This window comes from Gnatocerus cornutus, unplaced genomic scaffold (genome assembly GCF_029298725.1).
Source record: "Gnatocerus cornutus isolate USDA-ARS CGAHR unplaced genomic scaffold, icGnaCorn1.1 ctg00000023.1, whole genome shotgun sequence".
Classification (NCBI taxonomy): Eukaryota; Metazoa; Arthropoda; class Insecta; order Coleoptera; family Tenebrionidae; genus Gnatocerus; species Gnatocerus cornutus.
Genome location: NW_028275375.1, coordinates 1,917,218 through 2,052,048, shown reverse-complemented (window position 1 = coordinate 2,052,048; position 134,831 = coordinate 1,917,218). Strand labels below are relative to the sequence as shown.

The window sequence follows — 134,831 nt, the reverse complement described above, 5'->3', positions numbered from 1 at the left end:
GGTTTTCACCATCGTTTTTCTCGGCTCATTTTACTTTAGAATCCGCCGTCAAAAGTCAAAAATTCGATTTTTTGGGCAAAAAAATTTTGCGACCCAATCGATGAAAATTTTTAATTTTTTTTTGTTTTTTAATCGCCCCTCGTAAACTACTTGCCCGATCGATCTGAGATTTGATCAGTTTATGGATTTCGAGTTCCTTTAGCGACCTATATAAAATTCAATAATACTAACTGCAGTTTTTGCCCCAAAACAGCGTTTTGAAAATGACCCTAAAAACACCCTCTAAAAATTTATTTCGGTCGATATCTCGGTTATTTGGCAGGAAAGTTTAAGCTACATGGGCTCATTTTACGCAGAATTGTGCGCTGAATCTAAAGCTACCATTGTTTTTCTCGTCCGTCAACAAATAACTGAATTAGAGGCGTTTGAAATTTCGGGTTGTCGCCAGAGGGTCAAAATTTTGGAGGTTCGAAAACGATTTTGCTCAATATCTCTGGAATTATGGCGAATATAAAAAAAACCCTTTTCGAAATTGTTTTTCTCGCGATTTTTTAGCTTAGAAATCGATCTTCGATGGTTTGAATTCAAAATTTTATTTTTTAGTATAGAAGTTAGCTGATTTTAGGTCTCTAATTCAGACACGGTCGAAAACTCACTTATTTATGCGGCAATTTTAAAGTATTGGTGCTCATTTTACGCAGAATTTCACGTAGAATCCAAAAAGGTAAAACTCATTTAGATCGGTCTACAAATAACTGAGTTATAAGCGATCAAAGTTTCGGATATTGAATTTTGAGTTGCAAAATTTTCAGAGCTCAATATCTCCGAAACTACGAAAGATTTTAAGAAACGGGTTTTACCATCGTTTTTCTCGGGTCATTTTACTTTAGAATCCGCCGTCAAAAGTCAAAAATTCGATGGTAAATTTTTTAGCCAAAAAATTTTTGCGACTCAATCGTTAAAAAAATTTCAATTTTTTGTTTTTTGATCGCCCCTCGTAAACTACTTGTCCGATTGATCTGAGATTGGGCCAGTTTATAGATTTTGAGCCCCTCTTTCGATCGATATATAATTCAGTAGTACTTAACGCAGTTTTCGCCTCGAAACAGCGTCTTGAAAATGACCCTAAATCCACCCTCTGGAAATCTATTTCGGTCGATATCTCGGTTATTTGTCAAGGAAATTTAAACTATGTGGGCTCATTTTACGCAGAATTTCGCGCTGAATCTAAAACTACCATCATTTTTCTCCTCCGTCTACAAGTAACTAAATTCAAGCCGTTTGAAATTTCGGGTTGTCGCCAGAGGGCCAAAATTTTAGAGGTTCGAAAACGAGTTTGCCCAATATCTCTGGAATTATGGCGAATATAAAAAAACCCTTTTCGAAATCGTTTCTCTCGCAATTTTTTAGCTTAGAAATCGATCTTCGATGGTTTGAATTCAAAATTTTATTTTTTAGTATAGAAGTTAGCTGATTTTAGGTCTCTAATTCAGACACGGTCGAAAACTCACTTATTTATGCGGCAATTTTAGAGTATTGGTGCTCATTTTACGCAGAATTTCACGTAGAATCCAAAAAGGTAAAACTCATTACGATCGGTCTACAATTAACTGAGTTATGGGCGATCAAAATTTCGGATATTGAATTTTAGGTTTCAAAATTTTTAAAGTTCAGTATCTCCAAAACTACGAAAGATTTTCACCAACGGTTTTCACCATCGTTTTTCTCAGCTCATTTTACTTTAGAATCAACCGTCAAAAGTCAAAAATTCGACTTTTTGAGCAAAAAAATTTTGCGACCCAATCGATGAAAATTTTTCAATTTTTTTGTTTTGTAATCGCCCCTCGTAAACTATTTGCCCGATCGGTCTGAGATTTGATCAGTTTATAGATTTCGAGTTCCTTTATCGACCTATATAAAATTCAATAATACTAACAGCAGTTTTTGCCCTAAAACAGCGTCTTGAAAATGACCCTAAAAACACCCTCTAAAAATCTATTTCAGTCGATATCTCGGTTATTTGGCAGGAAAGTTTAAGCTATATGGGCTCATTTTACGCAGAATTTCGCGCTGAATCTAAAGCTACCATCGTTTTTCTCGTCCGTCAACAAATAACTGAATTAGAGGCGTTTCAAATTTCGGGTTGTCGCCAGAGGGCCAAAATTTTGGAGGTTTGAAAACGATTTTGCCCAATATCTCTGGAATTATGGCGAATATAAAAAAATCCGTTTCGAAATCGTTTTTCTCGCGATTTACTAGCTTAGAAATCAGTCTTTGATAGTTTGAGTTCAAAATTTGCATTTTTGCAGTTTAGAAGTTAGCTGTCTTTTAGCCTCGAATTCAGATTCGGTCGATATCTCGCTTATTTATGAAGCAATCTTAAAGTATTGGAGCTCATTTTACGCAGAATTTCACGTAGAATCCAAAAAGGTAAGAGTCGTTAAGATCGGTGGACAGATGACTGAGTTATAAGCGATCAAAGTTTCGGATATTGACAACATTTTGAGTTGCAAAATTATCAAAGCTCAATATCTACAAAACTACAAAAGATTTTAAGAAACGGTTTTTACCATAGTATTCCTTGCGCTTTTTTTGTTTGGAATCAAAAAATTTGGAAAAAATCTATGAGATTGAAAGACGAATTAGAGTTCTACAGATGATTAAAGAACAGTTTTTTAAAAGGATGCAATAAGCACATAAAGATAAAAAAACGAATTAATAATAATCTCAAAAAGCTAGAGAAATTGTACATAGAAGAAATAAAAAAATCTTAAAAGGACATAAAGAAAAAGAGCACAAAAAAGTGACGAATTTGACATGTCTTAGTAGATTTTCAAATCATCATTTCAATTCACTCCACAGTTAAAATAGAGACTATTGTTCTTCTTCGCGACGGAAATTACATCAATAGAGCTTTGTCCATTGTTGCCTTATGGAATTATAACAAAGCGGGTGCTCTCACGAGATTTGGGAATGTTATTTGAGATCAAATTTACGCCAAGAAACAATTCATTAAATTATCTTCTTCTTAACTGAAATTCGTCTCCTTTTTACAACTTTATCTTAGCATGAAAACATTTTTCAAATTTTGCAAGAGATTGCTTTCGTATACAAGTAAAGAAATTGAGAGTGTAAAGTAATTTTCTCTTCAAAAGCGCTGTTGGAATCCGGGTGTAGGCAACCCAAAATACACGAGCAAACGTTTGATCGCCCCCATCTCCAACCCTCACGTGTAAAGTTGCGCGCGCCCCCTTCAAATCAATAGTGTTAAACAATACCACACGCTACGCAAATATCTGCATTAAATCAATCATAAATAATTTCCAGCGAGTGGTAAACAGTCGTCAGAACGCTCTGCAAAGTGTACCCAAGTCCGGGGACAGCCCGGAGTGTTTGGGCTCTGCCCCAGACTTCTTGCAACATGGTAGCGGACACGGAACACCCCGCAGCTTCTGTCAACGACAAAGACAACACCGAAGCTGACATTACAGAGCCGTCGCATAAATCCATCTTTGATGTGGTCAAATCCGGGTGAGTTAACACTCGTCTTCTTCTTATTACCCTCAAGGTTGGTTCTAGGGAGTTGTCGGAGATTGAAGATCTTGTGGATAATGTAGGGACGCAGCTCCTCCGGGAGCGCGACGAATGGGGGTACACTCCCGCCCACTGGGCGGCTTTGGATGGGAGTGTTGAAATCATGAGATACCTAGTGGATCGGGGGGCCCCAATCGACCTCCCTTGCCTTGGAACGCAAGGCCCTCGCCCCATCCACTGGGCTTGCAGGAAAGGCCACGCCGCCGTCGTCCAAGTCTTGTTACAAGCAGGAGTTGGTGTCAACGCCGCCGATTTCAAAGGCTTGACCCCTCTGATGACGGCCTGCATGTTCGGCCGGACCGCCACCGCCGCGTTCCTCCTCGGAATGGGGGCGCTCAACCACCTCGTCGACATCAACGGAGACACCGCCATGCACTGGGCCGCCTACAAAGGCCACGCCGACTTAATCCGACTCCTGGTGTACTCCGGAGCGAATCTCCAAAGACCGGATAATTTCGGCTCCACGCCTCTCCACTTGGCTTGTCTCTCCGGCAGCGTGACTTGCGTGAAGTTGCTCTGCGAGAAAAGCAACATCGACTTGGAGCCTCTGGATAAAAACGACAAAACTCCTTTGATGTTGGCGCAAAGCCACCGCCACACCGACATCGTGCAGGTGTTAGAATCCGAAAAGAAACGCCGCTCGAGCTGGTTTCCTCCAGTCAACGAGTTCTGGGGGCTCCTCTTCGGAAAAGCCGGCAACTCCAAAGCACCACTTGTGTTCTTCATGTGTTCTGTGTTACTCTGGGGGTACCCTATGTACGTCATCAGGTGCATCCCCATCACCTGGAACATCCTCAGAGGCTCGCACTACTGCTTCATCTACTGGAACATCGTCATGTGGATCTGCTGGATCACAGCGAACAGGAAGAATCCTGGATACATCCCTATCAACACTGATTCATATCACCGGGCGATCAAACAGATCCCTTATTACGACAAGTGGAAGAAGAGGTACGCCGTGTTGAACCGCCTCTGCCACACCTGCAGATGTCTGCGCCCTTTGAGGGCCAAACACTGCAGGGTTTGTAACCGATGCATATCTTATTTCGACCACCATTGTCCCTTCATCTACAACTGCGTAGGGCTGAGAAACCGGACGTGGTTCTTCTTATTCGTCATGAGCGTCGCTATAAACTGTTCTTTCACCATTTACTTCGCCACGTACTGCATAGCGATTGAAGGCTTCGGAATTCTGTACATCCTAGGACTATTCGAAGCGTTCGTCTTCTCCGGACTGGGATGGATTCTAACGTGCACTTCAGTAAGTGAAAAAAATGTACATCATTTTCGTCGAAACCTCACAGCGCAACTCGCTTTTTTCAGATTTTACACGCCTGCATGAATCTTACCACGAACGAAATGTTCAATTATAAGAGGTACCCTTATTTAAGGGATAAAAGGGGGAGGTATTTCAACCCTTTTTCGAGAGGACCGATTCTCAACCTTATCGAATTCTTCTTCTGCACACCGGAAGAGTACGAGGATGATTACGGTTATGACTACATATGATACACGAATAATTGTAAAAATATCACCACCAAGTAGATTTAGACTATTTCTCGCTGTTTACACTTGTTCAAGTGGCTTGGTTTTTGCAATGCAAAATTTCGTATTTATTGTATGAAATAAAATTTCTTGATACGTTGAAGCTGTTTTTTTGGACTTTAGCACATACAATTGCAGGCAAAAAAAGTTCCATTTTTTTACTAAAACTGGAAGCAAAAATTCCTATTTTTTTATTAAAATTCGTAATTCTGATCATTTTAGTGCAATAGCAATCAGATTTGTGGATTTTACTATTTTTAAATTGTGTATTCACTCCTGCAAATGTCAAACTTATAAAGTTAAAAACTTAAGTTTTAGAAAAATTTTATCAAAGGAAAACAAAAATTTTCAATATTTTTTAATAAAATTCGTAATTCTAACAATTTTAGTGCTATAGCAATCAGATTTGGAGAGTTTACTGTCTTTAAGTAGTTTATTTACTTCAACAAATGTCAGATTTATACAGCAAAAAACTAAAATTTTACAAATTTTCCTTTTCAAAGGGAAACAAACATCTCCAATATTTTTTATAAAATTCGTAATTTAGACAATTTTAGTGCTATAGCAATCAGGTTTAGAGAGTTTAATGTCTTTAAGTTGTTTATTAACTCAACAAATGTCAAATTTATCTAGCAAAAAACTCAGATTTTGGAAATTTTCTTTTTAAAGACAAACTAAATTCTCCAATATTTTTTATAAAATTCGTAATTCAGACAATTTTAGTGTCACAGCAATCAGATTTAGAGAGTTTAATGTCTTTAAGTTGTTTATTTACTCCAACAAATGTCAGATTTATACAACAAAAAACTAAAATTTTAGAAATTTTCCTTTTCAAAGGAAAACGAACATCTCCAATATTTTTTATAAAATTCGTAATTCAGACAATTTTATAGCTATAGCAATCAGATTTAGAGAGTTTACTGTCTTTAAATTGTTTATTAACTCAACAAATGTCAAATTTATCGAGCAAAAAACCCAGATTTTGGAAATTTTCTTTTTAAAGACAAACTAAATTCTCCAATATTTTTTATAAAATTCGTAATTCTGACAATTTTAGTGCTATAGCAATCAGATTTGGAGAGTTTACTGTCTTAAAGTTGTTTATTTACTCCAACAAATGTCAGATTTATACAACAAAAAACTAAAATTTTAGAAATTTTCCTTTTCAAAGGAAAACGAACATCTCCAATATTTTTTATAAAATTCGTAATTCAGACAATTTTAGTGCTATAGCAATCAGATTTAGAGAGTTTACTGTCTTTAAATTGTTTATTAACTCAACAAATGTCAAATTTATCGAGCAAAAAACTCAGATTTTGGAAATTTTCTTTTTAAAGACAAACTAAATTCTCCAATATTTTTTATAAAATTCGTAATTCTGACAATTTTAGTGCTATAGCAATCAGATTTGGAGAGTTTACTGTCTTTAAGTTGTTTATTTACTCCAACAAATGTCAGATTTATACAGCAAAAAACTAAAATTTTAGAAATTTTCCTTTTCAAAGGAAAACGAACATCTCCAATATTTTTTATAAAATTCGTAATTCAGACAATTTTATAGCTATAGCAATCAGATTTAGAGAGTTTACTGTCTTTAAATTGTTTATTAACTCAACAAATGTCAAATTTATCGAGCAAAAAACCCAGATTTTGGAAATTTTCTTTTTAAAGACAAACTAAATTCTCCAATATTTTTTATAAAAATTCGTAATTCTGACAATTTTAGTGCTATAGCAATCAGATTTGGAGAGTTTACTGTCTTTAAGTTGTTTATTTACTCCAACAAATGTCAGATTTATACAACAAAAAACTAAAATTTTAGAAATTTTCCTTTTCAAAGGAAAACGAACATCTCCAATATTTTTTATAAAATTCGTAATTCAGACAATTTTATAGCTATAGCAATCAGATTTAGAGAGTTTACTGTCTTTAAATTGTTTATTAACTCAACAAATGTCAAATTTATCGAGCAAAAAACCCAGATTTTGGAAATTTTCTTTTTAAAGACAAACTAAATTCTCCAATATTTTTTATAAAATTCGTAATTCAGACAATTTTAGTGTCACAGCAATCAGATTTAGAGAGTTTAATGTCTTTAAGTTGTTTATTTACTCCAACAAATGTCAGATTTATACAACAAAAAACTAAAATTTTAGAAATTTTCCTTTTCAAAGGAAAACGAACATCTCCAATATTTTTTATAAAATTCGTAATTCAGACAATTTTATAGCTATAGCAATCAGATTTAGAGAGTTTACTGTCTTTAAATTGTTTATTAACTCAACAAATGTCAAATTTATCGAGCAAAAAACCCAGATTTTGGAAATTTTCTTTTTAAAGACAAACTAAATTCTCCAATATTTTTTATAAAATTCGTAATTCTGACAATTTTAGTGCTATAGCAATCAGATTTGGAGAGTTTACTGTCTTAAAGTTGTTTATTTACTCCAACAAATGTCAGATTTATACAACAAAAAACTAAAATTTTAGAAATTTTCCTTTTCAAAGGAAAACGAACATCTCCAATATTTTTTATAAAATTCGTAATTCAGACAATTTTAGTGCTATAGCAATCAGATTTAGAGAGTTTACTGTCTTTAAATTGTTTATTAACTCAACAAATGTCAAATTTATCGAGCAAAAAACTCAGATTTTGGAAATTTTCTTTTTAAAGACAAACTAAATTCTCCAATATTTTTTATAAAATTCGTAATTCTGACAATTTTAGTGCTATAGCAATCAGATTTGGAGAGTTTACTGTCTTTAAGTTGTTTATTTACTCCAACAAATGTCAGATTTATACAGCAAAAAACTAAAATTTTAGAAATTTTCCTTTTCAAAGGAAAACGAACATCTCCAATATTTTTTATAAAATTCGTAATTCAGACAATTTTATAGCTATAGCAATCAGATTTAGAGAGTTTACTGTCTTTAAATTGTTTATTAACTCAACAAATGTCAAATTTATCGAGCAAAAAACCCAGATTTTGGAAATTTTCTTTTTAAAGACAAACTAAATTCTCCAATATTTTTTATAAAAATTCGTAATTCTGACAATTTTAGTGCTATAGCAATCAGATTTGGAGAGTTTACTGTCTTTAAGTTGTTTATTTACTCCAACAAATGTCAGATTTATACAACAAAAAACTAAAATTTTAGAAATTTTCCTTTTCAAAGGAAAACGAACATCTCCAATATTTTTTATAAAATTCGTAATTCAGACAATTTTATAGCTATAGCAATCAGATTTAGAGAGTTTACTGTCTTTAAATTGTTTATTAACTCAACAAATGTCAAATTTATCGAGCAAAAAACCCAGATTTTGGAAATTTTCTTTTTAAAGACAAACTAAATTCTCCAATATTTTTTATAAAATTCGTAATTCTGACAATTTTAGTGCTATAGCAATCAGATTTGGAGAGTTTACTGTCTTTAAGTTGTTTATTTACTCCAACAAATGTCAGATTTATACAACAAAAAACTAAAATTTTAGAGATTTTCCTTTTCAAAGGAAAACGAACATCTCCAATATTTTTTATAAAATTCGTAATTCAGACAATTTTAGTGCTATAGCAATCAGATTTAGAGAGTTTACTGTCTTTAAATTGTTTATTAACTCAACAAATGTCAAATTTATCCAGCAAAAAACTTAGATTTTGGAAATTTTCCTTTTAAAGACAAACTAAATTCTCCAATATTTTTAATAAAATTCGTAATTCTGACAATTTTAGTGCTATAGCAATCAGATTTGGAGAGTTTACTGTCTTTAAGTTGTTTATTTACTCCAACAAATGTCAGATTTATACAACAAAAAACTAAAATTTTAGAGATTTTCCTTTTCAAAGGAAAACGAACATCTCCAATATTTTTTATAAAATTCGTAATTCAGACAATTTTAGTGCTATAGCAATCAGATTTAGAGAGTTTACTGTCTTTAAATTGTTTATTAACTCAACAAATGTCAAATTTATCGAGCAAAAAACTCAGATTTTGGAAATTTTCTTTTTAAAGACAAACTAAATTCTCCAATATTTTTTATAAAATTCGTAATTCTGACAATTTTAGTGCTATAGCAATCAGATTTGGAGAGTTTACTGTCTTTAAGTTGTTTATTTACTCCAACAAATGTCAGATTTATACAGCAAAAAACTAAAATTTTAGAAATTTTTCTTTTCAAAGGAAAACGAACATCTCCAATATTTTTTATAAAATTCGTAATTCAGACAATTTTATAGCTATAGCAATCAGATTTAGAGAGTTTACTGTCTTTAAGTTGTTTATTAACTCAACAAATGTCAAATTTATCTAGCAAAAAACTCAGATTTTGGAAATTTTCCTTTTAAAGACAAACTAAATTCTCCAATATTTTTTAATGAAATTCGTAATTCTCACAATTTCAGTGCTATAGCAATCAGATTTGGAGAGTTTACTGTCTTTAAGTTGTTTATTTACTCCAACAAATTTCAGATTTATACAGCAAAAAACTAAAATTTTAGAAATTTTCCTTTTGAAAGGAAAACGAACATCTCTAATATTTTTTATAAAATTCGTAATTCAGACAATTTTATAGGTGCAATCAGATTTATAGAGTTTACTGTCTTTAAATTGTTTATTAACTAAACAAATGTCAAATTTATCGATCAAAAAACTCAGATTTTGGAAATTTTCTTTTTAAAGACAAACTAAATTCTCCAATATTTTTTAATAAAATTCGTAATTCTGACAATTTCAGTGCTATAGCAATCAGATTTGGAGAGTTTACTGTCTTTAAGTTGTTTATTTACTCCAACAAATGTCAGATTTATACAGCAAAAAACTAAAATTTTAGAAATTTTCCTTTTCAAAGGAAAACGAACATCTCCAATATTTTTTATAAAATTCGTAATTCAGACAATTTTAGTGTCACAGCAATCAGATTTAGAGAGTTTAATGTCTTTAAGTTGTTTATTGACTCCAACAAATGTCAAATTTGTAGAGCTAAAACCACAAATTTCAGATTTTTTTTTATTTAGAAGGAAAAAAAATTCCACTGTTTTCTATTAAAATTCGCAGTTCTGACAGTTTGATTGCTATAGCAATCGAATTTCGCCAAATTACTACTTTAGCGTTGTTTACTAACTGTACAAAATCGCAAAACTTAAGAACAGAAGACACAAATATTTCGCAAAATTTTAATTTCAAACTCCAAACATTTTTTATATAAAGTCTCTTTTAATCCGTTTATTAAGTGTCTTAAATTTCAAAATTCTAGAGCAACAGACACACATTTTAGAATTTTTTTTTGTTCGGATAAACCAGGAAATTGCAGCAAATTAAAAAATCCAAAAACTCCTAAAAGAATCTGCGAAAAATTTAAAGGAAATTTATAGAGATTATCAAGAGTATTTAGAATACACAAAATCTACACATACCTATACATACATTTTCTCATGCATCCAGGGCCTCAATCGACTATAATCCGCCTCTGTAAAAAATATCGAGAAAATCTGCGTCAAAGTAAAAAACTTTAAAGAATCTAAAAAATCTTCTAAAAATAAAAAATTCAAGCAATTTAAAGGATCAGAATCTTTGGCAGCTTTTGGAAGTATCTGGAAAGAAGGAGCCGGTAAATCTGCAAAATCAAAGGAACCGTCCAAAACAGATATCCAAAGAAGAGATTTATAGAAAATAAAAATATATTTTATCATATAAATACATGTAAATACTGTCCCATCACCGTTTCCATCACGAAAATATATTCCTAAATCTAATTTGTACTCAGCTCAGCACTCCTTTGTACTTTTCACTTTACGGTTTCGACGCCAAAACCACAAACAACTTATAAGGAACATGAATTTTCTCCTCGTTGTTATTATCACAACTTTCAATAGTAATATTCTCCAATTTCCGCACTTCCTTCAAATAATCGTCGATGTACTCTTCGACCTGATTTTCCGGAATTTTCTTGATAAACGGATTCACCGCTGAAACCGACTCTGAAACTTGGCATAAAAAATCAGACAAAAACACTGTTATTCCGTACTGGCCAAAACCCCAAAGCTCGGAAAAGTGTAAGTCCGCTCCTCGATCCGACAGAAATGCGTCACAAAACCCTCTTTCTTCAGGATGCTTTCCAGCTCGCTTTCGGGGTTTTCCGAGTGGTGGTAAGGCGAAATGTACTTTTTGAGGTTTTCCATGTAAGCGCCCCATTTGTTCGACTTGGCCATTCGCTCGTAAATATCGTAAACTGGGTTGGTTTGGAGGAAAGCGAGGAGAATCTCGCCCCCAGGCTTCAGCATGTCGAAGAGGTTTTGCACGGCTTGTCTGGAGACGACGATGAAAATTTGAAAATGCGGTAAAAACTCACCTTTGCTCCACCACCCAATGCAGGCAATAAAACGAGAAAATGTGATCGAAAAACTCATGAAACTCCGCGTCCACGCCGGGCGAAGACACGTCGAAACGGACGAAATCGACTTTGCGGTTTTTGTGTTTGTTTTTGGCGAAAGCCACCATTTCTTCGGAAACGTCGCCGCCGATGATCCTGTTGAAGTTTTCCGGGATTTTCGGGAGTAAGAGTTCGAAGATGACGTCTCCGTCGCCGGAGCCCACGTCGAGGATGTTTTCGCGAGTTTTCCACTTGAGCAATCGCAGGTAGTTGTCGATGACGAAACTGGCGTCCGTTTTTTGCAAGCCGTTGTATTTGGAGTAAAGTGAAGCTTGGTTCATCTCGGAAAATGTTGTTTCAACTAACAACTTTGGGTGTTCGGAGGCTTTTATAAGTTCGAGAGGGGCGAACCAGAATTTCATTTTCATTTCAGCGCATCTCAAACGCGCCTCGGAAGATTTCCACGAGGTAAAAATGAGTTTTCCGCGCGATTTGTTTGGAAATCACTGACAACACGGGGGAAAAGTTTTTGTTATTTAAAAAAGGCACCTTTCACCTCTTGTTGTTTTTAACAATAGCCCGGTTATATTTAGTTGGAACATCTCGGCACCGAAATCTCGCGTAAATAAGTGAATGAACTGACCACTACAACATATAAGAGTTTAGGACCCACGAATTGAATCGAACCGGTCATCCAACTCGCCACCAAAAAGACACAAAAAACGCGATATTTTCAACAAAAAAAACGTAATTGTGTCTGGTCAGGGCTGATTTTTTTTTCGCTCATTACTAAAAAACCCCCAAAGCTCGTTATTTTTAAACACAACCAGTTCCAAGGGTTGTTTTTTTTTTGGGGGTGACCAGACTAGGATAGGTTAGTTACTGGTCTAACAACCCCGAGGTCACCTTCAAACGTGTTTATTTGAAGCCGTGAATAAGAAGAGGTCCGCGAATTACTCTCTGCGGTGCCACGATTCGATTATTTGTCTTTGGATTCCAACGAAGAATGTTAACGACCTTTGTCAAAATTTCTCTTGGTCACACTGAAAATGGAAGCGTTTGGATTTGTGTTTGAGGTGGACCAGGATGGACCGTGACCTTATTACAAATAGAAAGCACAAGTTTCAAATTTAACCTAATTCAGGTCCGGTCTTAGGCAAGACTAGGCTACTTCGAAAATTTATGAGCCCACTCTATCGGGAAAAATGCTTTAATTAAAAAACAAAAAAATCAGACATTTAGGTAAGTTCATCTTAATTATCCATTTCACAATATTTGATATCTAGGTAGGCCATGGCTGCGACAATTCCCGTTTAAAATGCAAAATAGCAAGGAAAAAGCCTTCAGCGGTTTTTTTTACAAATCTGTGATTTTGAGCCTATTAATTAAGGTAATTTCAAAATTAATGCATACAGGTTTTGTCCTCTGCATAATTTAAACGAAATAACATCAGTTTGGCATTTCAGTTCATGTAAAATCACCGAACGTTACAATGTTCCTGAAATAAATTAAAGTTTCCAACGCACACTGGGATGTTAAATATTTTGCAATGGATGCATTTCGTGAAGGTTGGTAGTCCTGTTTTTAATTGCGAAGCCGGAAAAGTGGGGTCAACGTCAGTGCTGCCAACTTATTTCCTATTAGAAAGTACAAATTTTAGATCACAAAAATGTTTTATTTTGATTTTTTTTTAAATAAAAATTTTCAAAAATTGGATTTTTTTATCTAAAATTTCGTAACTCACTCAGTACAACTAATAAATAAGGTAAAAGTAGGAAAATCCCCAAATTTCATAATTATAACAGCAACAGAACCAAAGATACAAAAATAAATCTAAAATTTGGAAAATCTAAAACTTAAAGTTTCTAAAATTTGTGTCTGTTGCTCTAAAATACTGAAAGTTAATACAGTTAATAAGTGAGCTAAAAGTAGCAGACTCCCCAAATTTCATCCTTGTAGCACCAACACAGCCAACGACACAGATTTTAATTTAAAATTTTGGAAATTTCAAGATCGTCTTATAAATAAAAATGTCCAAAAACTGTATTTTTTTGCTCTAAAACTTCGTAACTTGGAACAGTTAATTAATGAGCTAAAAAAAGCAACCTTCTCAAATATTATGACTATAACATCAACGGCGCCAAAGATATAGAATTAAATGTAGAATTTAAAAAATTTTAAGATCGTCTTATGAATAAAAATATAAAAAATTAAGGCTTTTAGTTTAGAACTATGAAAACTTGGTACAATTAATAAATAAGCTAAAAGTGGCAGAATCCCTAAATTTTATGGCTATAACACTATCAGAACTAAAGATTCAGAAATAACTTTAAAATTTTGAAAAATCTAGAATCGTCCTTTAAATAAAAATTTTCAAAAATTGTGCCTTCTGCCGTAGAGCTTTGTAACTCAATATAACTAATAAATGACCCAAGGATAGCAAAATACTCAAATTTCATGACTATAAAACCAACAGAACCAAAGATACAGAATTAAACTTCAAATTCTAAAAATTTTAGATTCGTGCTAAAAATAAAAATTTATAAAATTTGTGTCCATTGCTCTACAATTTTGTAATTCAGAACAGTTAATAAGTCAGCTATATGAAGCAATCTCGTCAAATTTCATCGCTGTAGTCCCAACACAAGCAAAGATACAAATTTTAATCTTGAAATTAGAAATTCAAAATCGTCCTATAAATAAAAATTTCCAAAATTTGTGTGTTTTGCTGTAATTGTTTTTAACTCGGTACGATTAATAAATGAGCTAAAAGTAGCAAAATCCTCAATTTTCATCACTATAGCATGAACAGAACCAAAGATTCAGAAAAAAATCAAAAATTTAGAAAATTTTAGATTCGTCCAAAAAATTAAAAATTTTCAAATTAGTATCTGTTGTTTTACAATTCTGTAATTTCGTACAGTTAATAAATGACCTAAAAGTAGTAACCTTTCTAAATTTCATCGCTGTAGTACCAACATAAGCAAAGATACAGATTTTAATCTAAAATTTTGAAAATGTCAAAATCGTCATAAAAAATTCCAAAAATTATGTCTTTTGCTCTAGAACTATGTAACTCAATACAATTATTAAATGACCCAAGATTAGCAAAATACTCAAATTTCATGGCTATAAGACCAACAGAACCAAAGATACAGGATTAAACTTAGAATTTTAAATTTTAGATTCGTCTTAAAAATAGAAATTTCTAAAATTTGTCTCCATTGCTCCACAATTTTGTAATTCGTACAGTTAATAAGCCAGTTAGAAGTAGCAATTTCCCCAAATTTCATCGCTGTAATTCCAACAAAACCGAAGATACAGAGTTTAATCTAGAATTTTGAAATTTTCATGATCGTTCTGGGAATAAAAATTTCCAAAAATTGTGTCTTTCACTCTAGAACTTTGTAACTCAGCATAGCTAACAAATGAGCTAAAAGTAGCAAGATTCTTAAATTTCATCACTATAACACCAACAAATTTAAAGATACAGAAAATAAATCAAAAATTTTGAAAATTTTAGATTCATCCTAAAAATTAAAATTTCTAAAATTTGGTACAGGTAATCAGTGAGCTAAAAGTGGCAATCTCCCCAAATTTCATCGCTGTAGTCCCAACCCAGCCAAAATTACAGATTTTGATCTAAAATTTTGAAAATTTCAAAATCGTTCTATAAACAAAAATTTCCAAAAATTTTGTCTTTTGCTCTAGAACTTTGTAACTTGGTACGATTAATAAATGAGCTAAAAATAGCAACATCCTCCAATTTTATGGCTCTAGCATCAACAGAACTAAAGATACAGGATTAAATCTAGAATTTTGAAAATTTTAGATTCGTCCTAAAAATCAAATTTTCTAAAAAATGTATCTGCTGCTCTACAATTCGGTAATTTAGTACAGTTAATAAGCGAGTTAAAACTATTACCTTTCCCAAATTTCATCGCAACCAAAGATACAGATTTAATAGTAGAATCTTGAAATTTTCAAAATCGTTCAATAAATAAAAAAATCCAAAAATTGTGTCTTTTGCTCTAGAACTATGTAACTAAATACGATTATTAAATGACCTAAGAGTAGCAAAATGCTCAAATTTTATGGCCATACGACCAACAGAACCAAAGATCCAGAATTAAACCTAGAATTTTGAAAATTTTAGATTCCTCTTAGAAATAAAAATTTCTAAAATTTGTATCTATTGCTCTACAATTTTTTAATTTAGTACAGTTAATAAGTGAGCTAGAAGTAACAATCTCCCCAGATTTCATCGCTGTAGTCCCAACCCAGCCAAAATTACAGATTTTGATTTAAAATTTTGAAAATTTCAAAACCGTTCTATAAATAAAAATTTCCAAAAATTTTGTCTTCTGCTCTAGAACTTTGGAACTTGGTACGATTAATAAATGAGCTAAAAATAGCAACATCCTCCAATTTTATGGCTCTAGCATCAACAGAACTAAAGATACAGGATTAAATCTAGAATTTTGAAAATTTTAGATTCGTCCTAAAAATCAAATTTTCTAAAAATTGTGTATGTTCCTCTACAATTCTGTAATTTAGTACAGTTAATAAGCGAGTTAAAACTATTACCTTCCCCAAATTTCATCGCTGTAGCACCAATACAACCAAAGATACAGATTTAATTGTAGTATTTTGAAATTTTCAAAATCGTCCTATAAAGAAAAATTTCCAAAAAGTGGGTTTTTTGCTCTAGAACTTTGTAACTTGGTACGATTATTAAATGAGCTAAAAGTAGCAAAATTCGCAAATTTGATAGTTATAACACCAAGAGAACCTAAGATACAATTTTAAATTAAATTTTGAAAATTTTAGTTTCCTTCTTAAAATCAAAATTTTCAAAATTTGTGTCCGTTTCTCCACACTTCCATTAAATTTATAAATTCTCTTAAGATTTTCCTTAAGTCGTATTTAGACTTGCATTTTCCAATAATATTTTTTCGTTTTTCATTGTTCAAATTTTCTTCAGGATTCTCTTACATTTTCCTTCATCCTTTCAAGTTTTTCTTATAACCTCTAAATTCTTATTAAAATTCCTTTCATTGTTAAAAAAATTCCCCATCAATCACTATTTGCGATATCTGCTCTAAACCCTTCAAAATAAACCAACTGCCTAATCTTTCAAAGAAGCCAGGACCGTCTCTAAGAAAATCCGCCCCCCGTCAAATATTTGCTAATTACTAATTACCATCTCAAGATAATGTCCCCATTATTTATACGTCTAATCCCGAGTAACCAACTTAAAAGAGTGTTTCTATAAATAGCCCGCTGTACCTCTATGGGGGCTTATCGAGAGTTCCTAAAACAGTAGTGTTAGACAATACGTTTAAAATGGAGCGTTATCATAAATCATAAACTGATAAAACTAAACTTATCAGCTCGGGGCTTTTAGTCGCTTTTAGTACCAACCCGAGCATTGTTATCCGCAATTTGTTATCAAATTAAGTACGCGAATTTTAATACAGTGAAAATGTAGGGAACGAAATTCACTCATTAGTCATAAGTGTTGTGCTGAGCCGGCAAATTGATAAAAAGCATCCTGTTTAACTGCAAAATACGCCAAACGCTGATGTGACAATGAACGTGGTGGTGTGGATTGTGGTGGTTGGTGTTCAATGTGCAGTTGCCAGAAATGGCTTTGATAACGATTTACCAGAGAGTACGAACTTTTCCACGCGAAAAGAGAAGAACGCCAGTGTGACCCCTTCAGTGGGGAGCAAAGACAACATTTTACGGTTTCCAGGGTACAAAACAAATGGTACCAGTCCATGGTACGAAAACACGACGAAGAAAAATTACGTGCGGAATCGCAGTCAAAATGAAGTTTCGAAGGTGCAGGAAAACGGAAGCACGCAAGGGAGGGAGAGTACTGTTGGTACTACTGAATTGACGGAAAAGGAAGAAACTGAGAGTACTTCTCAGACTGAAAGTACTTCGCAGACTGAGAGTACTTCTCAGTTTAGTACGTCGTCTTCTGAAAGTACAACTTCTGGAGGTGGAGTTCCACAAGAGTCATGTCCCTCCAGTAAGCATTTCTTTGTTAAAAGCGGTCGTTCCATTATTTGTTCGTTTTTCGAACAGATGGAGCATGGAACGAGCTGTTATAAATTAGTGGTGTAGCCATAAAAATGACAATAGTAAAACGTCATTTATTTAATATTTTACAACTCTTTTATTATCCAATATCGTGCAAAATTAGAACAGTTTTCTGATAAAAGTACAATGGAACGGTGTGAAATACGTTGACATTGACATTCATCCAAAAGTAATCAGAAAATTCTTATCTCAATGTTGAAACAATAAAATTTTAATTTATTTTAATTCAGTTTAACATTATCTTGTCTTAAAGCCGTTTTTGCTCATCTCTAACCTATTTTTTCCGTTGCGGCATTATTTTAACGATTTTTTAGAAAACCAATTTGAAGTTTCCATTTAGGGACATTTTCCTAGAACGGTTAAGTTGGCAAACCGTCATCAAGTGACGTTTATTATTGGAAGGAGTACCAACTCACAAAACTGTGCCTTAAAACGCCGAAACAGATGAATGCTAGAACTTCAAAATTGATAAATTCAAATACAGTTGGGACACGAATTCTGGGTTTCTTCTTGTCAAAAAGTGAATTCAACTTTACTGTCATTAAAGTCACATTTATTTTGATATTTTGACAGTTGGACAGTTGAATTTTTGACAAAGTTGATTGAGTGGGAGTCAATTGGGAGTCAATTTTACGTTTTCACCCTTTACCGCACAAAGTTGGCAGTTTCGTCGTTTCATTGGTACGTAAAGGTGGTTTTAAACTTGACAGTTGACATTGTCCAGAATTCCATGACCATAAGTGTACTTACAGTAGCGGTCGTGGAATTTTGGAAAAGATTTTTTTGACAAAATGTCAAATGTTTGTGTCAAAAAGATTTTTCTAGTAGGCCGAAATAGATATTTACTTAACAAGTGCGGAAAGCGACCAATTTCGCACGAGTGTGAATGTAGATGCACGAGGCGCCAGCCAAGTGCAGATATTACACGAGTGCAAGAAAGACACTTTCCGACGAGTTATGTACGCTATTTTTCCTACGACCTTCCATCATCAGGAAGAAACCATAAGTTTCGACAATAGTTCATGTCTTATCTATACTAAATGTCATTTTTCTACGACCTTATACAGGGTGATTTTTAAAAAACGGCAGGCGTTGTAGAATTTCTATTTATAAACCGATTTCAAAAATTTAAAAAACAAATTAAACGGTTTTTGATTTACCATAAACTGATGATTTTAAAAATTTTCTAAATGTCTTAGTATCTTTTGGGCGATACTCAACTTTCTTATTTTGAATTGGCACCCATATTTTTTTTTCATAATTTGCAAGATATTAATTTTCTTGATTCAGAAATGTGTAATATGTTCTACTTTTACAAAAAATATTTTTAAAAAAATTATCAAAATTGAAAAAAAATAAACAATAAAAGTTGATAAAATCTAGGTGCATGGTGTCAAATAAAAGAATGCCGTTATTGTAATGTCAAAAACAGCAAATAACAGAAAGAACTGACCATTTTTTTTGAAATTATTAATAACAAAAGAAAATAAAAATTACAAATCAGAAAAAACATCTACAAGGTGTTAATAAATGTTTCAGTCAAAATTGTCTTGTCAGAAACGACCTAACCAATTCATTTTCAATATTATGCATATTGTTTTACAGTGAATCGTCTAGATATTTGAGACAAAATTTCAAGAATTACATTTGTATTTCAAAATAACTGTCAATTTTGACAGGTCTGTGCGGATATATTCATATCACACTAGTGACTTTTACTTTCGTAAATGGATATACGAAATCATCAACTTTCGGAGTCATTTAACCGTGTAGAAAATTCCACTTTCAAATAGAATCCTAGGAAAAGGATTTTTAGGCAATAAAACAAAGCAATGTGAAGTATTCTCTATTGTCACTTTGCCACATTTTAATAATTTGTTAATATTTCTTAGAAGTCCAAAATTTCGACAATAAGTTTTGGGGTACAAAAGACGATCGTGACAGTTCTGTCAATGAAAAAAAAAACAAACACACGTAGAATAATCAAACTGGCATTGAAAAAATGTTTAAAATATTAATTTTGTTTGACAGTTTTTGAAATGTCACAATCGGTAAAATGGCAGTTGTACCAACGTACCAAAATAAAACAGGTGGAATTAATGTGAACCTATGTTTTCTTAAATTTTATGACAACTACATCATCACTTCAAATAACTTTATTATATTATCAAGTGTGTAAACGTCAGTGTTATCAATGACTAAAAATGTAGGTATGTTTGCAGATCCGGCTTAAGATCCGATGTCATGGTGAATATTTCATTAAAAAATGGTTTTAATTCGTGAATTTTTAAGTATGTGGACACTTCCGGTCAGAAAAAGTTTGCACTGTCAAGTGTGAAATGGCCTTTACGTAATTTTGCGTAATAATCGGTTGACATTTTGACAATATTTAATGTAGTCTACGCTTTACTGTCAAAATAAGTGACAAAATAATTCGTAAAGGATGCTGTGACAATCACGTGATTTTGACGTCCAAAATATCACGTCGAATTATCTCAGAATGACGTCACTTCAAAATTTGGGAAATCAATGCAGGCTTGCCAACCCACGCCCGAAAATAACCGAATTTTGCTAATTTAAAAAATCTAATAAAAAAATAACTTTAATAGTTGCGGCTGTCAAAATTCCCCATTGTAGTAATAATCACTCAAGATAACATAACTTCCTTCCTAATACGATAATCACAGTTAAAAGTTCATTTTTATAATAACAAACAGATAACTTGCAATTTTCGAGCCTCAATTTAGTTTGCGCCGACGCAAGTCCGAAATTACAGGAACCTGTAATCCTATCTTTTTAGTACCATCCGTGACTTTCCTCGTCACCCCCATGGATTTCAACGCAACTATAACATGGGAAGCCCCTGCAAATCTCGAGTGCGTGGAATCATACACCATTGAGGTCGATGGTCAAACCATCACTCTTAACAATTCCGAAGTATCATACACCATTGAGGATCTGTATGCATGCACTGACTACACCGTCAGCATTACCGTGGAGGGTCCAGGTCAAGTACCTGGAGAACCAACTGAAGAGAGTTTCAACACAACAGTTCCAGAAAGTACGCGTCTTTTCCCATAGCGAAATTTTACTAACTGTTAGTTCAGGTTTTAGTACTTATCAAGTCCAGAATTTAGAAGCTAAAGGAACTCTGGATGGAGTGGATGTCCGGTGGGAACCACCTCCAGACAACGTGTCTAATTGCGTCACCAGTTACCACTTGGTCTTCTGGGATACCAGCGATAACCAACAAACCGGAGAAGTGGAACTTAACGCGACTGAAGTTAACACGACTTTACCATACATCGCTTGCATGGAGTACGATATACAAATAGTACCAAAAGCTGGAGAGATAAAGGAAGGACAAAACAAAATTATTACTTTTTCTGCAGAACCACGTCGTAAGTTAAATTCTCCACGTGTTCTTTCATACTTAAATAAATTTTCAGCGGCTAAAGCTCCTCGAGTTCTTGAAGGGTCGATTATCACGAACAAAACCGAAACGAAGGTAATATGGTTAACAAACGACATCGCGGAGAATAAATGCAAATACGAGACGATAATAATGACGTGTGTTGCACCTCCGGAGAGCAACCACAACTTCTCTTGGATTATCACAAGAGGTGATTCTGTGTTAGAAATTGGAGATAACACCACAAAGAGATTTCCAATGTCTGTTGAGAATCTCTCTCCCTTCACCAACTACACTTGCGAGGGTTTGGTGGTCAACGAAGCTGGAAACTCTCCAGTGAAGATCTACACCATCCGGACCGACGAAGATGGTAAAGTTGCCCTTTTCCACACTTTCACTATGGTAAAATTTCAGTTCCTCCACCCCCTAAGATGGTACAAGTCACCGATGTCACTTCCTATAATTTCACGATAACGTGGACGGAATTAGAAGAGGTCCCTGGGGTTCTAACAGGCTATAGCTTGCTAATTGGGGATGGAGGCCCTCTGGAGGTCCACGGTAAAGAATGCACAAGCAATGTCACCGACCACTACGTTGATCTAGACGGAGATGTCACCACGTTTGTTTTTCAAGAAGCAGTTCCTTATTACAGGTACGTGTGGTACTCATAGAAATTGATCATACTTGGTACTTCCAGGTACACAGTCTCCGTGTTCGGAATTGACAGTGCCGGCAACGGAACGGCAGCCACCACGGACACAACCACCGCCTCCACAGGTACCACCTTAACACCGCAACTTTCAGTACAATTTTTTTTGTAGTACCCGACAATATAGTGGATCTGCAGGTGGATCCCCAGTACGACACCTCTGAGACTTATGGTGGTACCGCCACCGTTAAGTTTAACCCCCCGTGTAGCATCAACGGACCGTTCAAACACTACGAAGTGTCGTTCAGTGGTACTAGAAAAGACTTCGAGGATCATAATGGTACCGTTCAAACCAACGCGACTGAGACAGTTGTGGAAATTCAACCAGATCGAGACTACACCTTCAATGTCGTTGTGGTAAATGAAGAGTTTCGTTCGTCTCAAGTCTTAGCTGCGCCGTTCCACTCCAGAGCCGGAGGTGAGGTCTTCAGCTTCAAGTACCACCTTAAAATTCGGTTTTAGTTCCTGGGATTGGTGAGACGATGAAACCTCCTCAAGTTAAAGACACCCAGGCCACTTTCACACTGTCCAGAAAGGCCTTCAATGGTACTAATGGTGCCATCATAGCGTACGCGCTTCTTCTATTTAGTACCGAAGGGAATGCTAGCTTCGGATTCTGGAACAACACGAATGAAACGTGGCCTGCGCCCCCCGAAAACTCCCGACAGCTCACTCCAAACTTCTGGAACCCTTTCAAAGACAACGACACCACGAACTTCACCATCCAATCTTTGGAGGAAAACAAGAAATATTGGCTGTTAGTACGCGGATTCACCGCTGCCGCTTATAAAGATAGCCAGTTGTTAGATTTCCACACAGGTAAACAAATGATGTCACAGATAATCCTCTCTTATCAGTGGCGGAACCGCAGTTTTAGAAATGCCAATTGACATTGGGCTAATCCTTGGACTGGTATTTGGGATTCTGGCCGTGATCATTCTGGCGATATTCCTCGTGTTCCTGTGGAGACGCAAAAGAAAACCGTAAGTTAACACCAGTGGCGATTTTCACTCTTGAGTAGTTTCAGCGAGGTTACCGAGGAGGAAAAGCGGCGGTCCACAGCCGCCGCCCCCATTTCCAGCCAAAAGTTTCTCGCTTACTACGCGGATATCAAAGAGAATCCGAACGTTATAACAGACCAGTTCAGGGACTTGGGGACGCAGAGCAAAGAACTTGGGGTGGCTATGGAGGTTACTTTCGCCACTCTCCCAGAGAACAGGCGGAAGAACAGATACACAAATATTCTCCCTTGTGAGTAAAACTTGGATTGTACGTCTGTCACGAACTGGGTTTTTTCCAGACGACGCCACCCGCGTCACTTTAAAAATCGACGAAGACGACGAAATCAGCTCTGATTACATCAACGCGTCGTACATTAAAGGGTACTCGGGGAAAATTGAGTACATCGCGACTCAAGGACCTCTTGAATCGACCACGAGGAACTTCTGGAAAATGGTTTTACAGGAAAACGTCTCCGTGATAGCGATGGTCTCCCAGTTCATAGAACAAAGTAAAGTTAGTGTTGAATTCGTGGAAATGATCGCAGCTAACTTCACGTTTGTAGGAGAAGTGTTATCAGTACTTCCCCAATAACCACGAGAGTGTCTTCTTCGGCGAGTCTTTGGAGGTGAAGTGTTTAACAGAGCTCCACTTTGGAACGTATTGTGTGCGGACTTTGCAAGTTCGCAAAGACAGGGAGCAACGGGAAGTGGTGCACATGCAGTTTCTGGAGTGGCCAGATTTCGGGGTTCCTCAAGGAACCGAGAATATGTTGGAGTTCTGCAGACAGTTGCGGGAGAAGGTTAACAAGGAGGGAGGTCTTGTGGTGGTACACTGCAGGTACAGATCTGTTTTTTTTATTAAAAAAATGTATTATAAAAATAAGCAGCCACTTGTTTTGGCACGAATCAAAATTCAGTCTAAGTATACTTACGCCCATGCAAATAAGAAAAATAATACTAATGTTTCACAGCGCTGGAGTCGGTAGAACAGGGACCTTGATAGCATTGGATATACTGTTTCAGACCATCAAGGATCACAGAGATATTAACATCTACAAGACTGTGTTGGACCTGAGGAAACAAAGAACAAATATGGTACAAACAGAGGTAAAAAAAAGACGATAAAAGTACAAAAACTACTTGACTATTTTAGAAACAATACATGTTTATACATGTTTGTGTGAAGGCCTATTTGGAAGCCCCCCCTGATAATCCAAATGGTGAGTGCGTAAACGGAGGTGGATTTAATAGTCCAGGCAAAATAAACATGAACCTCGGTAAATTTTCTAAAAACTCCATTTTTTGCTCAAAACTTTTGAAATTTAGAGCAGTACATTAGTAAGTGTAAAATAATAAAACCTCCAAATTTCACAGTTTTAGAATAAAATCTGACAAAGTTACGGAATTTAATTTAATTTAAATAAAATAATTTAAATAAAAGACATGCAAATTTTCAGTTCGTCTTCGAAATAAAAATTTCTAAAAACTCTATTTCTTGCTTTAAAATTTTGAAATTTAGAGCAGTACATTAGTAAGTCTAAAGTAATAAAACCTCAAAATTTCACAGTTTTAAAATAAAATCTGACAAAGTTCTGAAATTTAAGTGAAAGCATGAAAATTTTTAGTTCGTCATCAAAATAAAAATTTCTAAAAACTCTATTTTTTGCTCTAAAATTTTGAAATTTAGAGCAGTAAATAACCAAGTCTGAAGTAGTAAAACCTTCAAATTTCACAGTTTTAAAATGAAATCTGACAAAGTTACGGAGTTTAATAAAAGCCATGGAAATTTTTAGTTCGTCTTCAAAATAAAAATTTCTAAAAACTCTATTTCTGGCTTTAAAATTTTGAAATTTAGAGCAGTACATTAGTAAGTCTAAAGTAATCAAACCTCAAAATTTCACAGTTTTAAAATGAAATCTGCCAAAGTTACGGAATTTAAGTGAAAGTCATGAACATTTTTAGTTCGTCTTCGAAATAAAAATTTCTAAAAACTCTATTTTTTACTTTAAAATTTTAAAATTTAGAGCAGCAAATTAGCAAGTCAAAAGTAGTAAAACCTCCAAATTTCACAGTTTTAAAATGAAATCTGATAAAGTTACGAAATTTAAATAAAAGCCAAGAAAATTTTTAGTACGTCATCGAAATAAAAATTTCTAAAAACTCTATTTCTTACTTTAAAATTTTAAAATTTAGAGCAGCCAATTAACAAGTCTAAAGTAGTAAAACCTCCAAATTTCACAGTTGTAAAATAATATCTGACAAAGCTATGGAATTTAAGTGAGTCATAAAAATTTTTAGTTCGTCATCGAAATAAAAATTTCTAAAAACGCTATTTTTTGCTCTAAAATTTTGGAATTTAGAGCAGGAAATTAGCACGTCTTAACTAGTAAAAGCGCCAAATTTCACAGTTTGAAAATAAAATCTGACAAAGTTCTGAAATTTAAGTGAAAGTCATGAAAATTTTTAGTTCGTCTTCAAAATAAAAATTTCTAAAAACTCTATTTCTTACTTTAAAATTTTAAAATTTAGAGCAGCAAATTAGCAAGTCTAAAGTAGTAAAACCTCCAAATTTCACAGTTTTTAAATAATATCTGACAATGCTATGGAATTTAAGTGAAAGTCATGAAAATTTTTAGTTCGTCTTCGAAATAAAAATTTCTAAAAACTCTATTTCTGGCTTTAAGATTTTGAAATTTAGAGCAGTACATTAGTAAGTCTAAAGTAATCAAACCTCAAAATTTCACAGTTTTAGGATAAAATCTGACAAAGTTACGGAATTTAAATATAAGCCAAGAAAATTTTTAGTACGTCTTCGAAATAAAAATTTCTAAAAACTCTATTTCTTACTTTAAATTTTTAAAATTTAGAGCAGGAAATTATCAAGTCTAAAGTAGTAAAACCTCCAAATTTCACAGTTTTAAAAAGAAATCTGACAAAGTTACGGAGTTTAATAAAAGCCATGGAAATTTTTAGTTCGTCTTCAAAATAAAAATTTCTAAAAACTCTATTTCTGGCTTTAAAATTTTGAAATTTAGAGCAGTACATTAGTAAGTCTAAAGTAATAAAACCTCAAAATTTCACAGTTTTAAAATAAAATCTACCAAAGTTACGGAATTTAAGTGAAAGTCATGAACATTTTTAGTTCGTCTTCGAAATAAAAATTTCTAAAAACTCTATTTCTTACTTTAAAATTTTAAAATTTAGAGCAGTAAATTAGCAAGTCTTAAGTAGTAAAACCTCCAAATTTCACAGTTTTAAAATAATATCTGACAAAGCTATGGAATTTAAGTGAAAGTCATGAAAATTTTTAGTTCGTCTTCGAAATAAAAATTTCTAAAAACTCTATTTTTTGCTCTAAAATTTTGGAATTTAGAGCAGTAAATTGGCATGTCTTAACTAGTAAACGCGCCAAATTTCACAGTTTGAAAATGAAATCTGACAAAGTTACGGAATTTAAGTAAAAGCCATGAACATGAATTTCTCAAAACTCTATTTCTTGTTCTAAAATTTTGAAATTTAGAGCAGAACATTAGCAAGTCTAAAGTAATCCTATAGATGGGAATTTTTGTGTCTATTTTGCCTGGACTGTAAAGTATCCAAAACTAAAATAATCACGCCTATAATTCCAGACGCCCCAACCGAGCGCATTTACGAAAACATGGACATTGTGCGTTCCTCCATGAAAAAGAATCTAATCGAAAACGAGCTAGAAAGCGCCTTATAGCATGTACTTATTTCGTTTCTGTATACCGTGTGATCCAAAAAATTTTCATTGGATCGCACGGTATTTACTTCTCTGCTCTCTGTGATCTGTAAATAAACAAATTTTATTAGTCTACCTCAATTCCTGCTTCATCATCGTGTGATGCATCCACGGGGGCACCTCAGGTCTCACATTTGACGTCGCCATCGCATGTGAGGGGGTGATATTCAAATTCACATTTGACGGTGGCATCGGGTGCGTTGGGGGCATCCTATGGTTAAGCATCATAGACATATTATGATGAGACATGTGAACAGGTGGCATCATATGAGTATTGTCGTGTTGAGGCATGTGCATTGGTAACAGTCTGTGGTTTTGTTGAGTACTGATTAGATGATGATTAGGAAGCATTGTTATATTTTGAGGTATTTGTGGTCCTGGTTTTGGGCAATCCGCGCTATTTACCTGTTCCTGGGACTGTTGGGACGCTTTCGCAGGTTTCTTTGTAGCTTTACCAGACTTATCTTTCACTTCTTTCTTTACTGTTGGTTTCTCCACAAGGATTGATTTGTTGCCTTGTTTCTCATAACAGAATCCCATGTCAAAGAGCAACCGTCTTAAAGTCATGAGAGAGAAATTCGGGAGCTGAGGGTCCCCGTTTACTTGTTTTAAAATAGTGTTCAGAGATGGTGTCACATTCTTATATTTCAAGTCATAAATTATCCTTTTTATCGCTTGTCTCACTGAACCATCATACTTGACATCTCGACTGTTTATGTTAATATTTCTCCTGATTTTCGTTGTTGAGGGGACTTTAAACCCTTCGCCACTCGCCTCCTCTTTGCGGAATTGAAAAATACTCTTCTCACTACAACCAGTGGCTTTAGAAGTCCTTCTAACCAACTCAGTTACGCAGATATCGGGGAATTCATTACGAAAGTACTTAAAGACGTTCAAAATGATCGTTTTCTCTTTGCAGGAGTACGACATTCCTTGCTTCATTTTCTTGATTTCCATTTGAGCCATGATTGTGTATTCTAACCTAACTTTCACAAAACTACAATAATGAAGATTTCTTTGATATTAAACGTACCTTTGATGGTGACTAATTCTAAGTGGAAGCTCGCAAAATTTGATTGATTAGTTTACATTTTAATTCATAATTTTCACTTTTAAAAATATAAACAAACGTCAATGCGAAAACAGTTGACATTAGTTCGACAGATGACAGAAAAATTCAAATTGTGGCGGCTTTTTTAAATAGCATTGGATTTTGAATAAAATAATACTGGACCAATAAAACTCGTGCTAAAATTTATTTTGGGGCTTCTTCAGCCCCATTCGTCACCGTGCTCTTAACTTGTGTACAACTTTTGTTCCGGTCTGACGAAACGGGACAACGATAACATTTAATACAGCGAGGCTCAATTTCTATATTTACACCACCGTCGTCACCTTCCTGGAAATCACAGGGCGATCGTGCTGCAAGTTCAAGGGTACAAGGCACTTGACAGGCCCCTAAGCTTTTATTGAGCTTCTCCCGCAGTAAAGCACTGATGAAGGCACAATCCTTTGATTTAACATCAGTTCGTTTCTTAGGAGGAACAGGAGTGAGGAACTTGGATCTGGGGAAAAAAGACAGTTTAGAGGGAGGGATATTTGCTGCTTTCGCTGTCTCGAGTTCTGCGAAAGCGCTCGTTGGCTATTTCCCGTCGCAACTGTTTGTTTTGTTGGCTGTATTCCAACGCCTTTTCTTGGTACATGTCGAGGTGTTCCGATGTTAAAAGACTGAGTACAAGAAGCGAACACCTTTAGATAAGTCGTGGATGGAACGAAATACTTACAACTTCTCTTTGAGCTCTTGGATTTCGAGTTTTAAGCGCTGAATTTCGTCCTGGAGCGTCTCATTCAGCGAGCGCAGTTCTCTAGTTTCGTGCTTGGCTTCATGGAGATCTCTTTCAACACTCTCCACGTTCTGGCGGTCTCTGCACGCGGTGTGTTGAAGCACCTCGCGCTCACTTCTTAGCTGATCAACGTTCCTGTCGACCTACAAAAAGTTTTCAATGGAGTTTTCGTAATTTGATTAAAGTTACGTGAAGTCTTTGCTCGTCGCGCTCCCTCAACTGCCTCCTAAACCTCCCATTTTCGTCATCCAGCTTCGACGACAAGTCCTTCATGTTGTGCAGCTCCTCCGAAGCTTTGTCGTACTGATTCATACACTGCCTCAACTGCATCTCCAAACTGGCAACTTGGCTCGTCAAATCCCCGATTTGCTTCTCGTAACTTCTTATAATTGACTCTTGATTCTCCAGTTTGCGCTCCAAATCCGCGGCGTGATCCAACGCCACCGAAAGCTGCACCCTGGTCTGCGTTGCTTCAGACTCCAAGGTGTGATTGTTGTTTTCTAGAATGTTAGCTTCGTGACTGAGCGACCTGAACTGATCCAACAGCTCGTTTCTTTCGACCTCCTACAAAAAAATGAAAAATGATAAGGGCCCCCTAATGGGGTGACGTACCTTGTTCGAAATCAGATCCTCGGTCCGCTTGACCTCCGCAACGTAGTGTTGAAGCTGCCTCTTCAGATCGTCCACCTGCCGCTTGTACAGCTCCAGTTCCTTCCGCGAGTCCCGACAATCGCACGTCGTGGCGGCGAGCTCGTCTTGGAGCCTCCGGTTCTCCTGGATGGCGCTGTCTTTGATTTTCTTAACAGTGTCGAGTTCTTGGCGCGCGGTGAGGAGATCCGTGTTGGAGCTGCGGAGGGTGTGCTCCTGGCTCACTCGTTCATCAATCGCAGCGCTGCGAAGGAAAATGGGAAATTTCAGGTCGGAGGTCGCTTTCACTGATTGAATTAATTTCAGTTACTTTGGAGTAATTTAATTAAGTCGACTAACAATGGTTTTATAGACAATAAAACAGCGCGTTTTGTTGGTTTTGTAGAGCGAGGAGGTTTCATCACGCGACGCGACGGTTTCTTCCAAATCTATAATTTATGGCGGAAGATTGAAAATGCACACAAAAAAGACCGGTTTTACGGTTACGAAACGAAATTCCCAAAGCTGAATGCACTCTGGTAATAATTTACTGTACAAACATGTGCAGAGTGCTAACGAAATTATGTGAGAATGTCTGGTTTTATGTTACATTCACAGGTAAAAACCAAGTCCAATTACATAATTAAGTGTAATGAAATGATTAACGGAACTGAAAAAGAAACTCTTAACACTGATGAGCAATTAAATTTTTTGTAAGAGTGACTTTACATTTCTTCTGCGTTGTTGTTGGGGACAATAAGCGAAAGTTTAACGAAGAAGACAACACCAACTGACACATGTGCATGAATTAATCGGATTAAAAAGGAAGAAGGATTTTTTAGGAAAGTCGGAATTTGTGGGGAATGTTGACAAATTACGAAAATAATGCGCAAAAATACTTTCTATAATACGTTACATAGGCGCGTGGTTTACGAATTTGCATTTGGATTCGGTTATTATGATGCGTGAAATTGTTGGAATGCATATTTTAAAGCTATTTCGCAGCTATAATAAAGGAAAATAGAAAAAAATTATAGAGAATCTAAAAATAAATGGCGCAAAAAAGGACAATCTCTGCAATTCGGAGAGGATTTTCAGGCAAATTTTTTAGTTGTATTATTACGTGTTTCTGCAGGCGTCAGGTGTTTAAACAAGTCAACTAAATAAAAAGTTGTGTGAGGAGTCCGGTCCTGGCGTAGGCCGCCGTACAAACAATTACAGAACTGCGAATTGGAAGAGAGAAAAGTTTCTTTTAATGTTACAAACAGAAAAAATCGATAGAATTTGTTAAAACGATTGAAATAAAATCATAATTTAAAGAATAGAAAAAATTGAAAAAATTCAAACAATCGGAGAAGAAATCTCAAATTATTAGTGCTCATTTTGCGCAGAATTTCACGTAGAATCCAAAAAGATAAGACTCGTTAAAATTGGTTTACAAATAATTGAATTATGTGAAGTTGAAATAGTTGAAATTTCGGGTTGTCGCCAGAAGGCCAAAATTCTGGAGGTTTAAAAACAATTTTTCTCGATATCTCCGGAATTAAGGCGAATATAAAAAAACGCTTTTTAAAATCGTTTTTCTTGCAATTTTTTAGCTTAGAAATCAATCCTCGATAGTTCGAATTGGAAATATAATTTTTTCAGTATGGAAGTTAGCTGCTTCTCGGTCGATATCTCGCTTATTTATAAAGCAATAATAAAGTGTTGGTGCACATTTTACGCAGAATTTCATGTAAAATCCAAAAAGGTAAAACTCGTTAAAATTGGTCCACAAATAATTGAATTATGAGCGATCAAAGTTTCGGATATCCCATTTTGAGTTGGAAAATTTTCAAAGCTCAATATCTCCAAAACTACGAAAGATTTTAAGAAACGGTTTTCGCCATCGTTTTTCTCGGGTCTTTTTACTTTAGAATCCGCCCTCAAAACTCGAAAATTCAATGGTCAATTTTTTAGGCAAAAAAATTTTGCGACTCAATCGATAAAAAAGTTTCAATTTTTGTTTTTTTTTATCGCCCCTCGTAAAATACTTGCCCTATCGATGTGAGATTTATCCACTTGATAAAACTCGAGCTGCTCTTTTGATTGATGTATAACTCAATGGTATTAAACGCATTTTTCGCCCCGGAACAGCTTCTTGAAAATGGCCTTAAAAACACCCTCTGAAAATCTAATTCGGTCGATCTGTCGGTTATTTATTGAAGAAATTTGGGCTACATCGGCTCATTTTACGCAGAATTTCGCGCTGAATCCAAAACCACCTTTGTTTTTCTCGTCAATCAAAAAATAACTGGGTTACAGGCGTTTGAAATTTTGGATTGTCGCCAAAAAGTCAAAATTTTAGAGGTTCGAAAACAAGTTTTCTCGATATCTCCGGAATTAGACCGAATATAAAAAAACCCTTTTTAAAATCGTTTTTCTTGCAATTTTTTAGCTTAGAATAGTTCGAATTGGAAACTTTATTTTTTCAGTATGGAAGTTAGCTGCTTTTCGGTCTCTAATTCAGACTCGGTCGATATCTCGCTTATTTATAAAGCAATATTAAAGTGTTGGTGCTCATTTTACGCAGAATTTCATGTAGAATCGAAAAAGGTAAAACCTGTTAAGATCGGTCCACAAATAACTGGGTTATGAGCGATCAAAGTCGATTGAGTTGGAAAATTTTCAAAGCTCAATATCTCCAAAACTACGAAAGATTTTAAGAAACGGTTTTCACCATCATTCTTCTCGGGTCATTTTACTTTAGAATCCGCCCTCAAAAATCGAAAATTCGATGGTCGATTTTTTGGGCAAAAAAATTTTGCGACTCAATCGATGAAAAATTTTCAATTTTTCGTTTTTTGATAGCCCTTCGTAAACTACTTGCCTTATCGATCTGAGATTTATCCAGTTGATTCATCTCGAACTGCTCTTTCTATCGATGTATAAATCAATGGTACTAAAGGTCGTTTTCGCCCAGAAACAACTTCTTGAAAATGACCCTAAAAACACCCTCTGAAAATCTATTTCGGTCGATATCTCGTTTATTGGTTTAGGAAATTTGAGCTATATGGGCCCATTTTACGCAGAATTTCGCGCTTAATCCAAGACTACCATCATTTTTCTTGTCCGTCTATAAATAACGGAGTTAGAGGCGTTTGAAATTCTTCTTCTTCTCGATATTTCCGAAATTTAGGTGAATATACGTTTATTTTCCATTTTACAAAAAAATAACAAAGGAATAACATTTTTTGCTTATTTCAAAACAGATAAATCTGCAATTAAAATTTCAGAATTATTAGTTTCTACTCTTAAAATAAATTTTTTCATTATTTTTATTTATTAAATTTTGTAATCGTATTTAAATTATAGCAGGCTGTGGATTCACAATATAATAATGCGTTAAAGATCAAAGAAAAATTTACCCAATAATGTGTAAGCATTAAAAAATTCGAAAAAAAATGCAATTGCATCCTTAACAATAATTGAGAAAATTCGAAACAGTCTTAAGAATTACAAGTTAGAATTGAACTATGTGCTAAAACAGGTAATGGGTCAATCAAATAGTGGAAATTGGTTGAGTTAAGGAACAAATTTCATTCCTTTGACATTCTTTGCAAAATTAAAAATAAAAAAATTCTAAAAAAAGAACACAGCTTAATATTAAAATTTTAATTAAAGATTTATTTATTTTAAATTAAGCAAAAAATATTATTCCTTTGTATTTTTTTTGTAACATGAAAAAAAAACGTTTTTTTTTTCTCTTGTGAACTCAATCCGGGGACATACTTTAGAAGTTGGCTGCTTTTCGGTCTCTAATTTAGACACGGCCGATAACTCGCTTATTTATAAAGCAACACTAAAGAATCGGTGCTCATTTGACGCAGAATTTCACGTAGAATCTAAAAACTCGTTAAGATCTGTCCACAATTAACTGAGTTATGAGCGATCAAAATAACTGAATTAGAAGCGCTTAAAGAACAAACTTGACACACACTGTTTGTTTTCCATTCTAAGACAAAACTTGATCATTACAGAGAAAATGAAACATTCTTCATGTTGTTTGATTTCTGTTTTTCATAAAACCACTCCTTTCAAATTTAAATGCGGCATAAATAAGTCTTTAAGATTAACATAGTTATCTAACGAACCTACAAAGTCAAAACCATTCTTCTAATTCGATCAGCCTTCATTAGTAGTTGAATAGCCCTTTCTCTATTATCTTAATAGAATCAACGATCATTACTAAAATTATATTCATTGTCCTCCATTAGGCAATTTTTCTCAGATCGAAACAATATGAAAATACTCTTCAGCAATAAAACAGTTTATTTAAAGACGAAACAAAGGCGTTAAGTAATAATCCGTCAGTAAAATGTTAATTTGTAGATTTAGCGCAAACTTTTGCTTAACCATCTCATGTTCCAATACTCTAGACTGTCCCAGTTAACGTAAAGTAACATTACTTAACACTCACTTCGATGACACGACATTGAAATTTCCCACATTACGCAAATTACTTCGCGTCTTACTTTCATAGAAACGAAAGTCCACCCTCAACACCCTTCATGACGCAACCGTTACATAAATCAATTGATTGGATAACAGACCTCGCGGAGCAACAAACGGTTTCACTTTCAATGGGTGGCGCTCTTGGTACAAGACCTCGATGACCCGGTCAAGTGAAAGCAAAAACATTTTGAACTTTACCAAGAACTTTTGTGCCAGTGACATTGAAAATCAGGAACCGGACAGTCCACCCTCTTTAAGAGACACGAGGTGGGGCTAACGCACCTTCCAACGCGAAAAAGACAACGTGACGCCGGCGATCAGTTCTGCGGCAGCATGGGTTAGCGCGGGTTTGCTGGCGTGTGGAAAATGGTGCGAAAATTGTATCTTGCAGTGAGTTCATTTTCCATAATTACACCAATTTAGTTGTGCTATAACCTCACACTCGGGAAAATTTGACGTTTAGGGCGATGCGAATAGTCATAACCGAGGCGCGAATTTTGAATATTTTACATTGCTATTTTAAAACCGCGACTTTTTCTGCGCATCTCTTACACGTCTAGTTTCTCAATTTTGCGGTTTTCACGAAGGGCTAATCAAACTGGTTCCACCGACTAGCTTGCTCAAGAACCGTGGGCTTAACAACATTCTCAGTTTACACCTTCGCCACCAACGATAACATAACAAACCCGAGTGAAAGTCGCAACTATTGACGCTTTTTTTTCACCACCATTGTCTGAAATCTACACATGTAATTTAATAATTGAACTGATCATTTATATAACTTTATTTCCGACTGTGAGTTTTCTGTGCAACAAACTTTTACACATAATTAACGCATCGTTATGTAAACCCGTGGGAAAACGCGTCGTAATTGTACCAAGTTTCTTGTTTAGATGCTATCGGCGCTTCTTTTGGGATGCAACGCAGCATTGGGGGCAGTGCTGCCGCCCCCTTGGGCGAATCCCAAGCTAAATCCCTGTGCGACGCAGCCAGGAGGATGGCAGTTGCTCTACTGGCCGCCCGATGGGAAATGCTACAAGATTTTTAAGGTAAAAAGTCGATAACTCGCATATTTTAAAAGCTCGATCTTCTGGGAGTTATTCCCCTGGATTTTGTTGCGAAATTTGAAAATTTGGTTACATTCGTGCAGTGTGCTTTGAAATCAATAGAGTTTAAGAGTTATCAAGTTATATTTTTTGGGAGTTATTACTCTTCACTCTGTTAACTCGTTCGAGAAATTTGACTAAATTGAATGAAACGAACAAATTTTGAAGACCGTAAATTTGACAGAAAGCGAAAAAATCGATCACTCTCATATTTTAAGAGTTATTCAGTCGAATTTTATATTTTTGGGAGTTATTACTTTTTACTTTGTTAACTTCTTCGTGAAATTTGATAAAATCAAATAAACCGAACAAATTTTTGAGATCGTAATTTTTACAGAAAGAGAAAAAAATCGATAACTCTCATATTTTAAGAACTGGAGTTGGATCTTTTAGGAGTTATTACCGTGGATTTTGTTATATAGAGTGCGAAATTTGAAAATTTGGTTATATTAGTAGTGTGCTTTAAAATCAATAGAGAGTTTAAGAGTTATCAAGTTACATTTTTTGGGAGTTATTACTCTTCACTTTGTTGACGAGTTCGTGAAACTTGATATTTTTTATTAAAAGAAACAGATCTAAAGACCGTCAATAACTTTCTTATTTTAAGAGTTAATAAGTTGAATTTTATATTTTTTTGAGAATTATTTCTCTTTACTCTGTTAACTCGTTCGAGAAATTTGACAAAATTGAATGAAACGAACAAATTTTGAAGACCGTAAATTTGACAGAAAGCGAAAAAATCGATCACTCTCATATTTTAAGAGTTATTCAGTCGAATTTTATATTTTTGGGAGTTATTACTTTTTACTTTGTTAACTTTTTCGTGAAATTTGATAAAATCAAATAAAACGATCAAATTTTTGAGATCGTAATTTTTACAGAAAGAGAAAAAAATCGATAACTCTCATATTTTAAGAGCTGGAGTTGGATCTTTTAGGAGTTATTACCGTGGATTTTGTTATATAGAGTGCGAAATTTGAAAATTTGGTTATATTAGTAGTGTGCTTTAAAATCAATAGAGAGTTTAAGAGTTATCAAGTTACATTTTTTGGGAGTTATTTGGTGAAACTTGATATTTTTTATTAAAAGAAACAGATCTAAAGACCGTCAATAACTTTCTCATTTTAAGAGTTAATAAGTTGAATTTTGTATTTTTTAAAGTTATTTCTCTTTACTTCGTTAACTAGTTTGTGAAATTTGACAAAATTGAACTGATTTAAGGACAACAAGAGAAAAAAATCAATAACTCTCATATTTTAATAGTTATTCAATTGAATTTTATATTTTTTGAGAGTTCTTAGTCTTTACTTTGTTAACCCGTTTGTGAAATTTAATGAAACTGAATGAAACAAACTAATTTTGAAGATCGTAAATTTGGCAGCAAGCAAAAAAAAATCGATAACTCTCATATTTTAAGAGTAATTCGATTGAATTATATATTTTTTGAAAGTTTTTACTCTTTACTTTGTTAACTCGTTCGTGAAATTCGATAAAATTTATTGCTGAAAGGAACTTATTTTAAAGATCGTAATTTTTACAGCAAGCAAAAAAAAACGATAACTCTCATATTTTAACAGTTATTCAGTAAATTTTGTATTATTTGGGAGTTATTATTTTTTACTTTGTTAACTTGTTTGTGAAATTTGACAAAATTAAATGCAGCGAACAGATTTTAAAGGTCGTAAATTTTACAGCAATCGAAAAAAATCGATAACTTTCATAACTTTCAAGAGTTATTCAATTAAATTTTATATTTTTAAAAAGTTATTTCGCTTAACTCGTTTGTAAAATTTGACAAAATTGAAGGAAACAAACTGATTTAAGGACAACAATTCAATCGAATTTTATATTTTTTAAGAGTTTTTATTTTTCACTTTGATAACTCGTTCGTGAAATTTAATGAAACTGAATGAAACGAACTAATTTTGAAAAGCGTAAATTTGGCAGCAAGCGAAAAAAATCGATAACTCTCATATTTTAAGAGCTACGAACTTAAATCTTTTGGGAGTTATTACCATTTTTTTTTGTCAAATATTAACCAACGAAAACAATTGGTAACTCTCATATTTAAAGAACTGCGAAGTTGAATCTGGAGAAGATGTGACCTTCCACAAGAGCGCTAAATGTCAGGTAATTAAGCGTTACGCAATAGAAAGGAACCGGAAACAATGGAAACATGTGGATTATGTAAATGAACGGAATCTTCGTACGCAAAGAAAAAAAACAAAAGTTGCGCAACTCGTTCCAAGAATCAAAGAAAGCGGACAACAATAAATAACCGCTCAATGTTCACCTTTAACCGAAAGAATGAAGCCTTGAAAATTCCTCAAATAAAACCTTAGCCTTGCCACAATCACCACAATGGCATTAAAGAGTGACATTTGTTCGCTAAACCGCAATGTTAATTGAATTTCTTTGTAGACAGGATATCCCTGCTCCGAGGACATGGAACTCAGCCCAGCCCCCACGAAATCCGGCGAACAGAAATTCTCCTCGGAGTGCCGCTGTCCACCCATGAAAGCCCAATCGGCGCGCGACGGTAAATGCTACGATTTGTACTCCAGCGGCCCGTGCGAAAAGGGCTTTTATTTCGCCCCCGACACCAAATACAACAACAACTCGAAGCGGCTGTGGGGGCTCTGCGCGCAGATGAAGACGTGTCCAGGTCCCAACGAAGTCTTCTGGCCGCGCGATGGCCGCTGCTACCACAAACTCACCAAAGGGCCGTGCTCGAAGGGCCAACTCATCACCACCACCCCCGAGAGGATCCCCGAGTGCAAGTGCAGCAAGCACCGCGAGTTGAGGTACTACCGCTACCATGATGGTAACTGTTACCAGCACTTCACCAGAGGGCCTTGTAAGGAAAAAGGTCATCTCTTCCTCCCCGATCGGACCTGCGGGTGCCACAGCTTCCTCCCGCATTTCCACGAGGAGACGCGGCAGTGCTTCGAAATTGGGGCCATCGGCCCTTGCAACACCGGAGAACACTTCCAATTGGACTCAGAGACCCGCAAAGGCTCCTGTCAGTGTAAAACCGGCTACATCCGCTATTTGAACACGACATCGTGTTACCGCCCCTACACGCAAGGGCCGTGTCCACCGGGAGACATCCTCATCAACTCCACGTCTTGCACGAAGCAACCGTGCGAGCGCGGTCACTTGTACTTCCCCAAATCCGACCGGTGTTACCGTATCGGGACCCGGGGGCCCTGCAGGAAGGGCCGCATCGTCACCTTCGACTTCGACACGCGCCCTTCGTTGGACGGTATCTCCTACAACGGTGTGTGTAGTTGCGAAAAACACGTCTACAGCAACCAGTGCGACGAAGAAGTCGTCGTTCATTGTAACAAAAGTGACGGGATGGTGACGTACCGGAAGCGGTGCCACAAACTGTACACGCAAGGCCCGTGTCCAAAAGGTGCCTGGATGGCCCCCAAAAGACACAAAAAACAGGAAGTTTGGAGTGAGAGTGAACCTGAAGACGGTGTCTGTGAGTGCGTCCCTGGATACACCACAATTCGGACGTTGTCAGAAATGACCTGCATGCCCCCGACTGTGATTTTAGCCGAGTTCTTAAACCGGAACTTTTCAATGGGACAAATTGTATCGTTATAACAAATCTTAATAAAACTCACCTTAATTGTATCTTCAGCTCGTTGATGGTGGCTTCCAGCGACGCGATGGTCTTCTCGCGAGATTTCAACTCCATTTCCACTCTGGCGAGCTTCTCCGTCTTGTCGTCCAACCCCACCTAACACCACTGTTAAAAACAACACTAAACCGCGACAGTCACCTACCAGAAGCTCGTCTTTTTCATGCTCCAACTGAGCCAACTGCCCTTTCATAATCTGCAGGTCACTCTTCAACATCTCCACCTCCTTGTTGACGCTGCCGCGGTCCAAATCGCGCTTCCGCAGGTTATCCAACGCCCCAGCAAGTTCCGTTTCCGTCTCCACCAGCTTGTGCTGGGTGTCGCCGAGTGAGCGGTCGGTTTGCTCGTGCAAAGTTCTACAAGAAGTGTTAAAAACGGAAGAAGCGGCGTTTTAACATACTTAAGCTGCGCGTAAAGCGCTCGCTGTTGGTTTAGTTCGTTTTGGGCCGCCCGTAACTGCTCTTTGAGCGTTTCGATTTGTTCTTGTAAAGTATCAACAGCCGCTCTTCTGGATCCTTGGGAATGAACAAGCTCGCGGCGCTCCTGTTCGAGTTTATGGACTTGTTCTTCGGCTTCCTGCAGTCGTCGTTGGAGTCTCTCCTGGTCGTTGATGTTACTCTCCGAGACGCTCTTCACTTTGTGCTTTAAGGCGTCGCGTTCTTCCTCCACGCGCTCTAAATCTGCACGCAGGAGGTCGCGCTCGCGCTCATTGCGTTTACAAGAAACCTGCAATTTGGGGGTTTTATCAAGTTTCGACTACTGAAATGAGTACCTTTGAACACGACGCGTCTTCAGGTTGCTCGCTTACAGTTTCTAGCCGAGACATCAAGTTAAACTTTTCTTTAGCTAAGACTTTGTTCTCGTGGAGGAGTTGCGCGATGCTTTGCTCTTTTTCCGTCAGTTTTTGTTGCAAGAGGTCCTGTTGAATTGTGGGGTGGAGTGCTGGAGTTTGGGGTTGATTGTACTTACCTTGTCGCTTTTACCACTGGAGGACCTACTGGGGACGTTCTTCATTTGGTCGAGAAGTTTGTGGTACTCCTTCATGTAATACTCTTTTTCTGAGCGCAAGTTCTCCATACATTCTTTCGCCTAAGCAAAGAGTCAAAGAAAATAATGCGAGTCGTAATTAACAGTTTTCACTTATTGATTTTTGCACTTTCATTTGTTACCGTGGGAATGGCGATCTCTTTTTGTTTTTGAATTATAACAGCACAAAGATTTATTAAAAAAAAAGAGCTTCTCTTTATTTACCTGCAAATCCTTGAACTCCAACTCTTTGTCCAGCAACTCCTTCAGGTGCCTGGAGGAGGCGCAGTTGTCACAACATTTGTCCTCTCGCGGGGTATTTTCAGGCGCCTGCACGGATGACGGCGGCGGCTGCAAAACCATCGGAGATTCGCTCTTGCTGCTCTTCCTCGAGTGAACTTTCTTCTTGGTTTTTTCGGTTTTTTGCACAGAAGTCTTCCGGGGACGAGGCGGAAGCGGAGATTCTTTAACCTCCGGAGGACGTGTCTTTGGTTCCTGTAGAAATACAACAATGAAGGGACAATGTTGAGAATCACAAAACAGACCTCGGGTTTCTGTTGAACTTGAACTGAAGAGCTCCTTTGGTGCAGAGACCCGGACTCTTGGACCTGCGAGAAATTAAATTAACAGGACTGAAGCTCGAGGTCCTGACTTACTAAAGAACACTCCAACTCGGCGATTTTCCTCTTCTGTTCCGCCGACATTCGTGTTAAGCGGTCGATTTCCATGTTAAGGTCGTGCTCTGAAATAAAAATTTCAAATTTGGAACTTTATGGTGCTGAAGAGGTACCAATGATGGTAAAGTTGTTGATCCTGTCGGTCAATCGCTTCTTCTCTTCCAAGGACGTCTCCAGGACGGTTTGTAAGTGTCTCTTCTCCACCGCAATCGTCTCTAATTCCGCGCTGAGTTTCAGTTTGTCTTGTTTGAGCTGTTGGTTTTCTCTTTCCAGAGTTTGGATTTGAGTAACACTTTCATGCATTCTTTCCTGAAGACTTTAAGAAGGTGTTTAACATTTCAACCAGGAAGCAAACTTACCATTTAACTTTCTCTGAGTTGTTTTTTACCGTATTGTTACACTCAGCTTCCACAGCTAGAGCTAAGTGGTCAATGTCCTTCATTTCCTTCTCCAACATCCTGTTTCTTTCCGCCAAGTGCAAAGCCCGCTTCATTGCTTCATGTTGTTTAGCCAAAGACTCTTTCAAGCGAACTTCCAACGTGCACTTCTCCTGTAAGATCCTGCTGAGTTCCTGCTGGACAGTGTTGACTTCCTCATGGGAGTCTTTAGAGCAACAACAGTCTTTTTTGATGGCGTGGAGTGGACGGCCCCCTTCCAACAAACAGTTCAATCGTTTAATTTCCTTGTCTCTGTTGTTGACTTGGCACTGAAGAAGCTCATTTGCTTCCATCAGCTTCAAGTTGTGTTGTTTCAAAGTCTTGATATCTTTAGCAAGATTTGAGATCTTCTGATCAGCGAGAGCCATCGCGCTGTTGATTTCAAAGCTTTTCGCCTTTTTTTCTTTCAATGCGGAGGTAGAATGTCCTTTAAAAGGGGGCCTCGTTTTGAGCTTTGGATTCAAAATGTCACACTGGGTCACTACTTCAACTTCTAATTGCTTGATTTTGTTTTTGAGGGTATTTATCTCACTCCGACTTTCTAAGTTTTCCGATTTTTGCACCTCCAAGCGTCGTTTTAGATCTACGGAAAATGGGGTCATGGGGGTACTGTGGGGGCAACCTCACCTTTCTGAATCTTCTCATTCTGCTCCTTTGACTGTAAAAGAGACAAGTGCAGCTCATTACACTCTTTGACGAGTCTCGCGTTGTCACACTTGTACGGTTCTGCTCCCAATTGAAGATTATCGCGCTCCTTAAAACGAGAATTCAGCCATATCTAAAGTCAAATTGACAGTTACCTGGATTGCGCTCTGCGCGATTTTCATGTATTTTTGGAGACTTTCGGTGGTGGTTTTCAGATCTGCCACCAGTTTTTCGACGAGGGGGAGAGACTCGGGGGTGAAGAGTTGGTAGTATCCCAACTCGTCGAGTTCCTGGCGGAGGCGTTTCACTTTGGAGTCCATTCTGAGGCGGTTTTGGGGTATTTTTGGGATTTCTCACATTATTTAAAAAAATAGAAATAAAATCTGACATAACCTCTCAACTTGTTTGACAACAATTCGTCGAGTGACAGAGGTTTGAAAACTGGGGTGAACAATGTTGCCAATCTTTTTGGTGTATTTCCCTAGGTGGGACACAATTGTTTCCTTGATTTGCTTATCTTCTTCTACTCTAACTAATCTAAGTTCTTCAGTCTAAAACGTCTCTTTTATGAAATAGAATTTTTGTGTGACTTTTGTATGAATTGCTAATTTTTCCTTACAGTAGAAAAAATTATCCGCTGGTGCCTTGACAGCGGTGCCAACAGACCTCAAGAAAGTCACTAGATTCAAAATTTGACCGGGTGTTAATTAATCAATTAATTAAAAACAATAGTACTAATTAACAATTATAATCAACAACTAATTAAGGTAGTTGCGTTATATTTATACCATGCCACAATTAACCTAACAGGAAAAAATGCAAAAAAAGCCTTAACAAATCAAACTAGTCACAGAAATAAAATTTTTTGGTTTCGGACTAAAACAGTATAAAAATAAAATTTGGCAATCATATACGACCTCTACTTGGGACTTTAGTAAAAACCCCTAAAATCCCATTCCAGTTTGAGTTATTAAAGCTTGTTTGCTAGTCATGCGCCAATGATGGAGTTGGCTTCGCCTCTCTCCTCCTCCAGTTCTTTTCCGGTGGTCTCCAACATCTTCCTAGCAAAGTCATCAATGGAGAGTCCCTGGACAATTGACCACTTCTTGTTGCTGATGGTGACAGGGAACGAAAAAACGACGTCTTTGGGAGTTCCGTAACTCCCATCACTCACAACTCCCATCGAAACGAATTTCCCAGGAGTTGTACCATTAAACCAGTCCTTCATGTGGTCACCGGCGGCTTTAGCCGCCGACATGGCCGAAGACATCTTTCTGGCGTTGATAACCGCAGCTCCTCGCTTTTGCACTGTTTCCACGAAAACAGAACGCAGCCAAGTGTCGTCGCCAACGGCCTCTCTAACTCCAACTTCCTTTCCTTGGTTGACGACTTTTCCATGGGAGGCGTCGGGGAACTGAGTGGAGGAGTGATTCCCCCAAATGATAACATTAGAGACTTGTGCGACTGGGAGGTGCAGCTTTGCGGCAATTTGAGCTTGGGCGCGGTTCTGGTCGAGTCTGGTCATTGCAGTGAAGTTCTCCCTGGGGATTGAGGGGGCGAATTTCGAGCAAATCAAAGCGTTGGTGTTGGCGGGGTTTCCCACAACCAGGACTTTCACGTCTTTGTTGGCGAATTTGTCGATTGCGGCTCCTTGCTCTTTGAAGATTTTCACGTTGGCGGAGAGGAGGTCTTTGCGTTCCATGCCTTGTTTGCGCGGCATGGCCCCCACAAGGAAGGCTGCGACCACGTCTTTGAAGGCTACAGCGGGGTCGGCGGTAGGGACGACTTCCCGGAGTAAGGGAAGGGCGCAGTCTGCCAGCTCCATGACGACGCCTTCTAGCACCCCCATCATGGGGGGAATGTCAAGAAGGTGGAGAATCAGGGGCTGATTGGGGCCGAACACGTCGCCCTTGGCGATAATGTAGAGCAGGGAATAGGCGATTTGACCCGCGGCTCCTGTGACGACGACACGAATTGGTTCAGACTGGAAATTACATAATGGAAGGACAAATCAGACAAATTCAAGGAGGAAATGAAGAGAACTTACCATTTTGCTGCTGGCTTGTGAGCTCTCTGAAAATATTTGTCCTTTGAGACCTTGGCGGCGTCTTTCCCTATTTATCACTAGTTAGTGAATGATAAATATGACGTCCTTTGACCCCTCTCACGACTTTTCACTTAAACAAACGAATACGGGATGTCAACCAGCTCATTTATCATTGGTTTAGCAGTGGCGCGGAATTAGAAAGCACCAATCAACGGGTTGTTTTTGAACGGAAATAAAGGGTACCTGTTCAAGTATTTTATTTGCGATAATTGCCGGTAATCGAACTGGGGATTAATTTTCTAATATGACCGCACTTGTAAAAGTACAGAGATTAACGATTCGTTAATTTTTACACAAATAAAATGAGATTACCTACATTATGGACACTCTTATCGCAGTTACATGCTTGAAAAGATTTTACCTTGATTTACATGATTTTATCAAATAATTTAAAAATAATAATAAGTTATCAAGATAATTTGGCATCAAAACGGCTATTGATTTTGTTTGGCATGTCGTGTTCGAATCTCAAATTTGAAGTTAAAAAAAACAAGGCTCTAAATCTAACTCGCTCAATATCTCGGAAACTATTACAGATATTGAGATGCGGTTTACGCCATCGTTTTTCTCGCAATTTTTTACATAAAAATAGTTTTGAGATTTTCCAGAAGTCGAAAGTTGCAATTTTTCGCGAAAATTCATGACTATGCCAAACTTCTGATATCTCGCTTATTTTTTGGTGTAAACTTGAGTTATTTACATCAGTGCACGCAGAATTTTGCGCAGATTCCAAATCTGGGATTTAAATTCAAATCTGATAACAAATAACTGAGTTATGGTCGATTTAAGTTTCGGATAGTGAATACTCAGTTTAAATTTTCTGGATTCTCGTTGCAGTTTTTAGATGTGTGTTTCCCCTAAACGTTTCTACAATTTTCTAAATTTTTATTAAACTATCCATAATTTGTATTCTTTAAAATGTCCTTTAATTTTTTCTGTGATTGTAACGCCATAAATCTCCGCGCTCCCGCCATTATTCAAATTTGACACTGTTGACATATCTCCGCCTCTGCAGGTACCAATATTTCCTGTTCTCCACAAAAAATAAAAGGTCACGTATTTTCTTGTAAGGTAAGCTGTCAATGATTTTTTTAAGTCAGATAAGACTCTTTTTTCGGAAAAAACGAGTGAAAAATTTAAACAGTGCCAATGGATAACCGCGTTTGTTCCTTTTCAAAATTTCTTAGTCCCAAAGACAAAATGCCCGAAAACTACTACTGGTAACGTAATCTCGCCAAAACAGTTTTGGAGATCGTTAATTATCTCAGTTTGAACGTTTAATGAGTCTCTGCGGTCACATTACTGCAATGCAGTCCCCACAAACTACGCTTTTCTAACATAACCTCAAAATTTTTCATGCTCTCATGGTGTGTTTCTTTGCAGCCGAGACAACTTTTTCCAGAAAATGACAGATCTAGAATCGCCGAGGAAAAACAATGATTGTTATTTCTATTATTATTCAACGTGTGCAAAGGTAAATTCCCCAAATTCATTACCATATGTGATCTTGTTGTCTTTAAGGGTGATAACTGCACGTTTCGCCACGAACCTTCTGCTTTAGGCTGTGAAACAATGTGCTCCTTCTGGAAAGAAGGCAAATGCTTGAATGTCCACTGCAACTTCCGACACATGGAGCTAAGAGTGAGTTTTTCTCGTTGTTCGCCCCCTTTTACCCCCTTTTCTGTGTAGAAAAATCGGAAGGCTATACCGTGTTACTGGGAATCTCAACCCGGGGGCTGCTTAAAACCTCACTGTCCTTTCCTCCACCAAACTGCGAAAGCTGCAGCTGAAGCTAATGAAAGCAAATCAGACTCAGGAACAGGTAGTTTAACTTAGTTAGTTTGATGGGGGCTCATGATTGTTTTGCAGAGTCCGCGAATAACTCAATGAGTGAGAAACTACACTTAAGTGAGAAGAGTTTTAAGACGCCCGTTGACTCTTTGGTTGTTAATTTTGAAGAAGGTATGCAGCTAGTAAAGTAATTTTTAAGAAACAAGTATTTATAGTGTTTTGGAATGTGTTGTTGCGTTTGTTTGTAAAAAGTTTACGTTTTGTTATGTTCCTACTTTGCCATGGCCAAATCTACGAACTTTTCCGTGAAAATTCGAAGAGCGCACCAAATTCACAGTATTTCTCTTCTGATTTTTACAGGAACTGTTCTAATTAGGGGTGCATTCTTGTATAAAGGGAAGCGGGGGATATATTATACAATGTAGTATTTATTAATAGAAATGTATGTAATCTCACCATGTTATTGTACATATAGCAAAATTTTAGTTGCATAATGACAAGTATTTTGCCATATGCACAAAATCTGACTGTACTGTAAAACAGAAGTGTTAATTTTGTTATATGGTATTTATTGAATCAGAATTTAGTTATATTTTTTATATACACACTACGATTGTTACATTGTTTCCAAATCCAAGTTTTTGGTACTTATCCTAGAGTGCTTCAGTTGTACATTAAAAAAAGAAATTAAAGTTGTTTTGTACCAATCTTGTCTTTCTTTTCTGCAAGAATGCATCCCGACCGCCCCCACTGTTATTTTTTACTAGCGATGTGTTCTTGCAGAATCTGATAACGAATCGGCTCCAACAAACTCTCCAGTAAAGCCTCCACATCGTGTTAAAGTCAAAACGCTCGAAGAAATCAAACTGGAGAAAATACAAGCGGAATCCGCCGCATACTACTCATATCCAGGTAATACCACGCTACTCGTAGATAAAACATTGTATTGAACTCGGGTGTAATTACTAATATTAACACACTAATTTAAGAAGGTGAAAACGTGGACGATTTGCGTCAGAGGATCTGGGACCGTCTCTCGTCAAAGAAACGACCTCTTGAGCCTCTACCTGTTGGACCGTCCAAGAAGAAGAAGTCCTCGGATGTTGGCGAAATCAAAATTAAGACGCTTGAAGAGATCCGAGCGGAACGAACCAAGAATACCATTTGTGATAGTTTTGTTAGTAGCAGTACGGAGGATCGTGAAGAGGTGAAGAAGCCTAAAGTTACAAGAATTAAGTTGAGGAGGCCGCAGATGAAAGAGGACGAGCCGATGGTGGAGTTGGAGAGTCAGAGTGGCACAAAGACAGTGGATGAGGTGTTGTTGTTGCAAGATGACGATGAGGCCTCTAATGTTAGTCTTAAGGACGAAGAGAGGCTGTTGAATGAACTTGATGATTTTCTACAAGACTGAGTTATTGTAAACTGGCGAATTGACTTTATTTTTATGAGTTTAGTTCTATTTTGTATTACTTATTTTAGTTATTATTAACCGCTCTGTACAAAACTTTGATCTATATTTTTCAAAATATGTGTTAAGTACGGATTTGGGTCTTATTTTAAATTACCAAACAAATAAAGTGAGTATGTCTATTTCGGAATTGGGATAATCCAAAAATCTCTGTAATGCGACAGTGTAACTCCTCTGGCAGTTTTAATGCAAAAACAATGAAATTTTCGAAGGAAATTGCCTGGGACATGTCAATTAACCGTGTCAAAATACAGAATTCTAGGGCCAAAAGGGCAGATTTTGGAAATTTTTATATAAAAAGTGAACCAAAAATTTTGTAACGTGATAACTCGGGTAGTGTTAATTAATGTTAAAGCCGTGAAATTTAAGAGGGATGTTAGGTACCTTTGACATTCTAATGAGTTCAAGTTTCCAAAGGACGAATTTTGGAAATTTTTGTATTTAGTTCGAACGAAAATTTAGTCCCTCTTGAATTAAAAGGTGTAACTTTGGCGGTTTTAGGGCTAAAAGGATGAAATTTAAGGGCGAAATTATCTATGATATGCTAATTTTTTGTGTAAAGTTACAGAATTTTAGAGCCAAAAAGACCGATTTTAGAAATTTTTGTAATTAAAGTCAACAGAAAATATTGTGTTTTGAATAAAAACTTATAACTCGGGCAGTTTTAATGCTAATTCAATGAAATTTTCTGGGGAAATTGCCTCAAATATGACAATTAAGTGTGTCAAGTTACAGTGTTATAGAGCCAAAAAGACAAATTTTGGACGTTTTTATATTTGGATCGAACCAAAAATTTTGTCTTTTTTAATTAAAAGGTGCAACTTTTGCGGTTTTTGGATTAAAACAATGGAATTTAAAGGCGAAATTATCTCTGATATTCTAATTATCTGTATAAAGTTAAAGAATTTTACAACCAAAAAAAATCGATTTTCGAAATTTTTATATTTAAAGTCAACAGAAAATTTTGTATTTTGAATAAAAACATGTAACTCGGGCAGTTTTAATGCTAACTCAATGAAATTTTCCAAGGAAATTGCCTCGGAAATGCCAATTAAGTGTGTCAAGTCACAGTGTTATCGAGCCAATAAGACAGGTTTTGGAAATTTTTTAATTAAAAGTGAATCGAAAATTTTGTATTTTGGATTCATGCGTGTAAATCGGGCAGTTTCAATACTAGAACTATGAAATTTAATAGGGATAGTACTTTTGACATTCTGATTGGGTTTGCTAAGTTTCAAAACTATAGAGTCAATAAAACAAATTTTGGAAAATTTTATATCAAACTGAAAATTTGGTCTCTTTTGAATTAAAAAGTGTAACTTTGTCGATTTTAAGGCTCAAACCATGAAATATAAAGGCGCTATCATCTTTGATTTGCTTATTAACGGTGTCAAATTGCAAAATTATAGAGTCCAAAAGACCGATTTTGCGAATTTTTGTATTAGAAGTAAACCAAAAATTTTGTGTTTCGAATTAAATCGTGTAAATCGGGCAGTTTCAATGCTACAGCAATAAAATTTAAGAGAAAGATTACTCCTAATATCTCAATTAAAATTGCGAAGTTACAAAATAATAGAGTCGAAAAGACAAATTTTGGAAATTTTCTTATTTAAAGCGAACAGAAAATTTTGGGTATTGAATTAACACGTGTAAATCGGTCAGTTTTGATGCTATATCAATGAAATTTAAGAGGGATTTTATCTTTGACATGACTATTAACTGTGTTTAGTTACAAATTATAGAGCGAAAATGACAGATTTTAGAAATTTTGATATTAGAAGTGAATCCAAAAATTTTGTATTTCGAATGAACCGTGTAAATCGGGCAGTTTCAATGTCACAGCTATAAAATTTAAGGGAAAGATTATTCCTGATATGTTGATTAAAAGGGCGAAGTTTTAGAATTATAGAGCTGAAAAGAAAAATTTTAGAAATTTTCGTATTTAAAGCGAACAGAATTTTTTTTGTCTTGAGAACACGTGTACATCGGGTAGTTTTAATGCTAAAGAGGGATATTACGTTTGATATGCTTATTAACTGTGTCAAATTACGAAATTATAGAGCCAAAAGTACAGATTTTAAAAATTTTAATATTAAAAATGAATCGAAAAATTTTGGTTTCGAAATTAATCGTGTAAATCGGGCAGTTTTAATGCTTCCACAATTAAATTTAAGAGAAAAATTACCCCTGACGTGGTAATTAAAAGTGGGAAGTTAAAAAATTATAGAGCCAAAAAAAATTTGGAAAATTTTTGTAATTAGAGCGAAGCAGAAAATTTTGTATCTTGAATTAACACGTGTAAATCGGGCAGTTTTGACGCTACAGCAATGAAATTTATGAGAGATATTATCGTAGATATGCCTATTAACTGTGTCAAGTTACAAAATTCTAGAACCAAAAAGAAAAATTTTGGAAATTTTCATATTTAAAGCGACCAGAAAAATTTAGTGTCTTGAGTTAACACGTGTAAATCGGGCAGTTTAGATGCTACAGCAATGAAATTTAAGAGGGATATTACCTTTGAAATAGCAATAAACTGTGCCAAGTTACAAATTTATAGAACCAAAAGGGCAGATTTAGGCAATTTTTATATTAAAAGTGAACCGAGAAGTGCTGATCCGGTCCTAAAAAAAGCTCGCCTAGATCATCAATATGATTTATTTACACACAATAAAAAAGAATTTGATAAAAACAATTGTTATAAATTACTAAACTAATATTCACATTAAAAAATATTTTACAAAATCACATGCACGTAGTCTTCTATTTAAACAGAAATCTTGATATGGGTGTCGTTACACAAAAAAAAAGGAAAAAATGTTGTATTTTACATGATCACATATACACAAAGAATGATCAAAATATGAATTGTACACTAACTCTTTGGAATGAATGATTTTTGGGACAATTCTGGCATCATTCTTAGTTTCCAATGAAGTTTGAATTTGAAAAAGTTCAACAATACTATAAAGGGTAAGACAACATTTATGCCAAAATCATTTAGGTCCACCAAGGTCACTGTAAACGAGGCCAATACTGGGACGTCATGTCAGTCTGCCCGGGAACTGCAATGGGAACGGAGACTCCAGGAGATATCAATCCTAAAAAAAAGAGTTAAACTAACACTCTCTCCACTAAAACGATTGTTTAACCAGTTGAAGAAGTCCCGTTGGTGTTGTACTGATGTCCGTTCATCTGGTAAGGTTGTGTGGGGCTGCAGGGCGAAGGCCTCGACCCATATCCTATTCCCAGATCGTAACTCGGGGGGCGCCCCATGCAATACCCGCTCATTGCGCCCCCCATTCCCGGACTCTCTCTCTGTTGCAAACAAGCCCCTGGGGAAGGTCCCATGGTCGTGCCAAGTCCCCCATGGCTGAACGTCGACATCGACGACATGGAACTAATAATAAAAGTTAAAAATTAAAAGTTAAAATTTGGGGAAGTTACTAATTTAGAGTTGTATATTAACTCCACCAAATTGCAAAATTTTAGAGCAAATGACACAAATTTTAGGAATTTTTAGTTTTGAGACCTAGTAAAAAATTTCCGCATCCTTCAAAAAAATTCGTAATTTTTGTAATTTTAGTGCTACAACTATGAAATTTGGGAAAATTAATATTTTTAAGACGTTTATTAACTCTACTAAATTGCAAAATTGTGGAGGCAAAGACACAAAAGTTAGAAATTTTTATGTTTGAGACCAAGCAAAAAGTTCCCAAATTCTCCACTAAAATTCTAAAATTCGTAATTTTAGTAATTTTGGTGGTACGGCTATCAAATTTGGGCAAGTTACTATTTTTAAGTCGTGTATTGACTCTACCAAATTACAAAATTGTGGAGCAAAAGACACAGAAATTAGAAATTTTTATTTCTAAGACTAAGCAAAAATTTCCCACAACCTCCAAAAAATTCGTAACTTTGGTAATTTTAGTGCAACAACTATAAAATTAGGGGAAGTTACTAATATAAAGTTGTATATTAGCTCCACTAAATTGCAAAATTGTGGAGCAAAAGACACAGATTTTAGGAATGTTTAGTTTTGAGACCAAGCAAAGAGTTTCCGCATCTTGCAAAAAAATTCGTAATTTTTGTAATTTTAGTGCTACAACTATGAAATTTGGGAAAATTAAATATTTTTAAGACGTTTATTAACTCTACTAAATTGCAAAATTGTGGAGGCAAAGACACAAAAGTTAGAAATTTTTATGTTTGAGACCAAGCAAAAAGTTCCCAAATTCTCCACTAAAATTCTAAAATTCGTAATTTTAGTAATTTTGGTGGTACGGCTATCAAATTTGGGCAAGTTACTATTTTTAAGTCGTGTATTGACTCTACCAAATTACAAAATTGTGGAGCAAAAGACACAGAAATTTTTATTTTTATTTTTAAGACTAAGCAAAAATTTCCCACAACCTCCAAAAAAATTCGTAACTTTGGTAATTTTAGTGCTACAACTATAAAATTAGGGGAAGTTACTAATTTAGAGTTCTGTAGTAACTTCACCAAATTGCAAAATTTTGGAGCAAAAGACACAGATTTTATAAATTTTTAGTTTTGACACCAAGCAAAGAGTTTCCGCACCTTGCAAAAAAATTCTTAATTTTTGTAATTTTAGTGCTACAACTATGAAATTTGGGAAAATTAATATTTGTAAGACGTTTATTAACTCTACTAAATTGCAAAATTGTGGAGCCAAAGACACAAAAGTTAGAAATTTTTATGTTTGAGACCAAGCAAAAAGTTCCCAGATCCTCCACTAAAATTCGTAATTTTAGTAATTTTGGTGGTACGGCTATCAAATTTGGGCAAGTTACTATTTTTGAGTCGTGTATTGACTCTACCAAATTACAAAATTGTGGAGCAAAAGACACAGAAATTAGAAATTTTTATTTCTAAGACTAAGCAAAAATTTCCCACAACCTCCAAAAAATTCGTAACTTTGGTAATTTTAGTGTTACAACTATAAAATTAGGGGAAGTTACTAATTTAGAGTTGTATATTAACTCCACTAAATTGCAAAATTTTGGAGCAAAAGACACAGATTTTAGGAATTTTTAGTTTTGAGACCAAGCAAAGAGTTTCCGTACCTTGCAAAAAAATTCGTATTTTTTGTAATTTTAGTGCTACAACTATGAAATTTGGGAAAATTAATATTTTTAAGACGTTTATTAACTCTACTAAATTGCAAAATTGTGGAGCCAAAGACACAAAAGTTAGAAATTTTTAGGTTTGAGACCAAGCAAAAAGTTCCCAGATCCTCCACTAAAATTCGTAATTTTAGTAATTTTGGTGGTACGGCTATCAAATTTGGGCAAATTACTATTTTTGAGTCGTGTATTGATTCTACCAAATTACAAAATTGTGGAGCAAAAGACACAGAAATTAGAAATTTTTATTTCTAAGACTAAGCAAAAATTTCCCACAACCTCCAAAAAATTCGTAACTTTGGTAATTTTAGTGCAACAACTATAAAATTAGGGGAAGTTACTAATTTAGAGTTGTATATTAACTCCACTAAATTGCAAAATTTTGGAGCAAAAGACACAGATTTTAGGAATTTTTAGTTTTGAGACCAAGCAAAGAGTTTCCGCATCTTGCAAAAAAATTCGTAATTTTTGTAATTTTAGTGCTACAACTATGAAATTTGGGAAAATTAATATTTTTAAGACGTTTATTAACTCTACTAAATTGCAAAATTGTGGAGCCAAAGACACAAAAGTTAGAAATTTTTATGTTTGAGATCAAGCAAAAAGTTCCCAGATCCTCCACTAAAATTCGTAATTTTAGTAATTTTGGTGGTACGGCTATCAAATTTGGGCAAGTTACTATTTTTGAGTCGTGTATTGACTCTACCAAATTACAAAATTGTGGAGCAAAAGACACAGAAATTAGAAATTTTTATTTCTAAGACTAAGCAAAAATTTCCCACAACCTCCAAAAAATTCGTAACTTTGGTAATTTTAGTGCAACAACTATAAAATTAGGGGAAGTTACTAATATAAAGTTGTATATTAGCTCCACTAAATTGCAAAATTGTGGAGCAAAAGACACAGATTTTAGGAATGTTTAGTTTTGAGACCAAGCAAAGAGTTTCCGCATCTTGCAAAAAAATTCGTAATTTTTGTAATTTTAGTGCTACAACTATGAAATTTGGGAAAATTAAATATTTTTAAGACGTTTATTAACTCTACTAAATTGCAAAATTGTGGAGGCAAAGACACAAAAGTTAGAAATTTTTATGTTTGAGACCAAGCAAAAAGTTCCCAAATTCTCCACTAAAATTCTAAAATTCGTAATTTTAGTAATTTTGGTGGTACGGCTATCAAATTTGGGCAAGTTACTATTTTTAAGTCGTGTATTGACTCTACCAAATTACAAAATTGTGGAGCAAAAGACACAGAAATTTTTATTTTTATTTTTAAGACTAAGCAAAAATTTCCCACAACCTACAAAAAAATTCGTAACTTTGGTAATTTTAGTGCTACAACTATGAAATTTGGGAAAATTAATATTTGTAAGACGTTTATTAACTCTACTAAATTGCAAAATTGTGGAGCCAAAGACACAAAAGTTAGAAATTTTTATGTTTGAGACCAAGCAAAAAGTTCCCAGATCCTCCACTAAAATTCGTAATTTTAGTAATTTTGGTGGTACGGCTATCAAATTTGGGCAAGTTACTATTTTTGAGTCGTGTATTGACTCTACCAAATTACAAAATTGTGGAGCAAAAGACACAGAAATTAGAAATTTTTATTTTTAAGACTCAGCAAAAATTTCCCACAACCTCCAAAAAAATTCGTAACTTTGGTAATTTTAGTGCAACAACTATAAAATTAGGGGAAGTTACTAATATAGAGTTGTATATTAGCTCCACTAAATTACAAAATTTTGGAGCAAAAGACACAGATTTTAGGAATTTTTAGTTTTGAGACCAAGCAAAGAGTTTCCGCACCTTGCAAAAAAATTCTTAATTTTTGTAATTTTAGTGCTACAACTATAAAATTTGGGAAAATTAATATTTTTAAGACGTTTATTAACTCTACTAAATTGCAAAATTGTGGAGCCAAAGACACAAAAGTTAGAAATTTTTAGGTTTGTGACCAAGCAAAAAGTTCCCAGATCCTCCACTAAAATTCGTAATTTTAGTAATTTTGGTGGTACGGCTATCAAATTTGAGCAAGTTACTATTTTTGAGTTGTGTATTGACTCTACCAAATTACAAAATTGTGGAGCAAAAGACACAGAAATTAGAAATTTTTATTTTTAAGACTAAGCAAAAATTTCCCACAATCTCCAAAAAAATTCGTAACTTTGGTAATTTTAGTGTTACAACTATAAAATTAGGGGAAGTTACTAATTTAGAGTTGTATATTAACTCCACCAAATTGCAAAATTTTGGAGCAAAAGACACAGATTTTAGGAATTTTTAGTTTTGGGACCAAGCAAAGAGTTTCCGCATCTTGCAAAAAAATTCGTAATTTTTGTAATTTTAATGCTACAACTATGAAATTTGGGAAAATTAATATTTTTAAGACGTTTATTAACTCTACTAAATTGCAAAATTGTGGAGCCAAAGACACAAAAGTTAGAAATTTTTAGGTTTGTGACCAAGCAAAAAGTTCCCAGATCCTCCACTAAAATTCGTAATTTTAGTAATTTTGGTGGTACGGCTATCAAATTTGAGCAAGTTACTATTTTTGAGTCGTGTATTGACTCTACCAAATTACAAAATTGTGGAGCAAAAGACACAGAAATTAGAAATTTTTATTTTTAAGACTAAGCAAAAATTTCCCACAATCTCCAAAAAAATTCGTAACTTTGGTAATTTTAGTGTTACAACTATAAAATTAGGGGAAGTTACTAATTTAGAGTTGTATATTAACTCCACCAAATTGCAAAATTTTGGAGCAAAAGACACAGATTTTAGGAATTTTTAGTTTTGGGACCAAGCAAAGAGTTTCCGCATCTTGCAAAAAAATTCGTAATTTTTGTAATTTTAGTGCTACAACTATGAAATTTAGGAAAATTAATATTTTTAAGACGTTTATTAACTCTACTAAATTGCAAAATTGTGGAGCCAAAGACACAAAAGTTAGAAATTTTTATGTTTGAGATCAAGCAAAAAGTTCCCAGATCCTCCACTAAAATTCGTAATTTTAGTAATTTTGGTGGTACGGCTATCAAATTTGGGCAAATTACTATTTTTGAGTCGTGTATTGATTCTACCAAATTACAAAATTGTGGAGCAAAAGACACAGAAATTAGAAATTTTTATTTCTAAGACTAAGCAAAAATTTCCCACAACCTCCAAAAAATTCGTAACTTTGGTAATTTTAGTGCAACAACTATAAAATTAGGGGAAGTTACTAAATTAGAGTTGTATATTAACTCCACTAAATTGCAAAATTTTGGAGCAAAAGACACAGATTTTAGGAATTTTTAGTTTTGGGACCAAGCAAAGAGTTTCTGCACCTTGCAAAAAAATTCGTAACTTTGGTAATTTTAGTGCAACAACTATAAAATTAGGGAAAGTTACTAATTTAGAGTTGTATATTAACTCCACTAAATTGCAAAATTTTGGAGCAAAAGACACAGATTTTATAAATTTTTAGTTTTGAGACCAAGCAAAGAGTTTCCGCATCTTGCAAAAAAATCCGTAATTTTTGTAATTTTAGTGCTACAACTATGAAATTTGGGAAAATTAATATTTTTAAGACGTTTATTAACTCTATTAAATTGCAAAATTGTGGAGCCAAAGACACAAACGTTAGAAATTTTTATGTTTGAGACCAAGCAAAAAGTTCCCAGATCCTCCACTAAAATTCGTAATTTTAGTAATTTTGGTGGTACGGCTATCAAATTTGGGCAAGTTACTATTTTTGAGTCGTGTATTGACTTTACCAAATTACAAAATTGTGGAGCAAAAGACACAGAAATTAGAAATTTTTATTTCTAAGACTAAGCAAAAATTTCCCACAACCTCCAAAAAATTCGTAACTTTGGTAATTTTAGTGCAACAACTATAAAATTAGGGGAAGTTACTAATTTAGAGTTGTATATTAACTCCACTAAATTGCAAAATTTTGGAGCAAAAGACACAGATTTTAGGAATTTTTAGTTTTGGGACCAAGCAAAGAGTTTCTGCACCTTGCAAAAAAATTCGTAATTTTTGTAATTTTAGTGCTACAACTATGAAATTTGGGAAAATTAATATTTTTAAGACGTTTATTAACTCTACTAAATTGCAAAATTGTGGAGGCAAAGACACAAAAGTTAGAAATTTTTATGTTTGAGACCAAGCAAAAAGTTCCCAAATTCTCCACTAAAATTCTAAAATTCGTAATTTTAGTAATTTTGGTGGTACGGCTATCAAATTTGGGCAAGTTACTATTTTTAAGTCGTGTATTGACTCTACCAAATTACAAAATTGTGGAGCAAAAGACACAGAAATTAGAAATTTTTATTTCTAAGACTAAGCAAAAATTTCCCACAACCTCCAAAAAATTCGTAACTTTGGTAATTTTAGTGCAACAACTATAAAATTAGGGGAAGTTACTAATATAAAGTTGTATATTAGCTCCACTAAATTGCAAAATTGTGGAGCAAAAGACACAGATTTTAGGAATGTTTAGTTTTGAGACCAAGCAAAGAGTTTCCGCATCTTGCAAAAAAATTCGTAATTTTTGTAATTTTAGTGCTACAACTATGAAATTTGGGAAAATTAAATATTTTTAAGACGTTTATTAACTCTACTAAATTGCAAAATTGTGGAGGCAAAGACACAAAAGTTAGAAATTTTTATGTTTGAGACCAAGCAAAAAGTTCCCAAATTCTCCACTAAAATTCTAAAATTCGTAATTTTAGTAATTTTGGTGGTACGGCTATCAAATTTGGGCAAGTTACTATTTTTAAGTCGTGTATTGACTCTACCAAATTACAAAATTGTGGAGCAAAAGACACAGAAATTTTTATTTTTATTTTTAAGACTAAGCAAAAATTTCCCACAACCTACAAAAAAATTCGTAACTTTGGTAATTTTAGTGCTACAACTATGAAATTTGGGAAAATTAATATTTGTAAGACGTTTATTAACTCTACTAAATTGCAAAATTGTGGAGCCAAAGACACAAAAGTTAGAAATTTTTATGTTTGAGACCAAGCAAAAAGTTCCCAGATCCTCCACTAAAATTCGTAATTTTAGTAATTTTGGTGGTACGGCTATCAAATTTGGGCAAGTTACTATTTTTGAGTCGTGTATTGACTCTACCAAATTACAAAATTGTGGAGCAAAAGACACAGAAATTAGAAATTTTTATTTTTAAGACTCAGCAAAAATTTCCCACAACCTCCAAAAAAATTCGTAACTTTGGTAATTTTAGTGCAACAACTATAAAATTAGGGGAAGTTACTAATATAGAGTTGTATATTAGCTCCACTAAATTACAAAATTTTGGAGCAAAAGACACAGATTTTAGGAATTTTTAGTTTTGAGACCAAGCAAAGAGTTTCCGCACCTTGCAAAAAAATTCTTAATTTTTGTAATTTTAGTGCTACAACTATAAAATTTGGGAAAATTAATATTTTTAAGACGTTTATTAACTCTACTAAATTGCAAAATTGTGGAGCCAAAGACACAAAAGTTAGAAATTTTTAGGTTTGTGACCAAGCAAAAAGTTCCCAGATCCTCCACTAAAATTCGTAATTTTAGTAATTTTGGTGGTACGGCTATCAAATTTGAGCAAGTTACTATTTTTGAGTCGTGTATTGACTCTACCAAATTACAAAATTGTGGAGCAAAAGACACAGAAATTAGAAATTTTTATTTTTAAGACTAAGCAAAAATTTCCCACAATCTCCAAAAAAATTCGTAACTTTGGTAATTTTAGTGTTACAACTATAAAATTAGGGGAAGTTACTAATTTAGAGTTGTATATTAACTCCACCAAATTGCAAAATTTTGGAGCAAAAGACACAGATTTTATAAATTTTTAGTTTTGAGACCAAGCAAAGAGTTTCCGCATCTTGCAAAAAAATCCGTAATTTTTGTAATTTTAGTGCTACAACTATGAAATTTGGGAAAATTAATATTTTTAAGACGTTTATTAACTCTACTAAATTGCAAAATTGTGGAGCCAAAGACACAAAAGTTAGAAATTTTTATGTTTTAGACCAAGCAAAAAGTTCCCAGATCCTCCACTAAAATTCGTAATTTTTGTAATTTTGGTGGTACGGCTATCAAATTTGGGCAAGTTACTATTTTTGAGTCGTGTATTAACTCTACTAAATTACAAAATTGTGGAGCAAAAGACACAGAAGTCAGAAATTTTTAATTTTGAGACCTAGTAAAAAATTTCCGCATCCTTCAAAAAAATTCATAATTTTTGTAATTTTAGTGCTACAACTATGAAATTTTGGTATGTTACTAGTTTTAAATCGTTTATTAACTTAACCAAATCTCAAAATTGTGGAGCAAAAGGCACAAAAGTTAGAAAATTTTATGTTTGAGACCAAGCAAAAAGTTCCCAGATCATTCACTAAAATTTTTAATTTTAGTAATTGTGGTGCTAAGGCTATGAAATTTGGAAAAATTACTATTTTTCAGTCGTTTATTAACTCTACTAAATTGCAAAATTGTGGAGCCAAAGACACAGAAGTCAGAAATTTTTATTTTTGAGACTAAGCAAAATGTTCAAACAATCTCCAAAAAAATTCGTAATTTTGGTAATTTTAGTGTTACAGCTATGATGCTATAAAATTTAGAGAAGTTACTATTTTTGAGATATGTTTTAACTCTGTCAAATTACAAAATTGTGGAGCAAAAGACACAGATTTTAGGAATTTTTAGTTTTGAGACCAAGCAAAGAGTTTCCGCACCTTGCAAAAAAATTCGTAATTTTAGTAATTTTAGTGTTACAACTATAAAATTTGGGGAAGTTACTAATTTAGAGTTGTATATTGCCTCCACTAAATTGCAAAATTTTAGAGCAAAAGACACAGATTTTAGGAATTTTTAGTTTAGAGACCAAGCAAAAAGTTCCCAGATCCTGTTTCACCCTCTCTTAAAAAATGGATAGTTCAACCTTAAGAAAACCAACCCCTAAAATCTCGCAACGGGGGCGTACCTGTACGTATCGGCAATAGACATCGGCGGCGGAATCGGCGAGTACATCGTCGTGTTATTAAACCCCTGAAGACGCGGCGGCGACGCCGCCGGCCCCGGATGCTCCGCAGGAGCCGGAGCGCCTCTCCGTTGATTGCGTAATTTCTCTTCTCGCCGCCACTTGGCTCTCCGATTTGAGAACCACACTTGAATTCTGGCTTCAGGAAGGCCAATTTTCGCCGCCAACCTCTCCCGAGCGAACACATCTGGATAATGCGTTCGTTCGAATTCTGAAATTGGGTGTCGGTTTAAGTCGAAGGGGTTTATTGAGTCGAGTTTACCTTTCTCGAGACTGTCTATCTGGTCGTTTGTGAAAGACGTGCGGTTTCTTTGCAACTTCCTCTTGAGCCTAAGTCTTGCTTGATCATCGTCGGGTCCTATACTTGAACCGGCGTTGGAGTTGTCCCCTGAGTTGGTCTCGTCGGAGTTGATGCCGTCCAGGTCCGTCACTGGAAAGAAGAGAAATAGTTAAAAATAGTGCAATGGAAGAATTGGGAATTATTACAACGGTGAAGACACAACAGCTAAAGGAAGAGGAGAGGATAAACAAATTGCATCCAGAGGAAGAAAAAAAGTGGTTTCTGAGTCCAGCCCTGGATTTCCCAACACCCAGAAGTTGGAAGTTCCTTCGTCCGTTTTCGAGCACTGAAATGATAAAATTACAAAAGCGGACTTAAAGACAATAAAAAGAAATTGCAAAGAGAATGTAGAATTAGAATAGAAATAAAGAGTCCACTTCTGGATGTTCCCACTAGCGTAAATCAGCCAGTTTCAACGCTACAGCAATAAAATTTAAGAGAAAGATTACTCCAAATATGTCAATTAAAGGTGCGAAGTTACATAATTATAGAACCCAAACGAAAAATTAAAAATATATATATATTTAAAGCGAAAAGCGAACAAATTTTGTGTCTTGAATTAACACATGTAAATCGGGCAGTTTTAATGCTAGAGCAATAAAATTTAAGAAAGATATTACTTTTAATATGCTAATAAGTATCTGTGTCAAGTTACAGAATTATAGAGCGGAAATGAAAAATTTTGGAAATTTCCATATTTAAAGCAAACAGAAAATTTTGTATCTTGAATTTACACATGTAAATTAGGCAGTTTTAATGTTATAACAAGGAAATTTAAGAGAGATATTACCTTTAATAGGGTAATTGACTGTGTCAAGTTACAAAATTATAGAGCCAGAAGTACAGATTTTAGAAATTTTGATTTTAGAAGTGAATCGAAAAAATTTGATCTTTCGAATTAAATCGTGTAAATCGGGCAGTTTCAATGGTACAGCAATAAACTTTAAGAGAAAGATGACTCCTGATATGTCAATTAAAAGTGCGAAGTTACTGAATTATAAAGCAAAAATGAAAATGTTTGGAAATTTTCATATTTAAAGCAAACAGAAAATTTTGTATCTTGAATTTACTTGTGTAAATCGGGCAGTTTTGATGTTATAGTAATAAAATTTAAGAGGGATATTATCTGTGATAGGCTAATTAACTATGTCAAGTTACAAAATTATAGAGCCAAAAGAACAGATTTTAGGAATTTTGATTTTAGAAGAAAATCGAAAAATTTGGTTTTTCGAATTAAATCGTGTAAATCGGGCAGTTTCAATGCTACAGCAATAAAATTTTAGAGAAAGATTGCTTCTGACATGTCAATTAAAATTGCAAAGTGACAGAATTATAGAGCGGAAATAAATTTTTTTGGAAATTTTCATATTTAAAACAAACACAAAATTTTGTATCTTGAATTTACTCGTGTAAATCGGGCAGTTTTGATGTTATAGTAATAAAATTTAAGAGGGATATTATCTTTGATAGGCTAATTAACTATGTCAAGTTACAAAATTATAGAGCCAAAAGAACAGATTTTAGGAATTTTGATTTTAGAAGAGAATTGAAAAATTTTGTGTTTCGACTTAAATCGTGTAAATCGGGCGGTTTCCATCCTACAGCAATAAAATTTAAGAGAAAGATTGCTTCTGATATGTCAATTAAAAGTGCAAAGTTGCAGAATTATAGAGCAAAAATAAATTTTTTTGGAAATTTTTATATTTAAAACAAACAAAAAAATTTTTATCTTGAATTTACACGTGTAAATCGGACAGTTTTGATGTTATAGCAATGAAATTAGGGAGGGATATTACTTTCGATAGGCGTATTAACTGTGTCAAGTTACAAAATTATAGAGCCAAAAGAACAGATTTTAGAAATTTTGATTTTAGAAGTGAATCGAAAAATTTTGTGTTTCGACTTAAATCGTGTAAATCGGGCGGTTTCCATCCTACAGCAATAAAATTTAAGAGAAAGATTGCTTCTGATATGTCAATTAAAAGTGCAAAGTTGCAGAATTATAGAGCAAAAATAAATTTTTTTGGAAATTTTCATATTTAAAACAAACAAAAAAATTTTTATCTTGAATTTACACGTGTAAATCGGACAGTTTTGATGTTATAGCAATGAAATTAGGGAGGGATATTACTTTCGATAGGCGTATTAACTGTGTCAAGTTACAAAATTATAGAGCCAAAAGAACAGATTTTAGAAATTTTGATTTTAGAAGTGAATCGAAAAATTTTGTGTTTCGACTTAAATCGTGTAAATCGGGCGGTTTCCATCCTACAGCAATAAAATTTAAGAGAAAGATTGCTTCTGATATGTCAATTAAAAGTGCAAAGTTGCAGAATTATAGAGCAAAAATAAAGTTTTTTGAAAATTTTCATATTTAAAACAAACAAAAAATTTTGTACCTTGGATTTACACGTGTAAATCGGGCAGTTTTGATGTTATAGCAATGAAATTTAAGAGGGATATTACCTTTGATAGGCGTATTGACTGTGTCAAGTTACAAAATTATAGAGCCAAAAGGACATATTTTGGAAATTTTGATTTTAGAAGTGAATCGAAAAATTTTGTGTTTCGAAGTAAATCGTGAAATCGGACTTGTAAAATGAATGTAGAATTAGAACAGAAATAAAGAGTCCACCCCTGGATGTTCCCACCAGCGTGCAGTCCCGGCTCCCTCCCTGAAATATAAAAATTACCTTCTTATTTCCACCAAATCGATCGCTTCAAGTCTTTCTTAAATAACAACGCGTTTCCAAATATGATAGTAATTATCCCCGGATCGTGTCGGTAAACACATCCACGTCTTGTTTGTGGGGATTAAACGAGCGAGAGTAGGGGTGGGATCCCTAGGGAACCTTAGGGGTCGGTGGTGGTTCCTCTCGCTTAGTTTGGGTGGGCGTCCCGTAAGATAAGACATCCCGATCTGCGTTACGGTGGAAGCAGCCATCCAGAAACTGGCGATAAGGACCAAAGGAAAGAGTCACGAACGGAGGGGCGGCGGTTGAAATTGCGTCAAGGCTGTAGGTAGACACCTACGACATACTGGGGATGTTTTTCGATTTTAAATTAACCTTTTTTGGGTGCGTGGGTGGAAAGAAAATTTCATTTCGTGGTAAAGAAAATGAAACTAAGCGCCTAATTTCTGAAAGAGTCGAAATGAATGATTCAATCCGTGGAAGGGAAAAACATGTCTTTGATACACATCCTTTTACAGCCACCTTGGCATAGGCGATAAATGCAGTTAAGATATGGCATTTTATTAGATAGGCATATTAAAATTTTCAATTCTGCATTATCTTAGGCGAAAATTGCATTCATAATTTTTTGTGTCTTGAATTAACACGTGTAAATCGGGCAGTTTTAACGCAAAAACAATGAAATTTTAAGGGGACGTTACCTGGAAACTGCCAAATAATCGAGGCAAAATACAAAACTCTAGGGTCAAAAGTACAGATTTTGGAATTTTTTTTATAAAAAGTGAACCAAAAATTTTGTATTTCGAAAAAAACGTGTTAACTTGGGTAGTATTATTGCTAAAGCCGTGTAATTTAAGAGGGGTATTAGGAACCTTTGACATTTTAATTGAGTTCAAGTTCCAAATCACAGTGTCAAAAAGAGAAGTTTTAGAAATTTTGTCTTTTGAATTAAAAGGTGTAACTTTGACGGTTTTAGGGCTAAAACAATGAAATTTAAGGGCGAAATTATTTTCGAAGTGCTGATTATCTGTGTAAAGTTACAAAATTTTAGAACCGATTTTAGAAATTTTTGTATTTAAAATCATCTGAAAATTTTGGGTTTTGAATCAAAACATGTAACTCGGGAAGTTTTAACGCTAAATCAATGAATTGTAAGTGGAAATTGCCTCGGAAATGCCAATTAAGTGTGTCAAGTAGTTTGTCATAGAGCCAACAAGACAGATTTTGGAAATTTTTTAATTAAAAGTGAATTGAAAATTTTGTATTTTGGATTCATGCATGTAAGTCGGGCAGTTTCAACACTAAAACTATGAAATTTAACAGAGATAGTACCTTTGACATTTTAAATGAGTTTGTTAAGTTTCAAAATTATAGAGTCAAAAAGACAAATTTTGGAAATTTTTATATTTGAATCAATTCGAAAATTTTGTCTCTTTTGAATTAAAAGGTGTAACTTTGGCGGTTTTAAGACTCAAACAATGAAATTTAAGGGCAATATTACCTCTGATTTGAAATTAACTGTGTCAAATTTTAAAATTATAGAGCCAAAAAGACCCAGTTTGCAAACTTTTATATTAAAAGTTAACCAACAATTTTATGTTTCGAATGAAATCGTGTAACTCGGGCAATTTCAAAGCTTTTGCAATAAAATTTAAGAGAATGATTGTTCCAGTTTTGATAATTCAAAATACGAAGTTACAGAATTATGAAACCAAAAAGAAAAATTAAAAAAAAATATATTTAAAGCGAACAGTCTTGAACTACCACGTGTAAATGGGGCAGTTTTGATGCTAGAGCAATGAAATTTAAGAGAAAGATTATCCTTGAGATGGTAATTAAAAATGCAAAGTTACAGAATTCTAGAGCCGCAAAAAAAAATTTTCTAAATTTTCATATTTAAAGCGATTTGAATTTTTTTTCTCTTAAATTAGCAGTTTCAATGCTACAGCAATAAAATTTTATAGAAAGATTACTCCTGACATGTCAATTAAAAGTGCAAAGTGACAGAATTATAGAGCGGATATAATTTTTTTTGGAAATTTTCATATTTAAAACAAACACAAAATTGTATCTTGAATTTACTCGTGTAAATCGGGCAGTTTTGATGTTATAGTAATAAAATTTAAGAGGGATATTATCTTTGATAGGCTAATTAACTATGTCAAGTTACAAAATTATAGAGCCAAAAGAACAGATTTTAGGAATTTTGATTTTAGAAGAGAATCGAAAAATTTGGTTTTTCGAATTAAATCGTGTAAATCGGGCAGTTTCAATGCTGCAGCAATAAAGTTTTAGAGAAAGATTACTCCTGACATGTCAATTAAAAGTGCAAAGTGACAGAATTATAGAGCGGAAATAAATTTTTTTGGAAATTTTCATATTTAAAACAAACACAAAATTTTGTATCTTGAATTTACTCGTGTAAATCGGGCAGTTTTGATGTTATAGTAATAAAATTTAAGAGGGATATTATCTTTGATAGGCTAATTAACTATGTCAAGTTACAAAATTATAGAGCCAAAAGAACAGATTTTAGGAATTTTGATTTTAGAAGAGAATCGAAAAATTTGGTTTTTCGAATTAAATCGTGTAAATCGGGCAGTTTCAATGCTACAGCAATAGAATTTTAGAGAAAGATTGCTTCTGATATGTTAATTAAAAGTGCAAAGTTGCAGAATTATAGAGCAAAAATAAAAATTTTTGGAAATTTTCATATTTAAAACAAACAAAAAATTTTGTATCTTGAATTTACACTTGTAAATCGGGCAGTTTTGATGTTACAGCAATGAAATTTAAGAGGGATATTACCTTTGATAGGCGTATTAACTGTGTAAAGTTAGAAAATTATAGAGCCAAAAGGACAGATTTTAGAAATTTTGATTTTAGAAGTGAATCGAAAAATTTGGTTTTTCGAATTAAATTGTGTAAATCGGGCAGTTTCAATGCTACAGCAATAGAATTTTAGAGAAAGATTGCTTCTGATATGTTAATTAAAAGTGCAAAGTTGCAGAATTATAGAGCAAAAATAAAAATTTTTGGAAATTTTCATATTTAAAACAAACAAAAAATTTTGTATCTTGAATTTACACTTGTAAATCGGGCAGTTTTGATGTTACAGCAATGAAATTTAAGAGGGATATTACCTTTGATAGGCGTATTAACTGTGTAAAGTTAGAAAATTATAGAGCCAAAAGGACAGATTTTAGAAATTTTGATTTTAGAAGTGAATCGAAAAATTTGGTTTTTCGAATTAAATCGTGTAAATCGGGCAGTTTCAATGCTACAGCAATAAAATTTTAGAGAAAGATTACTCCTGACATGTCAATTAAAAGTGCAAAGTGACAGAATTATAGAGTGGAAATAAATTTTTTTGGAAATTTTCATATTTAAAACAAACACAAAATTGTATCTTGAATTTACTCGTGTAAATCGGGCAGTTTTGATGTTATAGTAATAAAATTTAAGAGGGATATTATCTTTGATAGGCTAATTAACTATGTCAAGTTACAAAATTATAGAGCCAAAAGGACAGATTTTAGGAATTTTGATTTTAGAAGAGAATCGAAAAATTTGGTTTTTCGAATTAAATCGTGTAAATCGGGCAGTTTCAATGCTGCAGCAATAAAATTTTAGAGAAAGATTACTCCTGACATGTCAATTAAAAGTGCAAAGTGACAGAATTATAGAGCAAAAATAAAATTTTTTGGAAATTTTCATATTTAAAACAAACAAAAAATTTTGTATCTTGAATTTACACTTGTAAATCGGGCAGTTTTGATGTTACAGCAATGAAATTTAAGAGGGATATTACCTTTGATAGGCGTATTAACTGTGTAAAGTTAGAAAATTATAGAGCCAAAAGGACAGATTTTAGAAATTTTGATTTTAGAAGTGAATCGAAAAATTTGGTTTTTCGAATTAAATTGTGTAAATCGGGCAGTTTCAATGCTACAGCAATAGAATTTTAGAGAAAGATTGCTTCTGATATGTTAATTAAAAGTGCAAAGTTGCAGAATTATAGAGCAAAAATAAAAATTTTTGGAAATTTTCATATTTAAAACAAACAAAAAATTTTGTATCTTGAATTTACACTTGTAAATCGGGCAGTTTTGATGTTACAGCAATGAAATTTAAGAGGGATATTACCTTTGATAGGCGTATTAACTGTGTAAAGTTAGAAAATTATAGAGCCAAAAGGACAGATTTTAGGAATTTTGATTTTAGAAGAGAATCGAAAAATTTGGTTTTTCGAATTAAATCGTGTAAATCGGGCAGTTTCAATGCTACAGCAATAGAATTTTAGAGAAAGATTGCTTCTGATATGTCAATTAAAAGTGCAAAGTTGCAGAATTATAGAGCAAAAATAAAAATTTTTGGAAATTTTCATATTTAAAACAAACAAAAAATTTTGTATCTTGAATTTACACTTGTAAATCGGGCAGTTTTGATGTTACAGCAATGAAATTTAAGAGGGATATTACCTTTGATAGGCGTATTAACTGTGTAAAGTTAGAAAATTATAGACCCAAAGGACAGATTTTAGAAATTTTGATTTTAGAAGTGAATCGAAAAATTTGGTTTTTCGAATTAAATCGTGTAAATCGGGCAGTTTCAATGCTACAGCAATAAAATTTTAGAGAAAGACTACTCCTGACATGTCAATTAAAAGTGCAAAGTGACAGAATTATAGAGTGGAAATAATTTTTTTTGGAAATTTTCATATTTAAAACAAACACAAAATTGTATCTTGAATTTACTCGTGTAAATCGGGCAGTTTTGATGTTATAGTAATAAAATTTAAGAGGGATATTATCTTTGATAGGCTAATTAACTATGTCAAGTTACAAAATTATAGAGCCAAAAGAACAGATTTTAGGAATTTTGATTTTAGAAGAGAATCGAAAAATTCGGTTTTTCGAATTAAATCGTGTAAATCGGGCAGTTTCAATGCTGCAGCAATAAAATTTTAGAGAAAGATTACTCCTGACATGTCAGTTAAAAGTGCAAAGTGACAGAATTATAGAGCAAAAATAAAATTTTTTGGAAATTTTCATATTTAAAACAAACAAAAAATTTTGTATCTTGAATTTACACTTGTAAATCGGGCAGTTTTGATGTTACAGCAATGAAATTTAAGAGGGATATTACCTTTGATAGGCGTATTAACTGTGTAAAGTTAGAAAATTATAGAGCCAAAAGGACAGATTTTAGAAATTTTGATTTTAGAAGTGAATCGAAAAATTTGGTTTTTCGAATTAAATCGTGTAAATCGGGCAGTTTCAATGCTACAGCAATAAAATTTTAGAGAAAGATTACTCCTGACATGTCAATTAAAAGTGCAAAGTGACAGAATTATAGAGTGGAAATAAATTTTTTTGGAAATTTTCATATTTAAAACAAACACAAAATTGTATCTTGAATTTACTCGTGTAAATCGGGCAGTTTTGATGTTATAGTAATAAAATTTAAGAGGGATATTATCTTTGATAGGCTAATTAACTATGTCAAGTTACAAAATTATAGAGCCAAAAGAACAGATTTTAGGAATTTTGATTTTAGAAGAGAATCGAAAAATTCGGTTTTTCGAATTAAATCGTGTAAATCGGGCAGTTTCAATGCTGCAGCAATAAAATTTTAGAGAAAGATTACTCCTGACATGTCAATTAAAAGTGCAAAGTGACAGAATTATAGAGCAAAAATAAAATTTTTTGGAAATTTTCATATTTAAAACAAACAAAAAATTTTGTATCTTGAATTTACACTTGTAAATCGGGCAGTTTTGATGTTACAGCAATGAAATTTAAGAGGGATATTACCTTTGATAGGCGTATTAACTGTGTAAAGTTAGAAAATTATAGAGCCAAAAGGACAGATTTTAGAAATTTTGATTTTAGAAGTGAATCGAAAAATTTGGTTTTTCGAATTAAATCGTGTAAATCGGGCAGTTTCAATGCTACAGCAATAAAATTTTAGAGAAAGATTACTCCTGACATGTCAATTAAAAGTGCAAAGTGACAGAATTATAGAGTGGAAATAAATTTTTTTGGAAATTTTCATATTTAAAACAAACACAAAATTGTATCTTGAATTTACTCGTGTAAATCGGGCAGTTTTGATGTTATAGTAATAAAATTTAAGAGGGATATTATCTTTGATAGGCTAATTAACTATGTCAAGTTACAAAATTATAGAGCCAAAAGGACAGATTTTAGGAATTTTGATTTTAGAAGAGAATCGAAAAATTTGGTTTTTCGAATTAAATCGTGTAAATCGGGCAGTTTCAATGCTGCAGCAATAAAATTTTAGAGAAAGATTACTCCTGACATGTCAATTAAAAGTGCAAAGTGACAGAATTATAGAGCGGAAATGAAAATTTTTGGAACTTTTCATATTTAAAGCAAACAGAAAATTTGTATCTTGAATTTACACGGGTAAATCGGGCATTTTTGATGCTATAGCAATAAAATTTAAGAGAGATGTTACCTTTGATATGCTAATAAACTGTATCAAGTTAAAAAATTATAAAGCCAAAACGACAGATTTTAGACATTTTAATATTAAACGTGAATCGAAAAATTTTGTGTTTTGTATTAAACCGAGTGAATCGGGCAGTTTCACTGCTGCAGCAATAAAATTTTAGAGGAAGATTAGCCTTGATATGTTAATTAAAAGTGCGAAGTTACAGAAATATAGTCAAAAGGAAAATTTTTGGAAATTTTTATAGGTATCTAAAGCGAACAGAAAATTTTATATTTTGAATTGTATCTTGCTTATCTTTTCTATTTTTTTTTTTGATATGCCATTGCAATTGTGTATAATTATATACATTATTGTCGTTTGCTTATCTTTCTTAGCCTTCGTTGTTTTACATAAGCATAAAAATTGCGCTTATAAATATCTTCCCGATCAGCATAGTTTGCTTATCTTTCCCAGCCTACAATGTTTCGAGTTGTCATTCCAAATGAACATTTCACTCCCTGTAAAGACATGTCTTTTATGCACACCCTTTCACATCCACCTTTGATTGAATGATAAATATGCAGTCTTGTCGGGCGGAGCTGTAAACATGAATGAAAAAGACCTTAAAAACGGGTGTAAATGAAAGCCGTTCGCCATTTGTGTAATTCGACACTGTTAATGTTGACATATCAATATATCAACGCGCTCTCGAGCCCGGTGAGTGGCTGAGGGGCGGTCCAAACCACCCTTTTTCTAAAATCACATAAAGACCCATAAGTATCGGTTATGAAATATGGCAACCCTCATAATAATAGATTATATTCGTGCACCAAATTAGTATTGTCGTTGACAACTGGCTGTGAACAGTCAACTAATAAAGCGGCACTAAACGTCGGAAGGGCCCTAGTTGCTACAATCACAATTCGGAGCAATTGAGAGTTTGACTTGTGCCACGTTCATTAGCCGGCGTTTTGATTGGGTTTCAGGTAATCTCAACGACTTCCTTTGAGAAGAAAAAACGTGTAAACATGCCCAAATTTCACAGAAATCGTTATTAATGCCATAACAACAGAAGAGAATAGTGGCGAACACATGTCCCTTAAGTTGGTAGAAAAACTGTTTTAAGTTTGCGCACTGAAGCGAGAGCGGCGAATATAATTGAAAAAGGTGGCCGTTTAATAGGGGATTTCCAAATATTATTGCTCATTGACGCGGACGCCAAAAACGCACTTTGATTCCGAGGCAACGGCGAAGGCGGCACCACCTTATAAAACACTTCTTGTCTTCATTTTGATGGTAGACAACGTGAAGAAGTCCTCGCTGATATTAATAAGTTGTCAGGTCTGAGGAGGGAACCGGGTGAGCAGCAGCAGGGGTACGGCAACGGCACACTACCAAAGCAAATTACTCACACTCAAATGATTCCATTTCAATATCGGGACAAAAGAAGGGCTCCCGCTACACAGCCACCGTCAGAGTAACATGCATGTATCTGATACCCAGAGATAACAGACAGAGACAACGTCTCTTCGCCGCCGGAACTCGAAGAAACAGCGCGGACCAAATCGAAGCGGAATAATGAGCAATTTTCGACCAACATAATGCAGAATTGAAAATTTGATTATCTAAAATGACGCAGTGAAGACTAAGCAAACTGTGAATACAATTTCAGAATCAGAATTTGAAGACCTCTTCGCCGCCGGAACTGAAGAAGCCAGCCAAAAATCGCGTGATAATAACCCAATAATGAGCAATTTGCAGATCGGTCTCTTGGGCGACGTTCCAGAGGGTGAGTGTCTAACAAGCCTTGACCTAGAAGCGTGTTTATTTGCGGAGGCCGGCCGTCCCCGCACGTACTACAGCCGCCACGCAATTATACGTGACATCCTTATTATTCCTGTCGTGTTAACATCGAGGTGCATTAAATGGCAATTTACCGGGGAAACTCTCACTTTTTTCCAATGAAATCCTAGAAAAAAATTACTGTTCAGCAACCGATGCAAATTTAAGCTCACAGCTTTTGTTAGAGGCAAAAGCTGCCGAAATACCGAAAGGTGGATTAACAATGCGGCGGTTAACGGCAACTTAAGTTAAAAAGATTCGAAGCAGACGGGAACAATTATCCAATATTTGTTGATTTTCGTTTAAGAAGGAAACCGGTGGTCGAGGTTTTACCTGGTGGGCTAATTCAATATGACAAGAGCTTTGTGGGCGAAGTATTAGTTTTAATAAACAGGAAATGGATACTGGCCATCTGAGGGATTAATATTGGGGGTAATAAGTATGCGCTTGCTTTCGTTACAACTGTTTTGTTGGAAATGGAAATATTTTTAGAAAATTGCATTTATTTTTTGTTGTGTTGGCGCCACTGCGATGAAATTTGGAGAGGTTGCTACTCCAAACTTATCTAATAACTGTACTAAATTTCAAAGTTCTGCAGCAATAGCTTCGGATTTTAGAAATTTTATTTTGAGGCCGAATTCAAAAGTTTCAAAATTTTGTAAAAAAATGTAATTTTGGTTGTGTTGGCGCCACTGCAATGAAATTTGAGGAGGTTGTTACCCTTAAGTCGTTTAGTAACTGCACCAAATTTCAGAATTCTGGAGCAATAGACCCAGATTTTAGAAATTTTTATTTTCAAGACGAACCTAAAAGTTTCAAAATTGTTTAAAAACAATTGTATTTTTGGTTGTAATGACGCGACTGCGATGAAATTTGAAGAGGTTGCTTTTCTTAACTCATTTAGTAATAGTACCAAATTTCAAAATTTTAGAGCAATAGACTCAGATTTTAGAATTTTTTATTTCTAAAGCAAACCCAAAAGTTTCAAAATTGTATAAAAAAATTGTAATTTTAGTTGTGTTGGCGCCACTGCAATGAAACTTAGGGAGGTTGTCACTTTTAAATCGTTTAGTAACTGTACCAAATTTCAAAATTCTGGAGTAATAGACTGAGATTTTAGAAATTTTTATTTTTAGAACAAACCCAAAAGTTTCAAAACTGTGTAAAAAAAATTGGATTTTTGGTTGTGTTGGCGCCACCGCGATGAAATTTGGGGCGGTTGTTATTCTTAACCCATTTAGTAACAGCACCAAATTTCAAAATTCTAGAGCAATAGACTCAGATTTTAAAAATTTTTATTTTTAGGACAAACCCAAAAGTTTCTAAATTATACAAAAAAAATTGTAATTATAGTTGTGTTGGCGCTACTGCAATGAAATTTGGAGAGGTTGTTATTCTTAACTCATTTAGTAACTGTACCTAATTTCAAAATTCTGGGGCAATAGACCCAGATTTTAGAAATTTTTATTTTTAAGACGAACCTAAAAGTTTCAAAATTGTGTAAAAAAAATATTGTATTTTTGGTTGTGTTGGCACCACTGCGATGAAATTTGGGGCGGTTGCTATTCTTAACCCATTTAGAAACAGCACCAAATTTCAAAATTCTGGACAATAGACTCACATTGTAGAAATTTTTATTTTAAGCACAAACCCAAAAGTTTCTAAATTATACAAAAAAAATTGTAATTATAGTTGTGTTGGCGCCACTGCAATGAAATTTGGAGAGGTTGTTATTCTTAACTCATTTAGTAACTGTACCTAATTTCAAAATTCTGGAGCAATAGATCCAGATTTTAGAAATTTTTATTTTTAAGGCATTTTCAAAAGTTTCAAAATCGTATAAAAAAATTGTATTTTTGGTTGTGTTGGCACCACCGCGATGAAATTTGGGGCGGTTGCTATTCTTAACCCATTTAGAAACCGCACCAAATTTCAAAAATCTGGAGCAATAGACTCAGATTTTAGAAATTTTTATTTTTAGGTAAAACGCGAAAGTTTCAAAATCGTAGAAAAAAAATTGTATTTTTGTTTGTATCGCTGTCACTGCTATGAAATTTGGGGAAGTTGCTATTCTTAACTCATTTAGTAAAATGTAGTACCAAATTTCAAAATTTTGGAGCAATAGACACAGATTTTAGAATTTTTTATTTCTAAAGCAAACCCAAAAGTTAAAATTGTGAAAAAAAAATTCTATTTTTGGTTGTGTTGGCACCACTGCGATGAAATTTGGGGCGGTTGCTATTCTTAACCCATTTAGAAACCGCACCAAATTTCAAAAATCTGGAGCAATAGACTCAGATTTTAGAAATTTTTATTTTTAGGTAAAACGCGAAAGTTTCAAAATCGTAGAAAAAAAATTGTATTTTTGTTTGTATCGCTGTCACTGCTATGAAATTTGGGGAAGTTGCTATTCTTAACTCATTTAGTAAAATGTAGTACCAAATTTCAAAATTTTGGAGCAATAGACACAGATTTTAGAATTTTTTATTTCTAAAGCAAACCCAAAAGTTAAAATTGTGAAAAAAAAATTCTATTTTTGGTTGTGTTGGCACCACTGCGATGAAATTTGGGGCGGTTGCTATTCTTAACCCATTTAGAAACCGCACCAAATTTCAAAAATCTGGAGCAATAGACTCAGATTTTAGAAATTTTTATTTTTAGGTAAAACGCGAAAGTTTCAAAATCGTAGAAAAAAAATTGTATTTTTGTTTGTATCGCTGTCACTGCTATGAAATTTGGGGAAGTTGCTATTCTTAACTCATTTAGTAAAATGTAGTACCAAATTTCAAAATTTTGGAGCAATAGACACAGATTTTAGAATTTTTTATTTCTAAAGCAAACCCAAAAGTTAAAATTGTGAAAAAAAAATTCTATTTTTGGTTGTGTTGGCACCACTGCGATGAAATTTGGGGCGGTTGCTATTCTTAACCCATTTAGAAACCGCACCAAATTTCAAAAATCTGGAGCAATAGACTCAGATTTTAGAAATTTTTATTTTTAGGTAAAACGCGAAAGTTTCAAAATCGTAGAAAAAAAATTGTATTTTTGTTTGTATCGCTGTCACTGCTATGAAATTTGGGGAAGTTGCTATTCTTAACTCATTTAGTAAAATGTAGTACCAAATTTCAAAATTTTGGAGCAATAGACACAGATTTTAGAATTTTTTATTTCTAAAGCAAACCCAAAAGTTAAAATTGTGAAAAAAAAATTCTATTTTTGGTTGTGTTGGCACCACTGCGATGAAATTTGGGGCGGTTGCTATTCTTAACCCATTTAGAAACCGCACCAAATTTCAAAAATCTGGAGCAATAGACTCAGATTTTAGAAATTTTTATTTTTAGGTAAAACGCGAAAGTTTCAAAATCGTAGAAAAAAAATTGTATTTTTGTTTGTATCGCTGTCACTGCTATGAAATTTGGGGAAGTTGCTATTCTTAACTCATTTAGTAAAATGTAGTACCAAATTTCAAAATTTTGGAGCAATAGACACAGATTTTAGAATTTTTTATTTCTAAAGCAAACCCAAAAGTTAAAATTGTGAAAAAAAAATTCTATTTTTGGTTGTGTTGGCACCACTGCGATGAAATTTGGGGCGGTTGCTATTCTTAACCCATTTAGAAACCGCACCAAATTTCAAAAATCTGGAGCAATAGACTCAGATTTTAGAAATTTTTATTTTTAGGTAAAACGCGAAAGTTTCAAAATCGTAGAAAAAAAATTGTATTTTTGTTTGTATCGCTGTCACTGCTATGAAATTTGGGGAAGTTGCTATTCTTAACTCATTTAGTAAAATGTAGTACCAAATTTCAAAATTTTGGAGCAATAGACACAGATTTTAGAATTTTTTATTTCTAAAGCAAACCCAAAAGTTAAAATTGTGAAAAAAAAATTCTATTTTTGGTTGTGTTGGCACCACTGCGATGAAATTTGGGGCGGTTGCTATTCTTAACCCATTTAGAAACCGCACCAAATTTCAAAAATCTGGAGCAATAGACTCAGATTTTAGAAATTTTTATTTTTAGGTAAAACGCGAAAGTTTCAAAATCGTAGAAAAAAAATTGTATTTTTGTTTGTATCGCTGTCACTGCTATGAAATTTGGGGAAGTTGCTATTCTTAACTCATTTAGTAAAATGTAGTACCAAATTTCAAAATTTTGGAGCAATAGACACAGATTTTAGAATTTTTTATTTCTAAAGCAAACCCAAAAGTTAAAATTGTGAAAAAAAAATTCTATTTTTGGTTGTGTTGGCACCACTGCGATGAAATTTGGGGCGGTTGCTATTCTTAACCCATTTAGAAACCGCACCAAATTTCAAAAATCTGGAGCAATAGACTCAGATTTTAGAAATTTTTATTTTTAGGTAAAACGCGAAAGTTTCAAAATCGTAGAAAAAAAATTGTATTTTTGTTTGTATCGCTGTCACTGCTATGAAATTTGGGGAAGTTGCTATTCTTAACTCATTTAGTAAAATGTAGTACCAAATTTCAAAATTTTGGAGCAATAGACACAGATTTTAGAATTTTTTATTTCTAAAGCAAACCCAAAAGTTAAAATTGTGTAAAAAAAATTCTATTTTTGGTTGTGTTGGCACCACTGCGATGAAATTTGGGGCGGTTGCTATTCTTAACCCATTTAGAAACAGCACCAAATTTCAAAATTCTGGAGCAATAGACTCAGATTGTAGAAATTTTTATTTTTAGCACAAACCCAAAAGTTTCTAAATTATTCAAAAAAAATTGTAATTATAGTTGTGTTGGCGCCACTGCAATGAAATTAGGAGAGGTTGTTATTCTTAACTCATTTAGTAACTGTACCTAATTTCAAAATTCTGGAGCAGTAGATCCAGATTTTAGAAATTTTTATTTTTAGGACAAACCCAAAAGTTTCAAAATTGTTTAAAAAAAAATGTATTTTTGGTTGTGGTGACGCGACTGCGATGAAATTTGGGGAGGTTGCTACTCTTCACTCATTTAGTAGCTGCACCAAGTTTCAAAATTCTGGATCAATAGATTCAGATTTTAGAAATTTTTATTATACGGGCGAACCCAAAAGTTTCAAAATTGTATAAAAAAATTGCGACTGTGATGAAATTTCAAAAGGTAGTTAGTTACTCCTAACTTATTTCTTAATTATAGCTAATTTCAAAATTTTGGAGTTATAAACTTCAAATTTAAAAAAAAATATTTTTAGGACAAACTTAAAGTTTCAAAATCGTAGAAAAAAAATTGTATTTTTGGTTGTGTTGGTACTATTGCGATTAAATTTAGGCAGATTGCTACTCTGAACTTATTTAGTAACTGTACCAAATTTTAAAATTGTAGATCAAATAACTCAGAATTTAGAAATTTTTATTATTAGTGCAAACTCAAAAGAGTCTAGGCAAATGGTCTAAAAAAAGATTTAAAAGTCTTGGAAATTCAATAAAGGTCAATGAAACTATTAAACAGAATACGCAGAAATTGAAATTTTGAAAAAGAAGAACAGAAAGGACTTAAAAACAGCAAGTTTTATTTCTCTATTTTCTTGCAATGCCACACGTTACAGGCCATTGCCGCCGCTCCTTAAGAATACTAAATTATATCTCCCGACAATCAAATTAGTCGAAATCCATCTACCAACACCCAAGTCACGTCTCCTCCATTACCACTCTTCAATATAAATACAACAGATGCCTATCACAAGCGCCAGTTAATCGCTACCAACTTAACAAAATGAAGGTAAGTTTCTGCAACTCGTCCGAACCATTTCAAGCCTCCCTTAGCAGCCCAAAGCGCACCTCACCCTCCACCTCCAACAATGGGACGTTTACAAACTCGCAGACGTACGTCACGTCTTCACCTCCACCTCCAACTATTTTTTTTAATTTCAGTTCACGGTGGCGTTCATTCTAGTCGTTGTTTCACTGGCGGAAGCAGACATCCCGAGGAGGAGAATCGAGATTGTGAGAAAACCCGCGCCGTATGTTGCCAGAGGATGGACTTCTGAAGGAGAGCAGTTGAATCTTCCTCTGCGGGCGACTCCACCGACGCCTGCGGCGTCGTACGGACCGCCGGAAGTGGAAGTAACAACTGAAGAACCTGAAGCTACGACGGAGAGTGCAGAGGCTCAAAAGTCAGAGAATTTGGAAACCGAGCCCGAGAAAGAAAAGGTGGAGGCGCAACAGTTCTACCTGGTTTTGTCCCAAGGACAGAATCTCGTTTACACCATTCCGAGGAGTGCGGCGTTGGTGGCGGTGCCCAAAAGCGACCTGGTGGCGCGGATAGAAGCTCTGCCGTTCTCTTCGGCGATGGCGTCGTCCGTATTCACACCCTTCAGTGCCTCGTACATACAAATCTACCAGTGAGGAAGAGTCGTATTTATTTATTTATTGCAATAATAAAATGAGAGATGAAATTCGAGTTTTTAATGTGAAAAAAGAAAAGTTTGTATTTTTCGCTGTGTTGGCACCACTGCGATGAAATTTAGAAAAGTTGCTTCTTTTAACTCCTGTAGTAAATGTACCAAATTTCCAAATTTTGGGGCAAAACACTCAGATTTTAAAAAGTTTTATTTTCATAGTGAACCAAAAAGTGTCAAAATCGAAGAAAAAAAAAAGTTATTTGGTTGTGTTGGCGCCACTGCGATGAAATTTGGGTAGGTTGTTAGTCTTAACCCACTTAGTAATTGTACCAAATTTCAAAATTCTAGATCAGTAGACTCAGTATTTAGAAAATTTTAATCTTGGGGTGAATCCAAAAGTTTTAAAATTAAATAAAAAAAATACTCCCCTATATTTTTGGTTGTGTTGGCGCCACTCCAAGGAAAATTGGGAAAGTTGCTACTCTTAGCCCGTTTAGTAAATGTACCAAATTTCAAAATTCTGGAGCAAGAGACTCAGATTTAGAAAAATTTTTATTTTTAAGTTGAACCCAAAAGTTACAAAATCTTATAAAAAAATTAAATTTTTGTTTATGTGGGCGCCACTGCGAAGAAATTTGGAGAGATAGTTACTCCTAACTCATTTAATAAATGTCCAAATTTCAAAAAATAGACACAGTATTAGAAATTTTTATTTTTAGGCGAATCCAAAAGTGTCAAAATCGAAAAAAAAATTGTATTTTTGGTTGTGTTGGCGCCACTGCGATGAAATTCGAGAAGGTTGCTACTCCTAACCCATTTAGTAATTGAAACAAATTTCAAAATTCTAGATCAATAAGCTCAGATTTTAGAAAATCTTAATTTTAAGGCAAATCCAACATTTTCAAAATTGTATAAAAACTATTATATTTTCGGTTGTGTTGGCGCCCCTGCAATTAAATTTAGGGAGGTTGCTACTTTTAGCCCATTTAGTAACTGTACCAACTTTCAAAGTTCTGGAGCAACAGACTCAGATTTTATAAATTTTTATTTTTGGGTTGAACCCAAAAGTTACAAAATCTTATAAAAAAATGAATTTTTGTTTGTGTTGGCGCCACTGCGAAAAAATTTCGAGAGGTAGTTACTCTTAACGCATTTAATAAATGTACCAAATTTCGAAATTCTGGGCCAATCGACACAAATTTTAGAAAATTTTTATTTTTAGGCGAATCCAAAAATGTTAAAATCGAAGAGAAAAGATTGAATTTTTGGTTGTGTTGGCTCCACTGCGGTAAAATTTGAGGACGTTGCTACTCTTAACCCATTTAGTAATTCTACCAAATTTCAAAATTTTGGATGAATAGACTCAGTATTTAGAAAATTTTAATTTCGGGGTGAATCCAAAAGTTTCAAAACTGTATAAAAAAAATATATTTTTGGTTGTGTTGGCGCCACTGCGATGAAATTTGAGGACGTTGCTACTCTTAACCCATTTAGTAATTCTACCAAATTTCAAAATTTTGGATGAATAGACTCAATATTTAGAAAATTTTAATTTCGGGGTGAATCCAAAAGTTTCAAAACTGTATAAAAAAAATATATTTTTGGTTGTGTTGGCGCCACTGCGATGAAATTTGAGGACGTTGCTACTCTTAACCCATTTAGTAATTCTACCAAATTTCAAAATTTTGGATGAATAGACTCAGTATTTAGAAAATTTTAATTTCGGGGTGAATCCAAAAGTTTCAAAATTGTATAAAAAAAATTTTTGGTTGTGTTGGCGCCACTGCGATGAAATTTAGAGAGATTGCCTATTTAGTAACTGAACCAAATTTCAAAATTCTGGAGCAACAGACTCCAGATTTTATTTTTTTTTATTTTAGATCAAATCCAAAAGTTTCAAAATTATTTAAAAAAATTGTAATTCTGGTTGTATTGGCGCTACTGGAATGAAATTTGGAGAGGTTCCTACTTTTCGTACATTTATTAACTGTACCAAATTTAAAAATTCTGGGATAAACCCAAATTTTAGAAATTTTTATTTATAAAGCGAACCCAAAAGTTTGAAAATTGTATAGAAGGCATTGTATTTTTGGTAGTATTGGCGTCACTGCAATAAAATTTGGAAAGGTTGCTACTGTTAGTTCATTTAGTAACTGTACCAAATTTCAACATTCTGGTGCAATCGACGCAAATTTTAGAAATTTTTATTTATAACGCGAACCCCAAAGATTTCAAAATTGTATAAAAATGTTGTATCTTTGCTTATGTTGGCACCACTGCCACTGAAATTTCGGGAGGTTGCCACTTTTAACTTATTTAACAACTGCACGAAATTTCTAAATTCCGGAGCAACAGACCCAATTTTTAATTTTTTTCTTAAACACCCTGTAATAAACGTTATTTATGCAACTAGGGTGGTAAAACTTCGCATTTTTATGACGCTAGAAAATTTCCCAATTGTTTTGAACACCCTGTAGTTTTGTTATTTATGCATCTAGAGGTTCGAAAGTTGGAAAACTTCTTCGTCCAGGAGAGACATTTTAGTTTCAGAAGAATGGAATGACCAATAATTTATTAAACACCCTGTAAATCCGTTGCTGGTGTGGCTATAATAATGAAATTTGACCAAGAGCGACCTGAAGCTCCGCCGTGCTCTTCGACGATGGCGTCGTCCATATTCACACCCTTCAGTGCCTTTTATATCCAAATCTACCAGTGACGAAGAGTCGTATTTGTTTATTTATTGCAATAATAAAATGAGAGATGAAATTGGAGTTTTGAGTGTGAAAAAGGAAAAGTTTCCCCTCGTCCGTTCTTTAAAGCGAGAGAGGGCCGGCCGGCAGTCTGTGCCAAAGTGCAGATATTAAATTTGTGGAATTTTGCGGTGTCCTGAATCCGCTGTAGATTGTGCAGAATGGAGAATAATCAGTTCTCTCAGTAGCACGCAAATACATTCCCCGCGTTCCTCCTCGGCTACAATTCCTTTAAAGTTAAAACAAAATTCGTAGCGAGCTAATTTCGTCCCGATCAATTAATTTTCATTTTAATAAATCCTTTCATCCGCCGATTCCTCCATCTCCAAAGGTTTGTAAATAAGCCACTTACAAATCGATCTCCAATGGAGTTATTGTGTCTAAAATCGCATAATGGTGTAGCTTCGAGAGTTATCTGCCGTATCCTACATAAACGGTATTTGAGCAAAGTTCTCAAGTGGAGCTCAGATCGGTTGACAAAGCCGTCTTGCTGAGGATCCGGCTGTCGACAACGTGGGAGCCGCTTTTGTTGGATTTCACCCGTTGATCTCAACCACTGTTAAGATATTTATCAAAACCGACAACCGAAACTCGCGATAACATCCACAATGTTTAGAAATTAATAAAATGTGCGGATTTTTGGTGAATGAAGCACTGATACGTTCCGGAGTTCCGGAAAAAAACGCATCGAGATGAACCGGAAGTGACGCCTTGGTGCGAGTCACAGCCGCCTTTGACGCCCCGAATCAAAGTGTCAACAAACAAACGACATTAGGAGACGGGACAGGGAAGATCGCTGAATCAATACCCTCGAGACACTCCACCGTGACGTCACGGAAAGAAAGGGAATGGGGTCAGGGGCTTTTGACTATTCGGGGTAGCGAAAAATCGGTTGCAATCGAACTAAACTTTGCAGTTTCATTAAATTTTTAAATGGACGAAATTTTTATGATCAAAAAATTATCCTGTAATTTTGTAATTTTTTGAATTAAAGAGTTCCGGATCTTATCACATTTGGTTTCTTTATTTAAAGGACCAATTTAGAAAAATTTAATTCAAAGAAGAAAAATTTTTAGACAATTTTATTTTTAGAGCAAACCCGAAAGTTTGAAAATGGTGTCAAAAAAAGTTGTATTTTTGGTTGAGTTGGTGCCACTGCCATAATATTTGAGGAGACTTCTACACTTAACTCATTTATTGACTGCACCAAATTGCAAAATTCTGGAGAAAAAAACTCAGATTTTATAAATTTTTACTTTTAGGGCAAACTCAAAATCTGAAAAGTCTCATAATCGTATAAAAAAGTATTATATTTTTTGTTGAGTTGGCGCCACTGCGATGAAATTTGGGGAGATTGCTACACTAAACTCATTTATTAACTGCACCAAATTGCAAAATTCTGGAGCAAAAGACTCAGATTTTAGAATTTTTTACTTTTAGAGCAAACCCAAAATCACAAAAGTCTCATAATTGTATAAAAAAATTATTGTATTTTTAGTTCTGTTGGGGAGGTTACTATTCTTAGCTCATTTAATCAATGTACCAAATTTCAAAATTCTGGAGCTATTAACACAAATTTTAGAAATATTAGAAAGTTTCAAAATTGTATCAAAAAGTTGTAGTTTTGGTTGTGTTAGCGCCACTGCGATGAAATTTGGGGAAGTTGCTACTCTTAACTCATTTATTAGGTGTACCAAATTTCAAAATTTTAAAGCAATAGATTCAGATTTTAGAAATTTTAATTTTAGGGACGAATCTTAAAGTTACATAATTGTTTAAAAAAAATTGTATTTTGGGTTGTGTGTGCGCCACTGCGAATAAATTTAGGGAGATTGTTATTCTTATTTTATTTAGTAACTGTACCAAATTTCAAAATTCTAGAGCTATTAAACAGATTTTAGAAATTTTTATTTTTAAGACTAACGCAAAAGTTTCAAAATTGTATAAAAACAGTTGTATTTTTGGTTGTGTTGGTGCCACTGCGATGCAATTTAGGGGTGTTGCTATTCTTAACTCATTCAGTAACTGTAACAAATTTCACAATTTTGAAACAACAGATTCAAATTTTAGAAAATTTTATTTTTAGAGCGAATCCAAAAGTTGCAAAATTGTTTCTTTAAAAAAGTTGTATTTTTGGTTCTGTTAGCGCCACTGCGATGAAATTTGGGAAAATTGCTACTCTTAACTCATTTAGTAACTGTGCCAAATTGCAAAATTCCTGAGCAAAAGTCTCAAATTTTAGAATTTTTTACTTTAAGAGCAAACCCAAAATCTCAAAAGTCTTATAATTGTATAAAAAAATATTGTATTTTTGGTTCTATTGACGCTACTGCGACGAAATTTGGGAAAATTGCTACTCTTAACTCATTTACTAAATGTATCAAATTTCAAAATTCTAAAACAACAAACTCAGATTTTAGAAATTTTTATTTTTAGGTCGAATCCTAAAATTACAAAATCTTGAAAAAAATTGAATTTTTGTTTGAGTTGATGCGACTACGATGAAATTTGGAGAAGTTGCTATTCTTAGTTCATGTAGTAACTGTACCAAATTTAAAAATTCGGGATAAATAAATTTAGATTTTAAAAATTTTTATTTATAAGACGAATCCAAAAGTTTCAAAATTGTTTGTAAAATTGTATCTTCGTTAGTCTCGGTGCCACTGCAATGAAATTTAGGGAGATTTTTAATCTAAACTTATTAAGTAATTGTACTAAATTGCAAAATTCTGGAGCAAAAGACATAAAATGTTTAAAGCAAATTTAAAAGTTTCAAAATCGCATAAAAAAAACTGTAATTTTGGATGTGTTGGCGCCACTGCGATGAAATTTGAGGAAATTGCTACTCTATACTTATTTAGTAGCTGCACCAAATTTCAAACTTCTGGATAAATAGATTCAGATTTTGGAATTTTTTATTTATAAGAGTCCAAAAGTTTCAAAATTGTATAAAAAAAGTTGTATATTTGTTTGTTTCGACGCTACTGCAATGAAATTTAAGGAGATTTCTATTCTTAACTTATTTAGTAACTGTACTAAATTGCAAAATTCTGGAGCAACAGATACAAATTTTAGAAATTTTTACTTTTAGAGCAAATCCAAAAGTTTCAAAATCGTATAAAAAAATGTATTTTTGGTTGTATTGGCGCCACTGCGATAAAATTTTGAGAAATTGCTACTCTTTACTTATTTAGTAGCTGTAACAAATTTCAAAATTCTGGATAAATAGATTCAGATTTTAAAAATTTTTATTTTTAAAGCCAAACCAAAAGTTTCAATATTGTATAAAAAAAATTGTATTTTTGGTTGTCTTGGTGCCACTGTTGTGAAATTTGGGAAGCTTGCTACTCTTAAATCTTTTATTAATTGTACCAAATTTCAAAGTTCTGGAGTAATAGACGTAGATTTTAATTTTATTTATTTTTATGAAGAATCTAAAAGTTTCAAAATAGAATAAAAAAAACTGTATTTTTGGTTGTCTTAGCGCCACTAAAATAATATTTAGAGAAGTTGCTACTCTTAGCTCCCTTAATAACTGTATAAAATTTAAAAATTTAGGAACAATGGACTCAGATTTTAGAAATTTTTATTTTTATGACGAATTCAAAAGTTTCAAAATAGCATAAAAACTGTATTTTTGGCTGTGTTGGTGCCATTGGGATGAAATTTGGCGAGGTTGTTACTCTTAGATCATTTATTAATTGTACCAAATGTCAAAATTCTAGAGCAACTGATTTAGATTTTAAAATTTTTTATTTTTAGCTTAAACCTAAAAGTTACAAAATTGCATAAAAAAAAATCTTAATTGTGATTGTGTTGGCGCTACTACAATGTAATTTGTGGAGGTTGCTATTGCTAATTCATTCATTAACTGTATCAAATTTTAAAATTCTGGAGCAATGCATTCAGATTCTAAAAATGTTTGTCTTTAAAGCCAATTTAAAAGTTTCAAAATTGTATAAAAAATTGTATCTTTGCTTGTGTTGGCACCACTGCGATGAACTTTGTGGAGATTACCACACTTAACTCGTTTAAGAACTGCACTAAATTTCAAAATTCTGAAGATTTTAATTTTTTTCAACACCCTGTAATAAGTGTTATTTATGGAACTAGGGTGGTGAAATTTCGCAGACTTGGAAAAATCCATTTTATTTTGATGACGCTAGAAAATTTCCCAATTGTTTTTAACACCCTGTAGTTTTGTTTTTATGGAGGAGACAAATTTAAAGACATTTTAGTTGTAGAAGCATCGAAAAACTAATTTATTAAACACCCTGTAAATCCGTCGTTGGTGTGGCTAGAACAACGAAATTTCTGTCAGTCAATGTTGATGTCGATGCGTTTCAAGAATAAAATTCGCTGGCCTAAAGGGTCGACCACCTGAGAAATTCCTAAGTAAGTTTCCATCCCAACTTTCAAGTCAGCACTTCCATAATGGTAAATTACAACTGTTGCCGCAATCTGCGGTGCGCCCCGAATCAAAGGCTCCAGCAGCTTTGTGAGGTCCTGACTAATCTGCCCCCGAGGGAATCGTTTGTTACAGTATCAGTTGAGTTGATGGTTAGCTGCAAGTGACACATTTGTTAAAAATGCGCGCCTGCCGCCCCCTTTTGCAAGTCGCGCCTCGGGACACTCACTAATTGAAATTTTAACATTCAGCGTTTAACCAATTTACTGCAATTGAATTTTCAACGCAACCACAAACGATCGTTAATGAAATTATCACGCATTAATTAAAATTTGTTCAAATCGTTGAAACGTGCTTTGTGCGGCGGTCATTGTTGAAATTTTTCGTTTTTTCGGGGCGTTTCATGTTTTTCTGCAACGTTTAATTGTTGTGTTTCTGACTTTGGCGTAATTAATTGCACACGCTTTTCTGTTTTTTACAGGTCAGCAGGTAGGTTTTTTTTCATTTTCGCGTGGTAATTAACAGGGGAAATTGTTTAAAGTACCTTTTTTGTTGATGTCATCGGCGTGGATCGTCGGGGGTGGACTCAACGGTTGGAGCGGAAACGAAGTGTTGCCCGGAGAATACCATGGCGTCGGTCTCCAACTTCCTTGGTTTCCGTTTAGGAGGCGAAGCTTATCGTATACGCTGTCGTTTCCGGTCGAAACCGGAGGATTCTGGGAGGCTTGCTCTTTTTGTGCGGCCAGATTTCGCAAAACCCGGTTTATCGACGAGACCTGGAAATATACGAAATACAGTGGTATCGCTTTCATTTCGCCCTTCAGTCATTATCGAATTCGCAGCTTGCAGCACAAAGCGAACAAGTGGTTTAAGAGTGGTTTTCACAACAATGATTTATTCCCGCCATGGCATAATTGTTCGACAACCTGGAACTTATACAAGCACCGCAACTTCGACATTATACACCATAGAAACTGCTTGACAGAACAACACCACCATGCTTGAGAATCAAAAAATTAGGCAAACGCTAAAGTTTCCAAATTGTAAAAAAAATTGTATTTTTAGTTATGTTGGTACCACTGCGATGAAATTTTGGGGGGTTGCTACTCTTAACCCATTTAGTGTCTGTACCAAATTTCAAAATTCTGAACCCATAGACACAGATTTTAGAAATATTTATTTTTAAGCGAATCCAAAAGTGTCAAAATTGAAGAAAAAAGGTTGTATTTTTGGTTGTGTTGGCGCCACTGCGATGAAATTTTGGAGGTTTGTATTCTTAACTCACTTAGTAACTGTACCAAATTTCACAATTTTGGAACAGATTGAGATTTTTAGAAAATTTTATTTTTAAGGCGAATCCAAAAGTTGCAAAATAGTTTCTCTAAAAAAGTTGTATTTTTGGTTGTGTTGGTGCCACTGCGACGAAATTTTGGTAGGTTACTACTCTTAGCTTATTTAATAACTGCACCAAATTGCAAAATTTTAGAACCAAAGACCCCGATTTTAGAAATTTTTACTTTTAGGCCCAACCCAAAAGTCTCATAAAAAAAAATACTGCAATTTTGGTTCTGTTGGCGCCATTGCAATAAAAGTTGGAGAGATTCCTATTCTTAGTTCATTTAGTAACTGTACCGAATTTCACAATTCTAGAGCTATTAACACAAATTTTAGTAATTTTTATTTTTAAAACTAACGCAAAAGTTTCAAAATTGTATAAAAACAGTTGTATTTTTAGTTATGTTGGTACTACTGCAATGAAATTTTGGGGGGTTGCTACTCTTAACCCATTTAGTGACTGTACTGAATTTCAAAGTTCTGGCGCAACAGACCCAGATTTTAAAAATTTTTATTTTTAGATCGAACCAAAAAGTTCTTATAAAAAATCTTATAAAAAAATTGAATTTTTGTTTGTGTTGGCACCATTGCGATGAAATGTGAAGATGTTACTCCTAACTCCTAACTCATTCAATAAATGTACCAAATTTTAAAATTCTGGACTCATAGACACAGATTTTAGAAATTTTTATTTTTAGGCGAATCCAAAAGTGTCAAAATCGAAAAAAATAGATTGTATTTTTGGTTGTGTTGGCGCCACTGCAATAAAATTTTGGGGGATTGCTATTCTTAACCCATTTAGTAACTGTACCAAATTTCACAATTTTGGAACAACACATTCAGATTTTAGAAAATTTTATTTTTAGGGCGAATCCAAAAGTTGCAAAATTGTTTCTCTAAAAAAGTGTGTTGGTGCCACTGCGATGAAATTTGGGGAGGTTACTACTCGTAGCTTATATAAATACTGCACCAAATTTCAAAACTTTGGAACAAAAGACCCCGATTTTAGAAATTTTTACTTCTAAGGCCAACCCAAAAGTCTCTTAATCGTTTAACTTTTGGTTCTGTTGGCGCCATTGCAATGAAATTTAGGGAGACTGCTATTCTTACTTCATTTAGTAACTGTACCAAATTTCAAAATTCTGGAGCAATAGACTCAGATTTTAGAAATTTTAATTTTTAAGACTAACGCAAAAGTTTCAAAATTGTATATAACCAGTTGTATTTTTGGTTGTGTTGGTGCCACTGCGATGAAATTTTGGGGTGTTGCTACTCTTAGCCCATTTAGTGACTGTACCAAATTTCAAAGTTCTGGCGCAACAGACCCAAATTTTATAAATTTTTATTTTTAGATCGAACCAAAAAGTTACAAAATCTTTAAAAAAAAAATTAATTTTTGTTTGTGTTGGCGCCATTGCGATGAAATCTGAAGATGTGGTTACTCCTAACGCATTCAATGAATGTACCAAATTTCAAAATTTTGGACTCATAGACACAGATTTTAGAAAATTTTATTTTTAGGCGAATCCAAAAGTGTCAAAATCGAAGAAAAAAGATTGTATTTTTGGTTGTGTTGGCGCCACTGCGATGAAATTTTGGGGGGTTGCTATTCTTAACTTATTTAGTAACTGTACCAAATTTCACAATTTTGGAACAACAGATTCAGATTTTAGGAAATTTTATTTTTAGAGCGAATCCAAAAGTTGCAAAATTGTTTCTCTAAAAAAGTTCTATTTTTTGTTGTGTTGGTGCCACTGCGATGAAATTTAGGAAGGTTACTACTCGTAGCTTATATAAATACTGCACTAGATTGCAAAATTTTGGAGCAAAAGACCCCGATTTTAGAAATTTTTACTTTTAAGGCCAACCCAAAAGTCTCTTAATCGTTTAAAAAATCTTGTACTTTTGGTTCTGTTGGCGCCATTGCGATGAAATTTAGGGAAACGGCTATTCTTATTTTATTTAGTAACTGTACCAAATTTCAAAATTCTAGAGCTATTAACACAAATTTTAGAAATTTTTATTTGTAAGGCAAACGCAAAAGTTTCAAAGTTGTATAAAAATATTGTATTTTTGGTTGTGTTGGTGCCACTGCGATGCAATTCTGGGGTGTTGCTATTCTTAACTCACTCAGTAACTGTAACAAATTTCACAGTTTTGGAACAGATTCCGATTTTAGAAAATTTTGTTATTAGAGCGAATCCAAAAGTTGCAAAATTGATTCTCTAAAAAAGATGTATTTTTGGTTGTGTTGGTACCACTGCGATGAAATTTGGGTAGGTTACTACTCGTAGCTTATATAAATACTGCACCAAATTGCAAAATTTTAGAGCAAAAAACCCCGATTTTAGAAATTTTTACTTTTAAGGCCAACCCAAAAGTCTCTTAGTCGTTTAAAAAAATCTTGTACTTTTGGTTCTGTTGGCGCCACTGCGATGAAATTTAGGGAAATTGCTATTCTTAGTTCATTTAGTAACTGTACCAAATTTCAAAATTCTAGAGCTATTAACACAGATTTAAAAAAAAAATTATTTTTAAAACTAACGCAAAAATTTCCAAATTGTATAAAAAATTTTGTATTTTTGGTTGTGTTGGTGCCACTGCGATGAAATTTTGGGGGGTTGTTATTCTTAACTCATTTAGTAACTGTACCAAATTTAATACTTTTGAAACAACAAACACAGATTAAAAAAAAATATATTTTTAGGGCAAATCCAAAAGTTGCAAAATTGTTTCTCTAAAAAAATTGTTATTTTGGTTGTGTTGGTGTCATTGCGATGGAATTTGGGAAGGTTACTACTCTTAGCTTATTCAATAACTGTACCAAATTGCAAAATTTTGGAGTAAAAGACCCCGATTTTAGGAATTTTTACTTTCAGGACCAACCTAAAAGTCTTATAATCGTTTAAAAAAATATTGTACTTTTGGTTCTGTTGGCGCCATTCCGATAAAATTTGGAGGAATTGCCATTCTTAGTTCATTTAGTAACTGTACTAAATTTCAAAATACTGGAGCTATTAACACATATTTTAGTAATTTTTATTTTTCAAGAAAAAAGTTAAAAATGTTTATAAAAAAAGTAGTATTTTTGGTTGTGTTGGTGCCACTGCCATGAAATTTGAAGAAGTTGCGACTCTTAGCTCGTTTGATAATTGTACCAAATTTCAAAATTCTATAACAATAGACTTAGACTTTAGAAATTTTTATTTTTATGACAAATCCAAAAGTTTCAAAATATTATAAAAATCTGTATTTTTGGTTGTGTTGGCGTCACTGCGATGAAATTCAGGGAGGTTGCTAGTCTTATCTCACTTAATAACTGTACCAAATTTCAAAATTTTAGAACAGTGGACTCAGAGTTTTGAATTTTTTTTATGGTGAATCTAAAAGTTTCAGTCATTATCGAATTGGCAGCTTGCAGCACAAAGCAAACAAGTGGTTTAAGAGTGGTTTTCACAACAATGATTTATTCCCGCCATAGCATAATTGTTCGACAACCTGGAACTTATACAAGCACCGCAACTTCGACATTATACACCATCGAAACTGCTTGACAGAACAAGACCACCTTGCTTGGGAATCAAAAAATTACCAATCTGCGTCCTTCATCCCGGAAAACAATCGATAAGAGTCAGGACATTTCTGAGGGTGAGTTCGTTCTTTTCCCCGGCTGCATAATAGATCGAAGAAAAAAAGGTCCTATAATGGGACGTCGTGGGGTCCCGAAGAATGGAGTGCCAATAGAGGGAGTCCTGCTGGGTTTTATGCACTCCATTGACGGCATCGACACGACCTTATTGCAATCAAGGGTACAAGACGATTGTTTAGATTTTAATTTCGGAAATGCCGATGTAATCTCGATGAGAAACTTCGGGGTTGAACTATTCCACCTAATGAACCCTAAGGTAACTTGGCCGATTTTTATTAAAATGTTGCTGCGCTGATAACGTAATACGTTTTTGGTCCAGAGGACTTTAATAGCGGCCTACACGTGGCCGACACGTGGCGGGAGAGATTATTGCACATTATGAGTCGAACGGGTGATACTCCCTTTCCTGCGATTGTTAAAAATTACGTTTTAGACATTTTTTATTGCGACGACACGTGGCGGCTAGTAATGCCATAAATTGGGAAAATTTTTATCGTTTATCATTAGAACAGATTTTCTAAAGTTTTATTTTTTTGTCAGCCCAAATTTGTTTTCTAATTTTTAATTTTGTAATTTGTCATTTCTAAGAATTACAAATTTAACCATGAGGTCAATAGATTTGGGGCCGGTTTACACAATAATTTAATTGAAATTAAGTTAATCTCGCAATTAATTTGATTGGCGGAAATATAATCACATGTCACTTTAACATGATGATAAATATTTAATCGAACTTAAAGATTTAACATAGCTTCTGTAAACCGAACCTCAGATTTTAAAAATTTTCATTTTTAGGAAAATCCCAAAGTTTCAACATTAGGTATATAAAAAATTATATTTTTTGTTGTGTTGGTCCTACTGCTATGACATTTGGGGAGGTTGCTACTCTTAGATCACTTAGTAACTGCACTAAATTTCAAAATTCTGGAGCTATTAATTCAGATTTTATAAATTTTTCTTTTAAGGCAAACTCACAATTATCAAAATTGTATAAAAAAAAGGTATTTTTGATTGTGTTGATGTTAAATCGATAAAATTTGGTAAAGTTGCTACTCTTAACTCATTAAATATCTGTACCAAATTTCAAAATTCTGAAGCAACAGACTCGGATTTAAGAAATTTTTATTTTTAGGGTGAATCCAAAAATTTTCAAATTGTATAAAAAAAATATTTTTTGTTGAGTTGGCGCCACTGCGATGAAAATTTGGAAAGTTTCTACTCTTAACTCATTTAGTAACTGTAGCAAATTTCAAAATTTTGGAGTAACAGCCTCAGATTTTAGAAATTTTTATTTTTAGAACACGAAATTCTCAAAATCGTATAAAAAAGTTGATTTTTTTGTGGTGACTCCACATCGATAAAATTTGGAGAATCTGCGACTATTAACTTAATTATTAATTGTACAAAATTTAAAAATTCTAGAGCAATAGACTTATATTTTAGAAATTTTTGTTTTTAGAGCAAGTCCAAGTCACAAAATCGCTTGAATTCTGTTATCAGGGAACTAAAATGTTGCAATTTTCTTTGAATTTCAGTGTTTAAGTTTAAAACTACAAAAATTACAGATTTAACAGTCAATTTTGGTCATTTTTAAGAAAAAAAAAATTTAAGACTTTATAATTTGCTGCAGTTACTAAACTTTTCAACTAGTTTAGTTAAATTTGGAGAACTTGCTACTCCTAACTCGATTATTAGCTGTACCAAATTTCAAAATTTTTGATCAACTGATTTTGAATTTAGAAATTTTATTTTTAAAGCGAGCCCAAAAGATTCAAAATTGCATAAAAAAATTGAATTTGTGTTTGTGTTGGCGCCACTGCAATGAAATTTTGGGAGATTACTACTCTTATATCACTTAGTAATTGTACCAAATTTCAAACTTCTGGAGGTATCAATTCAGATTTTATAAATTTTTCTTTCTAAGGCAAACTCACAATTTTCAAAATTCTATAAAAAAATTGTATTTTTGATTGTGTTGGTGCCAAATCGATAAAATTTGGTGAAGTTGCTACTCTTAACTCATTAAATATCTGTACCAAATTTTAAAATTCTGAAGTAACAAACTCAGATTTTAGAAATTTTTATTTTTAAGGCAAACCGAAAAATCTCAAAATCGTATAAAAAATTGTATTTTTAATTGTGTTGAAGCCACTGCGATGAAATTTGGGGAGGTTATTACTTATAACTCATTTAGTCACTGCACCAAATATTAAAATTTTAGAGAAATAGATTCAGATTTTAGAAATTTTTATTTGTAGAGCAAACTCTCAAATTTCTACAATCTTGCGCTGAGCTTTTTAACTTTTTCAAATTTTTTTAGTGACTTTGAGTTTGTTTGAATGATGTATCGCCCTGTAGTTAACTTATTTATAGAATTTCGCAGATTTTTCAGTGTTAAATTGTTTATTAAGAAAACAAATTTCGAGGAAATAAATTCAGAGGACAATTTGTTCAAACTGAAGGTTTAGGTCAAGGTGGTCGTCGGCTCTAAAGGACCAACGCAAGAGTTTCATCCCGTTTTCTTGGCAAACAGGCGGCAAATCTATGCACCCTCTTGTGACTGCACGCTCGTCTTTACGGTTTACTGCGTATCACCCTCTCGCTGCCTTACATTACACAGCATAATTCCGAGCCACACCACCGACGGATTCGATTTTGAACACCCTCGCCTTAGCTAACAATACTGATGCTGTGAAATTTTAAAAGGCCCTTTACTAATGAGCGAGGCAAAAATCGAAAGTTTCCCAAAAATCCCTTCGCCCTCCGCCCCCAATATAATTAAACCCCGCGTTATCATGAAGGTTTTACCGTTTCAGAAAATGTTTCAGGGGTAATGCTAGGGGAATGCTGTTTCAGTACCGTTTTAAAGTTGATTCCTCTCGCTTGACTGGTTGGGAGATGCTCCAATCAATGCGGTCCGCTCTTCGCCCCCGCCGCCGCCCCCATCTGTAGCGGAGATATGCGGCGGCTCGTCAAATAACTTTATCTGTCCATTAATAGCGTTGGAACCCAGCTGGCCGCCAAAGAGGAAACTTTTGCACGACTTAAAAATGCTTTTAGAATTAATGGCATCCGCGAAATCCTACATTTTTTTAAATTTATTGCCGGAATGCTTCGAATGTGAAAGTTACTGTGTTTTCTTGTGGGTTTCTTTTCACGAAAGACAAATTGTTGGTTTATATTATTCGGTTTTACGGCGGCGGCGGCGGCGGGGTTATAGATGGGGTTTCCAAATTTTTATGAATGACTGATGATGGAAAACCTCTGAATGGAAATGAATTATGCTATGTTTGTTTTATTTATGAGGGAACGATAAATTTCAATGTACTGAGATTATAAAAGCGCACTGCCAACCTCTGGATTGCCGTAAAAGCTCTCAACTGTTGAAAGTTCCAAGTATTTGCGAAAGAATCTGCAACTTTGGTAATTTTGAACGTTTGCAATTTGATCAATAGCAAAGACTCAGAAATATGGCAATTTACAAAATTATAGAGTGGAAGGAACAAATTTAATTTTAGAGATTTAGTTTTCGTGCAGCAATCAAAATTGAGATTTCGGAAATTTTTATTTTTAATACTAACCATAAATTTCCGACATTTGGTGTTGAATTTTGGAACGTAGTGGTTGGTTTAAAGCAAACAAGCAATAAAATCTGGAGGTGTTTTAACACTCTAGTTTAACAATAGTATATTAAAGAACGTGTTTTATAATGCCATTATAAAACAAGTCTTTTATACTATTTTTTAAATGTGCACCCCTTTTTTAATAAAAAATTCAAATTTTCCAATTCTAAGAGTTTTCGTGTTACACAATTGGTAATGGTTTTGTAACCACGACTTGCCACTCGATTTCAAATTCAATTGCAATTGTAAATTAATTTTTTTTTCTAAATGAGTTACATAAATTAACAAACTAAGGGCGATAAGTCTGCGAAATTGCATTTCATTTATCATCAGTTCCACTAATAACAGAATTCAAGCGATTTTGTGACTTGGATTTGCTCTAAAAACAAAAATTTCGAAAATATAAGTCTATTGCTCTAGAATTTTTAAATTTCGTACAAATAATAATTAAGTTAATAGTCGCAGATTCCCCAAATTTCATCGATGTGGTGCCACCACAACAAAAAATTAATTTTTTTTATACGATTTTGAGAATTTCGTGTTCTAAAAATAAAAATTTCTAAAATCTAAGGCTGTTACTCCAAAATTTTGAAATTTGCTACAGTTACTAAATAAGTTAAGAGTAGAAACTTTCCTAATTTTCATCGCAGTGGCGCCAACTCAACAAAAAATATTTTTTTTTATACAATTTGAAAATTTTTGGATTCGCCCTAAAAATAAAAATTTCTAAAATTTGAGTCTGTTGCTTCAGAATTTTGAAATTTGGTATAGATATTTAATGAGTTAAGAGTAGCAACTTCAAGAAATTTTATTGATTTGGCACCAACACAATCAAAAATACAATTTTTTTATACAATTTTGAAAATTGTGAGTTTGCCTTAAAAAAAAAATTTATAAAATCTGAATTGATAGTTCCAGAAGTTTGAAATTTGGTACAGTTAATAAGTGATATAAGATTAGCAACCTCCAGAAATTTCATAGCAGTAGGACCAACACAATGCTTTTTATACAATTTTGAAACTTTTTGGTTCGCTTTACAAATAAAAATTTCTAAAATCTGAGTCTATTGCTCCTGAATTTTAAAATTTAGTACAGTTACTAAATGAGTAAAGAGTAGTAATCTCCCAAAATTTCATTGCAGTGGCGCCAACACAAACACAAATTCAATTTTTTTATGCAATTTTGAATCTTTTGGGCTCGCTTTAAAAATAAAATTTCTAAATTCTAAATCAGTTGATCAAAAAATTTGAAATTTGGTACAGCTAATAAACGAATTAGGAGTAGCAACTTCCCCAAATTTCATCGCAGTGACACCAACACAACCAAAACTACAATTTTTTTTAAACCATTTTGAAACAAAACTAGTTGAAAAGTTTAGTAACTGCAGCAAATTACAAAGTCTTAAATTTTTTTTTCTTAAAAATGACCAAAATTGGCTGTTAAATCTGTAATTCTTGTAGTTTTAAACTTAAACACTGAAATTCAAAGAAAATTGCAACATTTTAGTTCCACTAATAACAGAATTCAAGCGATTTTGTGACTTGGATTTGCTCTAAAAACAAAAATTTCTAAAATATAAGTCTATTGCTCTAGAATTTTTAAATTTCGTATAATTAATAATTAAGTTAATAGTCGCAGATTCCCCAGTTTTCATCAATGTGGTGTCACTACAAAAAAAAAAACAATTTTTTTATACGATTTTGAGAATTTCGTGTTCTAAAAATAAAAATTTCTAAAATCTGAGACTGTTACTCCAAAATTTTGAAATTTGCTACAGTTACTAAATGAGTTAAGAGTAGAAACTTCCATTTTCATCGCAGTGGCTCCAACTCAACAAAAAATACATTTTTTTTATACAATTTAACAATTTTTGGATTTGCCCTAAAAATAAAAATTTCTAAAATTTGAGTCTGTTGCTTCAGAATTTTGAAATTTGGTACAGATATTTAATGAGTTAAGAGTAGCAACTTCATCAAATTTTAACGATTTGGCACCAACACAATCAAAAATACAATTTTTTATACAATTTTAAAAATTGTGAGTTTGCCTTAAAAAGAAAAATTTATAAAATCTGAATTGATAGCTTCAGAATTTCGAAGTTTGGTACAGTTACTAAGTGATATAAGATTAGCAACTTCCCCAAATTTCATAGCAGTAGGACCAACACAACGAAAAACACAATGCTTTTTATACAATTTTGAAGCTTTTTGGTTCGCTTTATAAATAAAATTTCTAAATTCTAAATCAGTTGATCAAAAATTTTGAAATTTGGTACAGTTAATAAACGAGTTAGGAGTAGCAAGTTCTCCAAATTTCATCGCAGTGACACCAACACAACCAAGACTACATTTTTTTTAAACCATTTTGAAACAAAACTAGTTGAAAAGTTTAGTAACTGCAGCAAATTACAAAGTCTTAAATTTTTTTTTATTAAAAATGATAAAAATTGGCTGTTAAATCTGTAATTCTTGTAGTTTTAAACTTAAACACTGAAATTCAAAGAAAATTGCAACATTTTAGTTCCACTAATAACAGAATTCAAGCGATTTGTGACTTGAATTTGCTCTAAAAACGAAAATTTCTAAAATATAACTCTATTGCTCTAGAATTTTTAAATTTCGTACAATTAATAATTAAGTTAATAGTCGCAGATTCCCCAATTTTCATCAATGTGGTGTCACTACAAAAAAAAACAATTTTTTTATACGATTTTGAGAATTTCGTGTTCTAAAAATAAAAATTTCTAAAATCTGAGACTGTTACTCCAAAATTTTGAAATTTGCTACAGTTACTAAATGAGTTAAGAGTAGAAACTTCCTTAATTTTCATCGCAGTGGCGCCAACTCAACAAAAAATACATTTTTTTATACAATTTAAAAATTTTTGGATTTGCCCTAAAAATAAAAATTTCTAAAATTTGAGTCTGTTGCTTCAGAATTTTGAAATTTGGTACAGATATTTAATGAGTTAAGAGTAGCAACTTCATCAAATTTTAACGATTTGGCACCAACACAATCAAAAATACAATTTTTTATACAATTTTAAAAATTGTGAGTTTGCCTTAAAAAGAAAAATTTATAAAATCTGAATTGATAGCTTCAGAATTTCGAAGTTTGGTACAGTTACTAAGTGATATAAGATTAGCAACCTCCCCAAATTTCATAGCAGTAGGACCAACACAACGAAAAACACAATGCTTTTTAAACAATTTTGAAACTTTTTGATTCGCTTTATAAATAAAATTTCTAAATTCTAAATCAGCTGATCAAAAATTTTGAAATTTGGTACAGCTAATAAACGAGTTAGGAGTAGCAAGTTCTCCAAATTTCATCGCAGTGACACCAACAGAACCAAGACTACATTTTTTTTAAACCATTTTGAAACAAAACTAGTTGAAAAGTTAAGTAACTGCAGCAAATTACAAAGTCTTGAAATTTTTTTCTTCAAAATGATCAAAATTGACTGTTAATCTGTAATTCTTGTAGTTTTAAACTTAAACTAAAAATTACTACGAATTTGAACAAAAAAGAAAAATTTAAGAAAATTCTACCAAGCATTTTTGGCCTCCAATTATTTATTTTTTTATCTATAAAGACGCAACTATTTTTTAATGGTTTCTTTGTGGCCTTTTATCAAAATTCGAAATTTTCATGTCGCAAACCCTCTGAACGCAAATAAATGACGATCTGCTTGTATTTCTGAGAGCGCGATAAATATAAATGCACTGAGAAATCCGCCAGATAATAAAAGCGCAGTGGATCGCCGTAAAGCCAATGATTTCCTTGCAACAGTTGAAAGTTTCAAATATTTGCCCAAGAATCTGCAAGTTTGGCAATTTTGAGCGTATGCAATCTGATCAAAAGCCCTTGCGCGTTTGAACAGAAAAATCCATAACGTTTTTGTTTTGAGGAATAGAGACATCGCAAGCAATGGGAGATGAGGGACGTTGCCATGGAAATTTGCATGCATCCAATAAACGGTACTCTGAAGATTTACTCATCCTTTCGAACGCGGGAGGTCAGAGGTCTTGTTAACAAAGAACAATAAAGTATGATTGCTCCTCGAACCAGAAAGCAAGAAAAAATAATTACTAAACTGTTGAAAGTTTGGTTTGATTAAATTTCCGTTGAAATTGGGGATGAAAAATGACGCATAATCAGAGCCTGCAATATTCTTTCATAGTTTCCCGGTTTAGAGAGCTCCTTTATTACGGCGGAGGGTGGCAAAGGGGCGCCTAATGTGCGGAAGAGTGAAGTTATATAAGAGGCTCGTCACGCAGGTTAAACCGATGATTACAAACTGATTAAACCTGATGCTGTTATCGTGAGCTTATGCTTCCGTTTAACCGGTACTGTTCGTCCTGATCGATATGGAGCTCTCGTCACACTTCCAACTTCCAATTTATGTAAACACTTCCAAGAGAAAATAAATCATCGCTGGAAACAGCCGACGCGACGCGAAAGCCATCGCTACCACCGATTGGTATCTTTTTCCATCATTAGCTCGACTTTTTAATTACAACATATCTCTTGTCACATCTTGGTGGTTGTCGAGTTCTCATGCATGTCTCCGTTTCCACGTCACCAACCATAACATCACCACTACTACAGTTGTCAGGGTGCATTACTTACGCTCGGGATGTTGTCGTTGGTACAGACACCCTCTTGCAACAGTCGATCTCGGATCTCCCAGGCGAAGATTGAAGGACACTCTCGTTTGTAGGAGGAGATTTTTGAGACGACTTCCGCTGTTGCTACTCGAGGTTTGGAGCCGCCGATGGCGCGGGGGCGGATTGAACCAGTCTCGTAGTACCTGGGGGAAGAGGCCAAAGAGCTTTAGACACATACATACCTGAAAGACAACTAATTCATTCTTAAATCACTAGGGAGGCTGATGATTCTGTGATGTTGGTAGCACTGGATTTTTACGTTACTACTTTACTCATTTATTTTATGAAACATTACAATCTGAAAAAAATTAAAACAGGTTCTGAGGAAGTTCTAAAATCTGGAGATTTTTAGTCGACCAGCTCGCTTTTTTAAATTAAAATAACTAGTAAAAAAGCTTTATTCTATTCTACTGTTTGCTCTAAATGTTACCTACTGAAAATAGGATACAGAATTTTAGCATGAATTGGTAGCCCTGTTCTTTTTAGTTTGAAATTTGACGGAACTACCAACTTATTTCAAATTACAGAAGTCTGAATTAACTGCTATTTCTAAAAGCGTAGAAACACTAAGAAAAATCAGTGATACAAGGATAATAAATAAAACCCCATGAAAATGTTGCACAATAAATCCTAAGTTCCACTTCTTAACAGTTTCTTAAAACTGATTCTATTTTGTGTATGATTTATGTAATTAGCTTAGAAATTTGTTCAATAAACAATTTTTGAGGTCCAGGTAAAGAATGGAAAGTTATAATCGAGTTGATTGTTTCGTTGCGTTTTTTGTAACAAAAAAAAACTTTGATAAAGATAATGTCAGCTATTGACTAAATTATTTTGTGGGTTTTATTCCGATTTCTTCATTTGGTAGAAAAAACGAGTGGATCGTTAAATAAAAATTCTTAAAATTGGTCTCTTTTGCTCTAGAAGTTTGTAATTTGAGATCAGAAGGGCTTTTCACTTTAGGAATGATTTTGCACTTCTTCAAAAATTGTTAAAAAAAGGTTAAATTTCATAATTTTGGTAGTTGCAAAGATTTAATAATAAAATATAAAATAATAAAATTTATAACTTTTGTAATTTTCAAAATACATATAAGAGCAAGTTTTGGTAAACTTATAATTTTTTGCTACCTAAGTGATTGTGCCAAATTTCAATTTTCTAGACCAAAATTGTCAAATTTTAGAAATTTTTATTCAGAAATGTAACTAAAAATTTTCATTTTTTTTTTATTAAAGCTTGCAATTCTTGTAATTTTAATGGTATAAGAATAAAACTTGGCAAAATTACACTTATGACTAATAAATTAATTGTGTTAAATTACAAACTTTAAATCAGATCAAATTACACAAATTTTTGAAATTTTTATCTTCGTAATGCACAAACAAATTCAAAATTTTATGTTCACACGTGTAATTCTATCATTTTTATCGCTACAGCAACGAAATTGATTGAGATTACTACTCTTGAACTACTAGTTAAACTGTGGCAAATTACAAAATTTTAGACCAATATACAAAAGTTTAAGAAATTTTTGTTTTTGTAATGAATTCCCAAACATTTAAAAACGTTATATTCACACGTGTAATTTTATCAGTTTTCACGTTACAGCTACGAAAATTGAAGAAATTACTACTTTTCTCTTGCTTATTCATTACACCAAATTTTAAAATTTTAGATTAAAAGACACAAATTTTAGAAATTTTTATCATCTTAATGAACCAAATATTTGAAAATTTTATATTTACACGTGTAATTCTTCAAAATTTAACGTTGCCGCAATGAAATTTGTATAGATTACTATCTTGGTCTTGCTTATTGATGACACCAAATTACAAAATTTTAGATTAAAGTACGCCGATTTTAGAAATTTTTTTCTTTGTAATAAACCAAAAATTTCAAAAATTTTATATTTGCGCGTGTAATTCTATCAGTTTTAACGTTACAGCAACAAAAATTAGAGAAATTACTACTTTCGTCTTGCTTATTGATTACACCAAATTACAAAAATTTAGATTAAAATACACAAAGTTTAGAAAATTTTATCTTTGTAATGAACACAAAATTTTAAAATTTTAATATTTGAACGTGTAATTCTTGCAGATTTAACGTTATAGCAACAAAATTTGTAGAAATTATTACTTTCGTCTCGCTTATTAATTACACCAAATTACAAAATTTTAGATCAAAATACACAAGTTTAAAAAAAATTATTTTTGTAGTAATCCAAAAATTTCAAAATATTATATTCACACGGTAATTCTTGGAGTTTTAATGTTACAGCAACTAAATTTGTAGAGATTACTACTTTCGTCTTGTTTTTTGCTTACACCAAAAGACAAAATTTTAAATTAAAATTCACAACTTTTAGAAAATTTTATTTTCGTAATAATCCAAAAATTCTAAATTTTATATTCACGCGTGTAATTCTTGGAGTTTTAATGTTACAGCAACTATATTTGTAGAGATTACTACTTTCGTCTTGTTTTTTGCTTACACCAAGTTACAAAATTTTAAATTAAAATTCACAAATTTTAGAAATTTTTATTTTCGTAATGAACAAAAAACCTGAAAATTTTATATTGACATGTGTAATTTTATTAGTTTTAACGCTACAGCAATAAAAATTGAAAAAATTACTACTTTTGTCTTGCTTATTAATTACACCAAACTACAAAATTTTACATCAAAATACACAAGTTTAAGAAAAAATTATTTTAGTAATAAACAAAAAATTTGAAAATTTTGTATTTACATGTGTAATTTTATTAGTTTTAACGCTACAGCAATAAAAATTGGAGAAACTCCTACTTTCGTCTTGCTTATTGATTACACCAAATTACAAAATTTTAGATTAAAAGACACAAATTTTAGAAATTTTTATTTTCGTAATAATCCAAAAATTTCAAAATTTTATATTCACACGAGTAATTCCACCAGTTTTAACGTGACAGCAACGAAATTTGTAGAGGTTACTACTCTTGCCTTACTAATTAACTGTAGCAAATTACAAAATTTTAGACCAAAAAACACAAATTTTTGGAATTATTATATTTAGAATAAACCAAATAAAATTTTAAAATTTTATATTTACACGTGTCATTTTTACAGTTTGAACGTGACAGCAAACAAATTTGGAGAGATTACTACTTTCGTTCAGTTTATTAACTGTGTCAAATTTCAAAATTTTAGATCAATATTTTTTATAATTTTCTAAAAACGAAAAAAAAAAATAATTGTTACAATCTTGCAGTTTTAATCTTATTATTTTTTTAAGGTGATTATAAATTGTCAAATTGCAAAATTATTAAGTGGAAGAAACCGTAAAATATCTCGTTGATCAAACCAAACATTTCTAAAAAAAAATCGAAAATCTGGAATTCAATTTTAAGTTTTCTGATGCGAATTAAAAATTTTCGATATTTTGCGTTAAATTTCGTAAATTTGGTAGTTTTTACATAAAAGCAACAACATTTGGAAGTATTCCTTTCCAAAATTCGAAAAATGGAAAATTTTGAACTACAATTAGTTTTTCTGTTTCGTTGCACACATCAGCGCAACAAATTAATGTTGAAGTTAGAAACTTGTTTTCCAGCTTACATTTTATTTACTAACCTTGATGAATTTTTTAGGTGGTCAATCAAGAAAAAAAAAATAGGGACATTACCAAATTCCCAGAAAAGCGACGTAACTGAAACCTAATCGTTCTGTTTACGCTCAAGTTCAAGTACGTCACTTTTCCAAGTAGTTTTGGTGGTTACCTGCCAAGTATCTTGGAGACACACCCATTGGAGACCTGCAGTATCCTGGAGATGTCACAGGGCCGGGCTCCGGAATGAGCAAGTTCGACGATCTTCTGCCTGGTGGAATCCGGCAAGGGTCGCCCGCTGACGAACACCCCCCCTAGCTGGTTCACACCGCTATGACCTGCCCACAGTCGTGCCAATGTTAGAGTCCAATCAGACACTATTCATTTTTACTACACATAAAACTGCACCTTACTGTGCACATCATACGGTGTGAGAAACGAGCTAAAGAATGATCTCGTCAACTGACTACCTTGCACAGGACGAGGACACATTCAGTGGAGCCAACATCACAACGACACACAAAAACATATCGACAGGGTGGACACAAAAACAAAGCATGCATATCGATATGTTTTCTCATCGTCGGCGCTCCTTGGACGGGTCCTCGTCGTTTCAACCCTTCAAGATTGCAACATCTTGATTACCTGGAAAAAATTCAAAGAGTGAGTATTGTTGGTGGGTCGTTTTCGAAAGTTTCCCGAGGGATTTTGCGCAATTTATTCGGGGATACGTGCGAGGACTAGTGAGTTGTTCATCTGTCGGCGGAGAAGGAAAGGAACTGACAAGTGTGAGGAAATTCCCGAAGAAATCACGGGAATTCTTCGAGAAACGTCAATCACCCGATTCGGGAAAACGACTCTTATTCTGATGTGAATTTTAATCAAATTCTGGATGCAACGCTCAAGTGTCTGGCTAAACTCCCCTCATTCAACCCTCTGTCGATACTAATAAATACAAATGCAAGAGCAAACAGTATAATAGCCTACACAGAGCCCAAGCTGACAAACATCGGTAAATGTGGGATGAATGGACTAATCCCGGACCATGTCCAGGCAGGCGTTCATTCCACCAACTAAATTTTTTCTCCGGGAGTTTCCACAATGGGAAAACCACCGCTTTTGAATTTTCTCTCCTTCGACAAAGCGTTTCTTTGAGACAACACCACAATCGGATGATTTAGTGCAAATTTCTAATTAATGAATATCGATCGGCACGTTTGGAGTTGGTGGAATTGCACCCCACGGCCCAAACCGTAACTAACCCAAGCTTACCACAGCTCAACAAAAGTATAAAAGGTCTAATCACAATTTGTTATGGCTTTCATGAAGCCGACACGGACTTATTTGACACTTCAATTTCGCAAACTGATTCGAAGAGTTTGACGAGCGAGCGGTGCGTTTTGGGCCTTTGTGTGGCGATGAAAGTTTCTTGTTGGTGTAATTTGGGGAGGTTGTTTGCTAACTGTACTACACTAATTAATAAGACCAATAAAATTAAAAAAAATCGAAAATTTTAATTTAATTTTAAGATTGGAAATGTTTTTTTTTTGTTTGCTTATAATTTTGGTTAATTTGACCACATGGCAAGGAAATTTAGAGAATTTACTTTTAATGAGTCGTTTAATAACTGTGCTAAATTATTTAGTTATAGAGCAAAATTGGCAATTTTTAGAAAACTTAATGACCGAATGATTCAAAACGCTTCTTTGTTTAAGTTGGATAGTTGCAATTTTTGTAGTTTTTACCAAACGACTATAAAATTTGGAGAATTTACTTTTTATGACTGGTTTAATAATTGTGCCAAATTACTTAATTATAGAGCAAAAATTGCAGTTTTTGGAAGTTTTTAATTTTTGGACGAACCTAAAAGTGCCAATACTTTAGATGCTTGGAATGTTGGTAATTTTTATTATACGGCAATTAAGTTTGGGGAATTTACTTTTTATGAGTTGTTTAATAATTGTGACAAGTTATTTAATTATAGAGCAAAAATTGCAGTTTTAAGTAATTTTTAATTTTTGGACGAACCTAAAAGTGCCAATGTTTTAGTAAACGCTTATAATTTTGGCAATTTTCACCATACGACAATAAAATTTGGGAAAGTTACTTTTTATGAGCAATAATTGTGTCAAATTACTTAATTATAGAGCAAAAATTGCAGGTTTTAAAAATTTTTAATTTTTGGACGAACCTAAAAGTGCCAATATTTTAGTTAGATGCTTGGAATGTTGGTAATTTTTATTATACGGCAATTAAGTTTGGGGAATTTACTTCCTATGAGTTGTTTGGTAATTGTGCCAAATTACTTAACTATAGAGCAAAAATGGCAGTTTTTAGAAATTTTTGATTTTTGGACGAACCTAAAAGTGCAATTTTTTTAGTTAGATGCTTATAATTTTGGCAATTTTTACCATCCGACAATAAAATTTAAAAAAATTACTTTTTATGAGCTGTTTAATAATTGTGCCAAATTACTTAATTAAAGAACAAAAGTGGCAGTTTTTAGAAATTTTTAATTTTTGGACAAACCTAAAAGCGCCAATATTTTAATTAGATGCTTATAATTTTGGCAATTTTCACCAGCCGACTAAAAAATTTGGAAATGTAACTTTTTATGAGCAATAATTGTGTCAAATTACTTAATTATAGAGCAAAAATTGCAGTTTTTGGAAGTTTTTAATTTTTGGACGAACCTAAAAGTGCCAATACTTTAGATGCTTGGAATGTTGGTAATTTTTATTATACGGCAATTAAGTTTGGGGAATTTACTTTTTATGAGTTGTTTAATAATTTTGACAAATTATTTAATTATAGAGCAAAAATTGCAGTTTTAAGTAATTTTTAATTTTTGGACGAACCTAAAAGTGCCAATGTTTTAGTAAACGCTTATAATTTTGGCAATTTTCACCATACGACAATAAAATTTGGAAAAGTTACTTTGTATGAGCAATAATTGTGTCAATTTACTTAATTATAGAGCAAAAATTGCAGGTTTTAAAAATTTTTAATTTTTGGACGAACCTAAAAGTGCCAATATTTTAGTTAGATGCTTGGAATGTTGGTAATTTTTATTATACGGCAATTAAGTTTGGGGAATTTACTTCCTATGAGTTGTTTGGTAATTGTGCCAAATTACTTAACTATAGAGCAAAAATGGCAGTTTTTAGAAATTTTTGATTTTTGGACGAACCTAAAAGTGCAATTTTTTTAGTTAGATGCTTATAATTTTGGCAATTTTTACCATCCGACAATAAAATTTAAAAAAATTACTTTTTATGAGCTGTTTAATAATTGTGCCAAATTACTTAATTAAAGAACAAAAGTGGCAGTTTTTAGAAATTTTTAATTTTTGGACAAACCTAAAAGCGCCAATATTTTAATTAGATGCTTATAATTTTGGCAATTTTCACCAGCCGACTAAAAAATTTGGAAATGTAACTTTTTATGAGCAATAATTGTGTCAAATTACTTAATTATAGAGCAAAAATTGCAGTTTTTGGAAGTTTTTAATTTTTGGACGAACTTAAAAGTGCCAATATTTTAGTTAGATGCTTGTAATGTTGGTAATTTTCTCGGCAATAAAGTTTGAAGAATTTACTTTTTATAAATTGTTTAATAACTGTACCAAATTACTTAATTATAGAGCAAAAATGGCAGTTTTTGGAAATTTTCATTCCTGAACGATTCAAAAGTTTCTTCGTTTGATTTGAATATTTGTAATTCTGGTAATTTTCATAATTCGACAATCAAGTGTGGGAAATTTATTTTTTATAACTGGTTTAATAATTGTGCCAAATTACTTAATTATAGAGCAAAAATGGCAGATTTTAGAATTTTTAAATTTTTAGACGAACCTAAAAGTGCCAATGTTTTAGTTAGATGCTTATAATTTTGGCAATTTTTACCATTCGACAATAAAATTTACAGAAGTTACTTCCTATGAGTTGTTTAGTAATTGTGCCAAATTACTTAACTATAGAGCAAAAATTGCAGGTTTTAGAAATTTTTAATTTTTGGACGAACCTAAAAGTGCCCATATTTTAGTTAGATGCTTGTAATGTTGGTAATTTTCAATATACGGCAATCAAGTTTGAGGAATTTACTTTTTATAAGTCGTTTAATAACTGTGTCAAATTACTTAATTGTAGAGCAAAAATTGCAGTTTTTAGAAATTTTAATGACCGAGTGATTCAAAAAGCTTCTTTGTTTAAGTTGGATGGTTGTAATTTTTGTAGTTTTTACCATACGACTATAAAATTTGGAGAATTTACTTTTTATGACTGGTTTAATAATTGTGCCAAATTACTTAATTAAAGAGCAAAAGTGGCAGTTTTTTGAAATTTTTAATTTTTGGTCGAACCTTCAAGTGCCAATGTTTTTTGCTTGTAATTTTGGTAATTTTTACCACACGGCAACCAAATTTTAAGAATGTACTTTTTATAAGTCGTTAATTAATTGTGCCAAATTACTTAATTCTTGAGAAAAAATGGCAGTTTTTAGAAATTTTAGTTCCTGAACGTTTCAAAAAGTCTCCACAATTTAGTTGGATGCTTGTAATTTTGATAATTTTTGACATACAGCAATCAAATTAGAAAAATTTACTTTTTATGAGTCGTTTAATAATTGTGCCAAATTACCTAATTATAAAGTAAAGAATACAATTTTTTAGAAATTTTTAAGTTTTAAACGAACCTAAAAGTGCCAATGTTTTAAATAGATTCTTGTAATTTTAGTAATTTTAACCATATGACAATAAAATTTTCAGAATTTACTTTTTATAAGTCGTTTAATAATTGAGCCCTATTATTTAGTTATAGAGCGAAAATGGCAGTTTTTAGAAATTTTAATTCCTGAACGATTCAAAAATTTTCCACTATTTAGTCGGATGCTTGTAATTTCAGTAATTTTCACCATACGACAATCAAATCTGGAGAATTTATTTTCTATTAGTTGTTTAATAATTGTACCAAATTACTTAATTATAGAGAAAAAAATTAAGTTTTTAGAAATTTTAATTTCTGAACGACTCAAAAAGTTTCTGCGTTTTAGTCAGTTGCTTGTAATTTTAGTAATTTTACTTATACGGCGCTCAAATTTGGATAATTTCTTCTTAATAAGTTGTTTAATAACAGTACTAAATTATTTAATTATAAAGCAAAAAAAACAATTTCTAGAAATTTTTAATTAAACTTATAAGAGTTAAAAATTTTGACATTTATTACAGATACCTGTAAATATGGTAATTTTAACCAAGACTCATTGAAATTTGGTGAAATTACAATTTTTGACTTATTAAATTAAATTATTACACCAAATTAATTAATTATTAAGTAAAAAACCATATTTTTAGAAATTTAAAACTTTTGAACGAACCAATATATTGCAACATTTTATTTAGATGACTGTAATTTTAGTAATTTCGACAATATAACAATAAAATTTGGCAAGATTACCAGTTTTCACTTGTTTATTAAGTGTGCCTCATTAATTAGCAAATTAGAGCAAAATCAACAATTTTTAGAAATTAATTAATTTTGGGTTGAACCGAAAAGTTGCAATAAAATTTTACAATATTGAATTAATTTATTATAAAGAAAAAAGTCAACATTTATGAAATATCAACACAATTTGAATAATTTTAGCAGTTTGTGTTTTATGAAGCGTCCTGGAGCGTATTTGGCACTTCACAATTCGTCGGGATTTGCTGGTCGATCAGAGTGCGTTTTTAACTTTTGTGTGATGATAAAAATTCCACATAAATATAAAGAAGCTTCAACAAAACCCCATAAATCAGTAAAATCAGTCTTTCGGCGGCACAAAAGCCTTTTATTCGCATCTCCACGTGACAAATGGAATCTGGTAGTGAAAGGTGAACAGTCCTCGATTTTTATATATCCAGAACACGCATGAAGGATTTCTACGTATCTTGCAGGGGTGGGCCAACGTCTCACGTCCCCATTCAGAGCCTAGAAGTCGCTTTCCAACACAAAGACACCCCTCACTGGCTGTATTATCATAGGAAGTCTCACTTGTCACCGCCACTGCTTCTTTATGTCTCATTGATATTTATTATTGTTAGTTTTGGAGACTTCCGCGGGACTCTGATTTATTATTGCTTTTCTCTCTTCATTTTGCGACCTGGAAAAATTTGCCGGCTTAATGTTTTCGTGATTTTACCAAATGAAACCAAATTTAAAGAGGGTGAGCTCGGCTGGATCATCGGCCGGCAACTCAACCGGAAAATTTTCATCTTGAAACAGAATATCGATTGAACTGAGAAAGTTCTTTATGATAACCTTTGTAGAAGCTTTCTTTTTATTTTCTGTTGCCGCCGCTGCTGCTGGAGTGGACGTAGGCATATATTGCCCGAGACGGGAGAAAAACGAAGAGATTCATGCATTTTAACGTTATCTCCACCAACACATTTTCTTTGTTATTTATGTTATTACGAAGCTCTGCTCACTTCGAAACGCAATTATTTAGGTTTTTTTTATTTTGGAACGAAGCAAAAAGTTTCAAGTTTTATTTGGATGACTGTAATTTGAGCAATTTTCAAAATATGGCAATGAAATTTGTTGAGATTACTAATTTTGAGCTGTTTAATAATTGTGCCAAATTTATTAAATATTCTGCAAAACAGACAGTTTTTATAATTTTTTTAATTTTGCAACAAAGCAGAAATTTAAATATGTTGTTTGCAATTTCAATGTGTTATTTGGAAGCCTGTAATTTCGGTAATTTAAAGAATTTGGCAATGAAATTTTGTGAGATTACTAATTTTGATCAGTTTAATAATTGTGCCAAATTAATTAATTATCGACCAAAAGAGACATTTTTTAGATTTTTTTTAATTTTGGAACGATGCGAAAAGTTCCAAGGTTTTATTTGGATGCCTGTAATTTGAGCAATTTTCAAGATATCGCAATGAAATATGTTGAAATTACTAATTTTGAGCTGTTTAATAATTGTGCCAAACTAATTAAATATTCAGCAAAACAGACAGTTTTTATAATTTTTTTAATTTTGCAACAAAGCAGAAAGTTTCAATGTGTTATTTAAAAGCCTGTAATTTCGGTAATTTAAAGAATTTGGCAATGAAATTTTGTGAGGTTACTAATTTTGATCAGTTTAATAATTGTGCCAAATTAATTAATTATCGACCAAAAGAGACATTTTTTAGATTTTTTTTAATTTTGGAACGAAGCAAAAAGTTTCAATGTGTTATTTGGATGCCTGTAATTTCGGTAATTTAAAGAATTTGGCAATGAAATTTTGTGAGATTACTAATTTTGATCAGTTTAATAATTGTGCCAAATTAATTAATTATCGACCAAAAGAGACATTTTTTAGATTTTTTTTAATTTTGGAACGATGCGAAAAGTTCCAAGGTTTTATTTGGATGCCTGTAATTTGAGCAATTTTCAAGATATGGCAATGAAATATGTTGAAATTACTAATTTTGAGCTGTTTAATAATTGTGCCAAACTAATTAAATATTCAGCAAAACAGACAGTTTTTATAATTTTTTTAATTTTGCAACAAAGCAGAAAGTTTCAATGTGTTATTTAAAAGCCTGTAATTTCGGTAATTTAAAGAATTTGGCAATGAAATTTTGTGAGGTTACTAATTTTGATTAGTTTAATAATTGTGCCAAATTAATTAATTATCGACCAAATGAGACATATTTTAGATTTTTTTTAATTTTGGAACGAAGCAAAAAGTTTCAATGTGTTATTTGGAAGCCTGTAATTTCGGTAATTTAAAGAATTTGGCAATGAAATTTTGTGAGGTTACTAATTTTGATCAGTTTAATAATTGTGCCAAATTAATTAATTATCGACCAAAAGAGACATTTTTTAGATTTTTTTTATTTTGGAACGAAGCAAAAAGTTTCAATGTGTTATTTGGAAGCCTGTAATTTCGGTAATTTAAAGAATTTGGCAATGAAATTTTGTGAGGTTACTAATTTTGATTTGTTTAATAATTGTGCCAAATTAATTAATTATCGACCAAAAGAGACATTTTTTAGATTTTTTTTAATTTTGGAACGAAGCAAAAAGTTTCAAGGTTTTATTTGGATGCCTGTAATTTGGGCAATTTTCATAATATGGCAATGAAATTTGTGGAGATTACTAATTTTGAACCTGTTTAATAATTGTGCCAAATTAATTAAACATTCAGCAAAACAGACAGTTTTTATAGTAATTTAAAAAATTTGGCAATGAAATTTTGTGAGGTTACTAATTTTTGATCAGTTTAATAATTGTGTCAAATTAATTAATTATAGACCAAAAGAGACAGTTTTTAGAATATTTTAAATTTTGGAACGAAGCAAAAAGTCAATGTTATATTTAAATGTCTGTAAATTCCGCGATTTTAAAAATATGACAATAATATTTAGTACAGTTATTAAATTAAACCTGTTTAACAAATGTGCAAAATTAATTAATTGTAAAGTAAAACAGACAATTTTTAGAATATTTTAATTTTGGAAGGAAGCAAAAAGTTTCAAGGTTTTATTTGGATGCCTGTAATTTAAGCAATTTTAAAAATGTGGTAATAAAATTTGGCGAGGCTACAAGTTTTACATTATTTTGTTTTAACAGTTGTGCCAAATAAATTAATTATAGAGCAAAACAGAAAATTTTAAAGATTTTTTTTTAATTTTGGAACCAAGAAAAAAGTTAATGTTTTGTTTGGAGACTTCTAATTTGTGTAATTTTCACTATATGGCAATGAAATTTGGTTAATTTACTAATTTTGATCTACTTAGCAACTGTGCAAAATGAATTAATTATAATAAAAAAAAAGACAATATTTAGAAATTTTTTAATTTTGGAACGAAGCAAAAATTTCAATGTGTTATTTTGATGTCTGTAATTTCGGGTATTTAAAAGATTTGGCAATGAAATTTTGTGGAATTACTAATTTTGATCAGTTTATTAATTGTGCCAAATAAATTAATTATAGAGCAAAACAGAAAATTTTAAAGATTTTTTTTTAATTTTGGAACCAAGAAAAAAGTTAATGTTTTATTTGGAGACTTCTAATTTGTGTAATTTTCACTATATGGCAATGAAATTTGGTTAATTTACTAATTTTGATCTACTTAGCAACTGTGCAAAATGAATTAATTATAATAAAAAAAAAGACAATATTTAGAAATTTTTTAATTTTGGAACGAAGCAAAAATTTCAATGTGTTATTTTGATGTCTGTAATTTCGGGAATTTAAAAGATTTGGCAATGAAATTTTGTGGAATTACTAATTTTGATCAGTTTATTAATTGTGCCAAATTAATTATAGACCTAAAGAGAAAATTTTTAGGTCGTTTTCAATTTTAGTAATTTGTAAAATTTATTATTTTTGATTTTCTGAATTATTTCACTACGGAGCAAAAAAGAGAATTTCGAGAAACTAAAAACAAAGCCACTGCGATTCATGCATTTTAACGTTATCTTCAGCAACACATTTTCTTTGTTATTTATTCGAAGCTCTGCTCACTTCGAAACGCAATTATTTACCGAGCGCCACAATTCTATTACAAATATCTTTCATGTTTTTTTAGCCCGTAAATATTCTTAAGTACCGGACGCGACACTCGGACAATTCAGGGCGAAAGCGGCGGTCACCCTCGCACAAAATCACTTACGACATCAAATAACTAACGTCTTCACAAAAGACTCTGATGGACTCTGCAATTTCAAGAATTGATCCTTTTCTTGGCGGGATTTATTCATGCTAGAAGCTACCATTTTGAAGAAAATTCACATCGAAAGAATTTTTTAACGTGGATTGACCGGTGGTTTTACCTTTACCTTTGTGTGCCATATCGTCCACGGATGTGATTGCGGATGGCCATGGTGCCACCGCCCCCAGCTGCTGTGCCGGGAGAATGATGATGTTGTGTCACTGCACAAAACACAACACGCTGAAACAAATTGGAGAGTGATGAAATGTCTTCGAAAAACTGGTTGCCGGTGGCGGTGGATTGGGGGCGGTTTTGGGGAAATAGCGAAAAATCAATTTCGAAATTTGGCTTCATTGAAATGTAATTTTACTACGTTTGGCTTGTTTATTAATTGTGCCAAATTACAAAATTAAAGCGACATTCTTGTAGTTTCAACGCTTTATTTTGATGGTCGTAATTTCGGTAATTTTAACGATGTGGTGATGAAATTTGGTGTCGTCATTAATTTTAATCTCTTTATTGATTACGCTAAATTAATTAGTATTACAACTAAAAAAACAATTTTTAAAAATTATCACTTTTAGTCATGCCAGAAAGTTTTATCGATTCATTTAGATTCCTGTAATAGGAGTAATTTTTACGATGTGAGAAAATTGTGCCAAATTAATTAATTATATAGCAAAAATGGCAGTTTTTAGAATTTTTGTTTGTTTTGGAACGAAGCAAAAACATTCAATGTTTTATTTAGATGCCTGTAAATTGGGTATTTTGAAGGATATCGCAATGAAATTTGGTAAAGATACTAATTTTTACCAGTTTAATAATTGTGTGAAATTATTTAATTATAAAGCAAAACAGACAATTTTTAGAATTTTCTTAATTTTGGAACGAAGTAAAAATTTTCAAGATTTTATTTGAATGCCTGTAATTTGAACAATTTAAAGGATTTGACAAAGATATTTGGTGAAAATATTAATTTTGACCAGCTTAATAACTGTTAATTAATTAATTATCGAGTAAAAGAGACAATTTTTAGATTTTTTAGATTTAGGAACGAAGCAAAAGTTTGCAAGCTTTTATTTAGATGCCTGTAATTTGAGTAATTTTAAAGATATGACAATGAAATTTGGTGAAGATACTAATTTTGACCAGTTTAATAATTGTGTAAAATAATTATAAAGCAAAACAAACAATTTTTAGAATTTTCTGAATTTTGGAACAAAGCTTTTTTCATGGTTTTATTTAGATGCCTGTAATATGAGTAATTTTAAAGATATGGCAATGAAATTTGGTGAAAATGCTAATTTTGGCCAGTTTAATAATTGTGTAAAATTAATTAATTATAGAGCAAAACAGACAATTTTTAGATTTTATTAATTCTAAAACAAAGCTAAAAGTTTCAATGTCTTACTTGAATGTCTGTAATTCCAGTAATTTTCACTATATTGCAATAAAATTTTTTTGAGGTTACTAATTTTGCCCTGTTTAATATTTGTGGTAAATTAATTAATTATTCAGCAAAACAGACAATTTTTAAATTTTTTTAAGTTTTGTAGCGAAGCAAACAGTTTCGATGTTTTATTTGGATGCCTGTAATTTTGATAATTTTTACTATATGGCAATGAAACTTTCTCAATTTACTAATTTAGATCTGTTTAATAACTGTGTGATATTAATTAATTATAGATCAAAACACACAATTTTTAGATTTTTTTTAATTTTGAAACAAAGCTAAAAGTTTCAATGTCTTACTTGAATGCCTGTAATTTCAGCAATAAAATTTAGAGAGGTTACTAATTTTGCCCTGTTTATTATTTGTAGTAAATTAATTAATTATCCATCAAAACAGACAATTTTTAAATTTTTTTAAATTTTGTAGCGAAGCAAACAGATTCGATGTTTTATTTGGATGCCTGTAATTTTGATAATTTTTACTATATGGCAATCAAACTTTCTCAATTTACTAATTTAGATCTGTTTAATAACTGTGTAAATTTAATTAATTATAGATCAAAACACACAATTTTTAGATTTTTTTAATTTTGCAACAAAGCTAAAAGTTTCAATGTCTTACTTGAATGCCTGTAATTTCAGTAATTTTCACTATATTGCAATGAAATTTGGAGAGGTTACTAATTTTGCCCTGTTTAATATTTGAAGTAAGTTGATTAATTATCCAGCAGAACAGACAATTTTTAGATTTTTTTTAAGTTTTGAAGCGAAGCAAACAGTTTCGATGTTTTATTTGGATGTCTGTAATTTTGATAATTTTTCCTATATGGCAATGAAACTTTTTCAATTTACTAATTTAGACCTGTTTAATAACTGTGTGAAATTAATTAATTATAGAGCAAAACACACAATTTTTAGATTTTTTTAATTTTGCAACAAAGCTAAAAGTTTCAACGTCTTACTTGAATGCCTGTAATTTCAGTAATTTTCACTATATTGCAATAAAATTTGGTGAGGTTACTAATTTTGCTCTGTTTAATATTTGTGCTAAATTAATTAATTATCCAGCAAAACAGTCAATTTTTAGACTTTTTTAAATTTTGTAACGAAGCAAACAGTTTCGATGTTTTATTTGGATGTCTGTAATTTTGATACTTTTTCCTCTATGGCAATGAAACTTTCTCAATTTACTAATTTAGATCTGTTTAATTACTGTGTAAAATTAATTAATTATAGATCAAAACACACAAGATTTTAGATTTTTTTTAATTTTGCAACAAAGCTAAAAGTTTCAATGTCTTACTTGAATGCTTGTAATTTCAGTAATTTTTACTATATTGCAATGAAATTCGGAGAGGTTACTAATTTTGCCCTGTTTAATATTTGTAGTAAATTAATTAATTATCCAGCAAAACAGACAATTTTTAGATTTTTTTTAAGTTTTGTAGCGAAGCAAACAGTTTGGATGTTTTATTTGGATGTCTGTAATTTTGATAATTTTTCCTATATGGCAATGAAACTTTTTCAATTTACTAATTTAGACCTGTTTAATAACTGTGTGAAATTAATTAATTATAGAGCAAAACACACAATTTTTACATTTTTTTAATTTTGAAACAAAGCTAAAAGTTTCAATGTCTTACTTGAATGCCTGTAATTTCAGTAATTTTCACTATATTGCAATGAAATTTGGAGAGGTTACTAATTTTGCCCTGTTTAATATTTGAAGTAACTTAATTAATTATCCAGCAGAACAGACAATTTTTAGATTTTTTTAAGTTTTGTAGCGAAGCAAACAGTTTCGATGTTTTATTTGGATGCCTGTAATTTTGATAATTTTTACTATATGGCAATCAAACTTTCTCAATTTACTAATTTAGATCTGTTTAATAACTGTGTAAAATTAATTAATTATAGATCAAAACACACAATTTTTAGATTTTTTTAATTTTGCAACAAAGCTAAAAGTTTCAATGTCTTACTTGAATGCCTGTAATTTCAGTAATTTTCACTATATTGCAATGAAATTTGGAGAGGTTACTAATTTTGCCCTGTTTAATATTTGAAGTAAGTTAATTAATTATCCAGCAGAACAGACAATTTTTAGATTTTTTTAAGTTTTGAAGCGAAGCAAACAGTTTCGATGTTTTATTTGGATGTCTGTAATTTTGATAATTTTTCCTATATGGCAATGAAACTTTTTCAATTTACTAATTTAGACCTGTTTAATAACTGTGTGAAATTAATTAATTATAGATCAAAACACACAATTTTTAGATTTTTTTATTTTTGCAACAAAGCTAAAAGTTTCAACGTCTTACTTGAATGCCTGTAATTTCAGTAATTTTCACTATATTGCAATAAAATTTGGTGAGGTTACTAATTTTGCTCTGTTTAATATTTGTGCTAAATTAATTAATTATCCAGCAAAACAGACAATTTTTAGATTTTTTAAAATTTCGTAGCGAAGCAAACAGTTTCGATGTTTTATTTGAATGTCTGTAATTTTGATAATTTTTACTATATGGCCATGAAACTTTCTTAATTTACTAATTTTAACGTGTTTAACAATTGTGCAAAATTAATTAATTGTAGACCAAAACAAATCATTTTTTAAAAAATTTTAATTTTGGAACAAAGCAAAAATTTCAATGTGTTATTTGGATGCCTGTAATGTCGTTAATTTAAAGGATCCGACATTGCAATTTAATTCTTTTATTAATTTTGCCAAATTAATTAATGATAGACCAAAAAAAACAATATTTAGATCGTTTTCAATTTTAAAACGAACCTAAAAGTAATAACATTTTATGTAGATGCTGGTAATTTCGGTAAATTGGAAAATTCATAATTTTTGCATTTCTTAATTATTTCACTACGAGCAAAAAGAAAATGTTTAGAAAGGCTAAAAACAAAGGTACTGAGACAATAAAGACCACCGAATAAGAGATCTGAAATTTGAAATCCGTTGATGGCTTCGCCCGTTTATCAAGCGCACCAAACCATTTGAAATTCGCAGCCGTTTATTTTGCGGCAAGAGAGCACTTTCTGTGTTGTTGCTTTCCACAAACAAAGAAAAAACCCGAAAAACACCACTAAAACCGCCCGCCACTTGAATATAAAGTCCAACTTTTCTGATTTTCTTTCAATAACTTTGAAATGGAGATTTCGTTTCAAAAATGTTTGTTTACCGGAGTTTAGAGCTGGGAAATAATAGAGATCCTTTAATAAAATGTTCCAGAAAATAGATTGCAATAATATCCGGCATCAGCTCGTTACAGCAAATGAAGAGTTCGAAACTTGTAATGAATGCACCTCACATGAAACGGTGGTAAAGTTTTGATTAAGTCTTAAATGAAATTTCAAATATCGCGTTGTAACAGTTCCTAATATAACTGTATTAGTTAATCTGGTATCCAGAGGGTTTCTTTCCCTTTGTAATTCCAAAGGTAAATAAACCTTCTCTAACCTAATAATCGTTAATAAAGAACCCGCGCTCCTCTCACGTTACCAACTACTTAAATCCTAATTGTGATTAAATTACCACTTTTCGAAAACATTTTGAGTTGATATTTCCAAGTATCAGGCACATTTAATTGCAAAGGGTGCGAGTATAATACCCCTGGAGTCTAACTGGAGGTAGTGGGTGTATTAGAGTGGTTGATGTCATTTAGTACCCGATATAATAAACACCTCGAGAGGGAGAGTTTCTGGTTCCGGTAAATGTGGACGAGCGTCGATCGACGTCGAGACGCTTTTGTATTGAATGTGACAGTATGAACGCGCTTCCGTCGCTATACACTGGAATCTCGGGAACAGGGGGAGTTTAACTGCCTCTTAGTTTCATTGCCGACTCTGTTATTGATAAAGTTAATGAAATTAAGTCCGGGCTTCCGGGGATTTTTTAACAATCGGATTCGTCCATTGCTTCGAAGAATTTCACGCTTTTTTCCCGGATAATTTTATGCGTGTTGGGGAAAATTACACACTGGTTTTATCGTTGCCAATGTTACAATGTTTTATATTTATCTCAAGTAATTTATCATTGTGACACCGATTTTGACATGCAAAATTTACCGGAGAGCTTTTTTCGCTTGATATTGCAAATTTGGTGGAAAAGTGAAATTTAAATTTTGAAATGTTGGCGACATGATTTAGAAATGGCTCTCCAGGGCTACCAACCCATTTTCAAATTGACGTCTCGAAATGACTTACAAATTGATCTTTATATCATTTAAAATATGGAAATTCTGTAAACAGAAAGATGAGAGGAAAATTTACCAAGCCGAACGAAATAGAATATTTTGAATACGAATAATTTATTATCACGGAATTTGTTTTGTTGTTTGTCTGCTTTACTCTATAATTATGTTATTCATTTAGCACAATTAATAAACAGATTAAATTTAGTCCACCAAATTTCATAACCACGGCGTTAAAATTACCCAGATTACAGACATCCAAATAATAACTAAAAATTATATAAAAATTGTCTGTTTTGTTCTATAAATAATTAATTTGGCGCAATTAATGAACTGATCAAAATTATTAACGTCACCAAATTTCAGTGCCGTATCGTAAAAATGAGCAAAACTACAGATATTCGAATAAAACGTTGAAACTTTTTAGTTCGTTCTAAAATGGAAAACTGTCTAAAAATTGTCTCTTTTGATCAATAAATATTTAATTAAATACAATTAACAAGCTGATAAAAATTAGAAACGTCATCAAATTTCATTGCATTTCATTGAAAATTTTCCGAATTACTAGCTACCAAATAAAACGTTGAAACTGTTTGGTCCATTCAAAATTAAAAATTAAGTAAAAATTGTCTGTTTTGCTCTATAACTAATTAATTTGGCAGAATTAATAATCTGATTAAAATTTCTAACGTCACCAAATTTCAGTGCCGTATCGTAAAAATTAACAAAATTACAGACGTTCAAATAAAACGTTAAAATTTTGTAGTTCGTTCTAAAATTAAAAAATGTCTAAAAATTGTCTCTTTTCATCTATGATTAATTAATTAGGCACAATTAATAAGTTGATAAAATTTGTAATGTCGCCAAATTTCATTGCCATATCGTAAAAATTACCCGAATTACATGCATCCAAATAAAACGTTGAAACATTTTGGTCCATTCAAAATTAAAAATTATGTAAAAATTGTCTGTTTCGCTCTATAACTAATTAAATTGGTACAATTAATAATCTGATTAAAATTACTGATGTCACCAAATTTCAGTGCCGTATCGAAAAAATTAGCAAAATTACAGACGTTCAAATAAAACGTTAAAATTTTGTAGTTCGTTCTAAAATTAAAAAATGTCAAAAATTGTCTCTTTTCATCTATGATTAATTAATTAAGCACAATTAATAAGTTGATAAAATTTGTAATGTCACCAAATTTCATTGCCATATCGTAAAAATTACCCGAATTACATGCATCCAAATAAAACGTTGAAACATTTTGGTCCATTCAAAATTAAAAATTATGTAAAAATTGTCTGTTTCGCTCTATAACTAATTAAATTGGTACAATTAATAATCTGATTAAAATTACTGATGTCACCAAATTTCAGTGCCGTATCGAAAAAATTAGCAAAATTACAGACGTTCAAATAAAACGTTAAAATTTTGTAGTTCGTTCTAAAATTAAAAAATGTCTAAAAATTGTCTCTTTTCATCTATGATTAATTAATTAGGCACAATTAATAAGTTGATAAAATTTGTAATGTCACCAAATTTCATTGCCATATCGTAAAAATTAGCCGAATTACATGCATCCAAATAAAACGTTGAAACTTTTTGGTCCATTCAAAATTAAAAATTATGTAAAAATTGTCTGTTTCGCTCTATAACTAATTAAATTGGTACAATTAATAATCTGATTAAAATTACTGATGTCACCAAATTTCAGTGCCGTATCGAAAAAATTAGCAAAATTACAGACGTTCAAATAAAACGTTAAAATTTTGTAGTTCGTTCTAAAATTAAAAAATGTCTAAAAATTGTCTCTTTTCATCTATGATTAATTAATTAGGCACAATTAATAAGTTGATAAAATTTGTAATGTCACTAAATTTTATTGCCATATCGTAAAAATTACCCGAATTACATGCATCCAAATAAAACGATGAAATTTTTTGGTCCATTCAAAATTAAAAATTATGTGAAAATTGTCTGTTTCGCTCTATAACTAATTAAATTGGTACAATTAATAATCTGATTAAAATTACTGATGTCACCAAATTTCAGTGCCGTATCGAAAAAATTAGCAAAATTACAGACGTTCAAATAAAACGTTAAAATTTTGTAGTTCGTTCTAAAATTAAAAAATGTCTAAAAATTGTCTCTTTTCATCTATGATTAATTAATTAGGCACAATTAATAAGCTGATAAAAATTAGTACCGTCACCAAATTTTATTGCCATATCGTAAAACTTATTCAAATTACACTCATCTCAATAAAACATTAAAACTTTTTGGTCCGTTCATAAATAAAAATTCTTCAAAAATTATATGTTTAGCCCTTTAATTAATTACATAATTTAGTACAAGTAATAAACTGATCTAAATTAATTACGTCACCAAACTTCTTTGCCAAATCGTCAAAATTATCCAAATTACAGACATCCAAATAAAACGTTGAAACTTTTTGGTTCAATCAAAAATTTCAAACGACGTAAAAATTATCTCTTTTGGTCTATAATTAATTAATTTGACACAATTAATAACTGATCAAAATTAGTAACGTCAGCAAAATTTATTGCTCTAGCGTGAAATTTACACAAATTACAAGCTTCCAAACAAAACGTTGAAACTTTTTGATTTGTCCTAAAATTGATCACATGTATCTAAAAATTGCGTTTTTTGCTGTACAATTAATTAGCTTCCCCAAACGCTATTAAAATAGTTAAACAAAAAACTGCAGTTTTAGGGAATAAAACTGACGGAAAAGTGAGCTTTAAATTTCAGTATTGGTAACTTTACCTGCCTTTGTTACACTTTGAGGTTAATCATTACAAGTCGCTGTTAACATGATTCCGAAAAGAAGTCAAACTTGGCAGAGCTGCCAACACATTTCAAATTTCAAAGCCTCTACTTCGATAATCGACGTGACGAAGAGATTTTAATTTTGAAAACGAAACAAACGATTTTAAGCGCGATTACAGAATTTAAAGCAAAATTATTTATTTGCCAAAAGTTGTATTTAGTGTGCTCAGTTTCGATCATTTAGATAAACTTTGAATTTTAAAATTGAAATTAACAAAAAAAATAATTTAATAATTATAATAAAAATTAGGAAAATATAGGTGAAAATTCCAATAATTATAATAAAGCTTTCAGTTTCAGTTAAAAATTAAATTCGTTTTCTGGACTTTTGCTTGTGCGTAATTTTTCCGACGGCGAAATAAAACTGTCAATTGTCTCTTTAAACACTCAAAACAAAAGAAGCGCGTCCTAAAAGAAAACGAAATTTAGATATAAAAAAATATTTAATAAAAAACAGTAATTCTATGTAAAAAAACATACATTATAATATTGAAGACAAAAGAACAAAAATTAAATTTAGAGTTTAAAACAAAGGGAAAAACGGTATAAAATGCTTAAATTCTTTTTGGTAAAAATAAATAATTCAGAGTTTAAAAATAAAATATCTGTAGAAACTTACAGGTGGGTGAAATAAAAATGTGAACTTACATTAAAGCGTCTTGGCCAAAGTCGGCAAAAACTTTTAGAGCACCATTAAAAAAGTCACACGACTCGCGAAACAAAGCACCCGCGTAAAAAAAATCACAGAATTTAATCGTAAAAGTGTAATCGAAATTATTTAAAGACAATTAAACAATTCCCAAATACTTGATTAGAACTGTTTGGAGTCAATGGCTTGTTAAAGACACGTTCAATTCCAACCGGTCAAGCAACAACTCTACTGTGTATACAGCACGAGAACAACTGATACTTCAAATCTATCATATGCCTAAAGCTCTACACCTATCTAGGTGTGTACAACTGTCAAAGCTCTCGCATAACCGCCCAATCACAACGCAGAGCTTACATCTACCTCCAATAACAACATCGGTAGGCTGTGACTAAATCATCGATCGCACGAATGAAATTGCTCATTCGCGCGTGATGGCTTTTCTCCGCTGGGAGGACGCCACTGGTTTAGAGCTTTCGGTGGTAAGTTGAGGTCTCGCTTGAGGGAGCTGGCGTCGGCGAGGGGGAGCGCCATTTCTGAGCGGGTAATCTGATAGCTCCGGTTTATTTATAGGTATTTAAGTTGCGTGTTGGACATTTTTGTGGCAGGTAAAAATGGGGATGGAGGTGTTTGCTTACGGGGAAAAGCTGACAAGTCGATGTAATTAAAAAAGATCAAGTTGCCGATGGTGGGACTGCTCCGCACGCAGTAAACACGTGAATTCTGTTTTTTATTAAAGTTTCAAGGACGATTTCAATTGCGAGTACTTTTTTTATATTCTTAGTTTCATTATTAATTAGTTTGAATTTTTTGTTTTCTGACCGCCTCTTGTAAATTATTTGACCTACCGATCTGAAATTTGGCCAGATGATAGATCTCCAGCTGCTCTTTTGATTGGTGTGTAACTCAAAGGCATTAAGCGTTGTTTTCGCTCTGAAAAAGTCCCTTGAATATCACATAAAAAAAATCTCCGGAAAACTTGTTTCGGTCAATATCAAGTTTATTTGTGAAGCAAAATTGCGGTGTTTAGACTCATTTTACGCAGAATTTTACGCTAAATCCAAATCTGGCCTCAAAGTTTCGGTACGTCAACAAATAACTGAGCAATGGCCATTTTAAATTTCGGGCCGGAAAGTCAAAAATTCGATAGTCGATTTTTTGTACAGGGAGGTTCATAATGAGCTTATTCAATATTTTCAAAAACCACAAATAAGGAAAAATTGAAATTTTCAGAAGAAATGTAAGCGGATAAGACGAATCGAACGAAAATATTCACATTTGTGTGCCACTTCCGGTTATACCGGAAGTAGTTGTCAATGTGCTTATTTTCAATGGAACACCCCATATATTATTGCATTTATGAATTCAACAGACAAATTAAGGGTCACTTGTATAATTTGTTTTGTCTAAATTGTACCATTTCAAAGACATCTTGATTTTTTAACAAAAAAAGTAAAACAAGTGGGCGCTGCATTATGGTGAAGTATCTTTGAAAATAATTGATGGTTAAAATTGGAGGAAAAAATCACCGTTATGAAATGCCAAACGTCAGAAAACAGTCTTACCAACTATAAAAAAATCTGAAAATGTAGAAAGTCAAAAATCCAATTGGCTAGCAAAATTATTTTCTTTTAAATAGACCTAAAATAGGTGCTGTAACATAGTGACAATTGCAAGACAAAAATTGAGAAATATGTTACAGTTTTAAAATGTCATACCTTAAAAAACAGTGCTACTAACACAAAAAAAAGTCTAAAATAGAGAAAATCAAAAGTCAAATTTACTAGCAAATTTTTTTTAAAAGACCTAAAGTGGGCGCTGCATAATAGTGACAATTGCAGGTCAAAAATTGAAAAATATGTTACAGTTTTGACATGTCAAACCCTAAAAACCAGTGCTACCAACACGTTAAAAAAAATCTAAAATGGAGAAACCTAAAAATCAAATTTACTAGCATAGTTATGTTTTTTTTTAAAGAGACTTAAAGTAGGCGCTGCATCGTCGTGACAATTGGAGGTTAAAAAATGAGAAGAATGTCACCGTTTTGTAATGTCAAACGTTGCAAAACAGTTCTACCAGCTCGTAAAAAAATTCCTAAAAAGTTAAAAATTAAAAATTGTGGTGGCGCTCAATAAAAAAAATATTTATTATTTTTGTTAACATGCACGGCAACTGAAATTTTGGTTCCAAGATAAGTATGCTATGATTTTTTTAAAACCGCCATTATAACTAAAAAATTATATACAGAGTGTGATTTGTAGGCAGTTAATTTCCGGCAACTTTAAAGTAAAATAACATTTTTTTCTAATTGAACACTCCGTATTTTTCATCATAGATCGACGTAAAATTAAATTTATCATTGACTGGCATGTATTGTCATTTTTCCAAAGCATGCTTAAACAATTTCTAAAAATAAAAATAAAATATTTTGGGCAGAAGTAGGATTTAACTGCGACATATAACACCCTGTATATTATTTTCCAGTTAATTGGCGATTTTAAATACATCACAGTTTACTTATATTAGAAACAAAATTATACTTTTTTTACTCACATGTTTATAAAAATTATAAAAAAAAACATGTTTGTTGTGCAAAATAATTTTTTTTATTCAAAATATTTGAAATTGGTACAATTTGGGTAAAAATTTACTAAGCGACCTTCGATTGGAAAGTAGAATTCAAAAATGTAATAATATACAGAGTGTTCCGTTTAAAATATGCAAGTTCCGGTATAACCGAAAGTGTCATAAATGTGTGAATATTTCCAATCGATTTTTCTTATCCGCTTACTTTTGTTGCCTAAATTTCAAATATCTATCATTTGTAGTTTAAAAAAAAAATGTCGAATCGTGGACCACCTCTATAAGTAATATTCATTCTCAAAACATAAAAATCAAGTTTCCTTAGATTTTCGGTAAATTGGAGTAAATTTTGACATTAGGAACGTCAACTGACTATTTTGTTACCACTTTTGCCAACTGTCCCGTTAAGATCACAAGCAACAGTAACTTTAGGGTTTTTATTAGTTTTAAGTTCTTAGAACATTTGAAAAAAACAAAAAAAACACGAAATTTTTTACAAGTTGGTAGTACTGTTTTGTAACGTTTGCAGTGTTTATGTTGTAAATAATTTCGTTTTAGCATTGTTTTTCAGTTTCAGGTGCATTAATGGACTCCTTAAAGCACTGTTTTTCAACTGCCTAGCAAAACTACCAGTTGATTAAATACTTTGACAGTTGACAATTGATTGACGTTGTACCAACTTAACCGTTCTAGGAAAAAAATTGAGGTTAAATCCGCGTCTCGTGACAGATCTCAGTCGTCAAACTTGACAGACAAGGCTGCCAACACGTAAAAATCGTCAATGCCAACTAGACACTAATATCCTAAAATGCTTAATAGTCGGTTTGCTGCATGCTTATTCAAACAGCATTGTCTATTCAAAGGATGGAATGGCATTTGGTAAGCGGCGTGAGTTTTCTCAGAGTTAACGTCGAACGAGGGATTTGTTACGATTCGGTGCGGGTTTGGGCGGTCTAATCATATCGGAAATAGGGTAAGACATGCGGAATGATTGCACATACAGTCTCACCTACAAATTTCCAGCGAAAGAACTGCAAAAAAATTGTCTAAAAAAAGTGTTTTAAAGAGATCACTCTGTAGATCTGTCAGATCGCGATAAGATGAAAATTGGTTCGTCGACGTCGGTAACCCTTCCCAAGCATTAATATAACAGAGATAAGGAAACAGAATACATATTTTATGAAATTATCACATTCCCTGCAAGAGCACAAATAATTTTAATGAAAATTCTGGCGCTGAATTTAGGGGAAAGAGTGACATCAGCTGTTACGTCCAGTCCAATGCGTCGCTCCCCAGTTGACGCTCAGCGCACACATTACGGGGACGTCGCCGTATCTGCAGACACATGCACGGGACTATGATTCACTGCTTTTTGGGGGTGCTGCTCAAATCACCGTGAGCCTTAATCCCAATTTGTTTCGATTTTAAATCTGGGTCATAAACGTATCTCTTCAAAGACTTAGCTGCAAAGCTGCGTTGGGAAATTTCACGTGTTCGAGTGGATGCAGTGGTGAGCTTAGACAAAAGTGGAATCAAAACCGAGCGAACAGTTTTAGCGGAAAAAGATTCATACGATTTTTAGTTGACGGGTTTCTTACTCTAAAATAAAAGCTCGTTTTTTACCTAAATTTCAATTGTCTGTATCTATGACATTTAGTTATCTAGTTGGCTGAACGTGTGTCTGAACTTGACGAAAAAACGTCAAATAGTTGACACGTGTTAGGAAATGATGGATATCAGGACATACGTCCCCAGTTCTACAGCCAACTAGATAAATAATTGAATCGCATAAAACGCTCTTGACATTTCAAACTTTTTTATAATTTTGAGGATCATTTTGTTCACTTTTTCAAAGTTCTTAGAATCCAAAAATTTCGAAAATCTTTGAGAACTCAAATTTCTATTTTATAAAATTTCAAAATTTCCTAAAATTGATAAGATTTCGTAGTTCTCGGATTTAGAGATTTTCTGTCGGTAACTGAGAAGTTCTAGTTTTTCAGATTCATTATATCCTTAAAAAAACAAGTAGGCGTTGCATTGTGGTCTCAAACAGTGTTACCAACCCTTACAAAATTCCTACAATATAGAAAGTCAAAAATCAAAGCCAACAAAATTATTGTTTTTTAAATAGACTTAAAGTGGGCGCTGCATCGTGGTGACAACGGTTGAAAATGTCAACGTTTTGAAATGTCAAACGTGAGAAAACAGTGCTTCCAACACGTAACGAAAATCCCAAAATAATCTAAGTAGGTGTTGAATGGTGGTGACAATTGCAGGTTAAAAATTGAGAACGATATCACCGTTTTAAAACGTCAAATGTTAGAAAACAGTACTACCAACACCTACAAAATTGTAAAATCTATACTGTTTATCAAATTTCTTAGCATTTTTATATTGCAGGTTAAAATTTGACGAAAGTGTCACCATTTTCTAATGTCAAACGTTAGAAGACAGTGTTACCAACATGCAAAAAAAAACAAATGTAGAAACTCAAAAATCTTTGCTGCACAGTTATCTCCTTTTAAAATGACTTAAAGTAGGCGCCGAATCGTGGTGACAATTGCAGGTTGAAGACTAAAAAATTTGTCACAATTTTAAATATCAAATGTTTCAAAACAGTGTTACCACTACGTAAAAAATTTCTAAAATTTTGAAAACAAAAATCGAATGTGCTAGCATAGTTATGCTCTTATAAAATGATATAAGTAGGCGCTGCATCGTGGTGAAAATTGCAGGTTAAAAATGAGAAAGTTGTCAACGTTTTGTAATTTGAAACGTTAGAAAACAGTCCTACCAACGATTAAAGAAAATCTAAAATTTAGAAAGTTAAAAATCCACTTTGGTAGCACAGTTATCTTCTTTTAAATGATCCTAAAGTAGGCGTTGCCTTGTGGTGACATTTGCAGGTTAAAGATTGAATAATATGTCACAATTTTCACTGTTAAATGTTTCAAAACAGTGCTACCACTACGTAAAAAAAATCTAAAATGTTGAAAATCAAAAATTAATTGTGCTAACAGAGGTTTGCTTTTTTAAAAAATCCTAAAGTAGGCGCTGCATCGTGGTGACAATTGCAGGTTAAAAACTGAAGACGATGTCAGCGTTTCGAAATGTCAAATATTCAAAAACAGTGCTACCAACATGTAACAAAAATCTTAAAATTTAAAAAATCAATCGGATTTGCTAGTAGAGATTTGTTCTTTTAAAATAATTTACGTAAGCGTTGCATAATGGTGACAATTGCGGGTTAAAAACTGATAAATATGACACCGTTTTCAAATATCAAACGATAGAAAGTGGTACATGTAAAAAAAAATCTAGAATGCAAAAAGTTTAAAAATTGGATTTTATTAATATTCTTTAAAAAATCCAAGTAAGCGTTGACAAATTGAAGATTACAAATTGAGAAAGATGTTACCATTTCAAAACGTCAAAAGTTAAAAAACAGTGCAACCAACACGTAAAAAAAAATCTAAAATGTAGAAAGTCAATCCAATTTGTTAGCGTAGTTTTGTTTTTTAAAATAACTTAAAGTTGGCGTTGCGTGGTGTTGACAATTGCAGGTTAAAATCCGTGAAAGACGTCATCGTTTTGAAATGTCAAATGTTAAAAAACAGTGCTACCAACAAGTGAAAAAAAAAATCGATAATAAAAAGTGTAAAAAAATTCTTTAAAAAATTCAAGTGGCCGCTGCGTCATAGAGATTACAAATTGTGACATATGTCACCAATTGGACACGTCAAAACATTAAAAACAGTAATACCAACATGTAAAAAATTCCTATAGCGCAAAAAAATTTAAATTTGACATTTAAAAAAAATTCGTGATGAGAATTGGAGGTTACAAATTAAGTTTTGACACGCCAAAACGTCTGAAATCAGTACTACCAACGCGAAAAAAAATCGATTTATTGGCGTAGTTTGCATTTTTTAAAAGCACTTTAAGTAGGCGTTGCATCGTGGTGACAATTGGAGGTTAAAAAATAAGAAAAATGTCACTATTTTTACACGTCAAACTTTGAAAACAGTGCTACCAACATGTAAAAATCTCAGAATGCAGAAAATTCGTTTTGATAGCGCAATTGTTTTTTTTTTAATAAAAGTCAGTGCTACCAACATAAAATTTAGCAGACGTTGCGACGTTGTGACAAAGACATGACAGTACTACCAACCTGCAAAAAAAGTGCGATTATTTTAGTGTGAGAGCGTAATATTCATAATAGGGTCTTTTGCAAACAAAATGTGCATCGCCCTGTAAATTATTTATTGCATTCACACCCTATTGGACATTATGCACCTCACTCGAAAATGGGTCTCCGTTATCCCTAATAAACATAAACATAATCATAGGGTCGAATCTAAGTGTGGTATCAATTCCATTCCATCCGTTACGACCTCCATCATTTAACAATGTACTTATGCAAATCACATAATTGTTCCCGACTGTGACTTTTCCACTAACTATCATAAATCCAACGTAATAGGTGTCGAGTCGGCTGCGAACAACATGTGAAGGCGCACTCCAATCTGCAGATGGGAGGAGTTACCCTTAATCTATCCTGTCAAGAGGCGGAACTAACAGAAACCACGCCTAAATAACACGTGTGGCATGTTATAATACAACATTCGTCGTTTTTCCTAATTGGAAAAGTGCCGCCGGAGCTAAGATGTTAATAAAACTCTCATTGTGATTTAACGCCTTCTTCAATGGAGTGTGTAAGTCTGTTATTGATACAATTGGGTTTTTTCCGTAGAGTAAACACGCTGGTAACTGAGTAAATAAGGTAAATACACCGGGAAGAGGATGTGAACATCGTCAATGGTTTGTTGAGTGGAGAGAGGATCACTGGCCACCAAATGGAGCGCACCCAAATAAATGAACACCTAATCGAATCACGGGCTCTTTGGACTTCACCTGCTTCGTTTTGTCGATTTCAGATACTTCACGTTCTATCAGCTTTCTTAAGCGGATAATTTTATAAATAGATTTTTTGCTTTGATGTCGGGACCGAATCAGCACCGCCAGGGAATTGTTATTTATGGAATAAGTGGTAAAGTTTATGCCATACAACGTTTTATCGTGTCTTGCTCCTTTGACCGCCGAGAAAAGTAAGACGAGTCTTATTACTTCTCTTCGCTTCTTCTTGTTCTACATTTTTGAATTTTTGCACAATTAATAAGTGAGTTAAAGGTAAAAATTTCACTATTATTACTTAAAAATTAACAAATTTATGAGCTTTACCAGAAAGTTTGTGAAAATTTTTAGTTCTTAATTAAAAATTTCCAAAATCACCCCTTCAGGTTCTAAAATTTTGGGATTTTCCACAGTAAATAAATGAGCCGAAGGTTGTACCGACTCTAAATTTAATTGCTCTAACTTTATAATTAATAGAGTTACAGGCGCTAAAAGACGATTTTGAAAAATTGTCATTTGTGCCCAAATTAAAAATTTTTAAAATTGCCTCTTCTTGTTATACATTTCTGAATTTTTGCGCAGTTACTAAGTGAGCTAATAGTAGTACTAATAGTGTCCAAATTTCAATATTATGACTCAAAAATTAACAAATTTACAAGCTGCAGTAGAAGATTTTGAAAATTTTTGCTTCATTTCCAAAATTTTTAAAATCGCTTCTTCTTGTTCTATCTTTTTGAATTTTTGCACTGTTAGTAAGAGAGCTAATAGTAGTACTGTCCCCAAATTTTAATATTATGACTTAAAAATTACGAAATTTATGACCTTTACTGAAAGAATTCGAAAATTTTTGCTTCATTCCTAAATAAAAATTTCTAAAATCGGTCCTTCAGGTCCTAAAATTTTGGATTTTTACAAAGTCATTGAGTGCCTTGAAGGTAGTACTGTCGTCAAAGTTTAATATGATAACTTTAAAATTACAAAATTTATGGGCTTTACTGGAAGATTTTAAAAATTTTTGCTTCATTCCCAAATTAAAAATTTTTAAAATCGCTCCTTGAAGTTAAAAAAATTTAGGATTTTGCACAGTAAATAAGTGAGCCGAAAGTAGTACCGACTCTAAATTAAATTGTTCTAACTTTATAATTAATAGAATTACGGGCGCTAAAACACGATTTTGAAAAATTGTCATTTGTGGCCAAATTAAAAATTTCTAAAATTGCGTCTTCTTGTTATACATTTTTGAATTTTTGCGCAGTTACTAACTGAGCTAATAGTAGTACTAATGGTGTCCAAATTTCAATATTTTGACTCAAAAATTAACAAATTTACAAGCTGCAGTAGAAGATTTTGAAAATTTTTGCTTCATTTCCAAAAATTGTAAAATCGCTTCTTCTTGTTCTATCTTTTTGAATTTTTGCACAGTTAGTAAGAGAGCTTATAGTAGTACTGTCCCCAAATTTTAATATTATGACTTAAAAATTACGAAATTTATGAGCTTTACTGAAAGAATTTGAAAATTTTTGCTTTATTCCCAAATTAGAAATGACTAAAATCGCTTCTTTAATCTTGAATTTTTGCACGGTCAATAAGTGACTTTAAGGTAGTAAGTACTGTCCCCAAATTTCAATATTATAACTCAAAAATTAACAAATTTACAAGCTGTAGTAGAAGATTTTGAGAATTTTTGCTTTATTTCCAAATTAAATTTTTTTAAAATCGCTCCTTCAGGTTAAAATTTTTTAGGATTTTTCACAGTAAATAAGTGAGCCGAAAGTAGTACCGACTCTAAATTAATTGTTCTAACTTTATAATTAATAGAATTACGGGCGCTAAAAGACGATTTTGAAAAATTCTTATTCGTCCCCAAATTAAAAATTTCTAAAATTGCGTCTTCTTGTTCTACATTTTTGAATTTTCGCACAGTTAGTAAGTGAGCTAATAATAGTACCGTCTCCAAATTTCAATATTATAACTCAAAAATTAACAAATTTACAAGCTGCAGTTGAAGATTTTGAAAAATTTAAAATTTTTAAAATCGCTTGTTCTTGTTCTACATTTTTGAGTATTTGTACGGTTAATAAGTGAGTTAAAGGCAGTACTTTCACTAAGTTTCAGTAATATAGCTTTGAAATCAAGAAATTTACGGGCTTGAGTAAAAGATTTTCAGTTCATCCACATACAAAAAATTTCTAAAATCGGTTCTTCAGGTTCTAAAATTTTGAATTTTTGCACGGTCATTAAGTGACTTGAAGATAGTAGCGTCCCCAAAGTTCAATATTATAACTTCAAAATTAACAAATTTATGGGCTTTACTAGAAGATTTTAAAAAAATTTCGTTCATCCTCAGATTAAAAATTTCTAAAATCGCTCCTCCAGGCTCTAAAATTTTGAGGTTTTGCACAGTAAATAAAAGATTCGAAGGCAGCACTGTCCCCAAACTTCAATAATATAACTTAAAAATTACGAAACTTATGGGCTTTACTGAAAGATTTTCAAAATTTTTGCTTCATTCCCAAATAATTTTTTTTTAAAATCGTTCCTTCAGGTTAAAAAATTTTAGGATTTTGCACAGTAAATAAGTGAGCCGAAGGTGTTACCGACTCTAAATTTAATTGTTCTAACTTTGCAATTAATAGAGTTACAGGCGCTAAAAGACGATTTTGAAAAATTGTCATTCGAGCCCAAATTAAAAATTTTTAAAATTCCGTATTCTTGTTCTACATTTTTGAATTTTTGCACAGTTTGTAAGTGAGTTAATAGTAGTACTAATGGTGTCCAAATTTCAATATTATGACTCAAGAATTAACAAATTTACAAGCTGTAGTAGAAGATTTTGAAAATTTTTGCTTCATTTCCAAAAATTGTAAAATCGCTTCTTCTTGTTCTATCTTTTTGAATTTTTGTACAGTTAGTAAGAGAGCTTATAGTAGTACTGTCCCCAAATTTTAATATTATGACTTAAAAATTACGAAATTTATGAGCTTTACTAAAAGAATATGAAAATTCTTGCTTTATTCCCAAATTAAAAATTACTAAAATCGCTTCTTTAATCTTGAATTTTTGCACGGTCAATAAGTGACTTTAAGGTAGTAAGTACGGTCCCCAAATTTCAATATTATAACTCAAAAATTAACAAATTTACAAGCTGCAGTAGAAAATATTGAAAATTAATTTTTGCTTCATTTCCAAATTAAAAATTTTTAAAATCGCTTCTTCTTTTTCTACATTTTTGAATATTTGTACAGTCAATAAGTAGTATTTTTACTAAGTTTTAGTACTATAGCTTTGAAATTAACAAATTTACGTGCTTCAGTAAAAGATTTTCAGTTCATCCACATATAAAAAATTAATAAAATAAAAAACATCCTTTCTAAAATCGCTCCTCCAAGTTCTAAAATTTTGAGATTTCGCACAGTAAATAAGAGACTTGAAGGCAGTACTGTTCCCAAATTTCAATATTATAATGCAAAAATTACAAAATTTATGGGCTTTATTAAAAGATTTTGAAAAATTTTGCTTCTTAAGTTTCTAAAATTTTGAATATCCGCAGGGTCATTAAGTGACTTGAAGGTAGTACCGTCCCCAAATCAATATTATAACTTAAAAATTAACAAATGTATGGACTTTACTAGAAGATTTTGAAAAATTTTCGTTCATCCTCAGATCAAAAATTTCTAAAATCGCTCCTCTACGTTCTAAAATGTTGAGGTTTTGCACAGTAAATAAGAGACCCAGAGGCAGTACTGTCCCTAAATTTCAATATTATAACTCAAAAATGAACAAATTTATAGGCGACTAATTTTGAAAATTTTCGGTTCTAAAATTTAACAAGTAAAACCTCATATTACTATTGAATATTGGATGAAGATTTTTTTTAAAAGCGCGCATGGAATATTTATACAGTGGGATAATTAGTCTCGCTTTCTTGTCTTTCATACTATTTTAAAAGTATTCGTAATCCGAGCTAGAGATAGTATCAGCGCCAGCAGTTCGCTTAATTTGGCAGCATCTCAGGCAAATGCGACATGACTGCCTCGTTTTTTTCTTTATTATCTTCAAGGTGGTCGGCCTGTCATATTTCCTTTCCTCGACCAAATTAACAGGTGGTTTTTATAAAGTATCTAGTTATCTATGCATCTGTATGCATGCCTTCGCACTGCAACAAACCGATATCAAATATCCCTAGATCGAATTTCACCGCTTTGCCGCGTCTTGTGGTCTGCAGAATTTTTATCTCGTCGAATAAAAACCCGCCCCGTGTCTCTATCAAAACGCCATCTCGTCTTAATTGATTCAATTAAACACGTTTGTGATTAACCCCCTCCTATTATGGTTAAATCGCCCTGTTAACCCTTCGGACAAAAAGTCCGATGTCCGTTTACACTATCAAAAAAGCATAATTCGTGCTAATTTATGAGAAAGTCGAGTGTGCCGTCGCCCTATTACCACCTAACAATGCGTTTCACCCTTGTTGGTATTTTGTCGTTTTGGCGAGCAGCTGCGGGGCCCCATTCTTAACCGTGTTACTTGTCATAGACGTGATTACCCATCACCATCCCTATAAAACAATCTCGTTTTTCGCCAAAATATAGGAGCATGTCGTGTTTCTTGTGATATATTGCCGAATCGATGAATGGCGGTCTTTTGGGTAAATAACCGGATCTATTGATGGAGTACCATGGAAAACATGTTCATTGATGAGTTTGTATGGAATTTTACCTGAGTGTGGACCCGCTATTAATCTTGAGGTGGACTGACGATTTGAAGAGCTCTTGTGCCCTTATAAATACAGTAATAACACTAATACCCTATTATAATGTGCATAAAGGAAACAAATTTCACAAATATCGACGTATTTTTTGCTGATTTCCCATGAAATCTCTTTTGTGAGAAGGATTAAGCGGAGAAACATGCTAGATGAATGAATATGCACGAGTAATGGTTTGATTGACACAAATTAACCTCGGAGGGTCAAGCAACAGGGCTACCAACACACGGCCAAATTTTACAGCCTCTATTAAGATAGTCGAACTAATAAAAATTCTTGATTTTAGCTCAAAAATAAAAATATTTCAAAATCTGTGTCTGTTGCTCTATAATTTTGAAATTTGCCACAAATAATAAACAATTGAAAAATAATAATGCCCCAAAATTTCAATGCTTACACGTTCAAACTACCAGAGTTCCAACTATTTCAAAATGTGTTAAAATTTCTTGAGTTTTAGATCAAAAATAAAAAAATTCCAAAATCCATGTTTGCGGCTTTACAACTTTGAAATTTGGTACAAATAATAAGCAACTGAAAAATAATAACGTCTCAAAATTTTAATGTTAAGATATTAAAACTACCAGAGTTGCAACTATTTGACAAAAATGAGTTAAAATTTCTTGATCTTAGCTCGAAAATAAATTTTTTCTAAAATCTGTGTCTGTGGTTCAATAGCGTTGAAATTTGGCTTAAATAATAAGAAGCTCAAACATAATGATGTCTTTAAGTTTCAATCGTTAGACATTAAAACTACCAGAGTTACAATCATTTCAAAAAAATGTGTTAAAATTTCTTGATTTTAGCCTGAAAATAACAATTTCTAAAATCTGTGTCTGTGACTATAATTTTGACGTTTGGCACAAATAATAAGCAACTGAAAAATAATAATGTCTCCAAATTTCAATATTTACACGTTCGAACTACCAGAGTTACAACTATTTAAAAAATGTGTTAAAATCTCCAGATTTTAAGCTCGAAATAAAAAATTTCCAAAATCTCTGTCTGCGACTCTATAACTTTGAAATTTGGTACAAATAATAAGAAACAAAAAAAAAATAATGTGTGCAAATTTCAATGTTAACACGTTAAAACTATTAAAGTTACAAAAAGTTAAAAAAAAGAGAAAATATTTCTTGAGTTTGAGCTTAAAATAAAAAAAAATCCAAAATCTGTGTCTGCGGCTGTATAACTTTGAAATTTGGTACAAATAATAAGCAGCTAACAAATAATAACGTCTACAAATTTCAGTGTTAAGACATTAAAACTACCAGAGTTATAACTAATTCAAAAAATGTGTTAAAGTTTCTTAATTTTTGCCCAAAAATATTTTTTTTCTAAAATCTGTGTCTGTGGCTCTATAAATTTAAAATTTGGTCCAAAGAATAAGCAACTAAAAAGTAATAAAGTGTCGAAATTTCAATGTTAACACGTTGAAACTATTAAAGTTACAAGAATTTTAAAAAATTAGTTAAAATTTCTTGAATTTAAGCTCAAAAACAAAAAATTTCCAAAATCTGTGTCTGTTGCTCTATTACTTTGACATTTGGCCTAAATATAAAGTAACTGAAATATAACGATGTCCCTAAAATTCAATCGTCAGGCATTAAAACTACCAGAGTTACAACCGTTTCAAAAAAATGAGTTAAATTTTTTTTATTTTAAATTAAAAATAAAAAAATTCTAAAATCTGTGTCTGTTGTCCTATAACTTCGAAATTTGGTCCAAATAATAAGCAACTGAAAAATAATAACGTCTACAACTTTCAGTGTTAAGACATTAAAACTACCAGAGTTACAATTATTTGAAAAAAAAAGGGTTAAAATTTCTTTATTTTGGATCGATAATAAAAAAAATCTAAAATCTGTGTATCCTGCTAGATAACTTTGAAATGTGTTCCAAATAATAAACAACTAAAAAATAATAATGTGTCCATATTTAATTGTTAACACGTTAAAACTATCAGAGTTACAACAATTTAAAAAAAATGGGTTAAAATTTCTTGAGTTTAAGCTCAAAAATATAAAATTTCCAAAATCTGTGTCTGTTGCTCTATAACATTGAAATTTGGCCTAAATACAAAGTAACTGAAATATAATGATGTCCCTAAAATTCAATTGTTAGGCATTAAAACTACTTGAGTTACAACCGTTTCAAAAAAATGAGTTAAAATTTTTTGATTTTAAGTCAAAAATTAAAAAATTCTAAAATCTGTGTCTGTTGTCCTATAACTTTGAAATTTGGTACAAATAATAAGCAACTGAAAAATAATAACGTCTCAAAATTTTAATGTTAAGATATTAAAACTACCAGAGTTACAACTATTTGACAAAAATGGGTTAAAATTTCTTGATCTTAGCTCGAAAATAATTTTTTTCTAAAATCTCTGTCTGTGGTTTAATAGCGTTGAAATTTGGCCTAAATAATAAGAAGTTCAAACGTAATGATGTCTCTAAGTTTCAACAGTTAGACATTAAAACTACCAGAGTTACAATCATTTCAAAAAAATGTGTTAAAATTTCTTGATTTTAGCCTGAAAATAAAAATTTCTAAAATCGGTGTCTGCGAGTATAATTTTGAAATTTGGCACAAATAATAAGCAACTGAAAAATAATAATGTCTCCAAATTTCAATATTTACACGTTCAAACTACCAGAGTTACAACTATTTAAAAAATGTGTTAAAATCTCTAGATTTTAAGCTCGAAATAAAAATTTTCCAAAATCTCTGTCTGCGACTCTATAACTTTGAAATTTGGTACAAATAATAAGAAACTAAAAAAAAAATAATGTGTGCAAATTTCAATGTTAACACGTTAAAACTATTAAAGTTACAAAAAGTTAAAAAAAAGAGAAAATATTTCTTGAGTTTGAGCTTAAAATAAAAAAAATCCAAAATCTGTGTCTGCGGCTGTATAACTTTGAAATTTGGTACAAATAATAAGCAGCTAACAAATAATAACGTCTACAAATTTCAGTGTTAAGACATTAAAACTACCAGAGTTATAACTAATTCAAAAAATGTGTTAAAGTTTCTTAATTTTTGCCCAAAAATAATTTTTTTCTAAAATCTGTGTCTGTGGCTCTATAAATTTAAAATTTGGTCCAAAGAATAAGCAACTAAAAAGTAATAAAGTGTCGAAATTTCAATGTTAACACGTTGAAACTATTAAAGTTACAAGAATTTTAAAAAATTAGTTAAAATTTCTTGAATTTAAGCTCAAAAACAAAAAATTTCCAAAATCTGTGTCTGTTGCTCTATTACTTTGACATTTGGCCTAAATATAAAGTAACTGAAATATAACGATGTCCCTAAAATTCAATCGTCAGGCATTAAAACTACCAGAGTTACAACCGTTTCAAAAAAATGAGTTAAATTTTTTTTATTTTAAATTAAAAATAAAAAAATTCTAAAATCTGTGTCTGTTGTCCTATAACTTCGAAATTTGGTCCAAATAATAAGCAACTGA

General features: G+C 32.7%; 10 protein-coding genes across 13 annotated transcripts; 5 read left to right on the top strand and 5 right to left on the bottom strand.

The window, feature by feature from the left end:
* The first annotated feature begins 3,234 nt into the window (after nt 1-3,234).
* Nucleotides 3,235-5,224, top strand: LOC148166324 (uncharacterized). The gene is made up of 3 exons (XM_088048774.1): nt 3,235-3,531; nt 3,580-4,855; nt 4,918-5,224. Exons 1-3 carry the CDS (start codon nt 3,422-3,424, stop codon nt 5,101-5,103), a joined length of 1,572 nt encoding a protein of 523 aa, XP_087904900.1. The 5' UTR covers nt 3,235-3,421; the 3' UTR covers nt 5,104-5,224.
* Nucleotides 5,225-10,796: 5,572 nt separating this feature from the next.
* On the bottom strand, nt 10,797-12,149 carry LOC148166323 (juvenile hormone acid O-methyltransferase-like). The gene is made up of 3 exons (XM_088048754.1): nt 11,486-12,149; nt 11,162-11,442; nt 10,797-11,114 (listed from the first exon to the last, which is right to left on the bottom strand). Exons 1-3 carry the CDS (start codon nt 11,932-11,934, stop codon nt 10,927-10,929), a joined length of 918 nt encoding a protein of 305 aa, XP_087904880.1. The 5' UTR covers nt 11,935-12,149; the 3' UTR covers nt 10,797-10,926.
* A 4,744-nt stretch (nt 12,150-16,893) lies between these two features.
* LOC148166322 (receptor-type tyrosine-protein phosphatase H-like) lies at nt 16,894-26,577 on the top strand. Of its 2 annotated transcripts, XM_088049270.1 has the most exons (15): nt 16,896-17,546; nt 20,418-20,678; nt 20,725-21,018; nt 21,067-21,399; nt 21,444-21,681; nt 21,727-21,806; nt 21,851-22,156; nt 22,201-22,557; nt 22,610-22,721; nt 22,760-22,989; nt 23,039-23,253; nt 23,303-23,577; nt 23,711-23,846; nt 23,893-23,959; nt 26,369-26,577. In XM_088049270.1, exons 1-15 carry the CDS (start codon nt 17,099-17,101, stop codon nt 26,461-26,463), a joined length of 3,447 nt encoding a protein of 1,148 aa, XP_087905396.1. In that variant the 5' UTR covers nt 16,896-17,098; the 3' UTR covers nt 26,464-26,577. The 2 variants fall into 2 exon arrangements, with proteins under 2 accessions (XP_087905397.1, XP_087905396.1); XM_088049271.1 differs by lacking the exons at nt 23,711-23,846; nt 23,893-23,959; nt 26,369-26,577 and having other exon boundaries at nt 16,894-17,546; nt 23,039-23,248; nt 23,303-23,418.
* LOC148166321 (uncharacterized) lies at nt 23,579-27,692 on the bottom strand. Its single transcript, XM_088049274.1, has 3 exons — nt 27,536-27,692; nt 26,579-27,484; nt 23,579-23,810 (listed from the first exon to the last, which is right to left on the bottom strand). The coding sequence occupies exons 2-3, from the start codon at nt 27,466-27,468 to the stop codon at nt 23,792-23,794; spliced, it is 909 nt and encodes a 302-aa protein (XP_087905400.1). The 5' UTR covers nt 27,469-27,484; nt 27,536-27,692; the 3' UTR covers nt 23,579-23,791.
* A 47-nt stretch (nt 27,693-27,739) lies between these two features.
* LOC148166319 (uncharacterized) lies at nt 27,740-41,508 on the bottom strand. The gene is made up of 16 exons (XM_088049269.1): nt 41,166-41,508; nt 40,993-41,119; nt 40,288-40,948; nt 40,042-40,244; nt 39,908-39,993; nt 39,797-39,859; nt 39,477-39,746; nt 39,195-39,314; nt 38,998-39,144; nt 38,626-38,951; nt 38,371-38,581; nt 38,209-38,324; nt 28,959-29,238; nt 28,536-28,910; nt 28,287-28,489; nt 27,740-28,230 (listed from the first exon to the last, which is right to left on the bottom strand). Exons 1-16 carry the CDS (start codon nt 41,328-41,330, stop codon nt 28,086-28,088), a joined length of 3,498 nt encoding a protein of 1,165 aa, XP_087905395.1. The 5' UTR covers nt 41,331-41,508; the 3' UTR covers nt 27,740-28,085.
* Nucleotides 33,618-38,218, top strand: LOC148166320 (uncharacterized). The gene is made up of 3 exons (XM_088049272.1): nt 33,618-33,857; nt 34,361-34,516; nt 36,995-38,218. The coding sequence occupies exons 1-3, from the start codon at nt 33,834-33,836 to the stop codon at nt 38,186-38,188; spliced, it is 1,374 nt and encodes a 457-aa protein (XP_087905398.1). The 5' UTR covers nt 33,618-33,833; the 3' UTR covers nt 38,189-38,218.
* A 234-nt stretch (nt 41,509-41,742) lies between the features above and the next one.
* LOC148166318 (malate dehydrogenase, cytoplasmic-like) lies at nt 41,743-43,233 on the bottom strand. The gene is made up of 2 exons (XM_088049273.1): nt 43,058-43,233; nt 41,743-42,994 (listed from the first exon to the last, which is right to left on the bottom strand). The coding sequence occupies exons 1-2, from the start codon at nt 43,058-43,060 to the stop codon at nt 41,999-42,001; spliced, it is 999 nt and encodes a 332-aa protein (XP_087905399.1). The 5' UTR covers nt 43,061-43,233; the 3' UTR covers nt 41,743-41,998.
* An 862-nt stretch (nt 43,234-44,095) lies between these two features.
* On the top strand, nt 44,096-46,449 carry LOC148166317 (uncharacterized). 2 transcript variants are annotated; one of them, XM_088048714.1, is made up of 7 exons: nt 44,096-44,188; nt 44,501-44,591; nt 44,639-44,758; nt 44,807-44,939; nt 44,987-45,079; nt 45,692-45,820; nt 45,898-46,449. In XM_088048714.1, the coding sequence occupies exons 2-7, from the start codon at nt 44,523-44,525 to the stop codon at nt 46,317-46,319; spliced, it is 966 nt and encodes a 321-aa protein (XP_087904840.1). In that variant the 5' UTR covers nt 44,096-44,188; nt 44,501-44,522; the 3' UTR covers nt 46,320-46,449. The 2 variants fall into 2 exon arrangements, with proteins under 2 accessions (XP_087904840.1, XP_087904839.1); XM_088048713.1 differs by lacking the exon at nt 44,096-44,188 and adding an exon at nt 44,196-44,337.
* Nucleotides 46,450-49,018: 2,569 nt separating this feature from the next.
* Nucleotides 49,019-119,385, bottom strand: LOC148166315 (paired box protein Pax-6-like). 2 transcript variants are annotated; one of them, XM_088048687.1, is made up of 9 exons: nt 119,100-119,385; nt 110,071-110,183; nt 100,425-100,590; nt 96,629-96,830; nt 83,935-84,166; nt 58,818-58,985; nt 58,499-58,766; nt 49,529-49,776; nt 49,019-49,477 (listed from the first exon to the last, which is right to left on the bottom strand). In XM_088048687.1, the coding sequence occupies exons 2-9, from the start codon at nt 110,081-110,083 to the stop codon at nt 49,392-49,394; spliced, it is 1,383 nt and encodes a 460-aa protein (XP_087904813.1). In that variant the 5' UTR covers nt 110,084-110,183; nt 119,100-119,385; the 3' UTR covers nt 49,019-49,391. The 2 variants fall into 2 exon arrangements, with proteins under 2 accessions (XP_087904813.1, XP_087904814.1); XM_088048688.1 differs by having other exon boundaries at nt 96,629-96,809.
* Nucleotides 75,406-76,241, top strand: LOC148166316 (uncharacterized). Its single transcript, XM_088048689.1, has 2 exons — nt 75,406-75,607; nt 75,760-76,241. Exons 1-2 carry the CDS (start codon nt 75,602-75,604, stop codon nt 76,231-76,233), a joined length of 480 nt encoding a protein of 159 aa, XP_087904815.1. The 5' UTR covers nt 75,406-75,601; the 3' UTR covers nt 76,234-76,241.
* Nucleotides 119,386-134,831: the final 15,446 nt, after the last annotated feature.

What these genes read in the sequence shown, in the direction of transcription:
- LOC148166324 (XM_088048774.1), top strand. Translation starts at nt 3,422, where the DNA reads ATGGTAGCGGACACGGAACACCCCGCAGCTTCTGTCAACGACAAAGAC. An exon ending in TTTGATGTGGTCAAATCCGG is followed by an intron (nt 3,532 to 3,579) that starts GTGAGTTAACAC and finishes GGTTGGTTCTAG; the next exon opens with GGAGTTGTCGGAGATTGAAG. An exon ending in GGATTCTAACGTGCACTTCA is followed by an intron (nt 4,856 to 4,917) that starts GTAAGTGAAAAA and finishes CGCTTTTTTCAG; the next exon opens with ATTTTACACGCCTGCATGAA.
- LOC148166323 (XM_088048754.1), bottom strand. Translation starts at nt 11,934, where the DNA reads ATGAAAATGAAATTCTGGTTCGCCCCTCTCGAACTTATAAAAGCCTCC. An exon ending in CATTGGGTGGTGGAGCAAAG is followed by an intron (nt 11,443 to 11,485) that starts GTGAGTTTTTAC and finishes CGTCGTCTCCAG; the next exon opens with ACAAGCCGTGCAAAACCTCT. An exon ending in GAGCTTTGGGGTTTTGGCCA is followed by an intron (nt 11,115 to 11,161) that starts GTACGGAATAAC and finishes GCCAAGTTTCAG; the next exon opens with AGTCGGTTTCAGCGGTGAAT.
- LOC148166322 (XM_088049270.1), top strand. Translation starts at nt 17,099, where the DNA reads ATGAACGTGGTGGTGTGGATTGTGGTGGTTGGTGTTCAATGTGCAGTT. An exon ending in ATACACAAATATTCTCCCTT is followed by an intron (nt 22,990 to 23,038) that starts GTGAGTAAAACT and finishes GGTTTTTTCCAG; the next exon opens with ACGACGCCACCCGCGTCACT. An exon ending in CTTGTGGTGGTACACTGCAG is followed by an intron (nt 23,578 to 23,710) that starts GTACAGATCTGT and finishes AATGTTTCACAG; the next exon opens with CGCTGGAGTCGGTAGAACAG.
- LOC148166321 (XM_088049274.1), bottom strand. Translation starts at nt 27,468, where the DNA reads ATGGCTCAAATGGAAATCAAGAAAATGAAGCAAGGAATGTCGTACTCC.
- LOC148166320 (XM_088049272.1), top strand. Translation starts at nt 33,834, where the DNA reads ATGGTGCGAAAATTGTATCTTGCA. An exon ending in TGCGAAAATTGTATCTTGCA is followed by an intron (nt 33,858 to 34,360) that starts GTGAGTTCATTT and finishes TTTCTTGTTTAG; the next exon opens with ATGCTATCGGCGCTTCTTTT. An exon ending in AATGCTACAAGATTTTTAAG is followed by an intron (nt 34,517 to 36,994) that starts GTAAAAAGTCGA and finishes ATTTCTTTGTAG; the next exon opens with ACAGGATATCCCTGCTCCGA.
- LOC148166319 (XM_088049269.1), bottom strand. Translation starts at nt 41,330, where the DNA reads ATGGACTCCAAAGTGAAACGCCTCCGCCAGGAACTCGACGAGTTGGGA. An exon ending in CAACAACTTTACCATCATTG is followed by an intron (nt 39,994 to 40,041) that starts GTACCTCTTCAG and finishes TTTTTATTTCAG; the next exon opens with AGCACGACCTTAACATGGAA. An exon ending in GAGCTGAAGATACAATTAAG is followed by an intron (nt 29,239 to 38,208) that starts GTGAGTTTTATT and finishes TTTCCTTCGCAG; the next exon opens with CGCTGCGATTGATGAACGAG.
- LOC148166317 (XM_088048713.1), top strand. Translation starts at nt 44,267, where the DNA reads ATGGATAACCGCGTTTGTTCCTTTTCAAAATTTCTTAGTCCCAAAGAC. An exon ending in TCCGACACATGGAGCTAAGA is followed by an intron (nt 44,759 to 44,806) that starts GTGAGTTTTTCT and finishes TTTTCTGTGTAG; the next exon opens with AAAAATCGGAAGGCTATACC. An exon ending in GGTTGTTAATTTTGAAGAAG is followed by an intron (nt 45,080 to 45,691) that starts GTATGCAGCTAG and finishes GTGTTCTTGCAG; the next exon opens with AATCTGATAACGAATCGGCT.
- LOC148166315 (XM_088048687.1), bottom strand. An exon ending in CCAACGACAACATCCCGAGC is followed by an intron (nt 84,167 to 96,628) that starts GTAAGTAATGCA and finishes GTATATTTCCAG; the next exon opens with GTCTCGTCGATAAACCGGGT. An exon ending in CGATGACATCAACAAAAAAG is followed by an intron (nt 58,986 to 83,934) that starts GTACTTTAAACA and finishes TCTTCTTTCCAG; the next exon opens with TGACGGACCTGGACGGCATC.